The sequence below is a fragment of the Rana temporaria genome, chromosome 2 (genome assembly GCF_905171775.1).
Source record: "Rana temporaria chromosome 2, aRanTem1.1, whole genome shotgun sequence".
NCBI classification, from domain to species: domain Eukaryota; kingdom Metazoa; phylum Chordata; class Amphibia; order Anura; family Ranidae; genus Rana; species Rana temporaria.
In genome coordinates, this window is record NC_053490.1 from 499,079,840 (window position 1) to 499,224,018 (window position 144,179).

A 144,179-nucleotide genomic window follows, 5' to 3' on the forward strand; every position below is an offset into this window, starting at 1 on the left:
GATAATGTGGCTCAGACTGTATGATTTGTGCTAGGTTGGCCTCTGTCCTGGCGGTGGCTGTGCCTGGTGGCATTTTCCCACCGATGCCCCCACAGGCCAGTGTTGGAACACGGGCAGGCCATAGGTCGTTCGGTGTCTTTCATCGGGAGCAGTCCAGTGGGAGTGGTGCCACGCTGTGCATGCCGGGAAGGGATGCTTAAGAGGCAGACGCCATATTTTGGGGTCCTTCACCTCGTGGCCCTCCTGGCACGAGGTATGTATTTGCGTGATTTCCAGCCCCGGGACCATGTTGGCCCGAGGCTGCATTTCTACTGGTAGGCCCAGTTATGCTGGCTGGGGCCTACGAATCAAGAGGGATCCCAAGCTGTCCATCTAAGAGAGGGAAGCTATACTTAATGAAGGAAACCAGGGGAGGACCTGCCCTGGAGGAGACCAAGCGGAAGGCTTATGTCTCGGGATAGGCCTGGTGACCTTATTAAGGAGGGATCCACAATTCAAGTTGTCCTACAGTTTGCCGGGTTGGCTAAAAGGCTCTTTAACTGTACGGCTGGAAGTTCGGGTGTTACATTCTGTGGCAAAGGATTCTGGACTGTTCAATTTGTTACCAATCAGTCTGTGGCAGAGACTGTTAGCGAACTGGTTCATGCATCATTCCGGCTGCTAGGCCAGGTGAGAAAGGTCTATCCGGGTGAGCAATACCCACTCAGAAGGGAGTGGTGAATGACTTTGGAGTTTAGGGGTTTTCCCCAGTGATCTGTACCGAGTACCTGAACCTTCCCCTTCCCCCTTCAACTTTCTACCTTCTTCACAAGTTTTGAGCAAAAATAATAAAACCTGAGTTATGCCGCGTACACACGATCGTTTTTCAGCATGTCCAAAAACAATGTTTTTCCAACTTCATCATTAAAAACGATGTTGCCCACACACCATAGATTTTGAAAAATGATAAACAAAGCGCGGTGACGTACACCACGTACGACGGCACTCTAAAGGGGAAGTTCTATTCGCCTTTGGGCTGCTTTTAGCTGATTCCTTGTTAGTAAGGCCTCGTACACACGACCGAACATGTCTGCTGAAACTGGTCCATCGGACCAGTTTCCGCAGACATGTTCGGTCGTCTGTACGGCCGACCGGACAATTTTCCAGCGGATCGGACAGGTTTCCAGCGGACAAATGTTTCTTAGCATGCTAAGAAACATGTCCGCAGGACATGTTCGGTCGTCTGTACGACTCACTGGACATGTCTGCTCGGCCGAAAGCCCTCGCATGCGTCAAAGTGATTTGACGCATGCGTGGAAGCATTGACCTTCCAGGGTCGCGCACGTCGCCGCGTCAACGTCGTTTGCTGTCCGCGGGAAATTTGGTCTGATGGTGTGTACAGCCATCAGACCAAAATCCGCCAGCGGACATGTCCGATGAAAATGGTTACATCGTGATGAATGTGCTTACTCATGAATGGTAGTTTTACCAGAACGAGCGCTCCCGTCTCATAACTTGCTTCTGGGCATGCGCGGGTTTAAAACGTCGTTTTTGCCCACACACGATCACTTTTAACACGGAAAACGACATTTTAAAAAACGACGTGAAAAAATGTTCGATTTTTTTTGTTGTTTTTCAGAAGCCGAAAAACGATGTGAAGCCCACACACGATCATTTTAAATTACATTTTTTAAAACGTTGTTTTTTCATGCCGAAAAACGATCGCGTGTGTACGCGGCATTAGAGGTTTTACATCTTGTGTGGACATTGGAATTCTTTTAGACTTTATTACCCTAGATGACAAATGTTGAGGTACTGTAACGTGCAAGGCCCAAATCTAAACCAGCAGCTCCTACGGGGGTAGTGCTACATGGACATAGAACAATATCGGACCCCTGAAACGTAGAAGCATGCATATGTACTCAGTACTTGGTTTGGGCCCCTTTTGCAGCAATTACTGCCTCAATGCGGCGTGGCATGGAAGCTATTAGCCTGTGGCACTGCTGAGGTGTTATGAAAGATCAGGATGCTTCAATAGCGGCCTTCAGCTCTTCTGCATTCTTCGGTCTTGTGTCTCATCTTTCTCTTGGCAATGCCCCATAGATTCTCTACGGGGTTCAGGTCAGGCGAGTTTGCTGGCCAATCAAGCACAGTAATCCCACGGTCATTGAACCAGGCTTTGGTGCTTTGGCAGTGTGGGCAGGTGCCAAGTCCTGCTGGAAAAAGAAGTCAGTGTCCCCATAGAGCTCATCTGCGGAAGGAAGCATGAAGTGCTCCAAAATCTCCTGGTAGACGGCTGCAGTGACCCTGGACTTAATGAAGCACAGTGGACCAACACCAGCAGATGACACGGCGCCCCAAATCAACAGACTGTGGAAACTTCACACTGGACTTCAAGCATCTTGCAGTGTGTGCCTCTCCATTCTTCCTCCATACTCCGGGTCCTTGGTTTCCAAATGAGATTCAAAATTTGCTCTCATCAGAAAAGAGGACTTTGGACCCCTGAAAACAGACCAGGTGTGTTTTTCTTTAGCGCAGGTAAGACGCTTCTGACGTTGTTTGTTGTTCAGGAGTGGGGTGACAAGAGGAATACGACATTTGAAGTCCATGTCCAGGACCCGTCTGTGTGGTGGCTCTTGATGCTCTGACTCCAGCCTCAGTCCACTCCTTGTGAAAGTCCCCAACACTTTTGAATGGCCTTTTCCTGACAATCCTCTCCAGGCTGCGGTCATCCCTGCTGCTTGTGCACCTTTTTCTTCCACACTTTTGCCTTCCACATAACTTTCTATTAATCTGCTTTGATACAGCACTTTGGGAACATCCAACTTCTTTTGCAGTTACCTTTTGAGGCTTTCCCTCCTTATGGAGGGTGTCAATGATGGTTTTCTGCACAACTGTCAGGTCAGCAGTCTTTCCCATGATTGTGATTCCTACTGAACCTACTGACTGAGAGACCATTTAAAGGCTCATGAACCCTTTGCAGGTGTTATGGCTTAATTAGCTGATTAGGGTGGGACACTTTGGACCTAGAATATTGCACCTTTTCCCAATATTCAAATTTTCTGAGATTATGGATTTGGGGTTTTCATGAGCTGTAAGCCATAATCATCACAATTATGACAAATCACGGCTTGAACTATGTTGCTTTGAATGTAATGAGTCTGTCTCATATATTAGTTTCACCTTTTAAGTTGCATTAGTGAAATAAACGAACTAAAGCTTCAGAATGGCAAAGATGTTTGTATTACAAATTATGTGAGCAGACTGCAGTTCCTCTTTAAATTTTAAGCTATATAAGTACCTGTATAAAAATATGCAAAAATCTCCCCTGAGCTAATGGATATATGAATTGTAGTATTCAAAGAAGCCACTAGGAGACAGTATTAGGCCAATGCAATAAAGAGGAAGAGAGCAAGGGGAAACGCATGGGTTCCGAGTTACTGAAATGTGACAGAAGGTAAACATCATTTGTGTATGTCAAAAAAAAAAAATTAGAATGCAAGTGTACATAACTAGATGTTTTAAGTTCAGTTCAGCTACTCTGGTTCACAGTGACCAATTGGAAGCCACCTTTTAGCACTCAAATAAAATTGGACTATTAGATACATAGAAATAAAGAAAAGTGACAACAGAAAAAAGACCAGGTGATCCATCGAGTCTGCCCTTTTTTTTGTTTTGTTTTTAAAATTTATACATGTTTTTGTATTTTTTTTTTTTAGTTTATGTTTGTCCCAAGCCTTCTTCAATCCATTTACCATTGAAAGCTGATCTCTTACTCCAGCCACTTAACATGGCAGATACACTATATTGTCAAAAGTATTGGGACACCTGCCTTTACACACATGAACTTTAACCACTTAAGCCCCAGACCAAAATGCAGCTAAAGTACCAGGCCCCTTTTTGCAAATCGGCACTGCGTCGCTTTAACTGACAATTGCGCGGTCGTGCGACGTGGCTCCCAAACAAAATTGGCGTCCTTTTTTCCCCACAAATAGAGCTTTCTTTTGGTGGTATTTGATCACCTCTGCGGTTTTTATTTTTTGCGCTATAAACAAAAATAGAGCGACAATTTTGAAAAAAATGCAATATTTTTTACTTTTTGCTGTAATAAATATCCCCCAAAAATATATAAAAAAACATTTTTTTTCCTCAGTTTAGGCCGATACGTATTCTTCTACCTATTTTTGGTAAAAAAAAAACGCAATAAGCGTTTATCGGTTGGTTTGCGCAAAATTTATAGCGTTTACAAAATAGGGGATAGTTTTATTGCATTTTTATTAATTCTTTTTTTTACTACTAATGGCGGCGATCAGCGATTTTTTTCATAACTGCGACATTATGGCGGACACTTCAGACAATTTTGACACATTTTTGGGACCATTGTCATTTTCACAGCAAAAAAATGCATTTAAAATGCATTGTTTACTGTGGAAATGACAGTTGCAGTTTGGGAGTTAACCACAGGGGGCGCTGAAGGGGTTATGTGTGAACTAATATGTGTTTACAACTGTAGGGGGGTTGTAAACCCTTACAGACCACTTTTACCTACAGGTAATCCTAGATTAAGGCTTACCTGTAGGTGCAACAAATAACTCCTAAACCTACACGGTTTAGGAGATATTTGCAGAAAAGACTGCACCGATGTCTACGGCGCCCAACGGCGCTGGCGCACTGAGCGTGCCGTTAGTGAAGGCGATCATGCCATCACTGGCGGCTCCCGCACGCATGCTTGGGAGTGATATCATCGTAGCTCCGTCCAGTCATAGCGCCGGAGCCGCGATACCCGGAAGTCACTCTGGGAGAGATGTCAGCAACTGAGGAGGCAAATGAGCACCCTTTGTCTTGCAGGGTGTATTTTATTTTTATTTTGGATGGAGGCTTTACGTCCTCTTTAAGGCCTCGTACACACGATAGGTTAAACAGAGGACAACGGTCTGATGGACCATTTTCATCAGTCAAAACCGATCGTGTGTGGGCCCCATAGGTTATTTAACCATCGGTTAAAAAAAATCCAACTTGCTTTAAATTTAACCGATGGATTCCCAACCGATAGGTCAAAACCGATCATTAGTAGGCACGACCATCGGTTAAAAATCCACGCATGCTCAGAATCAAGTCGACGCATGCTTGGAAGCATTGAACGTCACCGCGTTCTGACACGATCGGTTATTTTAACTGATGGTGTGTGGGCGCGACGGACCATCAGTCAGCTTCATCGGTTAACCGATGACAACGGTCCTTCAGACCGTTCTCATCGGATGGAGTGATCGTGTGTACGAGGCTTAAGACGTCAGCATACCAAGACATTTTGGACAATTTCATGCCCCCAACTTTGTGGATGGCCCCTTCCTGTTCCAACATGACTGCGCACCAGTGCACAAAGCACGGCTAATAAAGACATGGATTAGTGAGTTTAGGGTGGAGGAACTTGACTGGCCTGAACTCAATCCGATAGAACACCTTTGGGATGAATTAGAGTGGAGACTGTCACCCAGACCTTCTCATCCAACACGAATGCCTGACCTCACAAATGCGCTTCTGTAAGAATGATCAAACACTCCCATAGACACACTCCTAAACCTTGTGGAGTATAGACTGTGAACCGTGTGATTGTCAGCAGGGTGTAGAGAATTCTATCAAACCAAAGAAAAATCAACAATCCCCACTTTGTTTTTTCCACCTCTCCGTTTTTCCAATTTTCCCAAAAAAGCTCTTCTAAATGTATTTTTAATGGTGTGCCGGGAACTATGATTACTAACGTATCTATGATGATTTTATTATTTGTGATCCTTCTGCAGAAAGAGAAAAGAGGAATTTGGGTGCATTCCATACAGTATGATGTGTGATGAAAGAGGCGGAACTGTCATCAGCTGACTTTCACATTGCTGGGCTGGGGAGATTAGAACATAGCACGGCTCTTACTCTTATTCCACTTATCATTTCACCAGAACTTCTACATCCCTTATATACAACCACCACCTTTCCAGGAAAGGCCACGCCGAGACCATTTGTGTTTAGCAAAGGGTTCCGATACAGAAGGCTGTCTTTGTAAGGTAAGGACCGACATGAAGTATATACTGGGCGGCACTGTGGAAGTACATTGTCTTGGTCTTATGTGTGGCTGGGGGAGTATGTGGTCCTCTACACTTTTTTTTTTTTCCCAATAACAATTTTATTGATCAAATAAAGTTAGTACATACATAACTCACAGTCTTCCATGAGAGGAAGGATGCAGATAAAGACAACATAACAAGAAATCAAGGAGGCACAGTAATATTAAAACAGAGTGCTCGATACCTTTGGTTACTATAGTCCACAGTAGTAGCACGCGTATTGTTCCAATAGTGCCAATGTGGCGGGATGCAAACTTGCCCCTGTCTATAAGGACTGCCTGTGTGTTGTAGCTAGAGTGATCAAGAAGCCTAACTGCTGCATATCTTGTCAATCGGAGTCACTAGGGGACTCTCAAGTCATGGAGGAAAGAAAGAAAGAAAGAAAGGGGGACAGAAAGAAGAAAAGAGGGGGAAAGAGTAAAGAGGGACAGGGTACAGAAAGTGTCCATCACTTCAGGCCACATACCGTCTCAAGATGGATCCTCCCAGCGGTGCCACAGCTCCCAGACAGCGTCATGTGCCTCCATCCTGTCCCGCAGCCTGGCGGTCATTTTCTCCATAGTCTCCACGTCCCTAATCCGAGCATATAGGGCCTCGTGGGGGGGGGGGGAGGGAGAGCGGCGATTCCAGTGCAACGCCACCAAGCATCTCGCTGCCGTAAGAATGTGGCTGGCCAGTTTCTTATACGGGGACAGGAGTTTTAGTGGCGTGAGACCCAGGAGGAAGTATTTTGGGGATGGGGAATCTTTTTGTCCAGGAGCCGCTCCAGCAATTGCCGAACCGAGTCCCAGAAGGGCAATATTATCGGGCAGCTCCAATAAATGTGGAGAAGGGTTCCCCTAGCCCCGAGGCAACGCCAGCAGCGATCCGAGCTAGAGGGATAGATGGCGTGGAGGACGTCTGAAGTCATGTACCAGAAGCATAAGAATTTATACGCATTTTCTTTATAGAGTGTGCAGATCGAGCTTTTCGCCGCCTGTGACCAAATCCCACGCCACTGCTCCAGGGGTATTTCCTCGCCAAGAGCCTTTTCCCATCTTATCATGTATGCATGTTTGCCCTTCACCTCCATGGACCAAGCATTTAATATGGCGTATATCCCCGAAATCAGTCCCCTTTGGACCGAGCCCACCAGGATTAGACGTTCGAATGGGGTTGGAGGAGAAAAGGTCCTCTACACTTTTATATGCCGGAGACACATCAATTCAAGTATCAGTTTTCTTTTTTGATTTATGGGTATTTTCTTTTTATCAGTTGTTTCCTGTTCAGTTGGATTGGATCCAATGTAAAACCAAATTGTAGTTTGGAGAAAAACCTTAAAGCGGAGGTCCGCCTAAAAAGTAAATATTAAAAGCCAGCAGCTACAAATACTGCAGCTGCTGACTTTTAATAAATGGACACTTACCTGTGCAGCGAGCCCGCGATGTTGGCAGCCAAAGCTGATCAGTTGCTCGGCTCTCGGCTGCCCCCGCCGCCATCCTCGGCAACGGAATCAGGAAGTGAAGACTTGCGGCTTCACTTCCCGGTTCCCTACTGTGTATGTGTGAGTTGCGCTGCGTGTCCTCACTGGACCCTGCTGTCTTTTGGGACCTGTGTGACCGGAAGTGGTGTAGGTCACCGCGATCACATATGTCAGGAAGTGGGAGCAAATACCTGTATTACAAAGGTATCGGCTCCCCCCTGAAAGGTGCCAAATGTGACACCGGAGGGGGGGGGGGGAGGATTCCAAAAAGTGGAAGTTCCATTTTTGGGTGGAACTCCACTTTAACTATGGATTTCCCCAGCAGTTCCTGCTTGTATACTCACATGATTGATAGAGTTGCCCCTCCCCCATAGACTTATCAATCCAGTGCCGCTCCTCCTCCATATTGAATGACACCCAGCATCATTCAACCAACTTTCTGTGAGCTCAGGGGGTCAAGGTTCCACCCCCTGCTTTGGGCTCACAGGTGAATACTGCAGAGTACTTATGGATTCCCTCAGCAGTTCCTGCTCCTATACTCACCTGATCGCCAGTGTTGTCCCCCATAGACTTATCAATCCAGTGTCACTCCTCTTCCAGATTGAATGACGCCCAGCATCATTCAACCAACTTTCTGTGAGCTTAGGGGGTCAAGGTTCCACCCTGCCTTGGGCTCACAGGTGAATACTGCAGAGTACTTATGGATTCCCTCAGCAGTTCCTGCTCCTATACTCACCTGATCGCCAGTGTTGTCCCCCATAGACTTATCAATCCAGTGTCACTCCTCTTCCAGATTGAATGACGTCCAGCATCATTCAACCAACTTTCTGTGAGCTCAGGGGGTCAAGGTTCCACCCCTGCCTTGGGCTCACAGGTTAATACTGAAGAGAATTTATGGATTCCCTCAGCAGTTCCTGCTTCTATACTCACCTGATCTCCAGTGTTATTGGATAAAAAAAGGGAAAGGAAGGTGGGACTTTATATGAAGCATGCATCCCGGGAGAAAACAAGATCATGATGAAGATGGCAAATACTTGGTATATTAGAACTATGAAAATTACATGACAGCATTGTACAACAACAATTGGCAGTCAATAGTTTATTGATATATATATAAAATATGACAATAATGATAATACCATGATAAAATAATGGCATAGTATGTTTGTAATGTGAAACATTATAAAGAACCAAATTCATTGGGATTCACGTATAAAATATGATAATAATAACATGATATAATAGTAGCATAATGTAAACATTGTAAAGAACCAATTTCATTGAAGCGTGTCTCCAATTCATTGGTACAATCCAATTGGTAAATATGGTATTAGATAGTATTACAAAATATGAGCTAGGGGGCATCTATTGGCTCAACGTGTTTCGTGGTTACTACCACTTTTCAGGAGCAAGTACGGGGTAGATGTCGATAAGTATTGAAACACATAATTAATCTGTGAAAGAATGGAATGATAGGTCTTTGTATAGGGAGAGGAGGGGGGGGGGAAACAATTTCCCAGGGTTCCTTACAGAGATGCCAATGAGACTGGCTGCAGGCGTGGAGGGCCGAGGGCGACCAGAGAGAGGCGGTATATGCCTTGCGCTCTCATACAAAGTCCCAACTGGTTGCTTTTGTTTTGTTTTTATCTCCAGTGTTCTTGGTTTAGCCAGGGGTTGCCCCCACTAAACCCCCAGCATGGGGAAATTGATTATCTCTGTACCCTACAAACAGCACAATTGTAATAAAAAAAATTACATTTTATTTATACAAAAGATGATTAAAAAGGGACACATGTCCAAACATATAAAACAAACAATGCATGCAGTAATATTTGTGTTGCGTTGATATTGCTGGTAAAATGGTATCCCCAGGTAAATGCGAGGGACACAGGATGTAATTCCTGATGTACAGCAGATTCTCTACATGTTTCGCGCTGACAACCTCCTCTTCAGGAGGAATTAATTACTGCCATACAATGAGAACCAACAGCCAAATATAGCAGCAGCAGTAGGAGAACCCGAGGGTACTCCCCCACAGCGGACAACCACAAGCACGTATCTATAACATAACAGCCAGGTAGTCATGTAAATTAACCTGGGGGAAGGGGTAGTTGACCCTAACCACTGTGCATCCTATCAAGGTGAAAGGCCATTTCAAGATAATCCTTACAAAGTTTTTTTAGGGGTATCTGTATCCCGCACTGGCCCCTGGGCATCGGCCACCAACCTTCTATTTTATAAATTGTTAATTCATTTTAAAAAAATGTTTGTTTGTTGATATTTTTACACCTTTAACCACTTCAGTGCTGTAGGATGCCGTATGACGTCCTGGACTTCAGTGGGGGGTATCTGAATAATGCCGGGCACCCGCGATTGCTCCTCACAGATCAGGGACGTGGATCTGTGTGTGTAAAGTCCTGTCATGGGAGCGGAGAACTGATCGAATGGTCCTTGTATAGAGGAACAACGATCGGTCACCTCCTCTCATCAGTCCCCTCCCCCTACAGTTAGAATCACTCCCTAGGACACACGATTAATCCCTTGGTCGCACACTAGTGTTAACCCCTTCCCTGCCAGTCACATTTATACAGTAATTAGTGCATTTGTATAGCACTGATAAATAAATGTGAATGTGAATGGTCCCAAAAATGAATCAAAAGTGTCCGATATGTTTGCCGCAATGTCACAGTCACAATAAAAATTGCAGATCACCGTCATTAGTAGTAAAAAAAAAAAAAAAAAAAAAAATTAGAATACAAATGCCATAAATCTATACCCTATTTTGTAGATGCTTTTGCGCAAACCAATCAATATACGCTTATTGCGATTCTTTTTTACCAAAAATATTATAGAAGAATACATATCGGCCTAAACTGAGAATTTTTTTATTTTTTTTAAATGGGATATTTATTTTAGGAATAAGTAAAAAATATTGTTTTTTTTTCAAAATTGACGCTCTTTTTTTGATTATAGCGCAAAAAATAAAAAACGCAGAGGTGATCAAATTTCACCAAAAGAAAGCTCTATTTGTGGGGAGAAAAATTAATTTGGGTGCAACGTCGCACGACTGCACAATTGTCATTCAAATTGTGACAGCGCTGAAAGCTGAAAATTGGCCTGGGCAGGAAGGGGATGAAAATGCCCGGTATTGACGTGGTTAAATGCAGATTTTTTTTCTTTTTTTGCCAGTAAGAATGAGCTCCTATGGATACAAGCAATAAAGAAATGTAAACGGTAACCGCACTTTCATGGGGAAAAAAATTGCAAATAATTATTTTTTAAATACAGTTAGCCAGATTCAGAAAGACTGGCTTAACTTTGAGCCGACGTAGCGTATGGCATATACGCTACGCCGCCGTAAGTCAGAGAGGCAAGTTCTGTATTCACAAAGCACTTGCCTCCTAAGTTACGGCGGCGTAGCGTAAATGGGCCGGCGTAAGCACGCCTAATTCAAATGAGGAACAGGGGGGCGTGTTTTATGTAAATGATTCGTGACCCGACGTGATTGACGTTAACGAACGGCGCATGCGCCCTCCGTGGGCATATCCCAGTGTGCATTGCTCCAAAGTACGCCGCAAGGACGTATTGGTTTCGACGTGAACGTAAATTACGTCCAGCCCCATTCACGGACGACTTACGCAAACGACGTAAAATTAAAAAAATTTGACGCGGGAACGACGTCCATACTTAACATTGGCTAGGCTAGCTTTTTGTTCGACTAACTTTACGCCGGATAACGCCTTACGTAAACGGCGTATCTTTACTGCGACGGGCAAGCGTACGTTCGTGAATAGGCGTATCTCGCTGATTTACGCATTTTAGGCGTAAATCAGCGTTCACGCCCCTAGCGGCCGGCGGAACTAGACAGCTAAGATACGACGGCGCAGGCAGTCGTATCTTAGCTACATTTAAGTGTATCTCAATTTGAGAATACACTTAAATGTACGACGGCGCAGATTCAGAGTTACGACGGCGTATCTACTGATACGCCGGCGTAAACCTCTCTGAATCTAGCTAAGTATATACAATTGTGACATAAATCATATTGTAATTGAATGTTATTAAAAATGACCTTTCCTTTTCAATCTGCAACCTCTTCTGTAAAATGCATTATGGCCACCTGGAGGCGTTCTGTGCTCAGATGGTACACAGAAGGCCCCCCCACATTTCCTACTTGTGTGATTGGCTCACTGATTTTCCCAGAAGTCTGCACTTAGGATCGGTTCTCACCTATGCAGTTTTCTTTTGATCTGTTTATGCAGTGCTTTTTGCGGTGCATTTTGCACGTGTTTTTTTTAAAGCATTTTGCCTTTTTGTGATTTTTTTTTAAGTTAATTTTTTTTTGCAGCTTCTCCATTGAGTCCCTGAACCTTTTCCAAAAAAACGCAAACGAAAAAAGCATGAATGTCTCCCATAGGAAAATATGTTGTGCGTTTCTGCAAAAAGCCCCCAAAAACACATAAGTGTAAACCAAGCCCAAGATACAAATCAGTTTTTGAGCATCCCTTGCAACAACATTTTAATATTTGGTGAGATACTCCCAAAAGGGAAATTGCATCTAAAAGGATGCAAACCCTGACACTTTCCTCATTAGAGCCCTGCAGGTGCAGCAGCTGATTGACCATTATAAAATCACTTCCATAAAGAGTCGCTATGCACAACGACAGAGACAAACAAACAGCTGTTTCTTCAGAATAACAAAAGGTAGAAATCTGCAACAATGTTTGTTAAAATCTTTGCAATGAACACAAAGGGGATTTGTTTTTCTCAACAAAAGTGGAGTTACTCTTTAACTTTTATCTAGAGTGCCACCAATCAGTGTTTTTTTTTAGGATCCATTTTTGGTAAGGAACTGTACCTGCACCCAGTGTTTGTGTGGGCAAGAGTGGTCCAACCCAGAGTGGTACTGTGCTGTGCCAGGCTCTGAGCACCGTATTGTCACCGTGTCTGGCTACCCTTCCTCATTTGTGGGTGTATGAGGGGGGGGGGGAACTCTGCTGATCAGCAGTGTGAAGGATTTCCCAAAACTACTTACTGTATATACTCAAGTATAAGCCAAGTTTTTCACCACATTTTTTTGTGCTGAAAATGCCCCCCTCAGCTTATACTTTAAAGGGTCACTAAAGGAAAAAAATTTTTTAGCTGAAATGACTGTTTACAGGACATAGAGACATAATAGTTAACTGATTCCTTTTAAAAATGATTAAAAATAGATAAAAAAACAATCATATAATGTGCCTGCAGTGTAGTTTCGTTTTTGCTGTTGTTTGCTGGTTCTCTGATGTACAGAGAGCCACTAGAGGGCAGTCAGCCAATAGAGAGCAGTGATACTTTGTCTAAAACTCCTCAGCACCAATCCAGTTTCGTTTTACTCACACCTCCTTGATTAGTGACCACCGTGAGAAATCTCCCAGTACTGTGGTTATCAGGAAACAGGCAACCAGGAAGTGTCCCAGAACAGAGAGGATTTACAGCAACATCAAAGCAAAAACGAACAATGAGCACATGAAACCAGGACTGCAGCAAGGTAAAGGAAGCTATTTAGCTAAAAAAAAAAATTCCTTTAGTGACCCTTTAATGGCCTTTTTTGCGCCTAATCTCCCGGAATTTGGGGACCCTATACCGGCCGGTCGTAGGTCCCCTGGACCCCAAACTTGGCACACATATAGCTCCACTCTTTCTCTACAAGTGTGCAAAAGTCTACAAGTTTGTTGGCCGGGAGGAGCACCAATTTTTTAAACCTGGGCACCCCTTCTATATACTCTAGGGATGAAAATAACGATTATTTTCATAATCGATTAGTTGGCCGATTATTGTTTCGATTAATCGGATAATAGCCTTTAAAAAAAAAAAATTGCATTTAAAAAAATGTTTGGGCCAATTTGTTGTTGGGCAGATTACAAAACACAAATTGCCGCAAAAACACATTACATGCTTTTCTGCAGCTTCTCCATTGAAGTATATTGAACCAAAAAAAAAAAAATACCACAGTTACCAAAGTCCTTGCCCTTTCCAAATATGCAGCAGCTGAAAAAAAAATCATGGATGTGAATGTGTCCCATAGGAACTGTAGTGTGTTTCTCCAAAAAGCACCAAAAAACAGAGGCGTGAACCCAGGCCTGAGATGTTTAGTAACATAATGGGGTTAAAAAAACAAAAATAAGTTCAAAAAGAGCAAATAATCGCTACTGTAAGGGGTTCATTTTTTACTGTGTGACAGTGAAAGTAATATTTACAGTAGCAATTTGCTTTTTTGTACTATAAAAGGGCTAATTTTATTTTTTTCAACCCCATTATGTTACTGGCCGATTAATCGATTATGAAAATTGTAATCGATTAATTTCATAATCGATTAGTTGTTTTGCCCCTAATATACTCCCATGTTAAACGTAAGTCTACTCATTGACACAGTGAGGCATGGGCACAGTGAGGCATGCACATGGGCACAGTGAGTCATGCACATGGACACAGTGAGGCAAAGTGGGGCACAGTGAAACCCTCTACCCCCTTTTTTTTTTTCTCTTTCCTCTCTTCTCCTCTTCTTCTTTCACCTCTTTTCCTTCCCTTTCCCTTCCCCAACCCCCCTCCCTGCCCCTCTTGACCATTAAAGAATTATACTACTAAAAACCCTATATACTGGTCAAGATGGGCATAACAAAAATTTCCTAGGGTGAACCCTATGGTTCATAATGTATAATGAATATTGTACAATCTTCTATGTCTTACTTGTATGCCTTTATATGCCCTCTTCAGGTGAGGATTGACCTGCAATACAAGATTGTATGCTGAAGCTTAAATTTCTTTTTGCAGTAATTTCTGTTCATTGCCAAAACAAGCTATTTTCTCGCTATTTTTTGATGTATCTTTGTACTATCCTGTATGCTTTCATATTCACCCAATAAAAACTTATGAAACAAAAAAAAAAGTGGGGCACAGTGAGGCATATACTCGAGTCAATATGTTTTTTTCATTTTTTTTGTGGTAAAATTAGGTGCCTCGGCATATACTCGAGTATATACGGTAAATACAAAATAGCGATAGTGAAAATATTCCTGGGCAAACCTCTGTGAAGCCTCACTTTCCATAATTGTTACAATAAAAACAAAAAGCATGGAATGCACATTGTAACATTTGCTGGATTGCACAAACGTTATTTTGCTAGGAAACAGCATTATAGTATGCATTCTTCTGCAATTACATTGTAATTTTATTCCTCAGAAGAGGGATCTTTGGGAGACGTTTGAATTCTGGTAACGGAGCTGTGCACTGTGATGAAATATTCAGAATTACACAACCAGCCCAGTCATGGAGCAAGAAGGAAATGCTGAATCATCCCTTATCAGCAATCCACAATGAATCAGCAGCCTTGGCTGAACTCAGCATGGATCGGAGTCAGGTGACAATACACACTCCGTCTGTTTCTCTAGAGAAGCGTTTCTCAACTCCAGGCCCCAACAGGTCATGTTTTCAGGATTTCCCTCAGATGAAACGGCTGTGGCAATTACTAAGGCTGGGTTCACACTACTACACTACTTTCATCCTACTTTGCTCTGCTACATTTATCCTACATTGGTCCTACTTTCATGAACAGGATACTACTTTGGTCCGACTTCAATGATATTCAATGGGCCTGAAGTAGGATCAAAAGTAGTACAGGGAGCATTTTCAAAGTCGGACCGACTTGTGTAGGACGCTACAAGACGCTCTCATAGGGAAACATTGAACACAGAGCAAAGTAGGATGAAAGTAGTGTAGTAGTGTGAACCCAGCCTGAGGCAGTGAAACTGATCAAATCACCTGTGCAAAATAATGGAAAGTCTGAAAACATGACCTGTTGGGGCGCCTTGAAGACTGGAGTTGAGAAACACTGCACTAGAGTACCAGAATTAATTACAATTGTTATGCATACAGTATCTCACAAAAGTAAGTACACCCCTCACATTTTTGTAAATATTTTATTATATCTTTTCATGTGACAACACTGAAGAATAGACACTTTGCTACAATGTAATGTAGTGAGTGTACAGCTTATATAACAGTGTAAATTTGCTGTTCCCTCGTAATAACTCAACACACAGCCATTAATGGCTAAACCGCTGGCAACAAAAGTGAGTACACCGCTAAGTGAAAATGTCCAAATCGTGCCCAATTAGCCATTTTTCCTCCCTGGTGTCATGCGAATCGTTAGTGTTACAAGGTCTCAGGTGTGAATGGGGAGCAGGTGTGTTAAATTTGGTGTTATCGCTCTCACTCTCTCATACTGGTCACAGGAAGTTCAAGATGGCACCTCATGGCAAAGAACACTCTGAGGATCTGAAAAAAAGAATGGTTGCTCTACATAAAGATGGCAAACCTTGGCACCCCAGATGTTTTGGAACTACATTTCCCATGATGCTCATGCACTCTGCAGTGCAGATGAGCATCATGGGAAATGTAGTTCCAAAACATCTGGGGTGCCAAGGTTTGCCATCACTGGCCTAGGCTATAATAAGATTGCCAAGACTCTGAAACTGAGCTGCAGCATGGTGGCAGAGACCATACAGCGGTTTAACAGGACATGTTCTACTTATAACAGGCCTCGCCATGGTTGACCAAAAAAGTTGAGTACACGTGCTCAGCGTCATATCTAGAGGTTGTCTTTGAGAAATAGACATATGAGTGCTGCCCCATTGCTGCAGAGGATGAAGGGGTGGGGTTCAGCCTGTCATTGCCCAGCCCATACACTGCATCAAATTGGTCTGCATGGCTGTCATCCCAGAAGGAAGCTTCTTCTAAAAATGATGCACAAGAAAGCATGCAAACAGTTTGCTGAAGACAAGCAGACTAAGGACATGGATTACTGGAACCATGTCCTGTGGTCTGATGAGACCAAGATAAACTTATTTGGTTCAGACGGTGTCAATCGTATGTGGCGGCAACCAGGTGAGGAGTACAAAGACAAGTGTGTCTTGCCTACAGTCAAGCATGGTGGGAGTGTCATGGTCTGGGGCTGCATCAGTGTTGCCGGAACTGGGGAGCTACAGTTCATTGAGGGAACCATGAATGCCAACATGTACTGTGACATACGGAAGCAGAGCATGATCCCCTTCCTTTGGAGACTGGGCCACAGGGCAGTATTCTAACATAACAACCCCAAACACACCTCCAAGATGACCACTGCCTTGCTAAAGAAGCTGAGGGTAAAGGTGATGGACCGGCCATGCATTTCTCCAGACCTAAACCCTATTGAGCATCTGTGGGGTGTCCTGCAAAATGGAAGGTGGAGGAGCACAAGGTCTCCAACATCCACCAGCTCCATGATGTCATCATGGAGGAGTGGAAGAGGTCTCCAGTGGCAACCTGTGAAACTCTGGTAAAATCCATGCCCAAGAGGGTTAGGGCAGTGCAGGAAAATAATGGTGGCCACACAAAATGTTGACACTTTGGGCCCAATTTGGACATTTTCACTTAGGGGTGTACTCACTTTTGTTACCGGCGGTTCTGACATTAATGGCTGTGTGTTGAGTTATTTTGAGGGGTCAGTAAATTTACACTGTTATACAATCTGTACACTTACTACTTTACATTGTAGCAAAGTGTCATTTCTTCAGTGTTGTCACTTTTGTGAGATACTGTATATATAGTTACTGTACATTGGACCAATGTAACTATGTATAAAATGTCCATACCTGGAATTATTTTTTAAGGGCTGGAATCAGCCCTTTTAAGAGTTATGGTGCAATTTAGATATGCTTTACCTGTGTTGCCAATCATCACATGCATCAGAAAAGTATTTTTAAGACGAGGTGCGCATGGAGTTTGTAGAGTGGAGTCAGCAGGATAGGGGAAGCATCCCCAGGCCTGGTAGTTCTGTTGAAGCGGTGTACCTCGGAAAAGACTGGATAGTGATATCTGGCCAGCAAGCTATTCAACCACTCGACCACCGGAAGGCTTTACCCCCTTCAAACCCAGGCCGTTTTTTGCACTGTGCTACTTTAACTGGCAAATGTGCGGTCATGCAACATGTACGCAAATGGAACTTATATAATTGTATTCACACAAATAGAGCTTGCTTTTGGGGGCATTTGATTACCACTGGGTTTTATATTTTTTATTAAATAAACAAAAAAAATACTGAAAAAAAACCCCACAATACTTTCTGGTATAAAATATATCCTATAAAACAAAAATCGAATTTCTTCATAAATTTAGGGCAACATTTATTTTGGTACATATCTTTGGAAAAAAAATCCCAATAAGTGTATATTAATTGGTTTGTATGGAAGTTATAGCGGCTACAAACGATGGGATATATACTGGAATTTATGCAGCTATAGAAGAGAGTCGAAGGGAAATCTTCTAACGCAACAGACAAATGTTCAAAGAAAGAACCATAATCTAATACCGGCCTGCATGGAAGTTTATTACTCTTATCACATATCACACCGATTTCTCCCCTTGAATTTGTTTCACTACAAAGAGTGTGAGGCTGCATTCACACTGGTCCACATGCATGGCACACACATGGCATGTGCCCATGGACAAGTGAGACCCTAAGCATAGAGCGAGAGAAGAGCAGGGGCAATGACAGGGCTACACAACCTCCTAATTATATACACAATATCCCTGAATATAATGAATTCATTCCAAATCACAGTTCATATTTAACAACATTACACAGTGTGGGCAGTATCCCAAATTAAAAAAAAAAAAAGGTTAAAAATAAAAATGGGGATGGGAAAATAGAAAGGAAAAATGGGGACTGATAAGGGACCACACAGCACCCCATTACATACAGAACCCACCATACAACCCTCCACATGGAAACATGGAATCTTAATTTATATAGAACCTGCCATACCACTGGCACTCACCATACTGCACCCCATGATATACAGCACCCACCATACAGCACCCCATTATACACAGCACCCACCATACTGCACCCCATTATACACAGCACCCACCATACTACTAACAAACACAGGGATCACACTGCACCCCATTACATACAGCACCCACCATACTGCACCCCATGATATACAGCACCCACCATACTGCACCCCATTATACACAGCACTCACCATACTGCTACCAAACACAGGGATCACACTGCACCCCATTACATACAGCACCCACCATACTGCACCCCATGATATACAGAATCCACCATACAACCCTCCAATACAAGGACCACATTGAATCCCAATTTAAATAGAACCTGCCAAACCACTGGCCAAAACAGGGACCAGGCAGCATCCACCATACTGTGGCCTCAGTACAGGAATTGCACTGCAGTTTGTTACATATAACACCCACCATACTACTACCCAACACATGGATCACACTGCACCCCATTACATACAGCACCCACCATACTGCACCCCATTATATACAGCACCCACCATACTACTACCCAACACAGGGATCACACTGCACCCCATTACATACAGCACCTACCATACTGCACCTCATTATATACACAGCACCCACCATACTGCACCCCATAATATACAGCACCCACCATACTGCACCCCATTACATACACAGCACTCACCATACTGCTCCCCATTATATACATCACTACCATACTGTGCCCCATTATATACATCACTACCATACTGCGCCCCATTATATACATCACTACCATACTGCGCCCCATTATATACACAGCACCCACCATAGTGCGCCTTATTATATACAGCTCGCACCATACTGCTACCCAACACACTACACCCCATTATATATAGCACCTACCATACTGCCCCCATTATACACATCACCCCATTATATACACCACCCACCATACTGCCCCCCCCCCATTATATACAGCACCCACCATACTACTACCCAACACAGGGATCACACTGCACCCCATTAAATACAGCACCTACCATACTGCACCCCATAATATACAGAATCTACCATACTGCACCCCATTATATACAGCACCCACTATACTGCACCCCATAATATACAGAATCTACCATACTGCACCCCATTATATACACAGCACCCACCATACTGCACGCCATAATATACAGCACCCACCATACTGCACCCTATTATATACACAGCACCCACCATACTGCTACCCAACACAGTGAACACACTACACCCCATTATATATAGCACCCACCATACTGCCCCCATTATACACAGCACCCACCATACTGCCCCCATTATACACAGCACCCACCATACTGCCCCCATTATACACAGCACCCACCATACTGCCCCCATTATACACAGCACCCACCATACTGCCCCCATTATACACAGCACCCACCATACTGCCCCCATTATACACAGCACCCACCATACTGCCCCCATTATATACAGCACTCATTATATACTACCCCCCCCCCCCCCCCCCATTAGAGAACCCACCATACTGCCCCCCAAACAAGGACCATATTGCACAATAATGTCTACAGAACCCACCTTACTGCCTCATTTCTACATCACCCCCATTAAACCCAGCACTCCCCCTCCCCCATACACACATCGCTGTGTACACAGACACAACTCCGGCTGGTAACTTTCTTTCCCGGAACTTGTGTGCTGAGTGTACTGAGCACCGCGGACCCCGCCCCCCGCTCCATCCCCGACATCACTTCCGGGTCCTTCGGCTGCCTAGTACGCTCCGGACGGTGCAGGTTGGGATCGGGATTCGGGACCGTTGAGATCCGAGTGTTGTAAGTGTGTGACCGTTCTATATACACATTATATACATGTCTGTGTTCTGTATACGGGGAGAGGACGGGTCATATACATGTCTGTGTTCTGTATACGGAGAGAGGACGGGTCATATACATGTCTGTGTTCTGTATACAGAGAGGACGGGTCATATACATGTCTGTTCTGTATACAGGGAGAGGACGTGTCATATACATGTCTGTGTTCTGTATACGGGGAGAGGACGGGTCATATACATGTCTGTGTTCTGTATACAGAGAGGACGGGTCATATACATGTCTGTGTTCTGTATACGGAGAGAGGACGGGTCATATACATGTCTGTGTTCTGTATACAGAGAGGACGGGTCATATACATGTCTGTGTTCTGTATACGGAGAGGACGGGTCATATACATGTCTGTGTTCTGTATACAGGGAGAGGACGGGTCATATACATGTCTGTGTTCTGTATATGGGGAGAGGACGGGTCATATACATGTCTGTGTTCTGTATACAGGGAGAGGACGGGTCATATACATGTCTGTGTTCTGTATACGGGGAGAGGACGGGTCATATACATGTCTGTGTTCTGTATAGAGAGAGGACGGGTCATATACATGTCTGTGTTCTGTATACAGAGAGGACGGGTCATATACATGTCTGTGTTCTGTATACGGAGAGGACGGGTCATATACATGTCTGTGTTCTGTATACAGGGAGGACGGGTCATATACATGTCTGTGTTCTGTATACGGAGAGGACGGGTCATATACATGTCTGTGTTCTGTATACAGGGAGGACGGGTCATATACATGTCTGTGTTCTGTATACAGGGAGAGGACGGGTCATATACATGTCTGTGTTCTGTATACAGAGAGGACGGGTCATATACATGTCTGTGTTCTGTATACGGAGAGGACGGGTCATATACATGTCTGTGTTCTGTATACGGAGAGAGGACGGGTCATATACATGTCTGTGTTCTGTATACGGAGAGGACGGGTCATATACATGTCTGTGTTCTGTATACGGAGAGGACGGGTCATATACATGTCTGTGTTCTGTATACGGAGAGGACGGGTCATATACATGTCTGTGTTCTGTATACGGAGAGAGGACGGGTCATATACATGTCTGTGTTCTGTATACGGAGAGGACGGGTCATATACATGTCTGTGTTCTGTATACGGAGAGGACGGGTCATATACATGTCTGTGTTCTGTATACGGAGAGAGGACGGGTCATATACATGTCTGTGTTCTGTATACGGAGAGAGGACGGGTCATATACATGTCTGTGTTCTGTATACAGAGAGGACGGGTCATATACATGTCTGTGTTCTGTATACGGAGAGGACGGGTCATATACATGTCTGTGTTCTGTATACGGAGAGGACGGGTCATATACATGTCTGTGTTCTGTATGCGGAGAGGACGGGTCATATACATGTCTGTGTTCTGTATACAGAGAGGACGGGTCATATACATGTCTGTGTTCTGTATACAGAGAGGACGGGTCATATACATGTCTGTGTTCTGTATACGGAGAGAGGACGGGTCATATACATGTCTGTGTTCTGTATACGGAGAGGACGGGTCATATACATGTCTGTGTTCTGTATACGGAGAGAGGACGGGTCATATACATGTCTGTGTTCTGTATACGGGGAGGACGGGTCATATACATGTCTGTGTTCTGTATATGGGGAGAGGACGGGCCATATACATGTCTGTGTTCTGTATACGGAGAGGACGGGTCATATACATGTCTGTGTTCTGTATACAGGGAGAGGACGGGTCATATACATGTCTGTGTTCTGTATACAGGGAGAGGACGGGTCATATACATGTCTGTGTTCTGTATACGGGGAGAGGACGGGTCATATACATGTCTGTGTTCTGTATAGAGAGAGGACGGGTCATATACATGTCTGTGTTCTGTATACAGAGAGGACGGGTCATATACATGTCTGTGTTCTGTATACGGGGAGAGGACGGGTCATATACATGTCTGTGTTCTGTATACAGAGAGGACGGGTCATATACATGTCTGTGTTCTGTATACAGAGAGGACGGGTCATATACATGTCTGTGTTCTGTATACGGAGAGGACGGGTCATATACATGTCTGTGTTCTGTATACAGAGAGGACGGGTCATATACATGTCTGTGTTCTGTATACAGGGAGGACGGGTCATATACATGTCTGTGTTCTGTATACAGGGAGGACGGGTCATATACATGTCTGTGTTCTGTATACGGAGAGGACGGGTCATATACATGTCTGTGTTCTGTATACAGGGAGGACGGGTCATATACATGTCTGTGTTCTGTATACAGGGAGAGGACGGGTCATATACATGTCTGTGTTCTGTATACGGAGAGAGGACGGGTCATATACATGTCTGTGTTCTGTATACAGAGAGGACGGGTCATATACATGTCTGTGTTCTGTATACAGAGAGGACGGGTCATATACATGTCTGTGTTCTGTATACGGAGAGGACGGGTCATATACATGTCTGTGTTCTGTATACAGGGAGGACGGGTCATATACATGTCTGTGTTCTGTATACGGAGAGGACGGGTCATATACATGTATGTGTTCTGTATACAGAGAGGACGGGTCATATACATGTCTGTGTTCTGTATACAGAGAGGAAGGGTCATATACATGTCTGTGTTCTGTATAGAGAGAGGACGGGTCATATACATGTCTGTGTTCTGTATACAGAGAGAGGACGGGTCATATACATGTCTGTGTTCTGTATACGGAGAGGACGGGTCATATACATGTCTGTGTTCTGTATACAGGGAGAGGACGGGTCATATACATGTCTGTGTTCTGTATACGGGGAGAGGACGGGTCATATACATGTCTGTGTTCTGTATACAGAGAGAGGAAGGGTCATATACATGTCTGTGTTCTGTATAGAGAGAGGACGGGTCATATACATGTCTGTGTTCTGTATACGGGGAGAGGACGGGTCATATACATGTCTGTGTTCTGTATACAGAGAGAGGAAGGGTCATATACATGTCTGTGTTCTGTATACAGAGAGGACGGGTCATATACATGTCTGTGTTCTGTATACAGAGAGAGGACGGGTCATATACATGTCTGTGTTCTGTATACAGAGAGGACGGGTCATATACATGTCTGTGTTCTGTATACAGAGAGGACGGGTCATATACATGTCTGTGTTCTGTATACGGAGAGGACGGGTCATATACATGTATGTGTTCTGTATACAGAGAGGACGGGTCATATACATGTCTGTGTTCTGTATACAGAGAGGAAGGGTCATATACATGTCTGTGTTCTGTATAGAGAGAGGACGGGTCATATACATGTCTGTGTTCTGTATACGGAGAGAGGATGGGTCATATACATGTCTGTGTTCTGTATACGGAGAGGACGGGTCATATACATGTCTGTGTTCTGTATACAGAGAGGACGGGTCATATACATGTCTGTGTTCTGTATACAGAGAGAGGACGGGTCATATACATGTCTGTGTTCTGTATACAGAGAGGACGGGTCATATACATGTCTGTGTTCTGTATACAGAGAGGACGGGTCATATACATGTCTGTGTTCTGTATACGGAGAGGACGGGTCATATACATGTCTGTGTTCTGTATACGGAGAGAGGACGGGTCATATACATGTCTGTGTTCTGTATACGGAGAGGACGGGTCATATACATGTCTGTGTTCTGTATACGGAGAGGACGGGTCATATACATGTCTGTGTTCTGTATGCAGGGTGTACATGTCCTCCATATGTCTGATACCACAGCAGACTTTCCCAGCCTCGGGTGCAGATTTATCTAATAAATAGTTTCTCATGTTTGCGTTCTGCTCACAGCCTGACTCCGGGGATTGAGTCGGTCTTCTTGATGGAACACCAGAATCAGCCAATGGCTGCAGTTCTGATCTGTGTAATCCCATGTAGGGCTGCAACTAACGATTATTTTCATAATCGATTAGTTGGCCGATTATTGTTTCGATTAATCGGAATAGCCTTAAATAAAAAGAAAATATGCATTTAAAAAAAAATTTGGGCCAATTTGTTGGGCAGATTACAAAACACAAATTGCCGCAAAAACACATTTCATGCTTTTCTGCAGCTTCTCCATTGAAGTATATTGAACCGTTTTGTGTTAAAGCGGTTGTAAACCGCATAAACTTTTTTTTTTTCCCCCAAACCTGCAATGCAAAAGGCATAATAGGCTAGTATGCATCGCATACTAGCCTATTATGAAATACTTACCTCGGAACGAGGTGTGTACCACTTACCTGGTCCACGCCGAGCAGGATGTCATCTTGCTCCGGCGTGTCTTCCGGGTATCGCCGCTCCAGCGCTGTGATTGGCTGGAGCGGCGATGACGTCACTCCCGCGCGTGCGCGCGGGAGATTTAAAATCGGCAGGGTCCGGCGATGCCGGTCCTTCAGCCGTGGAGTCCCCCCTGCGCATGCGCCGCCCGCATGCGCAGGGGGTAATATCTCCTAAACCGTGCAGGTTTAGGAGATATTATCCTTACCTACAGGTAAGCCATGTTGTAGGCTTACCTGTAGGTAAAAGTCCAAATAGTGGGTTTACAACCACTTTAAGAAGTCCTTGCCCTTTCCAAATACACAGCAGCTGAAAAAAAAAATCATGGATGTGAACGTGTCCCATAAGAAAAGATGTAAATGAACTGTAGTGTGTTTCTGCGAAAAGCAGAGGTGTGACCCCGGCCTGAGATGTTGAGTAACATAATGGGGTTAAAAAAACAAAAATAAGTACAAAAAGAGCAAATAATCGCTACTGTAAAGGGTTAATTTTTTTACTGTGGGACAGTGAAAGTAATATTTACTGTAGCGATTTGCTTTTTTGTACTATAAAGGGCTAATTTTAGTTTTTTTAACCCCATTATGTTACTGGCCAATTAATCGATTATGAAAATTGTAATCAATTAATTTCATAATCGATTAGTTGTTTCGGCCCTAGTCCCATGTATCCGCCTTGTCACAGTCCCGATAAAAATCGCAGATTGCCGCCATTACTATTAAAAAAAATAATAATAATGAAAATGCCATAAATCTATCCCCTATTTTGTAGCTATAACTCTAGTGCAAACCAAGCAATATATGCTTTTTGTAATATAGCAGATTGACGTCCAGCAGGATAACAGCCGCCACGCGCCCGTGGGGGCGCGCATCGCGGCCATTGGTTGTGCGGCGTGTCAATCACGGGAGGCTCTTTACCACGTGTCCAATCATGATGTAAACAGGAAGAGCCGTTGATCGGCTATTCTCACTGACTGGCAACATGGGCACTGACTGGCAACAAGATAAAACAAGTGATGCCCAGCAATGCCACCATCAGTGACACCTCTCAGTGCCCAGTGGGCGAGACTCGGGTGGGCGGGATTCAGCTGTCCAACACCAGCCAATGGGATGAGATCATTGACTGGATAGCTGCTGGAGCCCGCCCACCCTGGATCCCGCCTACCTCCAACATCACGATGAATCTGAGCCTCTCTCTCTCTCTGCAGCACCATGTGACACAGCTACATGGGGTTCCTCCTCCCTTCTCCACACTGTCTGCAGAGCAGCGTCATATGTGTGAAACACTAAGGAGAGAGAGAGAAGGGAGCTGTCATTAGCACGGTCTGATGTCGGGGTGGGCGGGACTCAGCTGTCCAACACCAGCCAATGGGATGAGATCATTGGCTGGATAGCTGATGGGTCCCGCCCACCTCCAACATCACGATGAATCTGAGTCTCTCTCTCTCTCTCTCTGCATTATGGGCTGTGAAACCTGCCATCTGCTAATGCCAACCAACTAGTGCCACCTACCAATGACAACCAGTGCCATCTATTGCCAATCAGTACCAACCAGTGCCACCTGCTAGTGCCAATTAGTGCCACTTGCCAGTGTCACCTTAATGCCACGTGCCAATCGGTGACATCTGCCAGGGCCATCCAGTGCCACCTGCCAATGCTAACTAGTGCCATCCAGTGCCTCCTGCCAGTGCCACCTGCCAATCAGTGCCATCTTCTAGTGCCAATTAGTTCCATCCAGTGCAACCTGCCAGTGCCAATCAGTGCCACTTGCCAGTGTCACCTGTAAGTGCCACGAGCCAAAAAAAAAAAAAATGGTCATCGGCCAGGGAAAGACCCATATCGGTCGACCTCTAGTGGAGTTCCACCCAGGAATGGAAGTTCCGTGAATCTGGAGGGGGGGGGGGGAGCGGATACCTGTCAAAACCAGATATCCACTTCCACTTCTGGGGAAAGATCGCCACAATCTTGTGCGGCGATCTACACAATGTCCAATGTACTTTTACTTTAAATAGCTTGTTTGGGCCAAGCTAGTCTAAACTATTTGCTACACTAACATGCACCAGTTGCGTACGACTGAGTGGCGCTCAGCTATTCAGAGAATACAAAGCTACCTATTAATGAATACCAAGATTCCTCTGGCTGAGTTGGGGAAGCAGGCCAACGACATCATGATCTCCAACTCAGCCAATCAGAGAAATTGTAATGGCCAGATGACTGGAAGTCAGAGCATCTTCAAAATGGCAGGTCTTGTGGGATGTTCCTGGTCTGCAGTCATCAGGACTTACCAAATATGTTCCAAGGAAGGAAAACTAGTGACAGGGTGGTGGGCGGCCAAGGCTTATTGATTGTGACCACCGAGCACGCGCGTCGGGGGCGCGCGCCCCTATTGGCTAAATGGCAAGATGAAGTCAATCTACGTGATCTCGCCCAGCAGAGCCGACCTGCCGCCGTATAACTGCGTTGGCTGGTCGGGAAGCAGTTAAGTGGAGGTCCGTCAAAAAAAAAAAAAGTAGCAAAAAAATAAATAAAAATAAAATAAATACTTGCCAGATCCTAATCTGCCTCTTCCTCTTCCGCTGTGAGGTTCTGTTATCTCCTCCTCGTCGTTGCCTCCTCTGTAACGAGCGATCGCGGGTGCCCGGCGGTGATCGCGATCGCCGGGCACGCACGTCGAGGTCAGGGGCAAGCGGGGGCGCGCGCCCCTATTGGCTGAACGGCGAGATGACATATAGCTACGTGATCTCGCCCAGCCGTGCCAATCTGCTGCCGTATAACTGTGGCGGCTGGTCGGCAAGTAGTTAAGGACCGCCTAGCGCCGATATACGCCGGCAGAATGGCACGGCTAGGCCTAATCACGCACCTGTCCTCTTTAAGTGCCCAGCCGTGGGTCGATCTACACAATGTCCAATGTACTTTTACTTTAAATAGCTTGTTTGGGCCAAGCTAGTCTAAACTATTTGCTACACTAACATGCACGGTGTCCCGCGATCGGTCACAGGAGCTGAAGAATGGGGAGAGGTGTGTCTAAACACACCTTCCCTGTTCTTCACAGTGGCAGTGATCGTCTGTTCCCTGATATAGGAAAAGACGATCAATGACGTCACACGTCCAGCCCCCTACAGTTAGAAACACACATGAGGTCACACTTAACCACTAGGGGGCGCTGTAGGGGTTAACACCTAAACTGCACTGTCATTTTCACAGTAATCAATGCACTTTTTTGCTGTGAAAATGACAATGGTCCCAAAAAAGTGTCAAAATTGTCCAATGTGTCCGCCATATTGTCGCAGTCACGAAAAAAATCGCTGATCGCCGCTATTAGTAGTAAAAAAAAAAATATTATTAATAAAAATGCCAAAAAACTATCCCCTATTTTGTAAACGCTATAAATTTTGCGCAAACCAATCGTTAAACGATTATTGCGATTCTTTTTTTTTTTTTAACCAAAAATAGATAGAAGAATACGTATCGGCCTAAACTGAGGGAAACATTTTTTTTTTTTATATATATATATCTTTTTGGGGATATTTATTATAGCAAAAAGTAAAAAATATTGAATTTTTTTCAAAAATGTCGCTCTATTTTTGTTTATAGCGCAAAAAATAAAAACCGCAGAGGTGATCAAATACCACCAAAAGAAAACTCTATTTGTGGGAAAAAAAGGACACCAATTTTATTTGGGAGCCATGTCGCACGACCGCGCAATTGTCAGTTAAAGCGACGCAGTGGCGAATCGCAAAAAGGGGCCTGGTCCTTTACCTGCATATTGGTCCGGGTCTTAAGTGGTTAATTGTGTCACAAGAGCACTCAGGTCCTCCATTTTTTTTTTTTTAACTCCTTACACTTCCTAAGCAAGCGGGGAACTTTTTGAACTGCGTTTTTTTTCCCCCACAGTTCTTTTCGGGGTGAAACACACCTTTACGATGATGGTGTATTTCCGTAACCACAGTACACACCTCATGTTATGTATATTAGTATGTTGTGGTTCCAGTATTCTGAACGGCACCTCAACTTACTAAGGCAATGGAACTGTTGCATATCCATTTTATGGGCAGTTCTTGTATGTTGACAGCTCACCAAAATCATTTGGCTGCTTTAACCACGTGCCTACAGGGCACTTTCATCCCCTTCCTGCCCAGGCCAATTTTCAGCTTTCAGCACTGTCACACTTTGACAATTGTGCGGTCATGCAACATTGTACCCAAATTACATTTTTTAGCAGTTATTTTCACACAAATAGAGCTTTCTTTTGGTGGTATTTAATCACTTCTGGGTTTTTTATTTTATTGCTAAACAAACGAAAAAAAAGTACTACGAACTATTTTTTTTGAATTTTTCATTATAAACTTTTGCAGAGTAATTTTTCTCCTTCAACGATGGGCACTGATGAGGCAGCACTGGTGGGACTGCACTGATAATGGGTGCCCTGATTATCAGTGCCGATGTCCCTTTAACACAAGGCAGTTATCAGCTCTCTTCATCTCTCCGCACACTGTCAGCGTGAGGAAAGAAATGCAGATGACCGACTTGTGTTTGCATCCTTGGCTGACAGCTGATCATGTGATATAGGGCTGCTGTGATTGGCCCTTTATCCCAATTTGTGATCAGCTGCATTCGAAGCACTTGGCAATCACAGAGCGAGCCGTTGTATCCGTCCTTTGGCTATTAAGCTGGCAGAAATGGTCAGAGAAATATAGGAATCCAAATTGACACAGCTGTCCCCTGATGGCTCTAAGCCTTTGGCTGGGTTCACACTACTACACTACTTTCATCCTACTTTGCTCTGTGTTCAATGTTTCCCTATGAGAGCGTCTTGTAGCGTCCTACACAAGTCGGTCCGACTTTGAAAATGCTCCCTGTACTACTTTTGGTCCTACATTGATCCTACTTCAGGCCCATTGAATATCATTGAAGTCGGACCAAAGTAGTATCCTGTTCATGAAAGTAGGATGGATGTAGGACCAATGTAGGATAAATGTAGGACCAATGTAGCAGAGCAAAGTAGGATGAAAGTAGTGTAGTAGTGTGAACCCAGCCTAAGGCTTCATTTCCACTGGCGTTTTTACAGCCACTGTTGTTAGCCTTTTTTACAGCTTAAAAACGCCTGTCCATGTTTATTTTGTAAAAAAAAAAATACATATTTTTTTTTTGTGAGCTGCAGCTTTAAAAATGCGCATTTTTGAGCGGTTTTTAACGTCTGGCGTTTTTACAGCTCTACTCTGGAGCTTCAGAACGCCCTGGTCCTGCGTTTTTTTTACAGCTCAAAAACGCCTATGTGGGCATGATGCCATAGAATAACATGGACAGGCGTTTTTAAGCTGTAAAAAACGCTCAAAAAAGTGGCTGTAAAAACGTCAGTGGAAATGAAGCCTTATGCCGCGTACACACGACCGTTCTTCATGTAGAGAAAAATGCAATTTTTTTTAATTGGTCGTGAAAAACAGTCATGTGTAGGCTCCAGAGCATTTTTCTCGACGAGAAAAATGGGCGTTAAAAATTTAGAACCTGCTCTATGTTTTTCTCATCGTGAAAAATGGTCGTGTGTACGCTTTAACGACGGGAAAAAACGCGCATGCTCAGAAGCAAGTTATGAGACGGGAGCGCTCGTTCTGGTAAAACTAGCGTTGGTAATGGAGATAGCACATTCATCACGCTGTAACAGACTGAAAAACACGAAGATTGAAAAGCGAGAATCGTCTCTCACCAAACTTTTACTAACACGCGGTAACATAAAATCAGCAAAAGCAGCCCAAAGGGTTGCGCCATTCGAACGGAACTTCCCCTTTTATAGTGCCGTCGTACGTCACCGCGCTTTGCTCAAGCATTTTTTTTTTATAAGATCGTGTGTATGCAAGGCAGGCTTGAGAGGAATCACGTCGAGAAAAACGTCTTTTCTTTTCCATGACATGAATACCGGTCGTGTGTACGCGCAATAAGAACTGAGCAATCGCATAACCACTGATCGCTCAGTTCTCGATCTTCCCAGAACAGTAACTGTCAGTCACTGTCTCTCTTTGCTCTGCCCCTCCAGTGCTCACTGGGCTGGGAGGGTGCAGGAGTGGCTGGGGAGGGCTTTGTCATAAGAGGTGGAGCCAGCTGCTGAAGAGGCACCTGGGTGAATCGCAACAATGTGGTCGGGATCCGTCCAGAGCCTGAAGGCTCTTTGTGATGGGATTCTGGCTCACAGGAGTGACCCGGAAGAGAAGTATGGTCAAAATATGCTTTGGCCATACTTCCTCTTGAACATGTTAAGGACCGGCTCCTGTACATATATGTCAGCAGAATGTCACCGACAGGCAAATCAACGTATATTTGAATTTGCCGCTGTGACTGTGCCTGCGGGACTCACGCACTCTATGTCCGCCGGTGTCCCGTGATTGGTTTACAGAGCTGAAGAGTGGGGAGATGAAGGTGTAAACACAGCATCTCCCCATTCTGCCAATGACATGTCGCTGATGTCTGCTCCCTCTCATCGGGAGCAGCGATCAGTAACATGTCACTCATAGCCACGCCCCCTAACAGAATCACTCCCTAGGACACACTTAACCCCTTCCCCGCCCCTAGTGGTTAACCCCTTCACTGCCAGTCACATTTACACAGTAACCAGTGCATTTTTATAGCACTGATCACTGTATTTTTGTGAATGGTCCCAAAATAGCGCCAAAAGTGTCCGATGTGTCAGCCATAATGACACAGTCATGATAAAAATCGCTGATCACCGCCATTACTAGTAAAAAAAAAAATGAATAAAAATGCCATAACACGATCCCCTATTTTGTAGACGCTATAACTTTTGCGCAAACCAATCAATAAACGCTTATTGCTTTTTCTTTTTTTCCTTTTGGTGGGGATATTTATTATAGCAAAAAGTAAAAAATATTTTTTTTTCCAAATTGTCATTCTATTTTTGTTTATAGCTAAAAAAAAAAAAAAAAAAAAACGCAGAGGTGATCAAATGCCACAAAAATTTTATTTGTGAACCAAGTCGCCACGACCGCACAGTTGTCAGTTAAAGTGACAGTGCTGGATCGCAAAAAGTGACCGGTCTTTGGCCAGCCAAATGGTCCGGGGCTGAAGTGGTTAACACGCAATGCAATGTGCGTTAGCGCAACATACAGGAGCGGAGGAGTGTGAATGGAAAAGCGTAAGGTACAGCCAGCCAAAGCCTTGAGGCTTGCATATAGGAAGTGTAGCCTACTTCTTGCTGTTTCTCTGTATAAAAAGAAAGATCTTTGTGCCGGTATGTTATTCTGGTATGGCCAGTCCTGACCCTGGAAGATCCTAACCCTGGAAGAAGACGAGGGGAAGGTGTCGGTGCTGGAGAGGGAGGTTGCAGATGTCTCATCTCTGATGAGCGTATAGCTTCACTATGGGAAAGCCCTAGAGAGGCCTGTATCCTGGGGCAGAGTTGTCGTCTTAAAGCGGGAGTTCAACCATTTATTTATTTCCCCTTAGCTTCATGCTCGTTTTGTCTAGGGGAATCGGCTATTTGTATTAAAATATGATCCGTACTTACCCGTTTTCGAGATGCATCTTCTTCCGTTGCTTCCGGGTATGGGTCTTCGGGAGCGGGCGTTCCTTCTTGATTGACAGTCTTCCGAGAGGCTTCCGACGGTCGCATCCATCGCGTCACTCGTAGCCGAAAGAAGCCGAACGTCGGTGCGGCTCTATACTGCGCCTGCGCACCGACGTTCGGCTTCTTTCGGAAAATCGTGACGCGATGGATGCGACCGTCGGAAGCCTCTCGGAAGACTGTCAATCAAGAAGGAACGCCCATTCCCGAAGCCCATACCCGGAAGCGACGGAGAGGATGCATCTCGTAAACGGGTAAGTACGGATCATATTTTAATACAAATAGCCGATTCCCCTAGACAAAACGAGCATGAAGCTAAGGGGAAAATGTGTAAGGTATGGGTGAACCTCCGCTTTAAGTAAATCTCTGGAATTTGCCTATGGCGTAAGCAGCACGATGTCAATATTTCCACATGTTCAGGACTTTCCCCTAATTTAAACCATGTCCTTGTGTTGGCTTTGTTTTCAATATACTAACTGTACACAAAGAACGTTGATGAAGGTATTCCAGTGGAGCAGGTTGGACAGCGACATTCATACGTTTCTTTTCTGGGTCATATCGGCGTGTCACTTTTTCGCCACACTTCAGCTGACACAGCACGGCTTGTGTACAATGGAATGTTGACAAGCAGTTGAGATACGAAGAAAGTCTTGTTCAGTGTTTTTCTCTGGCAGCGGGATGGACCAATTCATAGACACTGATTATCTACACAACTCGGTTCTGCTTTCCTTTTTGATCACATTTTACTTTTTACTTACAGTGCCTTGAAAAAGTATTCATACCCCTTGAAATGTTCCACATTTTGTCATGTTGCAACCAAAAACGTAAATGTATTTTATTTGGATTTCATGTGGTAGACCAACAGTGGAAGGAAAATGATAAATGGTTTACAACATTTTTCATCTAATTAAAGTGGAGGTTCACCCTAAAACAATTATCTAACATTACATCCAGCATACGAACGACTAAGGATGAGCTCTGGCGTGTTCGCATAGAACACGTGCAGAGCCCGCCAGGAAGTGTGCACGGCGCTGCACTAATCACAGCCAGGGAGACATTTCACGATCTCTGCAGCCGAGCATCGGGACACTGGGGTTTATTTACTAAAGGCAAATCCACTTTGCACTACAAGTGCACTTGGAAGTGCAGTTGCTGTAGATCTGAGTGGGATACTCAAGGAAAATAAAAAATATAATTTTTGTTTGTACATGATTGGATGATAAAATCAGCAGAGCTTCCCCTGATTTCAGATCTTCCCCTCAGATCTAAAGCGACTGCACTTCCAAGTGCACTTGTAGTGCAAAGTGGATTTGCCTTTAGTAAATCAACCCCAATGTCTCCCTGGCTGTGATTAGCACAGCGCCGTGCACAGTTCCTGGCGGGCTCTGCACGTGTTCTATGCGAACACGCCAGAGCTAATCCTTACTAACGACATCTACAGTATGCTGGTATTTTTTATTATTTTTTGCGCCGTACATACCGTTATATGGTTATTTTCCCCCCGGCTTCCGGGTTCTGATTCCCGCGGGACTGGGCGTTCCTATTGAGAGGTTAGATGATTGACGTCTGGTGAAAAACTTCCCATGACGCATAAGGCGCGTCACCAGTTTTCCGTAAATAGCCAGCCTGCGAGTCGGCGCTATACGCCGTGTAGAGCTGACTGCGCAGGCGCCATATAGAGCCGACTCGCAGGTCGGCTATTTACGGAAAACTGGTGCCGCTCCTTATGCGCCATGGGAAGTTTTTCACCAGACGTCAATCATCTAACCTCTCAATAGGAACGCCCAGTCCCGCGGGAATCAGAACCCGGAAGCCGGGGGGAAAATAACAATATAAAGGTATGTACGGCGGAAAAAAAAAAAATACCAGCATACTGTACATGTTGTTAGTATGCTGGATGTAATGTTTTATAATTGTTTTAGGGTGAACCTCCACTTTAAATATGTGAAAAGTGTGGCATGCATTTGTATTCAGCCCCCTTTTACTCTGATACCCCTAACTTAAATCTAGTGGAACCAATTGGATTCAGAAGTCAACTAATTAGTAGGTTGTTGGCATTGATGTCTTCTGGGGCAGCGCTGTATATTCTCCATTATGTATTTTTAACCACTTGCTTACTGGGCACATAAACCCCCTTCGTGCCCAGGCGAAATTTCAGTTTCCGGCACTGCGTCGCTTTAACTGACAATTGCGCGGTCGTGCGACGTGGCTCCCAAACAAAATTGGCGTCCTTTTTCCCCCACAAATAGAGCTTTCTTTTGGTGGTATTTGATCACCTCTGCGGTTTTTGTTTTTTGCGCTATAAACAAAAAAAGAGCGACAATTTAAAAAAATATATATATATTTTTTACTTTTTGCTATAATCAATATACCAATTTTTTTTTTTAAAGGCCGATACGTATTTTTCGACGTATTTTTGTAAAAAAAAATCGCAATAAGAGACTGGTTTGCGCAAAAGTTATAGTGCCTACAAAATGGGGGATAGATTAATGTTTTTTTTTTTATTTATTTATTTTTTTTTTTTTTACTTGTAATGGTGGCGATTTGCGATTTTTTTTTTTTTGTCAGGGCTGCGATATTGCGGTGGACGTATCGGACACTTACATGTGACTGGCAGTGAAGGGGTTAACACTAGGGGGTGAGGAAGGGGTTAAATGTATTCCCTCATTGTGTTCTTACTGTGTGGGGGGAGGGGACTGAATGGGAGAGGTGACCGATGCTGTGTCCCTATGTAAAGGGACACAGATCGGTCTCCTCTCTCCCTCACAGCACATGGAGCTCTGTGTTTACACACAGAGCTCCACGTCCTGCTGTGTTACCGACGATCGCGAGTGTCAGGCGGACATCGCGGCCGCCAGGCACTTGCATCGGCTCCCGAGCGATGCGCCGGGCACGTTGTTTCCCCGCTGCGCGCCCCCAGCGGCGCGCACAGGGAACAACAACAGCAGGACGTCCAGGGACGTCCACCCGGCACTTGAGAACCGCGCTGTGGACGTCTTTCCACCATAGAGCGGATCTCAAGTGGTTAAACATCATGTGATATGACTTCTCTATGATTTGAGGAACATGTATATCTGGCGAGCCTTTTACTGTGTTCCTGAGGTGGTGGATTCACTGTGATTCACTGTGTGTGGAAGCGTCCATCTTCACCCCTCTTCCTTGTAGGTGCCGCAGACTATTGGTCTCTGACTGGCTGGAGTCACATGATGTCACTCTGGGAGCCGACGGTCATGACACGGGCCCTATAGAAACCGCACGATCATGCCCTTTCTTTAGTGCACATGCGCCAATGACATTGACACAAGCATATATGGTTAATATCTCTGAAACCGTACAGGTTTAGGAGATATTTCCAGTACCTACAGGTAGACTTGCCTGTAGGTAAAAGTGGTGTAACAGGGTTTACAACCACTTTAACTGTTTTAACAGAGACAAAATTTCAGGTTTTGGGGAACTCCTGGTAATTTCTTTATCTACAGCTCACAATACATTATCATAAACAGTGGGGTTGATTTTCTACAGGCAAATAGTCTATGCACCGCAAGTGCAGTTGCCCTAGACCAGGGGTCTCCATACTTTTCAAGCAAAGGGCCAGTTTATTGTCTTTCAGGCTTCAGGGGGGGCCGTATTCTGACCAGTGGGGGTAGAAAATGTCCCAAGGGCCGAGCATCAGTGAGAATAACCACGGCCCCAGTGCTGGTGGGCAGTAGGAGGAGGAATAGTGCTCCATCATTGCAATTAGTAGAAGAAATAGTTCCCCATTGTTGGTGTCATTATGAGAAATAGTGCCTCATATCGTTGGGAGCAATACTGCCCCAAGGGCCGGATGAAGGCTAGCAAAGGGCCACATCCGGCCCTCGGGCTGCAGCTTGGAGACCACTGCCCTAGACATTAGGGGAATATGCAATGAAAAAAAAATACTGCATTTTTGCTTCCACATGATTGGATGATAAGAATCGGCGCGTCCCCCTAATTTCAGAGCTTCCCCTCAGATCTAGAGCAACTGCACTTGTAGTACACAGTATTCCTAAATTAGTAATAAAATAAAAAAGAAAGGTGATGCAAAGGCTTCTTTATACCACAAATAATTTTCATCAATAATCATGAAATTCAACAAATAGTAATAAAAAAAAATTCATGGTCAGAAGATAATTGCAGACAATTTAAAATGGTAGTATTCCCTTCTATAGAATTTGGTGAAGAAATAGTATCTTACATTGACGGTCAGTGAAAATTTACACCCTTATGTTGACGGTCAGTAACATTCCCACTTGCAGTGGCAGTCATTGACATAATATGGAAAATTGGAAAAACTGCACTAGAAGTAATTGGAAAAGAATAGCTGCAAAACCAAGTCGCAGTTATTCAGTTGAGAGCTGCGATTATCATGTAAACAAAAAATACAAGAAAGAGCATGGAAAGAAAATTAAATCGCGCTGACCCCCTAACTTTGTGATATAAATAATGAATTGGAAAATTAAATCACCCCCAAAAAAATTATATATACCCAAAGCCAGGTTAGTGATAAACAATAAAAACTTGTGTCAATTGACATGAAATGAACAATTCCCTTCATTCAAAAGGTGATGAACGTGAAATAGAAATTAATATATTGGTATTGACCATAAAATATATAATTCAAAGAAATTCCTAAAAATTGTGTATAGTCCATAAATGATTAATAATAATGAACACCAGTGCTTGGTGCAAAAAAAGTCCATAAGTTGATAAACTATCGTGTCCAAAAACGTGATGAATCCTCCACCAATCAGCAGAAACTGCTTCTTACCAGCTTGCTATGATCCCCTATAACGGAGGATCACTATGTGCATGTAATCAAGAGTCTCACTCAAGAAAACAGCCAAAACAAATCCGATCTTTAGGCAGTAGCTCTCGTCCAATAACGAACAGGAATCATCAGTAGATGTAACCGATATATAAGAAATGATAAAGGTGTCACATAGTGCGTTAAACGTATACAAAGATTTATTAAAAAGTTGGTAGTGCACTTACAGTATTGCAGATCATAAATAGGCCTATAGTTTGTTGTGCTGGCTGGTACACAAACTCGGACACCCATCCTACTGGGGAATCGTATGGAGCCCGAGGTGACGTCAGTATGCCGCTCCGCCCTACATCCGTTTCGTAATAACTTACTTCATCCAGGGGAATTGACATTCCCCCTTGCAGTGGCGGCCGTTGACATTCCCCCTTGCAGTGGCGGCCGTTGACCTTCCCCCTTGCAGTGGCGGCCGTTGACCTTCCCCCTTGCAGTGGCGGCCGTTGACCATCCCCCTTGCAGTGGCGGCCGTTGACCATCCCCCTTGCAGTGGCGGCCGTTGACCATCCCCCTTGCAGTGGCGGCCGTTGACCATCCCCTTTGCAGTGGCGGCCGTTGACCATCCCCCTTGCAGTGGCGGCCGTTGACCATCCCCCTTGCAGTGGCGGCCGTTGACCATCCCCCTTGCAGTGGCGGCCGTTGACCATCCCCCTTGCAGTGGCGGCCGTTGACCATCCCCCTTGCAGTGGCGGCCGTTGACCATCCCCCTTGCAGTGGCGGCCGTTGACCATCCCCCTTGCAGTGGCGGCCGTTGACCATCCCCCTTGCAGTGGCGGCCGTTGACCATCCCCCTTGCAGTGGCGGCCGTTGACCATCCCCCTTGCAGTGGCGGTCGTTGACCCTACCTCCTTGCAGTGGCGGTCGTTGACCCTTCCTCCTTGCAGTGGTGGCCGTTGACCCTTCCTCCTTGCAGTGGTGGCCGTTGACCCTTCCTCCTTGCAGTGGTGGCCGTTGACCCTTCCTCCTTGCAGTGGCGGTCGTTGACCCTTCCTCCTTGCAGTGGCGGTCGTTGACCCTTCCTCCTTGCAGTGGCGGTCGTTGACCCTTCCTCCTTGCAGTGGCGGTCGTTGACCCTTCCTCCTTGCAGTGGCGGTCGTTGACCCTTCCTCCTTGCAGTGGCGGTCGTTGACCCTTCCTCCTTGCAGTGGCGGTCAGTGGAAAAGTGCCCCTTCTCTAGCTGGTGGTCAGTGAAATGCTCCCTTTATATTGGTGATCGGGGGAAAAAGCTCCTTCTTAGATTGGTGGCTGTTGGTCCACCTTTTAGGCTACTTCCAAACTGCCAGCGCGGGGGCGTCGCTGGTAAAGCGCCGCTAATTTTAGCGGCGCTTTACTGTCGTTTTGCTGTGCTATTCGGCCGATAGCAGGGTGCTTTTAACCCCCGCTGGCGGCCAAAAAAGGGTTCAAACCGCTGCTGCAGCTGCGCTTTACTGGCGGTTCTGCGGCGCTGCCCATTGATTTCAATGGGCAGGGGTGTTGTAGGAGTGGTGTATACACCGCTCCTACTGCGCCTCAAAGATGCTGCTTTCACTTTGGAGTGAGAGGAGAGGCTCTTTCAGGCACCATTTTTGGCGCTATAGTGCCTGCAATGCGCCTCAGTGTGAAAGTAGCCTTGCAGATGGCTAAAAAGATTTGGTGGTTACATGTGGAGACGCAAGAACTGCTTATTGCTCAAGCAACCTCTGGAGAAAACCTCGGGTTCCATGGAGCCATGGTTGGGAGGGGCTTTTCATTAGATTTTTTTTTAATCTATCATTTGATTAATTGATTTTTTTATCTGCCTAGAGCACAGTTTAAAGTATATAAGCCCACAGTGTGTTAGTTCTGCCCATACAGATCTAGGTCTATGCATTGCTCTAGTATTGTACATCATTCAAAGGACATAAAGGGTTAAAGCCAAAGGCAAATAAACCGGTAGTACCAGCTCAGAATTTCCATGTGTTATTAACACGCGGCAAAAATGCATCTAACAAGTGAATGACGAGGCTGTTGGGTAAATGTGACCTTCGCAGGAGAAGTTTATTTTGCGCTGACCGTGAAACCGCTGGACTTTTTGCTCTGGCCATTGTTTTTTTTTGTTTTTTTTAGTGCAGGGATATCAGAGCAAGTGTCCACACAGGATATCTTTTCCTATACAGACCAGAGATAGGAGATGGTAGTCACGTGATCTGGCCACTTTTGTGACTTTTTTGTGTTTTAGGGGCCTTTCACACGGACGGATAGAATGGTGCGTTTAGCTGCGGATTTTCTAGTTTTCTACCGCAGCTAAAAGCACACAATGCTTTCCTATGGCCCCATTCACACACAACGTTTAGCTGCGATTTTGTTGCATGCGGTTTGGTGCGAATAGAAAAAATAGAATTGAATGCGTCCAGGTGCGATTTAGCGCAGCTATATGCACTTAACCGCAGGTAATCACAGTCTTTTGTGTCAACTGCGGATAGCAGCGTGAGAAAAAAAAAGAACAGGAAGCACATCATTTAAAATAAAAATAAAAAGGGTTGCTATGGGAATGACTACCGCAGCTAAACGCGGCCGCATGTAACCGCAATGTACAAATGCAGCTAATCGCAGTGCCCAGAGCCTTGAATTTCACTGAAAATGTACATGCTTTTAAAAACTGCCATCCGACTGAAAGGGGCCTTATAGATGCCTGCTGGCTGATTGCTTATGGGGGTAACATTGGTGGGACTGGTTAGAATTAGGGCTGCAACTAACGATTATTTTCATAATGGATTAGTTGCCCGATTATTGTTTCGATTAATCGAATATTAGCTTTTAAAAATAAAAATTTGCATTTTTAAATTTGTTTGGGACAATTTGTTGTTGGGCAGATTACAAAACACAAATTGCCGCAAAAACACATTGGGCTAGATTCACAGAGAGTTACGCCGGCGTATCAGTAGATACGCCGTTGTAACTCTGAATCTACGCCGTCGTAAATTTAAGCGTATTCTGGAAACCAGATACGCTTAAATTAGGCTAAGATACGAGCGGCGTAAGTCTCCTACGCCGTCATATCTTAGGGTGCATACTTACGCTGGCCGCTAGGTTGCGCTTCCGTCTATTTCAGTGTAGAATATGCAAATGAGCTGGATACGCTGATTCAGAAACGTACGTGCACCCAGCAGATTTTTTTATGTTGTTTGCGTTCGGCTTTTTCCGGCGTAACGTTACTCCTGCTATGAGGCATAGCCAATGTTAAGTATGGACGTCGTTCCCGCGTCAAATTTTGAAAATTTTACGTCGTTTGCGTAAGTCGTTCGAGAATAGGGCTTTGCGTAAATTTTGTTCACGTCGAAAGCATTGACTATTTGCGACGTGATTAGGAGCATGCTAACAAAATGGTCCAGGGCTTAAGTGGTTAAAAACAGCCTCTATGCACCGATAAGATTGCAGAGCGAGCAGCATAGGTCCCTTCACTTGTTATTGATTTATTTAACCAGTTCCCGACTTCCTCATGTACATTTACGTCGGCAGAATGGCACGGACAGGCACATCAATGTACCTGTACGTGCCTGCCTAGACGTGGGTGGGGGGTCCGATCGGGACCCCCCCCCCGGTACATGCGGAGGTCGGGTCCGCTCGGGGAGCGATCCGGGACGACGGCGCGGCTATTTGTTTATAGCCGCTCCGTCGCGGTCGCTCCCCGGAGCTGAAGAACGGGGAGAGCCGTGTGTAAACACGGCTTCCCCGTGCTTCACTGTGGCGGCGCATCGATCCAGTGATCCCTTTTATAGGGAAGACTCGATCGATGGTGTCACTCCTACAGCCACACCCCCCTACACTAGTAAACACATACACAGTGATCCCTAAATGTTACAGCACCCCCTGTGTTTAACTCCCAAACTGCAACTGTCATTTTCACAATAAAGAATGCAATTTAAATGCATTTTTTGCTGTGAAAATGACAATGGTCCCAAAAATGTGTCAAAATTGTCCGAAGTGTCCGCCATAATGTCGCAGTCACGAAAAAAATCGCTGATCGCCGCCATTACTAGTAAAAAAAATAAAAATGCAAAAAAACTATCCCCTATTTTGTAAACGCTATAAATTTTGCGCAAACCAACCGATAAACAATTATTGCGATTTTTTTTTTACTAAAAATAGGTAGAAGAATACGTATCGGCCTAAACTGAGGAAAAAAATAATTTTTATATATGTTTTTGGGGGATATTTATTACAGCAAAAAGTAAAAAATATTGCATTTTTTTTAAAATTGATCAAATACCACCAAAAGAAAGCTCTATTTGTGGGGAAAAGGGACGCCAATTTTGTTTGGGAGCCACGTCGCACGACCACGCAATTGTCTGTTAAAGCGACGCAGTCCCAAACTGTAAAAACCCCTTGGGTCTTTAGCCAGCATATTGGTCCGGGGCTTAAGTGGTTAAAAGAAAAAGTTTTTGAGTCCTCCATATTTATTTTGGGTAGCTATAAAAACGTTTTGAGTTGGCTGTCCTATGTGTTGTTGGCGTTTACCATAAATGATGGCGCATCAGATCTGCAGGACCTGTTTTCTCCATTAGAACGAGTGACGACACCTTGTTGTATTTATGGATGTCTGCATGTAAACAGACACAAGTGGACTTTGGACCGCCATGCAGGTTTCACAGCATTTTTCTGCAAAAGCACAAAACTGCTGAGTTATAAAATGGATCTTGCTTGACTAGCTGGCAAGTAATGATTGGCGCTGACACTGTAATGGAAAGTTCCTCTTTTTCTACAGAGTCAATTAAAAAGAAAAGGCGGACAAAGTCGAGGTTTGTATATAGTTTCAGGATCAAGTGATTGCATTGACTTGAATCGGGTAATCTTTGCATATGCATTTTATCATCTAATGCTTAGTTGGAACTGCCCCAGGATTTGCCAGGTTTACTTTAAAGAGAACCGGTTGTAAAATATTAATATTTTACCTCTTTGTTATCATTGTTTGACAGCAGTATGGTGCAGGGAGTCGATCGCTCTGACAGCTGCAGTTGTGGCAGACCTGATGCTGATAACATATGCTGTCTCACACTTCTGAGAAGGCATAATGTTATCAAATGCTAGAGCCCTGGAGTTGTTTATATTCCTCTTTATAGGAATTGCACAATGAGCTTGTACTTTTTTCTTTATTAACTGCTTCCCTATGGGCAGACTTCCTATGACGTCACAGCGGATGACCGATCAGTGTACCGGCCTGCTGACCGCAGATCGCATGACCATTGTACACAATGAATTCATTGTGTACTATTAAGTTGATCTCTGTGATGGTTGTAAAGTCTCATGGTTGTTCACCTTCAGGGGCGGACTGACAACTCATGGGGCCCCCGGGAAGTAGGAGATTATGGGGCCCCCAGGCAATAGGAGATTATGGGGCCACACAGTATATACACACACACACACACACACACACACACATACAGTATACATACACAGACGCACAATATACACACACAGTATGCACATACACACACATACAGTATACATACACAGACGCACAATATACACACACAGTATACACATACAGTATACATACACACAGACACAATATATATATATATATATATATATATATATATATATATATATATATATATACACACACACAGTATACATACGCAGTATGCACACACAGACACACACTATATATATATATATATATATATATATATATATATATATATATATATATATATATATATATATATATATATATATACATACATATTATTTCAGATGTAAATAACCCCCCCAAAAAAACACAGATTTTTACATACTGTCCCTGGTTTTACTGAGGCTGGCAAGCCTGATGGGGCCCCCTAGTACCATGGGGCCCTCGGGCACTGCCCGAATGGTCAGTCCGCCCCTGTTCACCTTAAAGCGGGAGTTCACCCAATTATGTTTTTTTTTTTTTTTCTCTCTTTTCCCCTTAGATGGATGCTCGTTTTGTCTAGGGGAATCGGCTAGTTGTTTTAAAATATGAGCAGTACTTACCGTTTTCGAGATGCATCTTCTTCCGTCGCTTCCGGGTATGGGTCTTCGGGAGCGGGCGTTCCTTCTTGATTGACAGTCTTCCGAGAGGCTTCCGACGGTCGCATCCATCGCGTCACTAGTAGCCGAAAGAAGCCGAACGTCGGTGCGGCTCTATACTGCGCCTGCGCACCGACGTTCGGCTTCTTTCGGAAAATCGTGATGCGATGGATGCGACCGTCGGAAGCCTCTCGGAAGACTGTCAATCAAAATAGGAACGCCCAGTCCCGCAGCCCATACCCGGAAGCGACGGAGAGGATGCATCTCGTAAACGGTAAGTACAGCTCATATTTTAAAACAAATAGCCGATTCCCCTAGACCAGGGGTCTCAAACTCAAATTACCTGAGGGCCACAAGACAAGTTTTCATATGCCATGGGGGGCCGCATGCAAACTTTCAAACTTCAAAAACAACAGTACTGGTGTCAGCGAACACATTATTAACCCCCAGCACTGGTGTCAGCGAACGCATTATTACACTGGTGTAAGTCAGGGTTTGACAAATTTGCTTGGAATCTAGGAGCCAGCTAAAAAAGTTAGGAGCCAGAAAACGCACCCCGTCCCGACGAGCTTGCGCGCAGAAGCGAACACATACGTGAGCAGCGCCCGCATATGTAAACGGTGTTCAAACCACACATGTGAGGTATCGCCGCGATTGGTAGAGTGAGAGCAATAATTCTAGCTCCTCTGTAACTTAAAACATGCAACATGTAGATTTTTTTAAACGTCGCCTATGAAGATTTTAAAGGGTAAAAAAGTTTGTCGGCATTCCACAAGCGGACACAATTTTGAAGCGTGACATGTTGGGTATAAATTTACTCGGCGTAACATTATCTTTCATAATATTAAAAAAAATGGGGATAACTTTACTGTTGTCTTATTTTTTAATTAAAAAAAGTGTAATTTTTTCCCAAAAAAGTGCGCTTGTAAGACCGCTGCGCAAATACGGCGTAACAGAAAGTATTGCAATGATCGCTATTTTATTCTCTAGGGTGTTAGGATAAAAAATATATATAATGTTTGGGGGTTCTAATTAGAGGGAAGAATATGGCAGTGAAAATAGTGTAAAATGACATTAGAATTGCTGTTTAACTTGTAATGCTTAACTTGTAATACCAACGGCCACCACCAGATGGCGCCAGCTCACATCTGGTGGTAATAACTTGTAATACCAACGGCTCACCACCAGATGGCACCAGCTCAAAAAAAAAAAAAAAAAATTTTTTTTTTTTTTTTTTTGCTCCCCTCACTTCCACCCTGCCTGAGGGCCATTTATAACTGGTCCGCGGGCCGCAAATGGCCCGCGGGCCGGTACTTTGAGACCACTGCCCTAGACAAAACGAGCATGAAGCTAAGGGGAAAAAGTGTCGTGTGCGGGTGAACCTCCGCTTTAATGCATTCTGTGCATTGAAGTGTTTGTTAACCAAAAAAAAAGAAAAAAGGGATCCTGCTCCTTTTTAAAGCTTGTAATAGAACACCTAAAAACCTGGCTGATCCTGCCAGTTTCTCCCCTCTGTAAACTGACAACAGTGTATCATGGCTGCTGAGACTAGACAACGTGGTCAGTTTATGTGAGAGCAGATAGCAGGCTGCAATGCATACTAGAACGTTATGCTCTCAAAGTGGAGTTCCATCCAAAAGTGGAACTTCCACTAATCTGTCTCCTCTTTTTTTGACAGGTACCCTTTCCCCGCCGGGCCAATTGGAAAGTGCAGCGCGCTTTGCAAATGCACAGAAGGGGGCTGTGAAGCCGAGAAGCTTCACTGCCGGTTTCCCTTACCAGAAATGGCAGCGGCAGCACCCGACAGCCAATCCGAAAATTTGCTAGGGTGCCGACATCGCGGGATCCCTGAACAGGTAAGTTTCCTTTTCATATTTAAAGTCAGAAGCTACAGTATTTGTAGCTGCTGACTTTACATTTTTTCATGGGGGGAAGAGCACCTCTTTAAAGGGGAGCTCCAGTCATTGTGAAATAAAATGAAGCCATTGGCTACAAATACTGTAGCTGATGACTTAATAAACAGACTTAACAGTCCAGGGATCCAGCTCTGTCATCACCCAGGCTGAATTTTCTTTAGTCTTTGGGTATCTGGTTCCGCCATCTTGCTTGTGGGAAGCCGGCTGTGACTTCCTGCAACTTCACGCTGCACTTTCTGAATGGACCTGTGCCATGTGACGTGTCCTTGAAGGCTGTGGGCGAGGGGGGAAAGCTTCCGCTTGGCCTGCCTAGGTGAGTGGGAGTGGGGTACCTGCTGAATTAGGTATCCACTACCAGAAAAAAAAATGTCCGAATGCATTTGGGTGTGCCCGGAGTTCAGCACATTTTGGGGCTAGGTATGTGTACTTACCTCAGGTGCCTCGGGACACCCTGGAAATATGAAGCATTATGCAGACATGTTAGATACAATTATGCTGAGTTGTGAACGTTTATTAAGAACAAAAATGTAATTGTCTGCAGAATCACTCCTGTTTGGCTCTTCTTTGTATTTCCGATGTGAATTTAGAACACGAGTCAATGAAAATCCATTATCTTTTGTCCTTGTGTGACCCATTCTCTGTATGTGTCATTTAATCCAAAGTAACATTTTCTGCTTGGCTCAGTCCATTATTGTCTTCATCATAGCAAGCCGTTTTCTGATGTGATGATCAACTATTTTCCAGTTTACAGGGAAAATGAAAGGGAATTTCTCAAACAAGAGTGCTTGGGCAAAAGCTACGCCCTGTCTGGATTAAAGTGATACTAAAGTCAATTTATTTTTCTTTTAACCACTTCAGCCCCGGACCTTTAGGCAGCTAAATGCCCAGGCCAGGTTTTGCGATTCGGCACTGTGTCGCTTTAACTGACAATTGCGCGGTCGTGCGACGTGGCTCCCAAACAAAATTGACATCCTTTTTTCCCCACAAATAGAGCTTTCTTTTGGTGGTATTTGATCACCTCTGCGGTTTTTATTTTTTGCGCTATAAACAAAAATAGAGTGACAATTTAGAAAAAATGCTATATTTTTTACTTTTTGCTATAATAAATATCCCCCAAAAACATATATACATTTTTTTTCCTCAGTTTAGGCCGATACGTATTCTTCTACCTATTTTTGGTAAAAAAAATCGCAATAAGCGTTTATCGATTGGTTTGCGCAAAATTTATAGCGTTTACAAAATAGGGGATCGTTTTATTGCATTTTTATTATTATTATTTTTTTTACTACTAATGGCGGCGATCAGCGATTTTTTTTTCGTGACTGCGACATTATGGCGGACACTTCGGACAATTTTGACACATTTTTGGGACCATTGTCATTTTCACAGCAAAAAATGCATTTAAATTGCATTGTTTATTGTGAAAATGACAGTTGCAGTTTGGGAGTTAACCACAGGGGGCGCTGAAGGAGTTCAGCTTCACCTAGTGTGTGTTTACAACTGTAGGGGGGTGTGGCTGTAGGTGTGACGTCATCGATCGAGTCTCCCTATAAAAGGGATGATGGATGATAGATAAAAAACAGTCACTATGTATAAAGTAATATAATATAAGCATGTGGAATGAGGAAGAGAGGAGGGGAATAAATAATATGACTAAAGAAATACAAAGAGAATAGATAAGGAGAGGGCATGTATGTCCACGAGAGGAGGGAGGGAGACAAAGGCGGGGAAGGAAGGCGATGTTCAGTCATGATAATGAGAGACATCCCAATCAAAGTTAAGTCCCCGCGGCTGTCTGCAGTCCAGATGGAAAATCCAAAAAACTTCCCGTTTACAGAGAAGCTTAAACTTATCTCCTCCTCTGGGTGGACACACTACCCTCTCCATACCCTGTATGGATAAACTGGAAATGTTTTTGTTGTGTAAATTGTTCCAGTGTTTAGCCACGTTAGTGTTGTGGTTCTTCTCAATGTCGTATAAATGATCGCTAAGTCTATCCCTTAATCTCCTTATGGTTCTTCCAACATACTGGACATGACAAATGCTACACGAAATAACATAAACTACAAATTTTGTGTTGCAGTTTACATACTGTTTAATTTTAAAATCTCTGCCGTTGGAACATGACTGAACCGTGTTGCCAGTGCCTATTAGAGGACAATATCTGCACCCATGAGTGCCACATTTGAAAGTGCCAACAAAGTCAAGCCATGTAGGGGAGGCAGATTGTGAGACATATAGGCTGGGTGAAAGGACACCCCCTAAAGTGGGGGCTCTACGGCTCACTGACTTGATACCCTCAGACAGAATGGTTTGTCTATTTACATGTCCCATGCATATGTATGTTTTTATTTGGTTTATTTGGTTTTTGTCTTTTTTCTTCACTTCAACATGTTAATTGCAAGATAGGTTACATCACCTGCTCCATATAAATTGGTTTTAACATGTATGCAATCAACTGTCTAATTGTTTAATTGATCTAGCCTCGCCATTGGCGAATGTTTTCTCACATGATGGTGGTATGGGTATATATGTTTTTTCAGTGTGAACCTATGTTAGCCATGACTAAGCGCTGAATTGCAGCGTGAAACGCGTCGGCCATTCTGTATCCGTTGTTTGCAGTGCCTGTATGTACTTTTTACATTAAAAGACCAACTTTATTTTAAGTCATTTTGGAGTGCGGCTGTCCAGAGTTCTTTTCGTTTTTTGCCATAATCAGCATTGCCGGCACCCTGGTGGTTCAAACTACCCTTGATGATCCACGAGACTCACCTGGAGCGGTGAAAGAAATTGTCTGTATAAAAGGGATGACTCGATCGATGCAGCCGCCACAGTGAAGCACGGGAAGCCGTGTTTAAATACGGCTCTCCCCGTTCTTCAGCTCTGGGGAGCGATCGCAAGGGGGCGGCTAGAAACGAATAGCCGCGCCCTCATCCCGGATCGCTCCCTGAGGCTTACCGACCGCTGCATGTACTGGGGGGGGGGGGGCATTGGACCCCTGACCCTCGGAAAGGCAGCGACGTGCGGGCACGTCATTCTGCCTGTCCGTGCCATTTTGCCGACGTATATGTACATGCGGCTGTCGTTAAGCGGTTAAAAAACAAAAACCCAAACATGTCACACTTACCTGCTCTGTGTAATGGTTTTTCACAGAGCAGCCCAGATCCTCCGCTTATCAGGTTCCTCGCCGGCGCTCCTGGAACCTCCCTCCTGCTGAGTGCCCCCACAGCGAACTGCCTGCTATGGGGGCACCCGAACCGAGCCGCAGTTTTGTGTGTCCATTTAGGCCTGATTTTCACTTGTGCTGGTTGCAGTTTGCATGTTACAGGTGCATTTTGCGTTTTTCAATACACATCTTTTAAACCATTGAACTCTATGGAACCAAAAACCAGAAGAAAAAAAAAGAAAAACGCCCATAAAAAGCACAGATGTGAATGTGATTCAAAGGAAACCATGTTAAATGGACTGTAGTGTGTTTCTGCAAAACTGAAAAGCTGAATGTGAGCATGCAGGATCAAAATTGGGAGACAGGTGTCACCTCATAGTAGGAGGTGCCTGAATGAGGATCTTCGTGGAAGGATCGGCAGATTTTGTTTTCATGAAAGCCGCAGATTTAAAAAATGTTGAGAATGACTTTTAACTTTACATTCAGGCTGGCTTGATGCCTTTTAGGGCAGGGTTTGACAAATTTGCTTGGAATCTAGGAGCCAGCTAAAAAAGTTAGGAGCCAGAATACGCGCCCCGTCCCGACGAGCTTGCGCGCAGAAGTGAATTCTCTAGAGTGTTTGGATAAAAAATATATATAATGTTTGGGGGGTTCTAATTGGAGGGAAGAAGATGGCAGTGAAAATAGTGAAAAATAACATTAGAATTGCTGTTTAAAGCGGAGGTTCACCCATAGAGAACACATTTTTCCCTTAGATTACTGCTTGTTTTGTCTAAGGGAATCGGCTAGTTGTTTTAAAATATGATCCGTACTTACCCGTTTACGAGATGCATCTTCTCCGTCGCTTCCGGGTATGGGCTGCGGGACTGGGCGTTCCTTCTTGATTGACAGTCTTCCGAGAGGCTTCCGACGGTCGCATCCATCGCGTCACGATTTTCCGAAAGAAGCCGAACGCCGGTGCGCAGGCGCAGTATAGAGCCGCACCGACGTTCGGCTTCTTTCGGCTACGAGTGACGCGATGGATGCGACCGTCGGAAGCCTCTCGGAAGACTGTCAATCAAGAAGGAACGCCCACTCCCGAAGACCCATACCCGGAAGCGACGGAGAAGATGCATCTCGTAAACGGTAAGTACGGATCATATTTTAAAACAACTAGCCGATTCCCCTAGACCAAACGAGCTTCCATCTAAGGGGAAAAGAGAAAAAAAAACCTAATTGGGTGAACTCCCGCTTTAACTTGTAATGCTTAAAGAGGAGTTCCACCCAAATTTGGAACTTCCTCTTATCCCACTCCTCACCCCCTTACATGCCACATTTGGCATGTAATTTTTTTGGGGGGGGAGTGGGGGCTTCAGGAAGAGTGGGACTTCCTGTCCCACTTCCTCCTTCCTGTAGGCGACTAAGCTTAATCGCCTACAGGAAGGGGCTGGTGTAGGCGATCGCCTAGGACACGTCACAGGAGGTTAGGTCCATTGCCACCTTTTGTGGGCATATCTCTTTTATTTACTATTTATAGCTTTCACTATACTCCCAGTGCGCTGACCAGAGACATGCGCTCTGCTACTCAACAGCTACAGCCGCTGTCACATTTACAATCCGTGTAGAGATCTGTAAATGAAGAAACTACAAGTCCTGTCTTACAGCACTGCAGATAGCTTGTCATTCTCAGGTTACTACAGGTGTGCTGATCAGCGCATTTGTATTCTATTGACTGACTCCAGCTTTCTGACTGAAATCCCATACAGAGGTACGGACAGACAGCTGGAGGGAAAGTGTGCTGGAGCCTGACGAAGATTTACTGATAACATTACAAGCTCCTGTGTAAAAAAAATAAATAGTGTACATCCTTTTTTTTTTTTTTTTATTGCAAAAATATGTACCTTCATTTTTTATTTAAAGGGGGCCTTGGCACATAACAGCATGTATTCCTGGTTCTTATCTGCCCAGAGCGCAGATTTAAGTTGTATTCGGTTAAATCTCAGGTGTGTGTACTCCTTTCTCAATAAGTCCCGGTTCACACTGGTGCACTGTGCGATATCGCATGTGATTCGCAGCGCACGGCAATGCAAATCGAATGCAATGTCTGTGTGATGCAGATAGTATGGCTGAATTCACATCGCATTCAGACAAAAGTTGTGCAGGACCCATTTTTTGGTCCGCACCAGAATCGGATGGCACTAGTGTTCACACCCATGCGATCCGGTTCATGTCCAAACTGACAGTTCGTACCGCAAAATGCGAACCGTTCTGGGGGTGTCATTAAGTTTGTATTGACACCCCCCAGCGGTTCGCATCTTGCAGTGTGAACCAGTGTGTGATTCGGATGTGATGCGGGAACCTGCACTGGATTCGCAGGGTTCTTGCATTGCACCAGTGTGAACTGAGCCTTTTATGTGCAAGATACCAAACTGATGGTCCATGATTTAACGCTTTTCCTGTTGTGTTACAGTGGTGGACATAAAGGGAAGCATGCTTGCTGAGCACCTTGTACAGGATGTCTTATAGTGAGAAGAAGGACGCTCCTTTTGCCTATGAGTCTTCGGTCCACAGCGCTAATGTCCTCCTTCGTCTGAACAGTCACCGGGAACAGGGTCTGCTGTGCGATGTGACTGTTGTAGTGGAAGATCAGAGGTTCCGCGCTCATCGCACTGTGCTCGCAGCTTCCAGTGATTATTTCCTGTCCCGTGTTGTCCAAGCCTCCGATGGGGACTTCACGATCGCCCTTCCTGAAGAGGTGAGAGGGGGTAGCACTGATCTTGCAGCTGTGTCCTGTATTACTGCTAATGCAGAGTCTATCTTGTAACACAACTAACAGTAAGGCTGACCTGCTGATACTGCAGTTGACATATAATTCACTAAAGGTATCTCTGTCCTGTAGTAGTACTACTACAGGTAACCAATAATTCTTCTAGTAGCATGCCCAAGCTACAGTACTAATCACATTGCAGCCCTAACTTTAAAGCTAAACTCCAGGAATTCAGCCACTTTCTAAAATGTGCTGGCGTACTATGGATTAGGTCAAACGAGATGCATGCCACCTTGTGGACTTATCTTTGTTATTTACAACTGACAGTTTTATTGAGCCCCAGGAGCACAGCTCACAGTATCGCACTGCTATGGCACTTTGACAGCTCTGCCTCTGCCCACCCCTCCCTGTCCATTTTCAGAAGGCTTTGTATTTTGTGAATGCGTTCACAGAATACATTGCACTGTGATTGGGCAGGGGGAGGGGGATCGGAGGAGTGGGCAGAGTGGCTGCACACAACTGCAGCGGCAAGGATCTAAGACCAGAAGTTCCAGCAGTGGAAGTATAGAGACAGCTAGCTATGCTCCCTGGTGCTCAGTAAAATTAGCTACTTTCTGACCGCCTACCGCATATTTACTGTGGCAGGTCGGGCTCTATTGCGCAAAATCACCTGTACCCGTATGTGATTTTGTGCAATAGCACTGGGGGGCGCGATCGCACGCTGATTGGACACACAGGGTTGCCAATCAGCACCAGAGATCCACGATTGTTTCTGGGAGAGGCAGAACAGTGATCTGTCTATGTAAAGAAGGCAGATCGCCGTTCTGACAGGGAAGAAGATGGAGACTGGTGTTCCTGCTAAGCAGGAACACCGATCTCTTTCTTCCTCCAGTCAGACCCCACCCCCCAAACAGTTAGCAAGCACCCCCTAGAAAGCTCCATTTGTGGTTAAAAAAAAAAAAGAACATCAATTTTATTTGGGTACTGCATTGCACAACCGCTCAATTGTCAGTTAAAATAACGTAGTGCTGTATCACAAAAAATGACCTGGTCATTAAAGGGGAAAAACCTGAAGTGGTTAAAGAGAGGAATTCAGGACGTGGCATGCACCTCATTGGACTTAAAGGATAAATTAACTTTTTAGTACCATGCTGGTCGTATTTATGATGTAACATATTACTAAATCGCCTGCTGCCACCCCGACCCGATCCTCCATTGTGATAGCGGGTGGGGGATCTTCTCCCTGCACCAGCTGTCACAATTCACAAACGGATTTCTGTGAATGAATGAACTACAACTACCATCATCCATTGCTGCTGACAGCTTGTAGTTCTCAAAGAATTACAAGGGAGCTGGTGAGCATTGTCGTAGTTCATTGATCTCCATGCAACTCACTAACTGCCTGCCTGTATTTTAGGTATGTACAGAAAACTCTATCGACAGTCTGCATTGCACCCGCAATCTGCTGATTATGGGTGCAATGCTTTACAAGCTCCTAAAACAATATATTTATTTTTTTACCTGCAAAAAAATTGGCTTTATTTATTTAAAGGGGAACTTTGCCTTTTAAAGGCGAAGTTCGCCTTTAGGGTATGTTCACATCTGAGTGTAGCGTCACGTTTTGTCGCGATAGCCCATTGACTTGAATAAGCTGCCTGTTGCATGAAAAACACGCCAAAGAGGCTTACGTGCCAAATTTTGGTACTGAGCTTAAGTGTGTTTGGGGAAGCAGAAAACCTGCAACACGACACACAGCTGCTACCTGTGTTGGGGTACCATTAGGAAATAATGCATTTATTTTCTTGTTTTTGCGCTATAAACAAAAAAAGACAGAAAATTTGGAAAAAAACACAATATTTTTTACTTTTTGTTATAATATCCCATTTAAAAAAAAAAAAAAAAAACCCTCGGTTTAGGCCGATACGTATTCTTCTACATATTTTTGTTAAAAAAAATCGCAATAAGCGTATATTGATTGGTTTGCGCAAAAGTTATAGCGCCTACAACATAGGGGATAGATTTATGATTTTTTTTTTTTTTACTAGTAATGGCGGCGATTTGCGATAAAGGGACACAGATCGGTCTCCTCTCTCCCTGACAGCACGTGGAGCTCTGTGTTTACACACAGAGCTCCACGTCCTGCTGTGTCACCGACGACCGCGGGTGTCTGGCGGACATCGCGCCCGCCAGGCACTCGCATCGGCTCCCGAGCAATGCGCCGGGCACGTTGTTTCCCCCCGCTGCGCGCCCCCATCGGCGCGCACGGGGAACAACAACAGGACGTCCAGGGACGTCCACCCGGCACTTGAGAGCCGCGCTGTGGACGTCTTTTGTCCATAGCTCGGATCCCAAGTGGTTAATATAGGTGTAACATGTTGCTGAAGGTGGAGTTAGCCTATAGTAATAGTATAGCCTATAGCCTATAGTAATCCGGCACATTTTAGAAAGTTACTGAATGGAGCTTTTAAATCTTTTGGTGACATAAGATTTATTGAAGCAAATTTGTTGAATTTTTTATTTTAATTTTTTATTACTTTGCAGGTAACTGTGAAAGGATTTGTACCTCTTCTTCAGTTTGCATATACCTCCAAGCTTCTCATCACCAGAGATAGCTTATCAGAAATCAGAAAGTGTGCTAAGTTGCTCGAAATCCATGATGTTGAAGAAACCTGTTTTGAATTCCTGAAGTTAAAATTCCAGGATAACAAAGCCAAGTCGACAGACCCAAGAAAGAAATGCTGCAAGTCTTTCTGCCCAAAGGCGGCTGGGCCACAGAGCGAGTCGGGAAGACCACCGGTGCATGAAGTGGAAGAACTGTGGAGGGGAGATTTTACCCAGAACCTGAAATGTCCAGCGGAGATTGAAAATATTTCCCCGTCCCCCGAGAGCCCCAAGCAGCCCTGCGAATCATTTTGCCTTGGCAGAGACAGTGCTTCCGGATTTTCCTCTCTTTGTCCAAAGTACAGAAAGTTTCAGAAAGCTTGTAAAAGTGGCCGGGTGCGATCTGTCAGCACGTGTTCCAGCAATCAGGATGCTCAGAGTCCATCCCCAGCACCATCAAGTGATGCTTCTGAACCAGTCAGCCAGCCCAAACCTCACGTGGAGGATATTCATTCAGCCAAGTCTGACATGGAAGTGAATCCAGTACCTTCACAGGGCCCTGACAGTTCTTATCAAAACCTTACCGGTGTTGATGACAAAGAAGTCATGACTGCTGCATACTCACCGTGTTTTCCTTTGGGACCTCAAGACTTCAGCTCAGTGCCTTTCAGTGCATATCAACCATACCGAAGCATAAACTACTCAGACACCCCCAATGACTCCAGCACAGCAGGTTTGCCGGAAGGGAGCAACAGTCGTCGGAGCAACCTACAGGCAGCTGAAATTCTGACCTCAGAGCTGGTAGCAGAACCTCAACTTTGTGCTTCTGGAAAACCTCCATTATTAAGGGAGCGCAGTAATGTGGAAAGAGAAGTTGCTGAACATCTTGCCAAAGGTTTTTGGCCTGATGTGTACCCTGCTGAATATCCATGCCAGCAAGAGTTGGAGATTGTGGCCAGCAAGGAACCACAGTTGGAGAACAACATGGAAAAAAGGACTGAATGTCCATGGCTGGGCATCTCCATATCCAACGATGTCCCTGAACGGACTTTTACAACACTCAACCCGGTATCGTGCCCCTTCATCAACAATCTCACTAATGATGCATGTGCCAACAGTCCACAGCTTAGCAGTGAGGATAGTGCTCCAAGTAAGTCCCAGGAAGAGTGCCCGTATGCTTGTTCCATCAACTTGGATGAAGACTCGGATAGTGATAGCGAGGTGGATAGCATTGGGTCGTCGTCTGCCAAAGAGCAAGAATGTGAGGTAAAATCTGATTCCACTCCTTTCTTAGCTTGAAATTAAGTTTTGAATAGTAAGCAACAGAGGCGTAAGTAGAACCTTCAGGGTACCAATGCAAGAAACCATGAAGGGCCTGCCTAACCCCCAGCTTATCCCCCAAGGCCCTTTATTATGTTCCTGCAGCGGGACCCTTTCACATGCTATGTAGCGGGGCTCCTTCTGGCCGTCTTGGGCACCCTGCATGGTGCTACGTTTGTGACCCTGGTAGTTTCGCCACTGGTGTCAGTAGTTTTATTTTTGTTTTTCTTTTTTACCATTTTATTTTATAATTATTATTTTTTTTTGGAGCCCCATTGGGAGTTTTGGTGAAATATCAGGGGTCTAAACAGACCTCTGATGTTTCACCTTTTGAGACACAACAAGTAGGTTGAGAACACGGCCCTCAGACTTCATGTCTGCAGCCTCAGCTGCACAGAACAAATGGACAGAAATGGCTCTGTACAGAGCTTCCTGTTCATTCACAAACCAAAACACAAAACTATACTTTGGTTATAAATGGACAGGAGGTATCGGTACAGATCGCTTACTGTTTCTATTCAGAAAAGGAATGGGCCAACAAATTTCAAGTTCCTCAACCCCAAACTCGCCCATTCATGTCTTTATGGACCTTGCTTTGTGCACTGGTGTGCAGTCATGTTGGAACAGGAAGGGGCCGTCCCCAAACTGTTCCCACAAAGTTGTGAGCATGAAATCATCCAAAATGTCTGGTTATGCTGACGCCTTAAGAATTCCCTTCACTGGAACTAAGGGGCCAAGCCCAACCCTTGAAAAACAACCCCACACCATAATCCTCCCTCTACCAAATGATTTGGACCAGTGCTAAAAAAGAAAAGTCAATAAACATATGGCTGAGTGAGTTTTTGGGGTGGAGGAACTTGACTGGCCTGCACAGAGTCCCGACCTCAACCAGATAGAACACCTTTGGGATGAATTAGAGCGGAGACTGTGAGCCAGGCCTTCTCGCCCAATATCAGTGCCTGAACTCACTCAAATGTGCTTCTGGAAGAATGGTCAAACATTCCCATAGAGACACTCCTAAACCTTGTGGACAGCCTTCCCAGAAGAGTTGAAGCTGTTATAGCTGCAAAGGGTGGGCCAACTCAATATTGAACCCTACGGGCTAAAACTGGGATGCCATTAAAGTTCATGTGCATGCAAAGGCAGACGTCCCAAGACTTTTTTGGTAATATTAATTAGCATTTTCATGTTTTGACTGCCCACCATTCACCTCCATTAAGAATTGAGCTTTCATTAACGTAGTCCATTGTTAGTGTAAATTGGTGTGCACAGGATTGGAAGTTGTTGGATTAGCAAAGTACCTTGGAGCTTAAATCGGTTGTAAACCCGCATCAACATTTTTTTTTTTTTTTCTCCTTCAAGGCAAAAGTCATAATGAGCTAATATGCACCGCATATTAGCTCATTATGAAATACTTACCTCGGAACGAGGTGTGTAGAACTTACCTAGTCCACGCCGAGCGAGATATCATCTTGACTCGGCGTGTCTTCTGGGAATCGCCGCTCCAGCGCTGTGATTGGCTGGAGTGGCGATGACGGCACTCCCGCGCATGCGCGCGGCAGATTTAAATTCGGCAAGGTCCGGCGGCTGCCGGTCCTTTCGCCGTAGATCCCCCCTGCGCATGCGCCGCTGCAATCAGCGGCGCATTGCGAGGGGAATATCTCCTAAACTGTGCAGGTTTAGGAGATATTCTCCTTACCTACAGGTAAGCCTTGTTATAGGCTTACCTGTAGGTAAAAGTCAAAAAAAGTGGGTTTACAACCACTTTAATGTGGGAATTACAGCTCCATGCATAGAGAAGAATGAAGAGACACAACCTTGTGCACATTTGAAGGTGTCCATTCATACAGCTTGCTGAAAGGGAATACTGCAGGTCAGCACAGGGTAAACCCTACTAATTGTTTTCTGAGTAGCACTGAAGTTACCACTGTTCAGAGTTACTTGTCTTATCCCAGAATAAAGTAGCCCAGCCATGGAAAACCTTTCACAGCAAATGTGTACAAAGGCTGGGGTATGCAGGTATAGCAATCGGCCCCGAGCAATAACAGCCTTGGCGCAATCTTGGTGGGAGCTTCAGACATGGACAATGCCTTCAGTCTTTGTTTTCTCTTTTTGAAAGCAGAAAACCTCCTGAACCTGCAGAAAGTTGGAAAGACTGTAAGAAGCCAAAGTACTAAAGGTATAGAAGAGCTGAGTCATAGCATGAGGAAAGAAAGTTCAAAATCCAGGTTTCTAGGGGTTTGTGAATGTTGTCAGACAGCTTCTCCTGAAAACAAACCTGTGTTGAGGAATGTTTACAGTCCAGGGTTGCTAGGTACTTGTGCATATTTTCAGGTCGCTTAAAGGGGTTGTAAAGTTAAATGTTTTTTCACCTTAATGCAATCTATGCATTAAGGTGAAAAAACATCCGATGGTACCGCCCCCCCCCCCCGAACCCCCGTTTTACTTACCTGACCCCTCGAAAGTCCCGCGCGCGTCCACGTGATCCTCTTCGGTTCCCAGCCTGGCTGTTGATTGGCTAGGCTGGACGGATTGATAGCAGCGCAGCCATTGGCTGGCGCTGCTGTCAATCACAGCGGATGACGCGGGGGGCGGGGCCGAGTGATACAGTCGGCGGCTATGCCCGCCGCTGTATCACGGGAGCGCGCTCGCAAAAGCTTTCCAACATGCTCTCATGAAGGTGGAAAGCTTTTGCGAGGAGAAGCCGAGACAGCCGCAGAGGGACCCCAGAAGACAGGGTTAGGGGACACTCTGTGCAAAACGAGCTGCACAGTGGAGGTAAGTATAACATGTTTGTTATTTAAAAAAAAAAAAAAAAAGTTTGCCTTTAGTGTTCCTTTAAGTTTTCACATTGCAAAACTTTTTATTTTTTTTACTTTTTGATAGACCTGGGAATTGTCAGAACCTCTTTTTTTTTGCTATCTGGGAAACCGTTAGAGCCGGTTCACACAGGGGCGACTCGTCAGGCGACTCAGCCGCCTGACAAGTCACGCTCCACTCTGTTCAATGGAACCGTTCTAATAGGAGCGACTCAAGTCGCTCCGACTTAAAAAAAAGGTTCTTGTACGACTTTGGGGGCGACTCGGGGTGACTTGCATTGACTTCAATACAGAAGTAATTTTGCAAGTCACCTCTGAAGTCGTCTTGAGATCGCCTTGCTGAGTCGCCCCCAAAGTAATGCTGCCCCTGTGTGAACTGGGTGTTAGGGAGATCTCCCCTCACTTTCTTTCCCAGGGAATTTTTTTTTATAAAAACAAGAGAAGGAAAATCTACAACAGGGACAATTAAATGGTCAGACAGTGACTGTTTACAAATGTCTTTTTCCTTTTGTCCATGCTGCTCTAATGCCGCGTACAGACGATCGGACATTCTGACAACAAAACCGTGGAACTTTTTTCCGACGGATGTTGGCTCAAACTTGTCTTGCATACACACGGTCGCACAAATGTTGTCTGAAATTCCGATCGCTAAGAACGCGGTTACGTACAACAAGTACAACTGCACTATTAAAGGGAAGTTCAATACCAGTCGTGTTTAGTAGAAGTTTGGTGAGAGACGATTTGCGCTTTTCAGCCTCGTGCTTTTCAGTCCGTTACAGCGTGACGAATGTGCCATCTCCATTACAAATGCTAGATTTACCAAACCAAACGATTCCGTCTCGTACTTGATTCAGAGCATGCGTGGAATTTTGTGCGTCAGAATTTACGAGAACTAATTTTGTTGTCGGAAAATTTGAGGAACGGCTCTCAAATTTTTGTTGTCGGAAATTCCGATAGTAAATGTCCAATGGAGCCTTCACACGGTCGGAATTTCCGACCAAAAGCTCCCATCGAACATTTGTTGTCGGATATTCCGAGCGTGTGTACGCAGCATAATGTATTTCTTCCTGCTTCCTGTCCTGGGGACAACCTTTTCACCAGACAGGAAGCGTAAGAATCTCTCCAAGGCAGCCTTTGACTTTAGTAAAACATATAATACATCGCACCACACCGCACTGACCACTTGTAACCAGGTGGCCACAAATCCAGGTGTAGGGAAAAGCCAGCGCTTCAACAATATTCCAGAATGTCCATTTACTGAAGTTCCATATCAGCACGGCAGTGATAACTGGCAGGAAGTCTATCCCTTCCCTAAGCTATCCAAAACGAAAAAATATATAAAGATTTGAAATATACTGTAGATACACTTTAATACAGTATGGCGATTTTTAGTAAGGATTTCATATTTGTTAAAATTTTGACAAAAAATTGTGATTTGCTTCTCTGCTTTTTCCAGGCAGGGCAGACTCCACCAGCTAAGCGGGCAATCTGTTCCTGTTCCCTGCTGAGCAGGCGGATGGCTGCTCCGTGTCTGCTCTGTTTATGCAGGGCGGACACAGACACAGCCTGCTTTCCTCTATGGGCTGTTGGATGTAAATTTACCACCTCTCCCGTTTACACCCAATCCAATCTGATCCGCTTGACGGATGGGGTACAGATTCCGATCCAGTTGACGGATGGGGAACAGATCCCCCATCCGCCTGTTTTTAGCGAATCAGCGGGTGTAAATGGACACTTGTCTGCTTACATCCACTGCTCCATAGAGGATAATGGAGGGTCCGATTGTGTCTGCCTGAAGAACTCGCAAGCAGACCCGATCGGTCCACTCTTGTGAAATGGGACTTATTGTCATCTTAAGGCTTGTATTTGCTATCCAAGCATACATTGTTTCATCCTACCTACTGGATTTATTCTTGACTTACAGAAAACTCTGCCATTCAACGCACAGAAGATCATTTCCCTGTCACGCTATGATTTCCAGTCCTTGGTGAAAACACACACCCTTTCAACGGAGCAGTTGGACTGTATCCACGATATACGTAGACGAAGCAAGAACAGGATTGCCGCTCAACGCTGCCGAAAGAGAAAAATGGACTGTATCCAGAACCTGGAGACTGAAATCATGAAGCTGGTAGGTTGCTGCTGGTTTGTGGTAACATTTATTATATTTCTGGATTTTCATGGGTATGGTCATAAACCTTAATGTGATGGTAAAGCCTTATTATTATTATTATTATTATTTTTTTAAACCCAAACATGTTATACTTACCTGCTCTATGCAATGGTTTTGCACAGAGCAGCTCCTCGTTTCAGGTCCCCCGCCGGCACTCCTGGTGGCTCCTCCTCCTCTTGGTGTGCCCCTACCAGGCTCTTTTTACTGAGTCACCAGGGATCTAGGAGGCCCTCATGTCCACTTGGCTCCCTCAACTTTTACAGTGGTATGAGCCATGCCGCTCCAGTGTCCTGGCAGGGGTGGGAAGGGGGCGGCCTTAACCTGGAGTTGAGGTTTAAAGCGGGGTTCCAACCACAATTAGCATTTTTTAAATGCATGTCCTTTCATCATGCGTTTTTTATAATATAAATGCGGTCACTTACTATTTTACAATCCGCCGCCGCTCCGCATAGTTATTCAAAAAAGAGTTTTATTTTGCTTGTGGGCATTTTTTTTTTTTTTTAGGTCTAATGAGCACAATAATGAAAAAAAGATTTTGGGATGGAAACTCCACTTTAATTTGACCCTGTAACTACAGCCCTGTGACCCTGTAAACTAAACCCAGCTTGAACAAAAAAGAGCACCTAAGTATACTTCTTGTTCTGGCAGCCCATGTTTTAAAACACATTTATATAGGCGTGACATGCTAGGCCATTATCTGTGTTTGTATAGAAGCCAAAGTCAAAAGAAAAAAGATCAGACTTTACAGGCCAGACAAGGAGTCGATAGATAATATCTAATTTTTATTTTACACGATTAAAAAATGAACAAAAAGGCTTATTAAAACCATTATTATATGGTGCTTGATTAACTGTACATAGAACAAAAGTATTGCTCTTGCTCGATACACCCCAATACAGAGGGATCTTTGTGCGTTAACGTGTTTCGCCGGAATTATGCTTCATCAGGACACATGAGTATAGTACAGTAATCATCTAAAAGACAATATATAATTGCCGTATATAAGGTTAAAAAATTCATAAATGTGCATTATATTACAACATTATCTAAACTTCCTGTATGGGACATACCTCAGCATCGCATATGGCGCATATAGTCTCCCGGACGAGCAGTGGAGTATACAGGGAGGGTAAGATAAAGATCTCAGCAGGGCACCCCAAAATAACAGATCTACAAATAATTACCATAAGAACCATCATCCCAAAATTAGTTGTAACCAAGTACGGTTTATACCAGTAAGACCTACCTAGTTTATATATTTCTGAAGCTAGGAGTTGTCCAAAAAGGTTTCAGATGTAAAAACATAACTGGTCACCCATATCCACCCAGGCTCTACAGAATGAGGATAACAAATATTACTAACATGCTTCCATCAAAACGCCAGAAAAAATACAGTAGAACGCCTAAGTAGACACATCGTAGGTGCCAGAAGACTGCAGGACTATTCACAAGGTGCAGTGCGACTCGCGCATGCGCAGTAGGCTGTTTCCTGTACCACAGGTACCGGCGCCTGCACCCAAAGCCAATTGAAGAATCCGCTCGGGTGAGGAAATCGTGGGATCCCAGGACAGGTAAGTGTCCTTATATTAAAAGTCAGCAGCTACAGTATTTGTAGCTGCTGACGTTCTTATTTTTTTCTGAAGGAGCCTGCTGGAGCTCCTCTTTAAAGCGGAGATCCGCCCACCGCTGCAAAAATTAAAAGCCAGCCCAGCCGCTACACATACATCAGCTCCTGGCTTTTAATAATCTGAGCTCCCGTGATATCGGCACTGCAGCTGAGGTTTCCATTTGCTGATGGGTGCTGCCGCCACCATTGCAGGTAAGGGAACCCAGCAGGGTAGCATTATGGCTTCACACCGGGAACCCTACTGTGCATGTGCGAGGCTCCGCTCCTTTCTCCTACTGGCCTGGCAGCAGGGGAAGGAGGAGGGAGCCAAGCGGTGACTTTAACGGCTGCGGCAGTGGCTCCCGGAAGTGGGGACAGGATACCTGTCGGGTATCCCCCCGAAAGGTGCCAAATGTGCGTAAGTTTCACTTTTGGGTGAAACTCTGCTTTTAAGCAGTAAAGCTTGGCTATTTCCCCACTCCGAGCTTCTGATTGGACAGTGATGTAACTACACGTGCAAACAGCACACCTGGTTGGCTCCTAGTGCTTTCTCTTTCTCTCAGTCAAAGTAGTGCAGCACAGAGGATTAGAGGGGCTGGTACCAAGTCGCATTTAAGCCTCATACACACGATCGGCCTTCCATGGCAGCATACCAATGCCCCCAATCAACCCACAGGACCAATTACAACTCTATAAAAGAAAGAGTCCGTCCCCTCATACACCATTATTGTAACTAGATGAACTATAGAAATGGAGGGTGTATGCTGCCATGGGTAGGCACCAGGAAAGGAAAATTATTGAAAGGTAAGAATACAATTTTCAGTTTTCCTGGTGCCTTCCATGGCAGCATACCAATGCTGCTGCACCTATGCTGGATAGTGTCTTTGGCGCTTCGTGTTTAGCTTATCCTCTCTGGAGGCGGAGGCATGACGTCATTCGGCGCATGCGCGATAGCCTCGTGAAGCCATTGGCGGCAAACGCAGAGATCAGTGCGGGTGAAACCAGAGAAGTATCACCTATCAAGGAGAGTACCAGTGGTAACGATCGGCCTTTAAACCAGCAGATTTTCTGATGGGTCTGTCCTCATGGGGCAGTCCTTTTAATAATCTTTTCTTTCTCCTTTCGGGAAAGCCTCCTAAACGTTGAGGCCTCTCGTTCCTTCATTGACACGGATGGATACCCTCTTATCCAACTAGACGCCAACTCCTGACAGTAGAGCGAGTTGCTCTCATGGCTACAGTGCCTTGATTCATCAAGAAGATCTTGGTTCGTTCTGCCAATCAAACTGTCCCTTCTATGGTCCTTTAGCGTTTCTAATTACACACAATCGCATGTCCTGGGAAACCCTTCTTCCATCCACATTCAGAGTCCCTGGAATGGATCGCACAAAAAGTTTGAGCAGAAGAAATTAGGACAGTGGAGTTGCGCCCACGGATTGAATTTGGCTTCAGGCCAGAAAGTCTTTGGCACCTATGACAGGGTGGGGAAGAAGTTTTTATTCACTACATTCAAAATGAGGTCTGCCTTCAGCCAATCGGTGCACTCACAGCTCCTCCACTCGCATGCAAGAATCTTCTCTATAAGATATTACTTTCGGAACAGTTTTTTTTTCCAAAGCACCGTCTCTTCTGGTCAAATGTTTTTCTCGAAAAGCCAAGTCTTAAGAAAGTCCCTTGTTTTACGTTACTCTTTTTTTTGGCAAGGTGGTCTCGCCAGATCATACCACCTTATCCAGGAATAGATACCTTCTGCGGAATGTTCCAGCAATTCCAACTGCACGAGCTAGATAGGGCAGGTTCTCGCAGTCTTCTCATTGGTCTGAGACAAACTTCTCGTATTACTAACATGCTTCTTTTAAAAGACGAAGAGAGAAAGGAGACTGTCTGCATCGAAGACAACTTAGGCAACCCGTTCGTTTTCATTCAGAGAACGTATTGGGCTAGTGATCCTCCGATTCCAGAGTCAATAAATGCTTACTCTGTGGGCAATGGCATCTCCCTGGGCGGCGGTAACGCAAATCTGTCCAGAAGCTCTCTGTCATACGACAAACTGGTCATCCTGCACCACATTCATGTCCCATGGAAGTCTGTGTTTGCTCATAACATATTCAAAGAAATTAAATAAAAGAGAGGCCTTTCAGCCGTCAACTCTGTAATTGAGATTAAAATATTTTTGCAGCAACCCTCCCTGTAAGCGACTTATTAACCATTGGTATGCTGCCATGGAAGGCACCAGGAAAACTGAAAATGTTATACTTATCTTTCCGTAACTTTCCTTTCCTGGTGCCTACCCATGGCAGCATACACCCTCCATTTCTATAGTTCTTAAATGTTTGAGTCTAGTTACAAGAATGGTGCATGAGGGAACGGTCTCTTTAATAGAGTTGTAATTGGTCCTGTGGGTTGATTGGGGGCGGAGTCACAACCATTGGTATGCTGCCATGGGTAGGCACCAGGAAAAGAAGAATTACGGAAAGGTAAGTATACAATTTTCAGTTTTTCCGTGGATTTTGGTCCGAATGGGCGTTGGCTGTGAACTTGTTCTGCATACACACAGCAGAAATTTTCAGCCAACTTCACCAAATCACGTGGTTTTTCAACTCTTTACTGCCACCCTTTGGGCAGCTTCTGCTATTGTTGTCTGATCTTTAGCATTAGTTCTGAGCATGCGTGTTTGGACTTTGGACTTGTGTACACATGATCGGAAAATACTCCATCAGACATTTTTTGCTGAAAAGTTTGATAACACTCACAGCGAACATTTGTCCGATGGAGCATACAGATCGGATTGTCCGATAAAACACCTCCGTCGGACCGTTGTTGTCAAAAAGTCTGATCGTGTGTATGGGCCATTAGGTGGATGGTTTGGGGAGTGCAAGCATTTTCCTTCCTGTCTGTCCTGATACCGGACACCCCAGAGATCAGATCTGGAATGGTTTATCAAGTGTCAATAGAGAGAGTAAGCTGATATTTCTAATCAGTGTTAAAGCAAAATCATTGTTTCCGCATTCTAACTTCCTTGTCCTGCCATGTGACGGAGTCTTGCATGAGTAACCCGTCCCGGAGTCACTGTATGTACAATCTCTGCCGATGACTCAGTGTCTGTAGACATTCCAGTGGGAGGAGAAGCAATGGAAGCTGCATTTATACGCCAACACACTTCAAAGTATGCAATTGTGAAAGAAAAATTTGGAATCAATTTAAAATGTTTGACACAACAACTTATATTCCAGGTTCACTTATGCCTCGTTTCCACTGAGCGGATCGGTTCGGGTCGCTTAGAATGGAACGGGTTAGAATGGTCCGGTCTATTCTGCAGAGCATTTCCACTGCAAATCGGACCATCTGGGACCATGCAAGGTTTAGAAAAAAAGCCTAGCACATCCACCAATCAGTGAGATGTATTTGTAGGTCCGCCCTAATGGAACCGTTCCATTCTCTATGGCCCCACATCTGAAGCAGGACCCAGAATGGTCCGGTACGGTTCGCTTTTATGGCACGCTTTCATAATGGAAACACCCAAAAAAGCGTACCGTACCGAACCGTACCGAACCGATCCGCTCAGTGGAAACGAGGCATTAGTCATGTGGCCTTGATGCCTTTCAAGTTTCTGTTCGTTTTATTTCTCTTTTAGAAAAGTTTTTAGTGGCTTTATGGAATACAAGACCTATAGGGGTTGATTTACTAAAACTAGAGAGCGCAAAATGTGGTGCAGCTGTGCATGGTAGCCAATCGGATTCTAATACAGACCATACATGGGTCGAATTCTGAACAAATTTTCTTTCGAAAATCAGAAATGTTCTTTGCGAGTTGATGGCGCCACCAGTGATTTTGAGATTCGACCAACCACGCCTTCAATTTCACCTCGTTTTGCTACAGAAAATACATTTTGTGGCAGGGAATCTTCTTTTCTTTCCAGGTCACAGCTCATGCACATTTTATTTTTTTTGATATTTCTTGCATGATTCTCCCATCATTGATTAGAAATTTGTGTTTTAAAAAAAATGTCCAACGTGCCCGATCACTCAAATTCGATGGCTGCACGATAATTGGTTGTTGTGGCCCACTAATGGTGTGAAATTTAAAAAAAAAAATCCTTGGTAAGGTTTAGGTAAATTGAAAAGGCTTTGGTACGGCAGCACGGCAGCTATAGGCCGATTTCATTGTTAAACTCCGATTTAAAACTCTTTACGAAGTTACTAGCAAGACGGATCCAAGTATGGTTACCCGAGCTAGTCGATATGGATCAAGTCGGATTCGTACCTACACGGGAGGCAAGAGATGGTACAATAAGGGTTCTTAATCTGGTGCAGGAGGCCACTGACGGGGACATCCCTTGCGTGTTCCTAAATACTGATGCCGAGAAGGCTTTTGATAGAGTGAGCTGGAATTTCCTGTTCTCAGTACTGAGACACGTGGGCCTGGGGGAGAATATGTTAAGGTGGATAAGAAGTGTTTATACAGACCCACGTGCCTCAGTGAGAGTTAACGGGATGTTCTCTAAAACTTTCCAAATCACAAACGGAACGCGCCAGGGATGTCCCCTGTCACCGCTACTATTTGTGCTATCTTTGGAGCCCTTATTAAATAAAATACGCCAAAATCCGGATATACGGGGTATACAGATAGGGGGGAGAAGGCATAAAATAACTGCATTTGCAGATGACTTGCTGTTTACTATATCAAACCCTCACGTATCTCTTCCCAATCTCGTCAAAGAAATCGCTAAATTCGGAGAGCTCTCCAACCTAAAAATAAACCAAGCAAAATCTGAAGCAATGAGTGTGTCAATGACACCCCAGAAACAGTCAATTATACAACAAAACTTTGGTTTTAAGTGGAAGACTGCGCTAAAATACTTGGGTACCCTGATTCCAGCAAACATAAAAGAAGTTTTTAAAATAAATTTTCCACCTCTTCTTACTTCAATAAGAATGCTACTAGAGAAATGGCAACATGGACTACATTCATGGTTCGGCAGAAATAATATAGTCAAGATGAGCATCTTGCCAAAGATTACGTATTTGTTTCAAACACTGCCGATATTGATACCATCGGCCTTCCTACGGCAAATTAGTGCCCTCCTGATGAAATTCATCTGGGCAGGGAAAAAGGCAAGAATTAAGAAAGAGGTGATGAGGTTACCCAAGTGTTTTGGGGGGATGGCAGTCCCGGATATTGCCAAATATTATCAAGCGGCACATTTGACGAGATTGATAGACTGGTGTAGAAACGGACACTATAAAAGGTGGGTTGAGGTAGAACAGCAGACCTGTCCAATAACACTAAGTAGAGCCCCTTGGTGTTATAAGTTATTGCCAAGTAAGATGAAGAAACATCCCATAATTGGCCCAACGTTGTCAATCGCAGCTAAAATATGTAAAAATCCAAAATTCTCATCGAAGTGTTCTCCCCTGTTCCCTATATTAGGGAACCCAGGCTTCATGCCAGGTACAGCAGGAGCAGTTTTTAATAAATTAAAACAAAGGGGTAAAGTACAGGTATCACATTTTCTGCAAACTGGTATGTGGCCATCATTGGAGGCCCTAACAAAGAGAGGAGGGAATTATGAGTTATCCTTTTGGCAAGCATTTCAAATAAGCAACTTTTTAAGATCCCTGGGACAACCATCTAATTTTCGGCGACAACTAACAACATTTGAACAATACTGCGACGAGGAGGAACCAATACAAAGAGTGAGTTCAAAGATGTATAGACTATTGAATTCCCCTCAGGAGGATTTTGAGTTGCCGGGACTGGGGAAATGGGAAAGAGATCTGGGGAGAAATTTCTCACAGACTCAACGTAAACACATAATTCACTTAGCACTAAACTCCTCAATATCTACGCGAATACAGGAATCCAATTATAAACTATTGTTCCAATGGTATTATACACCAGTAAGGTTACATAAATTTTCTAAAGGCTACTCAGAGTACTGTTGGAGATGTGGTGTGGAGCAGGGAACCTTGCTGCACATATTTTGGTCCTGTGCAAAAGTAAGAGATTACTGGAAGGAAGTCCAGAGAATTGTTCAAAAATTTACGGAGCACCAGATTCAGGAGGATCCAGCTTTTTTTCTGCTCCATTGCTCACAAATCCCAGTGCGAGAGTACAAAAAGATGGTGATATGTCACATGATAAATACTGCCAGAAATGGAATAACATTACAATGGAGAGACAGTAGATCACCCTCCATTGCGAGATGGCTCAATAGAGTGAGAGAGACTGGAGCTATAGAAGACCTGATCCTCTCAGCCCGGAACAAAAGGGAACAGTATGTAGAAACTTGGACAGGTTGGAATCAGTTTATGAGTACGGAAGAGGGGAAGAGATTACTGGAGGAATAGATAGGGGAGAGAAGATTCCTTTTTGGGTAGAAGTGAAAAGGGAGAGGCCGAAGGGTTGAAGTAAGGGAGGATCCGTCCGTCTCCGGCGAGGTAGGGGAGGGAGAGGAGGGGAGGGGGTTGGCGGGGTTTTCTCCCTTTTTCTTTTTTTTTGGTTGTTGTTTTGTTGAGGATTATGCTGATTCTAGGTTTAAGGGGGGGTTAGGTGGGGTATAGGAATGGACAAGGGAACAGAGGGGAGGAAGAAGTGTGAGGTCAATACAGTGGTATTAGGAAACGGGAAAAGAAGTTACTGATAAAAGGCAGGCGGGCTTGGGAATAGAGCAAGAGGACCGGGGAGGTACTGCTTTTGGTTTATTCTTCTTAAGTTTCTGAATCCCAACCTGTTTATTTGCTAGCCCATCATAAGTGTGTAGTGATAAGAACTATATGATTATGTATCCATTGTATAAGATATGTTAACCTTCTGTGAACCTTACCATAAAAGAAAAAAAAAATAAAAGATTTAAATATGAAAAAAAAAAAAGAAAAGGCTTTGGTACTACTTTAAGTATTTTGTGCAGCCCCTTGATTTCAATCCCCCCCCCCCCCCCAAAAAAAACAACCACTTTTAGAGCCCATTCACACAGGGGTAACACGACTTCTAGCACGACTTTGGGAGGCATCTTGGACACGACTTGAGTATGAATTATCAGGCAACTTGCAAGGCAACTTCAAGTCGCCTCCAGGACAGGAGGCTTTCCAGTGGCCAATCAAACAACAATCGGCTCTGTGGGAGGGAGGGGTTTGCCTGAGAAATGTATGTTATCTTCCTGTATTGTTGCTTCAGTTAAGACAGTGATCCGACTTCTGAGGCGACTTCCATTGAAATCAATGGGTAAAAGTTGCCTACAAGTCGCCTAGAAGTCGGATTGAAGTAGTACAGGAACCTTTCCTGAAGTCGGAGCGACTTCAGTAGTGTACATTAAGACGGCTCCATTCACTTTCATTCATTTTCTCGGCCACGCGACTTGGGGCGACTAGAAGTCGGATCCCAGGTCGCCCCAGTGTGAACCGGCTCTTAAAGTGTCTTCATTGGCATTAGATTATACAAATTTTAATAATGGGTCTACAAATCGGGGTGCTAGTCTGATAAGTTTATATAACTTGACTGTGGGCAGCTCAGGAAAGCAGAGAGTTAATGTTGGAATGCGTGTGTTGTGAGCAGATGTGATATGTTGACTAAGGCTGTGTGTGTCAGTGTTTACAGCAGATAACAATGCTGCATGACGTGGCATGACTGGCAGGATAGTTGAGGTGAGGACTAAAAACTCTGAGAATGAAAACGTTACATTGAGTATTTAGTCCCCCCACCTATCCTAACTAACTTATATGTACAGTGCCTTGAAAAAGTATTCACACCCCTTGACAGCCAAAATGTAAATGTATTTTATGTGATAGACCAACACAAAGTGGCGCATAATTGTGAAGTGGAAGGAAAATGATAAATGTTTTTTTTTTTTTACGAATATCTGAAAAGTGTGGTGTGAATTTGTATTCAGCCCCCTTTACTCTGATACCCCAAACTAAAATCTAGTGGAACCAATTGCCTTGAGAAGTCACCTAATTCGTAAATAGAGTCCCCCTGTGTGTGTGTAATAGTCTCAGTACCATCCCCACCGTGAAACATGGTGGTGGCAGCATCATGTTGTTGGGGTGCTTTTCTTCAGCAGGGAATCTGGTCAGAGTTGATGGGGTGATGCATGGAGCCAAATACAGGGCAATCTTAGAAGAAAACCTGTTAGAGTCTGCAAAACACCTGAGACTGAGGCGGAGGTTCATCTTTCAGCAGGACAACGACCCAAAACAGCCAGAGCTACAATGGAATGGTTTGGATCAAAGCATATTCATGTGTTAGAATGGCCCAGTCAAAGTCCAGACCTGAATCTAATTGAGAATCTGTGGCAAGACTTGAAAATTGCTGTTCACAGACCCTCTCCATCCAATCTGACAGAGCTTGAGCCATTTTGCAAAGAAGAATGGGCAAAAATGTCACTCACTGGATGTGCAAAGCTGGTAGAGACATCCCCAAAAAGACTTGCAGCTGTAATTGCAGCGAAAGGAGGTTCTATAAAGTATTGACTGAATACAAATGTACCCCACACTTTTTAGATATGTATTTGTAAAAAAAATGTTGAAAACTATTTATCATTTTCCTTCACAATTATGTGGCACTTTGTGTTGGTCTATCACACAAAATCTCGATAAAATACATTTACATTTTAGGTTGTAACATGACAAAATGTGGAGAATTTCGAGGGGTATGAATACGTTTTCAAGGCACTGTATAAAAAAAGAAAAAAGTGTGTACCATTTTTAATACTGTCTGGTCACGTGATCCTGTAGCGCCTGCTTCCCTGTGTCACTGAGCGGCTGGAGGGCATGTGCATTGTTTTTATGCCCTTTTACAAGGTACAAACTAACATACACATATGCGGTATTGCTGTGATTGTCAGGAGCAGGAGAATTTATTTAGTTTTTCTTTGGTGGGTTATAGTAATGGCAAGAAACATGCAGCTAAATTAAAAAAAAAGTTACTTTTAAATCTATACTTTCAAATCTAGACTAGCTAAAAGGCATGATGTTGAAACCTGTTTTGAGGCCTTAAAGCGGAGGTCCACCCTAAAAAAAAAAATTGCCAAAAAGGCTACCAAAAAAAAAGAAAAAAATATTTTATACTTACCAGAAATGGCTGTTGCTAGGCAGATCGTCCTAATCTGCCACTTCCTCTTCCGCGGTGGTCTTCTCTCTTCTCCTCGCGCTGCCTCCTGGGAAATGGGGAGCGGTGTTTTCTGGGACCTTGTGTGTGTCCCAGGAGACAGCCGCCCATTCACAAAGCGCCGTGCGACTCGCACATGCGCAGTAGGAAACTGGCAGTGAAGCCGCAAGTCTTCCCTGTCTGTTTCCCTTAGTGAGGATGGCGGCACCGGGACCCAGTCTGAGTGACGGATCGGCCTCGTGCGGCCGACATCGCAAGCAACTTGGACAGGTAAGTGTGCTTATTAAAAGTCAGCAGCTACAGTGTTTGTAGCTGCTGACATTTAAAAATAAATAAATTACCGCCAGAACTCCGCTTTAATACATTTTTGAATCTCTAACCTGCCACAGATATGCAGCAAGTAAAGTCTGATACCCTGATCGGAGGCTTTTTTTTTTTTTTTTCTTTACTAAATAGCATTCATAACCTTCAGATCACCATTATAGTCATGCATTTTCCAAAGATTCTGCAATGGCAGCCTATTTTTTTGTCTTTTTTTTTTTGTCTAATACAAAGGCATAGGTCCTTGGAGTAAGTTTCCAGACATCCACCCACAGATGACGGAGTGATTGAGATTCCCATAATCTATGGCGTGCTTTTATGCATGGGTGGTGTGATCACACTGTTGGCCGGGCCACCCTGCCCACCCCCTTTTCCTCTAAATATAGCCATTGCCCTTTCCATTCATGTTTTTTTTTTTTTTTTTTTTTTTTAATTCTTGTGATTATTATTATTTATTTTTTATACAAGATTTATATAGCGCCCAGTTTACAGTTTACACTACATAATGGCACATCGTACAATTACAATACAATTTATTACAATAGAATACAGAGGGCCCTGCTCATTAGAGCTTACAATCAAAGAGGGAGGGTCAATAGATACAAATGGTAATGACTGTGGGGGGGCTGATAGAAAAAAGTACAGTTGTTATCCACTTCTCATCCAGCAACGTTCCCTATACATCGCTGGACTTTTGGTGGTCATACCTAGGAAACCCAAGTGACCAGCCGACACGTCCACCGGCTGGCCTACCAGACAGCCAAGCAAAGTCAGCTTTGATCAACTGTTTGCTCTAGTAGCCCGGAAGCGATGACATGACATCACTTTCGATTTACCCGAATGTCAATGGCGTAATTTTTTTTAACTTCTAAGGCATTCAGATACACTGAACTTGAATGCTTTTAAGTGCAGAGGGAGGGATTTGGGGTCTTAAAGGCCCCAGATCTCTCCATGAAGGCATACCTGTCACATGCTTATTTACATTTCTTTGTGACCGCAATAAAAGTGCTAAAAAAGTAAAGTGAAGCAACACTAAAAATAAATAATAAAAAAAGGAAAGTGCCCACGCGCCCCTCCCTGTACTCACGCACAAAGGGGCACATGCACGCAAACAGTGATCATCCAATGCGTGAGGAATCGCCACAAATGTCCGACTATGGGCAGTCATTTTAGCACTGGATCTCCTCTGTAAATCTAAAGTGGTAAACTGTAAAGGCTTTTAATGTGTCACCTATGGATAGTAAAATTTATCGTCATTTGTTGCCGTTGCACGTGGGCAATTTTAAAGCGTGACATGTTTGGTATCTATTTGCTTGGCGCAACATCATCTTTTATATTTTATTTAAAAAAAATTGGGTTATGTATTGTATTTTTGCATTAAAATTCGAAATGGTGTATTTTTTTTTCCCCAAAGAAATGTCATTTGAAAAAACTACAAATGCCGTGCGACAAAATGCCACCACAAAACCCACCAATTTTATCATCTTCTTTAAAAAAAATATATACACACTGTCTGGGGGTTCTAAATAATTTTGTAGCAAAAAATACAGATTGTTACATGTATATAAAATGTGCCAAAAAAAGCCTGGTCTGGAGTCAATAAAGTGATTGTAAAGTCTAAAAACAAAAAAAACAAAAGCAAGCATGTTATACTTACCTTCACTGTGCAGTTGGTTTTGCACAGAGCAGCCCGGATCCTCCTCTTCTCGGGTCCCAATTCTGTGATTCTGGCCTCCTCCCTCCTGTCGAGTGCCCCCACAGCAAGCGGCTTGATATGGGGGCACCCAAGCCAAGTCACAGCCCCCTGTGTCCATTCAGACACGGAGCCCTGCCCCCTCTCTCCACTGATTGGCTAGCTGATGCCAATGGCATCACTGCTGTGTCTCGGACAGTCAGGACGTGAGTCCCATGCGGGTAAGACACTTGTGGACATCGCTGGATAGAGAGGGGGCTCAGGTAAGTAATATGGGGGTGCTGGGGAGGCTGCTACACACAGAAGGCTTTTTATCTTAATTCATAGAATTGAAAGAAGTCCTGGAGGCGAGCGTATTCCATGATTAATTATCTCATGATTGGACTTTATATTTACACAAGCTAGTAATGAGGCATTCTCCTGCACCCCACTAGAATTGAACTATTCTATATACATGAGGCATTAAAAAGTCACAAGAATACATATAGTTCCCTGCACAGTTTGTGGTAGTTTTTTTTTTATAGAAGAGAAACAAAACCTGGAATTTTAGCAAGCTTGCCTCAACCTGTTGCATACAACCTAATATAAAACTAATGTTTTTTTTTTTTTTTTTTTTTCTCCCACAGCAAAATGAAAAGGAACATTTGCTCATGGAGAGGGACCAAATTTTATCCACGTTGGGAGAAACCAAACAAAACCTCACCGGACTGTGCCAGCAAGTGTGCCACGAGGCCGCTCTGAGCCGCGAGCAAATCCACATCCTGGCAAAATATTCCAGCTCCGAGTGCCCGCTGTCCTTCCTGGTGCCAGAAAAGGGCAAGATGTTGCTTCAGTGTGAAGCCATATTGCAGGATTTCGCTGGAGGGTTACTAAACACTGGAGAGGCTTCCCGGCGCCCAGCAGAGGAGGGTAACGGTGTTCTGCAAAATGCCGCTCCCATGGCACCTTCTACTGCTTTACCAAGGCAGTCTGCCACAGCAGGGGGCATTGCTGATTTTTGCCAACAGATGACTGCTAAATGCACTACTGATGAACAGAACTAGCCCTGACCCCGAGGGGACAGCTGTTTATTAAAAAAAAAAAGCAATATTTTATTTTTGTATCTTCTTTTAACAAGAGTTTTTTTTTTTTTTTTTTTTTTTGTCTTTTTAAAGTAGCATTTAATAATTCTAAATTTTAGAGGTAACGGAATGATCCTTTAAAGCATTATACTTCGAGGAGTGCGATGGGACAGGCGGTGTGTAAAATGTTGCTTGCCTTTGCCACACCATTGTGCAGATTCAAAATGTTGATTGCCCATTGCTGCTTCTCTTACTGCCCAGATGTTAAAGTAGACCTCCAGCCAAATGTTTAGGTTTTTCAGAGTGAAGACTTAGAGCCTCTGGCAGATTTTTACTGCTTCTCGTTTGGTAGATTTACTATCACTTGAGATAGTAATGGGAAGAGATAAAAACAGAGGTTTTGACCTTAACGCATTATATGGCCCAAAGTTTGTGGACACCTGAGCATCACACCTATATGAGCATGTTGGATCCCCTTTTCCAGAATCATGGGCATTATTATGGGGTCCCGCCCCAATCCCTTTTCAGCTTTAACAGTCTCGCCTCTTTGAGAAAACGTAATCACAAGATTTCAGAGTGCATCTGTACTGGATGAAAAGATATGGCTCACAGTTGTTCCAATATTTACAAGAGTTGGGGTCAGAGCTCTGTGTAGGCCACTTGAGTTCCTCTACACCAAACTCATTAAAGCATGTCTTTATGGAGCTGGCTTTGTGCTCAATGGGATAGTTATGCTGGAACAGATAAGGGCAATCCCCAAATTGCTGCCACAAGGACAGAAGCTCTTCTAATGCTTTGTATCCTGCAGCATTAACTATACCCTTCACTGCAAAAGGTAGGCAGCAGGGGCAATTCGAGGCATCCATATAGGAAAATTCCTTTATTTTCTACAGGGTGATACAGAAAATCTTACATATTTTGAACCAAAGCCTTAGTCATAGCTATGACTAAGGCTTTGGGCCGAAACTTGTTAGTTTTTCTCTATGTAATCACCCTGTAGCAAATAAAGGAATTTTCCAGCTGCCTACCTTTGCTGTTTCTATTGTTTGGAGTGTATGAAAGACACTCGCAGCTTGAGCACAAAGATTTTACCTCCTCTGGTAATCCGGACAAGCGTTGCTTATCTGTTTTCTTCACTGCAAACTCGGATTGTCTTCAAAATTTTGCTCATATAAAGTACCAAAGGTAGCAAAGGTAGTTTGTTACAAAGCTAAAAGAATAGTTTATACTTCTATAAATAATGGGGTTCACAAAGGTGTCTGATGGGTGGAAAGTGTGTGCAGCAAATGGGAGCTTTCAGGAAACACACCTGGTATGTTGAAACTTCACACCTTGTAGCGGTTCTACAGTACGCTGCTTTTTACACACAAGATATGCGCATTATCCTTCCTCTGTAACTAAATGAATAACTTGGGGTGAAGGTCATCTTTTTTTTATTCTGTCTACAATATCAGGCCATAGATTGCAACTTGTATTTCCTGGAAATATTTAGTATTACATGATGACTCATGTACTGGGCTTACATTTGAACTAGGGTGATTCATAAAAGGCGCAGTCCACTCAGCGCTGTCATTTTGATGGTTTTTGTTGCAGACACTTTATGGACTCTTATGTCTCTAGGGAACTCTGTGTGCATTGGTTCTCAGGTCTCAGCAGCAGGGCGGAATGACAGAAGGTAACCTTTCATATTAGAGTTCTCAAGAGACAAGAAACACTAATGCCGTGTACACACGATCGGATTTCCGATTAAATAAAATTTTCGATTGAATTTTCCGTCGAAATTCCGATGAAGCTGACTTTTTCATCAGTCTTGCCTATACACTATGGCCCATATTCTCAGTGAAGTTACGATGGAGTAACTCAGGATACTCCATCGCAACTCCCTTTTTTGGCCCGTGTATCTATGCTCCTGATTCTTAGAATCATTTTTGCATAGATACACTTAAGATCCGCCATCTGTAAGTCACTTACACTGGCGGATCTTAAATGCAATGACGCCAGCCGTCGCTAGATGGCATTTAAGTGAAGGAGTCATTTGCGTATGCAAATGATCCTTCTACGCCGATTCCCGAACGAGTTCGCGTCGCGTAACCGTCGCTAACGTTGTTTGCGTAAGCGGAAACTTACTCCTGCTATATGAGGGGTAAGTTTCCGCAAGTCTCGCGTAGGCCATGTTACGGATGGCGTCGGGTCCCCGTCGTGTTTTTTCGTCGGGTACGTCGTTTACGTAAGTCGTTCTTGAATACGACTTTACGTCAATGACGCACACGTCGGCGTCATTGACGTTTTCCGCCGAGAACTGGAGCATGCGCACTGGGCTTTTTGAAGCCCGGCGCATGCCCAGTTCTTTCGCACCGGGGGCGCGCTTCATTTGAATAGAAGCCGCCCCCTTGGAGATCTGCCAGGCTACGCCGGGACACTTACACTCCGCTGTCCCAACTTATGGAGCAAGTGTTTGAGGAATACAACACCTGCTCCTGTAAGTTGGGACAGCGGAGTGTAAGTGCCTTAAGCGCAGCTGGCGGAAATTTACTCAGAATATGGGCCTATCAGACTAAATTCCGACCGTCCAAAACACGGTGACGTAAAACACTACGACGAGCCGAGAAATGCTTCCGAGCATGCGTCGACTTCTGAGCATGCATGGATTTTTCTTGTAGGAACATCTGACTTTTTTTCATCTGAAAAAACGATCGTGTGTACGCGGCATAAGAGGTGGATCTGACTACTACCATACCCCACTTAAGACCAAAATATCATTTATGGGTGGACTAACCATTTAAGGGTCATGCTAGATGGGGGGGGTGAAAACTTACATTACCCTATAGATGGCATTCTTGCTGCCCTAACCAGCAAAAGGTTAACGCTGCAATCTTTCACCAGTGATAATCAATGTGGAAGTTCAACAATTCTACGCTGGCTACTTTTGCTTTGCCAGGCTGACATATCTAAGCAACTCGTACAATCTGTTCAGTACTAGGTATTACTGGGGCAATAAACTTTGCTTCTCTTATACTAACCCATCCAGATCCTGTCGGGATAGAAACGTGGGAACTGACATTGACTAAGCCTGTCATCCTCATTTTTGATTTACTACTTGGTGAATCAGCGATCCGGTAATACGTATGCACTCTCTGTAGTAGATACTCCCAGCCTGTATACTTGTTATTGGTCTGTGACTCATTAAGTTGGAAAGCAAAGATGACAATCCCAGAGCATGCACTTTTAATTATTTTTTAGGAATGCTTCCATGACTGTGTTCTGACAGGTATACTTTAATTACAGTACACAAAGAGCAGTGGTGAGCAGTAACCCATGTGGGCTGCCTTCTGATTGGTTGCTTACTATACTTTTTTTTTTTTTTTCTCTTAAAAACCAATGCGATTCACTACAAACGCTTGATGGGCAGTATTGTTGCAATTCCCATGAGTACTTTTATAGTTTAGAACTAAACTGTATTATCTGAAACCCACTGATTATAAATCGCTAAAAGCATTAATGCAGCCGGGTCAAAGTCTATGCTGACCAGAAAGGAAACCTAAATCCTAAAATAATGTGCTCCCAGGATTGTTGGTGTTATTTTCAAATTAAAGTGATACTCGTTTCAGCTGTCCCTCGCCAGCGCGGTCGTCATCGTCCGGTTTTATTTCAAGTTCAGGATCTTCAGCTATCTTGATGCAATGCCCCACTCATGTGCACGGGAGTTCATTTCTTCGAGCGCCAAGGTGTGCTCTGAATGTATACTTCACTGTGCGTGCCCAGCTCGTTTTACACTTAAAATACGATTTGCAAACAGGAAAATACGTTTGTTGTATTGCAGAAGATATACATGCCACTTTTGCTATAAAGAACCCGCCATTTTTTTTTTTTACAGTTTATTTCTGCTTTAATTACAAGGCTGATTCCACCCAAAGGCCCGGATTCACATACAATGGCTCATATTTATGCCGCCGTAGCATATCTAATATACGCTGCGCAGAGTGACAAGCACCGAATTCACAAAGCACTTGCCTCCCAAACTGCGCTGGGTTTCCTCGGCGTAATCCGGTGTAGGTGGAAGTGGGCGTGAGCCATGCTAATGAGGAGTGACCCCATGCAAATGATGGGCCAAGCTCCAGATAGATACGAATAACGAACGGCGCATGCACCGTCCCGTGGACGCATCCCAGTGTGCATGCTCATAATCACGTCAGAACGAATGCCTAAGATACGACGGATCACTGCCTACGGCGTGAACGTAACCTACGCCCATCCATATTCACGTACAACATAAACTACGTAAAATACGACGGCTTGAGTTCCCTGGTCCATACCTTTGCATGGGTTGCGCCTCTCATATGGGGAATAACTTTACGCCGGACGTACGACTTGCGCAAACCGCGTATAATATGCGCCGGACGCAAGTACATTCGTGAATCGGCGTATCTCCCTGATTTGCATATACATATAGAAAATGAATGGGAGCGCCTAATACGTCCAGCGTAAATATGCGCCCACTCTCCGCCGGCGTAGGCAAGTTACGTCGGTCGGATGAAGACTATTTTCTGCCGTATCTTAGTTTGTGGGCACGGCACACAGATACGACGGCGCATACTTACGCGGCGTATCTCGAGATACGTCGGCGTAAGTGCTTTGTGAATCCGGGCCAAAGTGGGTATTTTGTTCCACACTGCCTGATAACTTGAATCACATTTTGTTTTCTTATTGCGTTCAGAGATTCTGTTCTAAAGGAGGCCATAGGTGATATTTTTTTTCTTTCCTTCCATCATGGGAAAGAAAATCGCTTGATTCCCTTATCGACACAGTGTAGATGGGAGGGGGGGATGTACTTGGGTGTTTTTACCCTTTTATTTGGGTTTGCTTTCATATCTTTTAATTGTGAATACAGTTTATGTGATTTCCTCGCCCTGAGATCCAACACAAAGTGCTCCATGCCCACCTTTTTATATATTTTTCAGAACCCCCACTTTATGCCCTACATAAACAGGACTATCCCAGCAAGTATAAAAGTGCTGGAAAAAGTTTCACAACGGCTTGTAGAAAACAGGGATTTGTCCCCCCCCCTTTTTTTTTCCCCTCATACTCAATATTATTTCTCATGCTGAATATGACACATTGTTCATCAAGGTACCTTGAATATTTGTTGCCCTGTGTGTCTTAAACCATACCCAATGGTGGTGCTTCTTGTATCCCCTGTCATTTGGGGATATTTTGGTGCTTCCAATTAAAACACATAATTGGAAGAAGAAAAAAATGCAATATCTAGGCATAAGCTGACGTCGGCATCAACTGTCTATTTTGTTTTATCCGCACTACAGCCATTAAAAAATACTTATAGTTTATATATATATTTACATTTTGTAAAGGAGATGTTCTTTAAACAGATATAAGTGGGGTGAATGACGTGTGCAATTATTTCTGACCTTCACTCTTCCTTTTTGCTCTTGCAACCCTAAGAAGTTCAACTTTCACTTTCAGCGGCTTTACCCTTTGGGTTGCTGATGTCCTGTAGGCTCCCGAGCCGCCTCTGTGTGTCTATAGGAGACACAGAGGGCAGCTGAGTCCCGCCCCCTCCTCCTTCTTTATTGAGTGTGATTGAGAGCAGCGGGAGCCATTGACTCGGCCAATAAGGAGGGAGAGATCCTGGAGAGCAGCTGCTCTTGTGCACATCACTGGATTGTGATCAAGCTAGGGAAGATATTGGGGGGGGGGGGGGAGAGCTGCACACTGAAGGTTTTTTATCTTCATGCATGTAGTTCATTAAGGCAAATAACATTCACCCTTTACAACCTATCCCTTGGCCTATCCCTTTGAATGGCAGGCTGACTGGCCAATAGTGAGGGGTGGGGTGTATATTTAAAGGCAACTTTATAAGCACTTGGTAACGCCCATGATTTTGTTTAAACCCTGGGTGAATGGGTGGTCTTATACCCAAGTAAAATATTTCTACAGCATATCCTCCTCACCCTGTATATGCCCTTTGACTCTAAAGTGTACAGAAAATCGTATACTTCCCTCGTGTTTTTTTTTATTTTTTACGCAAAGCACAATAGTTTTTTTTTTCTTGCATGTCATAAATGGAGAAATACTAATTCTAATTATTAAAAAATAAAAAATATATATATATATATATATATATATATATATATATATATATATAGTCCTGCCTATTTTATTGTGTAAATATCACTTTAGCTGGAGATGAGCATTAAGCTTTTCTAATGGGGATTTTTATTTAGATATTGGCTAAAATCAAAAATGAATTTTATTGCATATTCAATGTGGGCATGATCTAATGTGCTTGTTTTTATATACCTCGTGTTCAGCTTATACACAAACAAAAAATATATAATATATATGTAATGATTTAAGTTGAACATGTTAAATGTAAGTTGTTTTTTTTTTTTTTATAATAAAAGAGAAATCCCTGAAAAAAACAACAACCCATAAAAAAAATAACAGCATGTGTATGTATATAAATTTAAAATGTGATTTAACATTTAGGGAAATTTTAAAAACTTCCTACCTCAAAACTGGACGTATGTCTCTTCAGAAAATGTAACCCTCTCCTTGACGCTGTATATAATACATTTTTCACTTGCCTTGGATATCGGGGAACAATCTTTATGGGGTTATGGGTAGATTAAAAATAATAAATGTAAAATTGACGACTCCACTGAATGCACGCTTATGTCAATTCTGTTTGTTGCATTTTGACCATCTTGCTATCCTAAATAAATAACTGGGATGAGGAGGTATATATGTTACTGTGACAAATTGTGATCCATGTGTCACTCCATGGTTTTCATTTTTAGTAATCCCCAATGTAAATGAAAGGGTCAGTCCAGTTATTTCAGTGTTTTGTTGATGCTAGAAAATTAAAGCACGTCTACCCCGCAAAACCATTTTTTTTATATATTTTGCAGTTTGCGGTGGCTACATTACTTCAGGCTACTTTTACCTTTGTTCTCACGTGGTTGTCCTTCAAAGATATATGAAGATTGGATGGCAAAATGCCAATTCTTTATTAGAGTATCGAAAGTTCAAAATAAAAAACATCAGCACAAGAGCACACACAGGTAGGAGGGTTGACGTGTTTCACACACAGCAGCACTTGATCATGAGCACTGCTGTGCATGAAACGTGTCAACCCTTCTACCTGTGAGTGCTTTTCCACTGTGATGTCTCTTATTTTGAACTTTTGATACTTTATTAAAGAATTGACATTTCTAGTGGAGTGTGCGGTCAGCCTATCTTCATACATCTTGCATCTCATTGGCAAGCCGTGTGAGCGCCTTTATTTGAGGACTGTATATGTGGTAGTGTACTCTTTACCTTTAAGCAGTTTTACCCTTGTGCGGACTGGTAATCCTTTAAATAACATGGTTTCTGCCCCTGGGTGGCTATGCTCACTCTTCCACTGAATCTATGGAGGGAAATATAGTTGTCGCCCTTTATTTACTAAAGCTGTAGAGTGCAAAACCCTCACTCACTTCTGCATTGAAAACGAATCAAATTTTAGTTTTTTTTTTGCCAATGCCTAATTGACAAGCTGAGGTTAGAAGCTGATTGGATTCTATCCAGAAGTGAGTCTGATTTTTGCACTCCAGCTTTTGTAATAAAACCCCACAGGCTCAACTTTAAACATGTCTGCCTTTTGTGTGTCTCTATTACATTGGGGGCTGATGAGATTGGTAGTTTACATAAGCCAAGGCTGTTTGTTCTTTCTGTTCCACTAAGGCCCCATGCACACGAGACGCTGGTAAACTCGAGTTCAGAGGCATTTGGGCATTTTTTTCAACTGCCCCTGAACACATTTAATGTTATCCTATGTGTCCATGCACACATTCACGTTTTTTTTGCGTTTTAAAGCAGTTGGGATTAGGCTCGTTTTTTTTAGACGCAAAATTTTGGGTTCACACTCAAACGTTTTTGCGTTTCAAAGCTTTGGGAGGGTCTACAATGTCTTTGTTATGAACGCTGATAGCCGCAAACGCGGTAAAACGCTGCAAAATTCGCGGAAAAAGCGGGCGTTTTAAATGCCGGTTTTTGCCTTTGAAAACTCGAGTTTACATGTGTTTGCATTTGCTTCTCGTGTGCATGGGGCCTAACAGGAAGTGACAGGTGCAGCATTTCTGGCAAATTCGATTCAAATTAATTATTTTCTGTACTTGCTAAAAATGTTCTTTCCACATTTTAAGGACTGGTAAGTGGCAATATATACATTTTTTGTTCTTGAGTTAAGTTAACCTTCTGACCAGTTTCCTATGTCTCCAAAGCTTTGTACGTATGAACTAAAGCTTGTATAAGGCCAGTGTCTACAGCTTGCTTTAAATATTGTTTGCAAAGCATTCAACCTGTTTTACGCACCTTTGTTTTGAAATCTTCGATGCACCCTTCAGCTCCAGTTCAGGGAGGTTAAACATAGATCTTAATAGGAATGCTGGCTGTACTACTTAACATGTTTCAGTAGACTTCAGCACTAATTGACGCTTGTTGAAAGCAAGCTGAGGCCTGAAGTTTAACATCCTCCTACTAGAGGCTTCAACAAAGCTGCAATGCCTTAGGGATTCCGGTGGTAGGATGTCTGTGTTTTGGGTTCCAAGGACTACATGCATGCTGTGGTCTAAACAAGGGGGTCCCACTCTTCATCTTGGATTGTTGTTGCTTTATGCAGGCTAATGGATGACTATTGGTTGGGCGGAGCCTTTCATTTTGTAGTTCCATGATGGTGGGTAATGCAGCTTCTCAATCACTGTACAGAAACGTGAACTGTGGACTTTAAAGGGCTCCCGTTGCTGTGTGAAACAAGCTATCTGTGTAGTTTATACTATTAACTGAAGCTCATTTATGTAGCTTCCTAAAACAATCTAGGGGTTCTTATAAATTGCCTGATGCACACTCCTTTAGGGCCCGTTCCTTCCGTACACAGGCAGTCCCCGAGTTATGAACGGGCTAGGGACTGTAGGTTTGTTCTTAAGTTGAATCTGTTCGTAAGTCGGAACAGTACTTTATTTTGATGTTCTGTCGAAATGTGCCCACATTGAAAAGTGGCTGCGCAGGTGCAGAACGTCACGTCACCTGTTCGTAAGTAGGAGTCGTTCACAAGTCGGATGTTCGTAACTTGGGGTCTGCCTGCATTGCAATTGCGTAATCTGGAGCCACACTCTGGTTCCTTGTAGTTTAACGCAATTTTATTGTTCCAGCACGTATACAGACACCCACCTAGCTGCCCCCCTGACGTGTTTCGCACCTCGTGGGGCTTAGTCGTGGAGCCAACTATGACTAAGCCAACTACGATTCTACGACGAAGTCCCAGCGGGCGGCAAAAAGCATCAGAGAATGGAAACGGGGTGGGCTGTGTCTACACTTGTGCTGGTACAATAACGTTGCTTCTAACTACAAGTAGTTTGTGTGCAACTCTAGACTAGGTTGCGCTGTGCAGATGATATGACTTTCGGTCTAGTGAGAGGACCTTTTCAAATTTGATATACCTTTTACTGTTCCCCAATCATGGAAGCCAGTATGCCCCTGTGGATAGTTTGTGTTGAGCTTTCAGTACCATTTAAGAACAAAGACATTTTAACACACCTCTAGTACTCAGCCACATACAGTCTAACCCACTAAATGGCTGCTTCTGTCTTGCCCAAGTAATGGGAACCCTTTAAACATCCACACTACCAAGTACAGTATATGGAGATTACCGTTTTCTGACTTTCTTTATTAATCCAGAGCAAAGAGCATCCATATGTACTAAAGTGCCATAGCCGAGAACAGCCAATCAGATATCTCTTTTCTGCTGCTAGATCAGTTTAACATACATTCTGATTGGTTGCTCTGAGTCACGTCACTTTGCATGTTGCGCTTTGCCTTTTCAGTTATGCTTGGTTGTTTAATGTCACTATTTAGTGTATTTTGATTTTTGAGTCTTTGGTATGAAAAACTTAGATTCAGACATTTTCAATGTTAAAAAAAAAAAAGAATGGGGAAAAATATAAAAAAAAATAAAACTCATATGCATACACTACCTCTTTTCCAGATGATTTCAGGGTGCAACATTTGTTCTTCTGATGAAAACAGTATCTGATTTTATTTTATTTGTATAGTTTAAGGTAGGTGCTTCTTCAGCAGCCGATATTATGCAACTTTTGTCATTTTAATATGTATGCGGAGTCATAATAAGTGCAACATTTGGGAGAATTATTTTTGTTCTTATTCATTTATGTTTGTATACTTTTTAAATGCTTTTATTTTTAACTGGTTGTCATGGTGTAGTCAGTAGTAGAGGCAAATGAACTGGCTGGGTTCACCCAATCTGGTAGATAACCTTGGTGATGTAACCAAAACACTGAAAAAGCCTTCAGATTAGGGTTGTCCAGATACCGATACTAGTATCGGTATCGGGACCGATACCGAGTATTTGCGGGAGTACTCGTACTCGCGCAAATGCTCCCGATACCTAAATAGAATACTTTTTTTGTATTTATCAACATGTTCTATGAACATTCTTTGAGTTTTTTACTACTGCGTGACAAGCAAATAAAACATTTTTATTCATTTTTACTCATTTTTATTCTTTTATAATGTCTTGAGTTAGAGTTCTTCATAATTCTAAAGAAAATATCCTTAGTCTGTATTGTGGTTTGAAAACTGTCACATGACATTTAAAAAAAGTATCGGTATTCGGTATCGGCGACTACATGAAAAAAAGTATCGGTACTTGTACTCGGTCCTAAAAAAGTGGTATCGGGACAACCCTACTTCAGATGATGTGAGACTCTGGGATGAAGTTCATTCCTCATAAATCCTCATAAATCCACATCAGTCTCTTACAATGTCAGATCAATATACTAATGCACACCTTGTTTTCAGAATTCAGTTAAAGGACCAGTAAATATAAGGACTTTGCTATACGGTCAGTTCTTGATGGTGCTGCTCTGCTGAAAAATAACTGCTTTCTAATTTGAATATGTATATGCAATTCTCTTCAGACATTGCATAGCTGGGTGGTTGTCCTTACTTTTTCCTAATATGACTACGTAGTAAAGCTTTAGATACTTCCCCAACCCCAGTCTGCTTACATATGCCTCGTTTCCACTGAGCGTAACGGTTCGGGTCGGTACAGTTTGGAACAGTTAGAATGGACCGATCTATTCTGGTGAGCGTTTCCACTGCAAATCGAACCGTCAGGGGCCATACAGGGTTTAGAAAAAATGCCTAGGGTGTCCACCAATCAGTGGAATGTATTGTAGCTCCGCCCTAACCAAACCTTTCCGTTTTCTATGGCCCCACAACTGAAGCAGGTTTGGTTCGGTACGGTTCGGTTTTATTGCACACTTTCATAATGGAAACACCCAAAATAGCGAACCGTACCGAACCAATCCGCTCAGTGGAAACAAGGCATTAGAGAGTCCAAAAAAGTCAACCAATAAGTGCTAGGACTTTTATATGAGTTTAAACAAGGTAGTGAGAGGGCAAAAAAACATTTGAAGAGCCCACTGGCTTCTCATAACAGAAAAGTCTACTCTACCGTGGTTACTCCAGCAAGTTACCAGAAGACGATGTGCATACAGTAGATGGAAGGAGTGCCAGACATGGTGTGGCGCTCTTTCCATCTATGCACATCTTTTTTTGCTACTTGGAGAGCACACTAATGTTGTATGGCCATGTTTTCTTTCTTCCTAGTCCAAGTTCCCAGTCAATGTAAGACTGGGCATAGAAACAAATGGAAGAAACAAATGGATTCCTCCATCCATGCTTTATTGGGCAAATGGACTAATCTCCCACTATTGCTTTTGTATACCGATTGCTGGCACCCATGGCTGGCAGAAAACCCCAACAACCGTTGTATCTGATTTGATGAAGCTGGTGCACAGCTTACAAATTTCCTGGCTCCTTCCATTTTTTCTTTTGAAGGGCCACCCTTAAAGCGAATTGTCACCAGTTTATCAATAACTGGATAAAATTCACTCCGTGTATGGCGAGCTTAAGATGGATAGAGCTGTGAAAAGAAGTTTAGCCCCAGTTGGCGCACTGTGCTGGTCTTCCCACTTTCATCCCTGCTTTGCAAAGGATTGTGGGGGGCTAATTTAAATTCCAATTTAAATAATTATACTAGCTGTATTAAACTAAATGTATTGGCTTTTGTTCATGAATACAAAACTATTTTTGCCTTTTTCCTTTTAATGTGCAGTGCGTCAATTGTTGCAAGTTCTTTGCAACACACATCCCATTTAGGAGCAGTAATGTTTTTAAGTAGTTAAAACCAAAAATTGCCAGTATAGCAGAGTTCTAAATTGCAATATAAATCAAATTTCCTTTTTGGGAAGATTTCCCACAAACCTCTTCCTGAGAATGGTAAAGGCCCAGCAGGAAGTATTTGCTAAAGGATAAAGGTGCTTACAGATCGAAAAAAAACACCCAAAGATCTGACTTCTGGTAAAAAAAAAAAAAAAAAAAAATTCTGGTAAAATAATAAAACGAATGCAGACCTAATTTCAGGCCGGCCAGTATATTCTCCTCTGGAGATCAGTTGCCCAGAGGCTATATATCAGTCTTCCAGTTAAATCAAGAATTGGTCAGATCATTCAGCTTTAGCCTTTAGCCTACTTGAAAGCGGGTGTAAACACAATTTTAAATACATGTTCCGTACAATAAAATAACCTGTATATTTGGGAATCTTATTAGCTGCAAACATCTGATCTGGTTAGTTAAAGAGAAAGTAAACCCTGGAGCCTCGACGTCACTCCGTGGAAAGCGCGAGGGCCACCGGTAACGGCACGCAGACTGTAGCAACGGCACATAGGTGCCATTGCTTCAGTTTGCCCCAGTGCGCATGTGCCGATGACATCGGCACATGCAGGGGATTGGGGATATCTCCTAAACTGTGCAGGTTTAGGAGATATCCTCATTGGCTACAGGTAAGCCTTAATATAAGCTTACCTGTAGCATATGGTTGTAAAAAAAAAAGGGGTTTACAACCACTTTAAGATGTATGTATTCATCCTTAAAATGAAAGAGCAGTCAGAAGTTTTGCCTAGAGCAATTCATCCAGTTCTTTAGCCTCTATGCTCCTTTATTATGACATCCATGACAAGCCATTGTATTTCTTTGGGCACAAAGCCACTCTGAACTACAGTCTTATCTAGCGAGTAATCCATGTTTATTGTTGATCATACTGAATATTATACACCTGCCATAGCAGTAAATTATGGCTATTTTCAGGGATAATGGTACACAATAGGCTTATGGTGTGATGTATTTAATAACCTACAAATTACTTTTTTATTTTATTTATATATATATATATTACTAACATAAATGTATCTTATAGTATCCTGACAATGACATAGGGCTCAGGGTTGCACCTTGATGGGTCAGTTTGGTGGAATTGCAGATGGTGATGGAATATAGATATGATTTTTTTAAACGGGCCACATTGTGTGACGTAATTTGGGGATATAAATTGTATGTGGTTGCAATACGTTTTGCACATGAGTCTTGGATTTATTTTTTTTTTTTTTGAAGAAGAAGAACTCAAAATAGATTCCCTCAACTATCATGCCTACTTGTCTGTCATAGGGCCCAGGTACTCCTGTATGACCCACTACAGTTCGTTTAATGCATTATGAATGGGCTACCAAGCACCTCAATGGGCACGCCCCTTTTTGTTAAGACAGCGAAGCATTGTGGTGCATTGAAAGCTACTGCGTTGAGGTGCCATTGGTACCGAACTGCACATAAAGCCCTGCAGACGCATGTTGTAGGCTCATCCATGTCTTTCTGCTGTGCTCCTGAGATACCGGGGGACTTGCCTCTGGCCCAGCCCCTCTTTTATCCCACTATTGGCCCAATACTGTGATGGACAGCCTCACTAACAGCGGAACAAGAGAGGGAACAAGCCCGAGGCACCTGCCACCACAGGACTCTGGGGAAGTTCTACAGTAATATTTTAAAGCTTCTGCCACTTTTTATCCTATAAGGGAGTGGGGTGGTAAGCCAGCCATTATGCAAACCATGGATTCCAACAGCAATTCCATTGAATGAATCCTCAGTGTTGTAACTTATTTTCATTCTAGCAAAGACAAAGCCTTGTGTCCTGCTACATAGTGCATATCTAAGATGTTTAATAACTATTTGTAATGTCATGTGTTTGTGGTTTCAATAATTCTGTCTTTTGATAATCAAACGACACTGCAAGATAAAGCAATGCTATGTCATTTTCATACTTATGTGAAGACAATAAAGTTTCAGTATTGTAATGAATAATGGCAAATCTTCTTGTCTTTTTTTTTTTTTACTTTACTGTAAGTAGGCAGAGAAAGGAAAGTGCCGGTCCTACACCCAGCAATGGACTGGTTGTTTTTTGTTTCTCCAGACGGGGTTACCCGATTTCTATTAGATCTACCAACAACTATGTAGTGACAGGGTCTGCTTAAATTCTCATAAATTGATTCTATATATTTGCTAGTGGATTGTCTACTTGCAGTGGATATAAAACGTCTACACACCCCTGTTAAAATATCAGGTTTCTGTGATTAAAAAAAAAAAAATGGAACCAAGCTAAATATTTTCAGAACTTTTTCCACCTTTTAATGTGACCTATAAACTGTACAACTCAATTGAAAAACAAACTGAAATATTTTAGGGGAGGGGGGAGTAAAAATAAAAAAAATAAAATAATGTGGTTGCCTAAGTGTGCACACCCTCTTATAACTGGGGATGTAGCTATGTTCAGAATTTAGCAATCGCATTCAAACTCATGTTAAAGCGGGATTCCACCCGCAATTTTTAATTTTTTTTTTTAAAGTCAGCAGCTACTAAGGACACTTACCTGTCCTACTTGCCCGCGCTGATGGCCCCCCTGATGCCGATCCCTCGATCGGTGCAGGTCCCGCACCGCCATTCACACTAAGGGAAACAGGCAGTGAAGCCTTACGGCTTCACTGCCCATTTCCTACTGCGCATTCGCGAGTCTTATGCCGACTTGTGAATGGGCGGCTGCTCTTTGGGAACACACACAGTTCCCAGAAAGCAGCGCGCCCCATTTACTAGGAGAAGATGAAGAATAAGACAGACCGCGGCTATGGAAGAGGCAGATTACGGATTTCTGCATAGCAACAGGTATTTTGGGTGAGTATAATTTTTTTTTTCAATTTTTTTTTTTTTTGATGTTTGGGCTAAAAAAAAATTCATGGGTGGAACTCCACTTTAAATAGGAGTCAGTACACACATGGCATCATTTAAAGTGCCATTTAAAGTGCCTCTGATTAGCGCCAAATAAAGTTTAGCTGTTTTAGTAGGTCTTTCTTGACATTTTCTTAGTCGCATCCTACAGCAAAAGCCATGGTCTGCAGAAAGCTTCCAAAGCTTCAGAGGGATCTCATTGTTAGAAGTTATCGATCAGGAGAAGGGCACATAAGAATTTCCAGGTCATTAAATATACCATGGTACACAGTGAAGACAGTCATCAGGTGGAGAAAATATGGCACAACAGTGACATTACGTAGCTCTGAATGTCCCTCTAAATTTTATGAAAAGACAAGAAGAAAACTGGTCAGGGAGACTGCCAAGAGGCCTACAGCAACATTGAAGAGCTGCAGGAATATCTGGCAAGTATTGTCTGTGTGGTACATGTGAAAACAATCTCCCATATTCTTCATATGTCTGGGCTATGGGGTAGAGTGGCAAGAGGGAAGCCTTTTCTTACAAAGAAAAACATCCAAGCTGGCTAAATTTTGCAAAAACACACCTGAAGTCTCCCAAAAACATGTGGGAAAATGTGTTATGGTCTCATGAAACCAAGGTTAAACTTTTTGGTCATTATTCCAAAAGATATGTTGGGCACAAAAACAACACTGCACATCACCAAAAGAACACCATACCCACTGTGAAGCATGGCGATGGCAGCATAATGCTTGCGGGTTGTTTTTTCTTCAGCAGTAGGAATGAGCTTTGTGTTCGGGTCGAACAGCAAACAATTTGGGGTGTTAAAAGTCTATGGGAGAAATCAAAAATGCCAAAGGGTCTGGTATGAATTTTGAGGGGGACCCCTATGCCATTTAAAAAAAAATTGTGCAGGGTTCCCCTTAATATCCATACCGGGCCTGATATGGAATTTGGGGGAACCCCCACGCATTTCTTTTTTTAACTTTTGGTTCGGGGTTCCCCTTAATATTCATACCAGGGCCTGGTAATGGACTGGTGGGGGGACCCCTGCCATTTTTTTCAATTACTTTTATCTGCATTGCCGGGACCCGACAATTCATTATAGCTGCGAGTAGTTTTAAATTACTTTTTTTCCTTTAGAAATGACATGTTGTGCAGTTATAAACACGGGAAACATGCACCACTTTACAGGCATACTATAGACACCCCCCCCAGGTACGAAATTTAAAGGAATATTTCACTTTTATTGTTTCACTTTAACCATTATTAAAATCACTGCTCCCAAAAAAACAGCAGTTTTTAAAACCTTTTTTTGCATTAATACATGTCCCCAGGGGCAGGACCCAGGTCCCCAAACACTTTTTAAGACAGTAACTTGCATATTAGCCTTTAAAGTTAGCACTTTTGATTTTTCGTGTTCATGTGCCATAGATTTTAACGGTGTTTCGCGTGTTCGAACTAATTTTTTGCCTGTTCGCATGTTCTGCTGCGAACCGAACCAGGGGGGTGTTCGACTCATCCCTATTCAGCAGGAACAGAGGCCTTAGTCAAGGTAGAGCAAATTATAGACAGTTCCAAATACCAGTCAATATTGGCACAAAACCAACTCGCTCATCCATGTCTTTATGGATTTTGCTTTGTGCACTGGTGCGCAGTCATGTTGGGGTCATCCCCAAACTGTTTCCACGAAGTTGGGAGCATGAAATTGTCCAAAATGTCTTGGTATGTTGACTCCTTAAGAGTTCCCTTCACTGGAACGAAGGGGCTAAGCCCAACCCCTGAAAAGCAACCCCACACCATTCCCCCCACCCCCCACCAAATGATTTGGACCAGTGCACAAAGCAAGATCCATAAAGACATGCATGAGCGAGTTTGGGTGGAGGAACTTGACTGGCCATCACAGAGTCCTGACCTCATCCCGATATTAGAGCCAAGACTGTGAGCCAGGTCTTCTCATCCACATCAGTGCCTGACCTCACAAATGCGCTTCTGGAAGAATGGTCAAACATTCCCATAGACACACTCCTAAACCTTGTGGACATCCTTCCTAGAAGAGTTGAAGCTGTTATAGCTACAAAGGGTGGGCCAATTCAATATTGAACCCTATGGACTAAGACTGGGATGCCATTAAAGTTAATGTGCGTGTAAAGGCAGGCGTTCCAATACTTTTGGCATTATAGTGTACTTCGAGGGGTGTACTTACAAGAACTATTCAGGTCTATTCTTCCTATAAGACTTGCATGTACATTTATTCTGTGCTCATGTGGGAAAAATGTTTCCAGGCTATTTTCTTTCCAGGACTAATGTGTAAATCCGAAAGATATTGCATTATGTCCACTAGATAATGCTAATGATCATAGTAAATAAGTATTTTTTTGCTGTGGTCATCGGCTCCATCTAGTGGCCATAATGCATTATTTTCCTTATTTACACTTTCAACCTGGAGAGAAAATGGTCTAATACTTTTTTTGCACTCGTTCAGACATGCAAAAGTGCTTATAGCTACATAAGGATCAACGGCTTTTTATTTTTATTTTTTATAAATGCACCCATCACTGTCTTCTTATTGGATTTAAAAGTATTTGTTGAAGAGTGAAAGTGAAGGGATTGGTAATGAAAACCTGCATACCATTTATCCGTTCCAAATCTCCATATGCAGCACATTTTTTTTCACAAACATTTCCCCTAGTTGAGCATCAACATACCGATTAAAGAGACCTTCAGATTCCTGTAACGACAAACAAGCACACAGATATAACCAGCTACACTAAAAGTAAACTCCCAAAGCCATTTTCTCATCTTTTCTGCGGACACGCGGTCCAACTGCTGAAACACAATGATCATTCCACAGTAATAATTAACGCACACTGGCTTCATTCAGCCGCAATATCCTCATAATGCTGCATTTGGCGGCCACCCAGCAATCTAATTACGTTCAAATCGCCAGCGCATAATGCAGCTGTTTTTGGAGCCGGCAGGACATTTGTTTGGCCGTGTAATTGGTTCTCGTTTGGTGGAACATCTGTTGTGATTGTGACATGCTATAGAGGGCAGCACGTTACCGCTGTCAGCAATGTCTTTACAAAGGATTTTTCATCTGGTGGTTAGGCGGCACGCAGTAAAAAAAGTTAAGTCTGCGTAAGTCTTGCACCACTTTTCCCAATCATGTCACCGTATTTGCTGCTACCTTGCCTAGGGTTCCATTCTGAAAATAAACAATATCTATCCTCGTTCTTCAAAAATAATCCATACATATACTACGTAATGACCCTGTAATCTGTTTTTCATGAAATTGTTTCTTATTGTGTTTTTCTGCTTATTTTAGGCTCCATTCACACTTGAGCAACTTGTCATGCAACTTTGGACACCAAAGTTGCATGACAAGTCATTCCCCATGTTTCCAATGATACCCATTCATATATGTGCAACTTAAAAAAGTTCATGCACTACTTTGGTCTGACTTTCCTGCAACTTGAGGGCCATCGGCTTCAATGTTAAAGGGGTTGTGAAGGTAAAAAAATGTTTCCCTAAATAGCTTCCTTAACCTTAGTGCAGTCCTCCTTCACTTACCTCATCCTTCCATTTTGCTTTTAAATGTCCTTATTTCTTCTGAGAAATCCTCACCTCCTGTTCTTCTGTCTGTAACTCCACACAGTAATGCAAGGCTTTCTCCCTGGTGTGGAGTGTCCTGCTTGCCCCCTCCCTTGAGGGGTGAGGGGGCGAGCAGTAGAGTCAGGACACCCACTAACACAGCTCCTTTATCTGCAACGTAGAGAGCGTCCTGACTCTCCTGCTTGCCCCCCCTCAAGGGAGAAAGCCTTGCATTACTGTGTGGAGTTACAGACAGAAGAACAGGAAGTGAGGACTTCTCAGAAGAAATAAGGACATTTAAAAGCAAATTGAAAGGATGAGGTAAGTGAAGGAGGACTGCACTAAGGTAAAGGAAGCTATTTAGGGAAACATGTTTTTACCTTTACAACCCCTTTAACATTGAAGCCGATGGCCCTCAAGTTGCAGGAAAGTCAAACCAAAGTAGTGCATGAACTTTTTTAAGTTGCACATATATGAATGGGTATGAGGACTACACTAAGGTAAAGGAAGCTATTTTTTTTTTTTTTTTTTTTTTTACAACCCCTTTAACCCTTTAAAAGTTTTAATGAAAGTTATACCTGAACGTTATACAAAACAACTTGTGTGCAACAGTTGTCCATTATCACTGGTCAAAGCCAAAGTTGTATCCAAGTTTTGCTTTCATTTGTTTGGTACAAGCAGTGCATGTTGGATTCAGCCACTGCTCTCATGCACACTACAAATCCCATAGTCCATCTGAGGAGCGAGCAAGAGGGGTGGATACGTTCCTACAGCGGGACCATGGAGAACAACATAGCCACCCTTTAATAGCAAGTAAAATCACAACAGCACAAAGTACAGTGGCAAAGTGGTTACCACTTCTGCCTAGCAGCACTAGGCTTGCTGGTTCAAATCCCAACCACAGCATTACCTGCATCGGAAGTTCCTTGAGGGCAGGGGCTGATGTGAATGTACACTACATATGTGAAGTGCTGTGTAAATTGACAGTTCTCTACACAGGTGCATTTTTTAAAAATTAGAGTATCATCAAAAAGTTAATTTATTTCAGTAATTCAATTCAAAAAGTGAAACTCATATAGTATACAGATTCATTACACAGAGAGTGATATATTTCAAGAATTTCTTTCTTTTAATTTTGATGATTATGATTATCATTATTACAGCTAGTGAAACCCCCAAATTCAGTATCTCAGAAAATTTGAATATTACATAAGACCAATAACAAAAGGATTTTGAATACAGAAATGTTGGCGCACTGAAAAGTATGTCCAGTACAGTATAGTGTGCACTCAATACTTGGTCGGGGATCATTTTGCATGAATTACGGCATCAATGCGGTGTGACATGGAGGCACTGCTGAGGTTTTATGGAAGCCCAGGTTACTTTGATAGCAGCCTTCAGTTCATCTGCATTGTTGGGTCTGGTGTCTCTCATCTTCCTCTTGACAAAACCTCACAGATTCTCTATGGCGTTTAGGTCAGGCAAGTTTGCTGGCCTATCAAGCACAATGGTACTATGATCATTAAACTAGGTATTGGTACTTTTGGCAGTGTGGGCGGGGGCCAAGTTCTGCTAGAAAAGATGAATTCAGCATCTCCATAAATCTGGTCAGCAAAAGGAAGCATGAGGTGCTCTAGAATTTCCTGGTCGAGGGCTGCGCTGACTTTGGAATTGATGTAAAACAGTAGACCAACACAAGCAGATGACATGGTGCCCCAAATCATCACTGACTGTGGAAACTTCACAATGGACCTCATGTAAGGTGGATTCTGTGCCTCTTCACTCTTCCTCCAGACTCTGGGACCTTGATTTCCAAATGAAATGCAAAATGTACTTTTCATCTGAAAAGAGGACTTTGGACCACTGAGCAACAGTCCAGTCCCTTTTGCCCTTAGACCAGGTAAGACACTTCTGACATTGGGGCTGATTTACCAAGCCTTTACTCCATGACTCATGGAGTAAAAGCAGGAGTAGCAGCCGTTTGGCCATTTACTAAAGAAATACGCTGCTAGTGCAGTGTATTTCCCTAGTTACTAATGTGCTCCGTGCGCCCAGGAGAGGGTGCATTGTGCACCAGTACAGACCTGGCGCACGGCACATTAAACTGTAAATTGCGGGGGTTTGGGCGGGTGTTTATTAGGGGGGGAGGTGGGGGGATGCAGGGGAAGTGAAGTGACATGTGTTTTGAAGTGTTTGGCGGGCCGAATTGAAAGGGAAAGTGTTTTTTGAAAACAGATCCCCGTACGCTTGCTCAGTGCGCCTGAACCTCGGGAGGTTCATTTGCATACTGGGCATGCGCAGAGAGAAAAGTCAGGGATTCCCGTGCGCCTTGTCAGTACGGCGTGAAAATCTTGGTAAATACCAAGCGGCGTACCCGTGAATGCGCTGCGTGACGCGGCGCACGGGAATCTCCGAGCTGTTTTCAGCCCTGAAGGGGAACTCGGCGCCAAATTTCAAAGTTGAAATCGGCGCGGGTCCCCCTTCAGGGCTACATTAGGCTCTTAGGCTTGGTCCGGAACGTGAGGGGTTAAACCCGCGCCAATTCGGCGCGGGGGTCCCCCCCAGATCCAAACCAAGCCCTCATCCCAAGCATGCAGTCTGGCCCGGACAGGAATGGGGGTGGGGACGAGCGAGCGCCCCCCCCCTCCTCCTGAGCCGTACCAGACCGCATGCCCTCAACATGGGGGAGTGTGTGCTGTGGGGGAGGGGGGCACTGCCCCCCCACCCCACAGCACTCTTGCCCCCATGTCGATAGGGACAAGAGCCTCTTCCCGACAACCCTTGCCATTGGTTGTCGGGGTATGCGGGCGGGGCTAATCGGAATCTGCGAGCTCCCTTTAATAAGGGGGCCCCCAGATGCCGGCCCCCCACCCTATGTGAATGAGTATGGGGTACATCGTACCTCTACCCATTCACATGGGGGAAATGTAAAGTAAAATAAAACACCACACAGAATAAAATATTTTATTAATCAGCTCCGGAGCCCCCCCTTTCTTCTTTAGCTCTCTTAGAAGGGGGGGTTTCTTCTCTCCCGATCTTCCGCCGGGACCCTGGGCTTCGGTGATTTCTGCCGGGGGAGGGCGACATCCCTCAGTCCTCTCCGGAGCCTTCCGCCGGATGCCCCCACCCCATTTAAGCTCTTTTTCATTAGGGAGGGGCATCCGGACTTCGGGGTCTTCTGCCGGGGGATGGCGCCTATCCCCCGGTCTTTCCGGTGCCTTCCGCCAGGGTTCCGGTCTTCTGCCGGGGGTGCGCCAACTCCCAGGTCTTTTCTCTTCTGTCTTCTCTGCTCCCTCTTCTGCCTGGCTCCCCCGCGGAGCCAGGGCTTTCTTCCGTCTTCTTTCTTCTCTCTTCCTTCTTCTGCCTGTCTCCTCCGGGAGCACAGGGCTTGTCTCCGCTGTCTTCTCCCTTCTCTTCCATTCGATGTTGACACGACGAGGTCCGGCGCTGGAATGCCGTCTGAGCAGTGGGCATGGACTTATATAGGGCAATGCCACCATGTGACCTCAACCCATGTGACATCACATTCCCATCATGCCCAGGGAATGTGATGTCACATGGGTTGAGGTCACATGGTGGCATTACCCTACATAAGTCCATGCCCGCCGCTGACACGGCATGTCAGCGTGGAACCTCGTCGTGTCAACATCCAATGGAAGAGAAGGAAAGAAGGAAGAAGACAGCGGAGACAAGCCCTGTGCTCCCGGAGGAGACAGGCAGAAAAAGGAAGAGAGAAGAAAGAAGACGGAAGAAAGCCCTGGCTCCACGGGGGAGCCAGGCAGAAGAGGGAGCAGAGAAGACAGAAGAGAAAAGACCTGGGAGTTGGCGCACCCCCGGCAGAAGACCGGAACCCTGGCGGAAGGCACCGGAAAGACCGGGGGATAGGCGCCATCCCCCGGCAGAAGACCCCGAAGTCCGGATGCCCCTCCCTAATGAAAAAGAGCTTAAATGGGGTGGGGGCATCCGGCGGAAGGCTCCGGAGAGGACCGAGGGATGTCGCCCTCCCCCGGCAGAAATCACCGAAGCCCAGGGTCCCGGCGGAAGATCGGGAGAGAAGAAACCCCCCCTTCTAAGAGAGCTAAAGAAGAAAGGGGGGGCTCCGGAGCTGATTAATAAAATATTTTATTCTGTGTGGTGTTTTATTTTACTTTACATTTCCCCCATGTGAATGGGTAGAGGTACGATGTACCCCATACTCATTCACATAGGGTGGGGGGCCGGAATCTGGGGACCCCTTTATTAAAGGGGTCTCTCAGATTCTGATAAGCCCTCCGCCCGCATACCCCGACAACCAACGGCCAGGGTTGTCGGGAAGAGGCTCTTGTCCCTATCGACATGGGGACAAGAGTGCTTTGGGGTGGGGGGGCAGTGCCCCCCTCCCCCACAGCACACACTCCCCCATGTTGAGGGCATGTGGTCTGGTACGGCTCAGGAGGGAGGGGGGCGCTCGCTCGTCCCCACCCCCATTCCTGTCTGACCAGACTGCGTGCCTGGGATAAGGGCTTGGTTTGGATCTTGGGGGGGACCCCACGCTATTTTTTTTTGCGCGGGTTTAACCCCTTATGTTCCAGACCAAGCCTAAGAGCCTGGAGGGAACCCACCTTATTTTTTTTGGGGGGGTCTGGAGTTCCCCTTCATGAACAGCAATCTGTCATTTACACATGTCAGTCCCACCCCCCCCCTACAGTTAGAACACACCCAGGGAACATATTTAACCCCTCCCTCGCACCTAGTGTTAACCCCTTCCCTGACAGTGGCATTTTTAGAGTAAGCAATGCATTTTTACAGCACTGATCGCTAGAAAAATGCCAATGGTTCCAAAAAAGTGTTCGATGTGTCCGCCATAATGTCGCAGTACCGATAAAAATCGCTGATCGCAACAATAACTAGTTAAAACAAAAAAAAAAAAAAATTTGTAGACGCTATAACTTTTGCAAAAACCAAACACTAAACGCTATTTGCGATTTTTTGGAACCAAAAAGATGTAGAATACGTATCGGCCTAAACTGAGGGTTTTTTTTATTTTTTACAATATATATTTTTGGGGATATTTATTATAGCAAAAAGTAAAAATAATTTTTACATATGTGGGCGGGACTTACGCAAGTCCCGCCCACATATATAAACATCGTTCAAACCACACATGTGAGGTATTGACGCGTGCGTTAGAGCGAGAGCAATACTTTTACCACTAGACCTTCTTTGTAACTATAAACTGGTAACCTGGAAAAAAAAGAAAAAGGTCGCCTATGGGGATATTCACGGAATTCATTTTGGCCCCATTGCAGGAGTGTTTCCAATAGTAAAGCGTGACATGTAAGGTATCTATTTACTCAGTGTAACATCATCTTTCACATTATCCCCAAAAATTGGGCTCACTTTTGTGTTTTGTTAATTTTTAACCACTTGAGCCCGGACCATATTTCTGGTCAATGACCGGGCAAGTTTTTGAGATTCGGCACGGCGTCGCTTTAACTGACAATTGCGCAGTCGTGCGACGTGGCTCCCAAACAAAATTGGCAACCTTTTTTTTCCCACAAATAGATTATTAAATGTGCGTGTTTACTTCTGTCTTTAACACCTCCCCTTCAGGCTGGAAAGCATCAGATCAGGGGAAACAAAAAAAAAAAAAGCTCTCATTCCATTGCAGCTTGGTTCCTACATGTGTGATGAACTGAGCATGCTCAAACACTTAGAACAAAAATATCCTTTCTTTTTAAAAGGTGAAAAACACTCCTTGGATGCTCATAGAGCGTGGTTTGGGTTAATTGCAGGTGTGCCCAATTACAAGCTCACCCAAACTAGAGACTGCAATTTGTTCATGTGATTTCAATTGCTTCATTACTAGCACTGTTATAAAAAGCTTGGATCGATCAGTCCTCAGCTGCCCTCAGAAGGGGCAGGCTGGCAGAAATGCTGTTGCTAAACACAAATGTGGTTTGTTGCATGGGTTTTGTTTTATTTTGCCAATGGTTTTGGTTTATTTTTAAATGATGTTCACTTTGATGTATTTGTCTATGTGGCCTTATTTTATGAAAAATGTGTGAAGCTATGGTTAGTTAGAATTTTGAAATGTATTTTTGTTTGTGTTTGTTTGTTTGTCTTTTTTCGCTTTCCTTGTTTTGTTGACCAATAAAAATTATTTTAAAATTGTTAAGTTTGTCTTTTGTTACTTTTTCATGCTACATATGTTGACAGCTGCAGCTGAAATCGGTTTGGGCCTAACAAATTATGTGTGTCTAAGCTTCTTTCCTGGTGTGTAATCATGAAATGTTTGCCATGTTTATTCTCCATGACTTTAAAGAGAAAACTGGTAATTATTTTATTTTTTCTGCAGTGGTCCTCAGCCCTCAAGTACCCCCGACAGGACATGTTTTGTGGATTTCTCTTATCAAGAATTGCTGCCCAGACTGTATTTTAAAGCACATGTACAAGATGAAGGAAAACCTGCAAACATGGCCTGGGGGGGGGGGGGGGGGGGGTTTGCTATTGGTGGACAGGCTTGACGTGCTGATTTACAGCACTGTGCTTAAATCTAGCGCAAGGCAATCCTATTCAAATTGTGGGTGTTTGAGGGAAGCCAAGTGAGTGTTAGAACCCCTGCTTTGTGTTTTTTTATTTTTGTGTTGAGCTTTGTGTCCCTTTTCTTAAAATTGGCTTCACTTCCTGTCACACAGCTGAACAGGAAGTGAGGTTAAAACCCTACCAGTGTCATTTCTTGGGGACACAGGTCAATCTAACTAGTGTCCCCATTAAGCAAATTGCACTCCAGCACTGTTGTGTACACCCCAAATCATGGGTCTTCAAACTACGGCCCTCCAGTTGTTCAGGAACTACAATTCCCGTCATGTCTGTGAATGTCAGTGCATTACAAGGCCTCATGGGATGTGTAGTTCTACAACAGCTGGAGGGCCGTAGTTTGAGGATCCCTGCCCCAAATGATTATTTAGTTTGGGGTTTAGTAAAGGCAAAGCCACTCTGCAGTACAAGCATAGTTGCTGAAAATCAGAGAGGAAGCACTGATGGTTTTAACATCCAATCCTGTAGAAGCAAAGTTGTTTTGTTTTCTTCCTTGCTTTGCACTTGTAGGAGTGGATTTGCCTTTAGTAAATGGACCCCAAAGTCCAAGATCCCTAATAATTTGGGGTGTACACAGCAAAATACTAGAGTGCAATTTACATAATGGGAAACTATTTAGATTGATCTCTGTGTCCCCAAGAAAATATATTAGTAAGGTTTTACCCTCACTTCCTGTTTGGCTATGTGACAGGAAGTGAATGAATTAGAAAGGGTGAAGACACCTCACAAATGTTGTCACTATCAGGGGTGCAGACATCCCCAAAAAAATTAGCAGATAATACTTATTTGCAAATTAATAATTTTTTAGTTAACATTGGGTGGGGTGCTCTAACACACACATTCCTACATATTAGCAACGCTCTATCCTGGCCTATTGGCATGGTTATATTTTCTTAGGGCTCTCAATAAAACTCTATGAAATTTGTTCTTAAACTAGAACCAGGGGCGGACTGACAACTCATGGGGCCCCTGGGCAATAGAAGATTATGGGGCCCCTCTGGCTTACAGATGGCCACCACGCCAGGAGGTAGTGCAGAGGCGGGCAGCTAAAATCTTGGGATATTCACATTAAAAGCATGTCATTTTCGGACATATCAGGGACAGATCTAAAAAAAACACAGATTTTTACATACTGTCCCTGGTTTTACTGAGCCTGGCAACCCGGATGGGGCCCCCTAGTGGCATGGGGCCCTCGGGCAGTGCACGAGTGACTCAATGGTCAGTCCGCCCCTGACAAGAACTATAATCAACAAGTTTTATTTTCTTTAATTTTGGATAGTGAGGAAGGGTTATAGACCCTGTCAGTTTATTTTGTATTATCTGTGTCCAATTGGGGAGATTTGCCTTCACTTCCTGCCCCATAGCCAAACAGGAAGTGAGAGAAAAACTATGCAAATTAACCACTTCCCGCCCAGCCTATGGCCGATTTACGTCCGGGAAGTGGTTACACAATCCTGACAGGACGTCCTGCAGGATTTCATGCCGCGCGCGCCTGTGGGGGCACGCAGCGCGGCGATCGGTGATGCGGGGTGTCAGTCTGACACCCTGCATCTCCGATCTCGGTAAAGAGTCTCTCACGGAGACAGACGCGAGTATAGGAGAGCCGATCGGCGGCTCTCCTGACAGGGGGCGTTCGCGCTGATTGTTTATCAGCGCAGCCCCCCCTCGGATCACCACACTGGACCACCAGGGATGCCCACCCTGGACCACCAGGGTGTGCAAAAAAAAAAAAAAATATAGAAAAAAAAAAAAAAAAAGCATTAAAAAAAAAGAAAAAAGATGCCAATCAGTGCCCACAAATGGGCACTGACTGGCAACCTGGGAAAATCAGTGCCACCCCACAGTGTCCATCAGTGCCACCCCACAGTGCCCACCTATCTGTGCCCACCTGTGCCACCCATAAGTATCCATCAGTGCCACCCATAAGTGCCGCCCATAAGTATCCATCAGTGCCACCCATAAGTGCCGCCCATGAGTGCCCATCTGTGCCGCCCATGAGTGCCCATCAGTGCCGCCTATGAGTGCCCATCAGTGCCGCATAGCAGCGCCGCCAATCAATGCCACCTCATCTGTGCCCGTCAGTACTACCTCATCGATGTCCATCAGTGCCATCTCATCGGTGCCCATCAGTGCCCGTAATTGAAAGAGAAAAACTTATTTACAAAAAAATTAACCTAAAAAAATAAAAACGTTTTTTTGTTTTAAAATTTGCAGTATTTTTTTAGTTGCGCAAAAAAAAAAATCGCAGAGGTGATCAAATAACAAAAAAAGAAAGCTCTATTTGTGGGGGAAAAAGGACGCCAATTTTGTTTGGGTACAGTGTTGTATGACCGCGCAATTGCCATTCAAAGTGCGACAGTGTTGAAAGCTGAAAATTGGCTTGGGCGGGAAGGTCCGTAAGTGCCTGGTACGGAAGTGGTTAAGGGAATCCAGTGCCCCCCCAGAACTAGTGTGTGGGTCCCCTGAAAATTACTGGGCGGGTCATACAAAAACAGGGTGTGGCTTTGACAGGAAGGGGTGGGTCATTTTTCTATTAGGAGGTGCAGATATGTAGTCAGGCCTAGGGCAGAACAAAACCTAAATATACTACTGCATATTAGGGCTTATTTAGACCGGATCCGATTTACAGCGTGTTTTTATATTGTGGGAGGAAACCCACGCAGGCACAGGGAGAACATGCAAACTCTATGCAGATGCTGTCACGGGCGAGATTCGAACCAACGACTCTTTTGCTGCTAGGTCAAAGTGCTATACACTACACCACTGTGCTGAACGAACATGATTGCAGCTGAAAGCATGAGAACTTTTTTTTTTTTTCAATACCATGCTTTCCAGCCTTATTGACCCCGCCTCTCTCCATAAAGAGGACCTGTCACACACTAGTCCTATTACAAGGGATGTTTACATTCCTTGTAATAGGAAGAAAAGTGATCCAAAATCAAAAAAAGTGTCAAAAAAGTGCAAGAATAAAAATATGAGGTAAAAAAAACAAACAAATAAATAAAATAACGCCCCTGTCCCTAGAAGCTCGCACTCAGAAGCAAATATGCATGTAAGTCCCGCCCACATATGTAAACACCATTCAAACCACACATGTGAGGTATTGACGCGTGCGTTAGAGCGAGAGCAATAATTCTAGCCCTAGACCTCCTCTGTAACTCTGAACTGGTCACCTGTAAAAAAAAAAACAAGCATCGCCTATGGATATTTTTATGTCCCGAAGTTTGGCGCCATTCCATGAGTGTGTACAATATTAAAGCGTGACAAGTTAGGTATCTATTTACTCGGTGTAACATCATCTTTAACATTATCCATAAAAATTGGGCTAACTTTACTTTTTTTTTTTTTTTTAAATTCATGAACCGTGTTTTTTTTTTGGGCCAAAAAAAAGTAGTTTGAAAAATTATTGCGCAAATACCGTTGGAAATCAAATAAAAAATGACCGCTAACTTTATTCCCTAGGGTGTCTGCTAAAAAATTATATATAATGTTAGGGGGTCCTGATTAATTTCCCAGGAACAAAATATAATTTTTACATGAAGGAGAGAAGTGCCAGAATAGGCACGGTATGGAAGTGGTTAAAGTGAAATAATAAAAGTGAAATATTCCTTTAAATTTCATACAGGGGGGGAGGGGGGGTACACGCATTTTTCCCGTGCTTAGAACTGTCCCTGTACAAGATGTCATTTCTGAAGTGAAACAAAAAAAAGGAAGTTTAAAGTACTCATGGCTATAAAGAATACAGTCATTGCTCATTAAAAAAAAAAAAAAAAAAAAGGGGGTCCCTCCAAATTAAATTACCAGGCCCTTCAGGTCTGGAATGGATATTAAGGGGAACCCCGCCGTAAAAACCCCCCCAAAAAATGGCGTGGGGTGCCCCCAAATATCCATACCAGACCCTTCAGGTCTGGTGTGGATTTTAAGGGGAACTCCACCCCAAATTGAAAAAAAAATGGCGTGGGGTCCCCCCAAATATCCATACCAGACCCTTCAGGTCTGGTGTGGATTTTAAGGGGAACTCCACCCCAAATTGAGAAAAAAAATGGCGTGGAGTCCCCCTAAAAATCCACACCAGACCCTTATCCGAGCACGTTGACCTGGCCGGCCGCAGAAAAGAGGGGGGGACAGAGTGCGGCCCCCCCTCTCTCCTGAACCGCACCAGGCCACATGCCCTCAACATGGGGAGGATGTCCCCATGTTGATGGGGACAAGGGTCTCATCCCCACAACCCTTGCCCGGTGGTTGTGGGGGTATGCGGGCGGGAGGTTTATCAGAATCTGGAAGACCCCTTTAACAAAGGGGACCCCCAGATCCTGACCCCCCCCCCCCCTGTGTGAAATGGTAATGGGGTACATTGTACCTCTACCATTTCACCCCAAAAAAAATGTCAAAGTGTTAAAAATGACAGTAGCCGGTTTTTGACAAATCTTTTAATAAAATCTTCTTTTCTTCTTTCCTTCGGGTTTCTTCCGCTGCTTCTTTCTTCTCGTCCACATCTTGCCCGACGTCTTCTTCTATCTTCTCCGTCCGTCCTTCAGCCTTCTGGTCCCGCATCTTGCCCGTTGTCTTGTCCTGTCTTCTTCTCCGTCCGTCCGCCAGCCTCCTCGTCCGCATCTTGTGTCTTCTGCGGTCTTCTTCTCGGTCCGCCAGCCTTCTCGTCCGCATCTTGTGTCTTCTCCGGACCCAGCGTTTAAATTTGATTCTTGTGTTCCCGCTCCTGGGACCCGCCCCCCTCTGACGCCACAAGTAAACTCCTTAGAAGGTCATGTGCGTCAGAGGGGGGCGGGGTCACAGAGCGTCACACAGCGGGGGAATTCAATTTCAATCGCGCCGCCCGGAGAAGAAGTTCCCGCCGTGTCACACTCATGTGACCCCGCCCCCCTCTGACGCACATGACCTTCTAAGGAGTTTACTTGTGGCGTCAGAGGGGGGCGGGTCCCAGGAGCGGGAACACAAGAATCAAATTCAAACGCTGGGTCCGGAGAAGACACAAGATGCGGACGAGAAGGCTGGCGGACCGAGAAGAAGACCGGAGAAGACACAAGATGCGGACGAGGAGGCTGGCGGACGGACGGAGAAGAAGACAGGACAAGACAACGGGCAAGATGCGGGACCAGAAGGCTGAAGGACGGACGGAGAAGATAGAAGAAGACGTCGGGCAAGATGTGGACGAGAAGAAAGAAGCAGCGGAAGAAACCCGAAGGAAAGAAGAAAAGAAGATTTTATTAAAAGATTTGTCAAAAACCGGCTACTGTCATTTTTAACACTTTGACATTTTTTTGGGGGTGAAATGGTAGAGGTACAATGTACCCCATTACCATTTCACACAGGGGGGGGTCAGGATCTGGGGGTCCCCTTTGTTAAAGGGGTCTTCCAGATTCTGATAAACCTCCCGCCCGCATACCCCCACAACCACCGGGCAAGGGTTGTGGGGATGAGACCCTTGTCCCCATCAACATGGGGACATCCTCCCCATGTTGAGGGCATGTGGCCTGGTGCGGTTCAGGAGAGAGGGGGGGCCGCACTCTGTCCCCCCCTCTTTTCTGCGGCCGGCCAGGTCAACGTGCTCGGATAAGGGTCTGGTGTGGATTTTTAGGGGGACTCCACGCCATTTTTTTTTTCAATTTGGGGTGGAGTTCCCCTTAAAATCCACACCAGACCTGAAGGGCCTGGAATGGATATTTGCCGGGAACCACACGTCTTTTTTTTTTTTGTTTTTTACGGCGGGGTTCCCCTTAATATCCATTCCAGACCTGAAGGGCCTGGTAATTTAATTTGGGGGAACCCCTACACATTTTTTGGTTTGTTTTATGAATGAATCCCTTTAGAATTGTCAGAGCCGACAATTCATTATAGCCGCGTGTGAATTTTTAAATTACTTTTTTCCTTCTGAATGTCATTTTGTGCAGGGGGAGTTCTAAGTGCGGGAAAAATGCGCTATTTCACATGCTGACATTACACCCCCCCTAGGTACGAAATTTAAAGGAATATTTCACTTTTATTGTTTCACTTTAAGAATTATTAATTTCACTGCTCCCGAAAAAACGGCCGTTTTAAAAAATAAAAAAAGCATTGATACATGTTCCCTGGGACAGGACTGAGGTCCCCAAACACTTTTTAGGACAAAACTAGCAGATTAGCCTTTAAAATTAACACTTTTGATTTCTCCCATAGACTTCTATAGGGAGTTCGGCGCGGCTTTACATATTACTTTCAATGCGCCGGCTGCTACGCTGGTTCATGCGCCCAATTAAGCCTCCACCCGGAGTACTAATTAACGCATGAACCAGCGCAGCGCACAGAGCATAGTAAATCAGGCCCATTGTCTCTGGTTCAGAATTGGCTTGACACAAGGGATGTTACATTTGTCTTATATACATCTGTGGGTGGTGGCTCTTAAAACACTGACACCAGCCGTAGTCCAATACTTCTGAACCTCTCCTAAATTCTTAAATCTCCTTTGCTTCACAATCTTCTAAAGCAGGGGTCTCCAAACTTTTCAAAAAAAGGGCCAACTTTATTGCCTCAGGCATCAGTGAGAACAAATATGGCCTCAGGGTTGGTGGTCAATAGGAAGAGGAGTATTCCCCCTATTAGTAGGAGGAATAGTATCCCATGATTGGTATCAGTGGATAATATAGTGACTTATTGTTGGTGTCAATGGGAGGAATAGTGCCTCATGTCAGTGGGAGGAATTGTGCCCCAAGGGCTGGATAAAGGCTAGAAAAGGGCCACCGTTTGGAGACCCCTGCTCTAAAGGCTGCCGTTATCCCTGTTGCTTGTGCACCTTTTCCCACCACACTTTTTCCTTCCACTCAACTTTCCATTAATATGCTTGGATAGAGGACTCTGTGAACTGCCAGCTTTTTTTTTTTTTTTTTTAGCAATGCCCTTCTGTGATTTACCCTCCATATGGAGGGTGTCAATGACTCTTGTAGACAACTGTCAAGTCAGAAGTCTTCCCCATGATTTTGTAACCTACTGAACCAGACTGAGAGACCGATTAAAGGCTCAGAAAACCTTTACAGGTGTTTTGAGTTAATTAGCTGATTAAAGTGGGACACGATGAGCCTGCAATATTGAACCTTTTCACAATATTCAAATTTTCTGAGATACTGAATTTTTTTTTTTTTACTAGCAGTAAGCCATAATCATCAAAATTAAAAGAAAGGAATGAATAAATGAATTTATATAATATGGGCGGCACAGTGGTGTAGTGAGTAGCACTCTCGCCTAGCAGTAAAACGGGTTGCTGGTTCGAATCCTGACCAGGACACTACCTGCCTGGAGTTTGCATGTTCTCCCAATGGATGCACAAATAAGTTCAGCAGTCAGCGGATCCCACCATCTGCTGCGCCTGCTACATAGACTCATTCCCTTCATCCCAAAAGAAGACATAGCAGTCATGGTGGGAACGATAATCGACTCCAGACTCGACTATGCAAATGCCCTTTACCTCGGACTCCCAAAGTACCAAATTGCTCGTCTACAAGTTGTCCAGAATACGGCGGCACAACTTGTAACAGGAAAAAACACTGGGAATTAATCTCTCCCTCCCTTAGGTCCCTCCACTGGTTGCCCGTAAAAGACAGAATTACGTTTAAGGCCCTCTGCCTGACACACAAATGTGTTCAAGGAAGTGCGCCCCAATATCTATGTGAAAAATTAAAATGTCACAACCCCAATCGCGTTCTCCGATCTACTAACCAAAATCTACTCCAGATACCCAAGGCCCGCTACAAGTCCAAAGGAGAACGAAGATTTGCAGTCCAAGCACCTAGACTGCTTTAGCAACCAGCATCCGAACGGAAGTGAATCACCAGGCCTTCAGAAAAAAACTCAAAACCCATCTATTCTGAAGGCAAAAAAAAAGTAGGAAATGGATACCAAGCGTCCTGAGGCGATTCAGTTTGCATGTGTTGCGCTATACAAGTTTTTTACTCATTCACTCCCTGTGCCTGCGTGGGTTTCCTTCAGGTACTCCGGTTTCCTCCCACACTCCAAAGACATGCTGGTAGGTTAATTGGCTTCTGCATAAATTGGCCCTAGTATATGAATGCGAGTTAGGGACCTTAGATTGTAAGCTCCTTGAGGGTAGGGACTGATGTGGATGTACATTGTATATGTAAAGCGCTGCGTAAATTGACGGCGCTATATATAGTGTACCTGTTATAAATAAAATAAAAGTGATTTGGAGGAAACTGAGAGCAATGGAAGGTCCTCATTTGAGTAAAGAATACATGCTTGAATCTTTTTTTTTTTTTTTCTCTAACCACTTTAGCTCTGGAAGTTTTAGCTTTCATGATCAGCCCATTTTTTCGATACAGCACTGCGTTACTTTAACTGACAATTGCACAGTTGTGCAACGCTGTACTTGGGTAAAATGTATATCATTTTTTTCCAACAAATAGAGCTTTCTTTTGGTGGCATTTGATCAGGTGCTTCCAAAAAATACCCCGCCGCTGTAATTCAGGTGCCTGGCGCCCGAAAAGTGTCGGGCACATGGATAGGGGGTGGCAGCGGCGACCATAGATAGATTCATGCAATGCATTTATCTATTGTGAAAGAGAGGTGGCAGGAGAGAGGGGGCGGCGCCCATGCGCCCTTTATGGACGCACCGCCACTGATTTCAATAGATGTAATTTTCCAAATTGGCCCAGGAAACCTCCAACAGTACAAATTACCAGCACACATTACAGGCAAACATGATGGATAATAATTTTATCCTTATATGTGCAGAATTCTTTTTCCTTATTATTTTAATATTCTTCTAATTTGATGATGTGTGAGGTGAGGATGGTGATGACCATTTTGATAATAGGGGCTGTTGGTAAACGGTGATTATGTCCATAATGGGTGATGATCGTTCTATATCCTCTATATCAGTTGCACTTGTTACTTGGTTTGTATTTTTGAAAAAAAAAATTAGGAATGGGACTCGAATGTGGGATGGAACTACTGCAGAGAGATCTCAGCTAGAGCTTACCCTTATGGTTTCTGTAACGGTCACCACCGTTTACGATATTCCCATTCCATCAACCACAACAGCTTATCTGACAGTCCGACAAGCCAGCAAACACGATCCATAAGAATTCCCTCAGAAAGACGAGACATACGCTCTGTGTTCTGAGTCAAATGAATGAACACTTTTAATGGTTCCTTAGCTTTCTTATATACAGTACAAATATGTTACAGTAATCAAAGGAACAAAGACACACTCGATCCACACATCACACAATGGGGCTTCAATCACATTCTTTTAGATAATGACATTCAGGTGAGTTAATTATCCCCCAGACGTCCTGTCTCCGACAAGTTCCCCTCACCTGTTACACAAACACATTCCTTTACTAAGCATTATTGACATGCTAATTCCCTACCCCTGAAAGGAGACATCTGACCTTTCAGACTTAATTAGTACAATGGACACAAACAGTATTAGCATCACACAATGGAATGTCTAGGAGCAGATGCAATTAACACCTCAAAAGCATGTGTCCCCCCATTGAATGAAAACACTCCATTTGGAATCAGACTTTAACAACTTGTAATATTCCAAGATATCCTGCAAAACATGAATTATCAGTAATGTCCCATCTCATGTAATTTATAATTAATATTTCTCAGTCACCCTAGACCCAAGAGTACACAGGAGTACCCCCCCCCCCAGCTTTCAAAAGTCCCTGGGTGTCACAGGCCATTCTGTTACAGTTTCTTTTTCCAAAACTCTTTTTTAACCTTAACTGGCTCCATGACTATTTTGAATGTTATATGTCCGCATACATTTTTGACACTATTGGCACATTTGCCCCTTTTCAAAATGGTGGCGATTGCGTCGGGGACTCCCGGATCTCTGAGCTGAGCGTTCCCTGTGTAGTATAATTTAAATAGCGGTGTGTCAGCACGCCGCTCGTGCCCCTGGACGACGTCTTTTATGACGAAACGACTAGGGAGGAGCGGCGTGCTGACGTTACCGCATACTATACCACGCTGAGTCCCGGAACGTACGGGCTGTGGAAGCCGGCCGGCTTTTTCTACTTATTGACACACTATTTTATATCTACACAAATGTGAGTGGACTTCTGTTTTTAAAGTTTAATAAAGTGCTTATAAGCTGTTTTACGCTATGTGAGCCTCTCCTCTCTCTTTATCATACCTCATGTTGATTGATTGGCGGATTGAGTTTCCACTCGTACTGGGATCCATTTATATGGGACAATAGAGGAACTGGTCTGGGAAGAGCAGAGACCGTGGCTGGGTTATATGCCATAAGCTGTTTTGATCTCATTCATGAGATCAAGGAATCTGGTAAGCTGCAGCGATTCCTGTGGTGCCGGTTTTTTATCTATTGGGGATTATCACATCTTTCTTGGGTGTTTCGTTTACCATCACAGCATTTCATGTTTGGAAAGGAACTTATGAGCACTGGATATATTGGACTCTTATTTTGGACTACATTTCTATTTTTTAGTTTTTGTTTACACTGTCATTTATTTGCACATTTTGTTACAAATCGCACATAGATGTGACAGGTTCTTGCGAGTGTCATCCAGATATTCCACTGACAGGAACTGTCTCATTGGGTTTTAGGAATCAATCCATCATTTTTACCTACTTCCTCTCATAAGGGAAAGAGTAGGTGATCTTTAACACACACGTAGGGTGTTTTTTGGTTTCAATACCATTTTTTATGTTATATCATTTTTTGCACATTTACTTTTATATTGCAGCGCAGCCATTTTTCTTACACATACATTCTTCCAAGATTTATCTCACTTGGTTGGTTGCAGCAGCATATTGTGTTTTAATACACAATAATCTTTTGTTTTACAATTTGAAGACAGCGCAGTATCATACACACTACATTAGAGCTGCACAATTAATCGTTAAAAAATCGTGATCTCAATTTAACCCTCTTGCGGATCTGTATTGCAGAGTTTGCCGATTCTTTCATATGTGGAGAGACTTTATCTGCTCACTCAGCTGTCAAAAAAAAATATCCAGGCAGTCTGCCAAGTTCTTAACATGAAACATTGTAACTAACGCCTCCTTCTTAGATCAAAGGGATTAACTTCTGTGTGTAAAGGAAAAAATGGGCAGTCTGCCAAGTTTTTAACAACATGAAATATTGTAACTAACAAATCCTTCTTAGATCAAAGGGAAACTTCAGTGTGTAAATTCAGGAAGTTTAACCACTTAAAGTCTAATAGCCAGATTCAGGTAGAGATACGACGGCGTATCAGTAGATACGCCGTTGTAACTCCGAATCTGCGCCGTCGTATATTTAAGCGTATTCTCAAATTGAGATACACTTAAATGTTGCTAAGATACGACCGCCGGCGCCGGCGTATCTTAGCTGTCTATTTACGCTGGCCGCTAGGGGCTTTATGCTGATTTACGCCTAGAATACGTAAATCAGCTAGATACGCCTATTCACGAACGTACGCTTGCCCGTCGCAGTAAAGATACGCCGTTTACGTAAGGCGTTTTCAGGCGTAAAGATAAACCACCAAAAAGATGGCGCAGCCAATGTTAAGTATGGACGTCGGAACCGCGCCGAATTTTTCACGTTTTACGTCATTTGCGTAAGTCGTCCATGAATGGGGCTGGCCGTAATTTACGTTAACGTCGAAACCAATGAGTCTTTGCGGCGTAATTTGGAACATGCGCACTGGGTTACGTCCACGGACGGCGCATGCGCCGTTCGTTCAAAACGTCATTTACGTGGGGTCATGGTTAATTAACATAAAACACGCCCACCTCTTCCACATTTGAATTAGGCGTGCTTACGCCGGCACATTTACACTACGCCGCCATAACTTAGGACGCAAGTTGTTTGTGAATACTGTACTTGCCTCTCTAAATTACGGCGGCGTAGCATATATGAGATACGCTACGCCTGCCTAAAGTTAGGCACGTCTACCTGAATCTGGCTATAAATCTTTTTCTGACACTTGTTTAAGTTAAAATCTAAATTCTTTGCTAGAAAATTACTTGGAACCCCCAAACATTATATATATTTTAGCAGAGACTCTAGGGATTTAAATGGCAATTGCTGCAATATTTTATGTCACACTGTATTTGCCCAGCGGTCTTTCAAACGCAATATTTTGGGAAAAAATAAACTTCAATGAATAAGAAAAAACGTAAAGTTAGCCCAATTTTTTTGTTTTAATGTAAAAGAAGATGTTATGTCTCAAGAATTGTGAGAGAATCGTGATCTATCTTCTAAGCAAAAACATTGTGATTCTCACTTTAGCCAGAATCATGCAGCTCTAATCTCAGCATTGGCGTTCCAAAGAAAGTTCTAAGTTTGAGCAGAAGATGCTGGAAAAGATGGTCTGGTCCAAGGGCAAGGTCAGCGCAACATGTCAGAGCATGCCAGACATCAATGGACAATGCCCCCCCCCCCCATATAGAGATGAGCTCTGTCTCTTGTCCAGTCCATTTGTTTTAAATAGATCAGCAAGGGGTTTACTTCCTATCATTATATCAAAATTTGGAGGTAATGATTATCTGCTAAAAAGTGGCCAGCATCCCTTTATCGTATGAAAATACAGGTTTCCCCTTTAAAGACACAGATTGTGACAACAATATACTAAAATACAATTTTAATAGTATCAAAATAGGTCATGTACAAAAAATATGACAAAATACAAGCAGTTAGAACTAAAGATGCTAGACTAACATAGGAGAAATAACAGCATCATGTATGTACATGAATTGACATGAAATAAAGATGTTTTCTGAATATAATACTGGTTGCATGGACAATTCCTACGCGTTTCGGATTAACTTGATCTCCTTCTTCAGGGTAGTCCATTATGCAATTTAGCACAGTTTATAATCTAAAACATATAAAGAAACATATTATACATCCATTGAACACTAGAAGGCAGCAAAGTTGACAGTAAGAAGCATTTGTCTACAGATCTGATACTTGCAGAGCTAACAGTCCCATGGATGGCAACCAACAGACACAGAGGGGGTTATTTACAAAAGGCAAATCCACTTTGCACTACAACTGCAAACTACAAGTGCAAAGTGCACTGAAATTGCAGTTGCTGTAAATCTGAGGGGTAGCTCTGAAATGAGGGGAAGCTCTGCTGATTTTATTATCCAATCATGTGGAAGCTAAAATGCTGTTTTTTATTTTCCTTGCATGTCCCCCTCGGATCTACAGCGACTGCACTTCCAAGTGCACTTGTAGTGCAAAGTGGATTTGGCTTTTGTAAATAATCCCCAATGTGTAGCTGAACTCTCATGGGACACAACAGGCATACAAATACCATTTACAAAGTTGATCATTACACTGCATTGTATTCCAGTAACATAAGAAATGGCAAGTGAATACAGGGGGAGACGTACAGACTTACTTAAAGCGGAGGTCCACACAAAAATGGGACCTCCGCTTTTCGGAACCTTCCCCCCCTCCGGTGTCCCATTTGGCACCTTTCAGAGGGGAGGGGGCTGCAGATACCTGTATAATACAGGTATTTGCACCCTCTTGCGGGCATAGACTCCCGTGGGAGTCACGCCCCTTCCCGTCCTCCCTGCTGTCTTCTGGGAGACACACAGGTCCCAGAAGACAGAGGGACTAATTAGGATGCGCAGCCCGACTGGCACATGCGCAATAGGGAACCGGGTAGTGAAGTCACTTGCTGATTCCCTCACCGAGGATGACATCAGGGGCAGCCGAGAGACGAGTGATTGATCGGCTTTGGCACCCTGGACAGGCAAGTGTCCATTTATTAAAAGTCAGCAGCTGCAGTATTTGTAGCTGCTGGCTTTTAATTTAAAAAAAAATTTTGCCTGACCTCCGCTTTAACCAATAAGTAAATTATAACTGTTCCTTGCTCTAAAATTGAAAGTGTATTTTATTTGAATAATTTAATACAACTTTTGAGGATCACTGCATTTTTCTCCTGTGTTTTATTATTGGTTATTCCCCATCCCTTTCGTATTTCACAGGAATACTTAACTGGTTTGTGTAGCTTTGAGGTGTTTCTATTTAATTGCTTTTCTTTCCAGTTCTTGCACCCGGATCTCCCCCGTGTCAGCTCAGGGACCGGTTTTCATTATTAGATTGCAATCATTTCCTGCTTTTTCTCTTTATCTACCTCTTGCTTGCTTAATAACACATTGTACATCTGTAGCCATCCGCTGCCCACTGGCTGGAGGAGAAATTTTCTTGCTGTTGACTTTTTATCTACACTATTCAAACGTATCATCTGGATGAACAATGGTGGGATTCTTCTCAACCAAAACTTAAAGTGAACCTTGCATGGAAATTCTGTTTAAGGGCCACTTAACACCTAGCCTCCCCACCTGACAAAAAAAAAAAAATGTTAAGGGATCATTCACACTTTGATATTGTTGTGCATTAACCACTTGCCGACCACTGCACAGGCAGAATGGCAACGGTAGGCAAATGGGCGCACAGGTACGTTCCCTTTAAGAATGCGTGCGGCGGGCCCCCTCCCGTGACTGTGCCCACGGAACCTGCGGACTCGATTTCCGCCGGTGTCCTGCGATCAGGTCACAGAGAGGCAGAACAGGGGGATGCCTGTGTAAACAATGCATTTCCCTGTTCTGCCTAGTGACAAGACACTGATCGTCTGCTCCCTGTAATCGGGAGCAGCGATCAGTGTCGTGTCACAGTAAACCACGCCCCCACACAGTTAGAATCACTCCCTAGGGCACACTTAACCCCTTCCTCACCCCCTAGTGGTTAACCCCTTCCCTGCCAGTCACATTTATACAGTAATCGGGGCATTTTATAGCACTGATCACTGTATAAATGTGAATGGTTCCAAAATAGCATCAAAAGTGTCCGATGTGTCCGCCAGAATGTCGCCGTCATGATAAAAATCGCTGATCGCCGCCATTACTAGTAAAAAAAAAAAAGATTAATAAAAAAGACATAAAACTTTCCCCTATTTTGTAGACGCTGAGGGCCAGATCCAGAGATAGAGTACGCCGGCGTATCTACTGATACGCCGGCATACTTTCAAATTACCTGCGTCGTGTCTTTAGTTTGAATCCTCAAACCAAGATACGACGGCATTTCGGTTCGATCCGACAGGCGTACGGCTTCGGATCGTAGATGCAATACTTCGGCGTCCGCTGGGTGGAGTTTGCGTCGTTTTCCGCGTCAAGTATGCAAATGAGCTTTTTCCGACGATCCACGAATGTACGAGCGGCCGTCGCATTCTCTTACGTCGTCTCTAGTCGGCTTTTTCCGGCGTATAGTTAAAGCTGCTATTTTGCGGCGTATAGATAGACTTGCCATGTTAAGTATGGCCGTCGTTCCCGCGTCGAAATTTGGATTTTTTTTTTTTTTGCATAAGTCGTCTGTGAATAGGGATGGACGCAAGTCACGTCTAAGTTAAAAAAATTACGTTGTTGCGACGTCATTTCGCGCAAAGCACGGCGGGAAATTTCGAAACGGAGAATGCGCAGTTCAATCGGTGCGGGGACGCGCTTCATTTAAATGAATCACGCCCCCTACCCGCCGGTTTGAATTCCGCCGCCGTAACTTTCGGCGCGCAATCTTTCAGGATTCGAACCGAAGCCAGAAAAGTTACGGCGGCGTAGCGTATCTCTGATACGCTACGCCGATCCATTTCTATGTGGATCTGGCCCTATAAGTTTTGCGCAAACCAATCAATAAACGCTTATTGCATTTTTTTTTTACAAAAATATGTAGAAGAATACGTATCGGCCTAAACTGAGAAAAAAAAAATTGTATATGTTTTTTGGGGATATTTATTATAGCAAAAAGTAAAAAATATTGCTTTTTTTTCAAAATTGTCGCTCTTTTTTTGTTTATAGTCAGGGCTGTGGAGTCGGTAAATAAATGTTCTGACTCCGACTCCTCAGTTTTATGTACTTCCGACTCCGACTCCCCGACTCCGACTCCTCTGTATTAATATGCGAATGTATTTTATACATTCCTTGAGGGAAAGAAACACAACCTACCACAGGACTACTGGCTGGGAAGCCAACAGTCTACTGTATTGCACAGTTTAAGCAAAAGACAAACACAATGAAAACAACGTTTTTTTATTCTAAAACATGATTTTCCTAGGAGAATCCCATAGTCATGTTTAAAGTTTAAGCTAACAATCGGAGTTTGCAAGTTTTTATAGCCTTAGCTAAATGACAGCAGTTTTTCCAATGGTTTACAGCTTCAGTCTTGAACTATTGGCCCTCCATTCCCTTCACTTATACAAGTGTCTCACTCTCTAGTCCTGCAAAAAACATATTTATTTAATCCCTTATCAGTGAGAGGCTAGGTTACACATGGACGCTGCGTTCCCTGTAAAAGCAGAACACAACACTATGGAAAGTATAAGTATTGCCGCTCCTAATTGTGCGTTGCGTGCCATATAGGGTGACCACGTGTCCCGGTTTGCCCGGGATCGTCCCGTAATTAAAATTTTTGTCCCGTGTCCCGGGAGCCTTCAAACCGGGACAATGGAGAGTCCCGGAATCAACTGCCTGCCAGTCTGCAACACTCATGCCGCTGCTGCCGCAGTGCTGCTGTAATTTAATTCATTCTAAATCACTGGTTGCTACGGCCGCTCCGCTTGGCGTGTAGCAACCAGTGACGTCACCATGTCCCGCTCTCTCTGCGGCTCCGACTCTACCCCCACCTCCTCCTCCTCCAGCCGCGGTTCTTGCAGCAGAGAGAGCAGCGCAGCAGCCAGCAGCATCGATTCGTTACAGGGCAGGCAACTGTCTCGAGTCACTCACCGTCACCTACCAGTACCGCGGCAGTGGCACAGACCAAGACCTCCTCCACCTCCTCTGAGTCCTGACCTCGGCTCCCGCTAGTGAGTCCCGCCGGCGCCGCGACTCCCGCTGCAAGCCTGTGACATCTCTCAGTCTCCGACCGACCGAGTCTCCCACCGTCCGACGGTCACAGTGCAGTGCAGACACATCTCCGCCGGTCTGACCTCCTCTACAGCCCAGCGGCCCCGGCAGGCTCCTCCCGGCTCCCGCCCGAGCGGCCCGATTCACTGCCTGCCAGACGCCAGTGCCTCCTCGAGTCCTGACTGGAAAGAGAACACCGGCGCCAACCCTGGCTGAAGAGTGAAGACTGCCCTGCCCTGCTCCACCACCACCAGTGACCAGACGAGGAGACAGTCACTCCATCTCCATTATATGACTCCAAAAGGTGAGCAAATAGGGGCAATTGACACTGGGTGGCAGCATCTGATGGGGCACAGTAGCGACAATCTATGGGCACACTGGCATTTGATGGCGCACAGTAGCGACAATTTATGGGCACACTGGCATTTGATGGGGCACAATAGTGACAATTCATGGGCACACTGGCAGCATCTGATGGGGGCACAGTAGCGACAATTCATGGGCACACTGGCATTTGATGGACTGTGCCCCATCAAATGCCAGTGTGCCCATGAATTGTTGCTACTGTGCCCCCCATCAGATGCTGCCAGTGTGCCCATGAATTGTCTCTACTGTGCCCCATCAAATGCCAGTGTGCCCATAAATTGTTGCTACTGTGCCCCATCAAATGCCAGTGTGCCCATAAATTGTTGCTACTGTGCCCCATCAAATGCCAGTGTGCCCATGAATTGTCGCTACTGTGCCCCCCATCAGATGCTGCCAGTGTGGCCATGAATTGTCGCTACTGTGCCTAGCAACAATTTATGGGCACACTGGCATTTGATGGGGCACAGTAGCGACAATTCATGGGCACACTGGCAGCATCTGATGGGGGCACAGTAGCGACAATTCATGGGCACACTGGCAGCATCTGATGGGGGCACAGTAGCGACAATTCATGGGCACACTGGCATTTGATGGGGCACAATAGCAACAATTCATGGGCACACTGGCAGCATTTGATGGGGCACAATAGCGACAATTCATGGGCACACTGGCAGCATCTGATGGGGGGACAGTAGTGACAATTCATGGGCACACTGGCATTTGATGGGGCACAATAGCAACAATTCATGGGCACACTGGCAGCATCAGATGGGGGCACACTAGCGACAATTCATGGGCACACTGGCATTTGATGGGGCACAATAGCGACAATTCATGGGCACACTGGCAGCATCTGATGGGGGCACAGTAGCGACAATTCACGGGCACATTGGCAGCATCTGATCTGATGGGCACAGTAGCGGCAATTGATAGGCACACTGGCAGCATCTGATGAGGCACAGTTTGCGACAATTCATGGGCACACTGGCAGCATCTGATGGTGGCACAGTAGCGACAATTCATGGGCACACTGGCAGCATCTGATGGGGGCACAGTAGCGACAATTCATGGGCACACTGGCAGCATCTGATGGGGCACAGTAGCGACAATTGATGGGCACACTGGCAGCATCTGATGGAGCACAGTAGTGACAATTAATCGGCACACTGGCAGCATCTGATCTGATGGGCACAGTAGCGGCAATTGATAGGCACACTGGCAGCATCTGATGGGGCACAGTAGCAACATTTCATGGGCACACTGGCAGCATCAGATGGGGCACAGCAACAATTGCTGGACACACTGGCAGCATTTGATGGGGAACAGTGGCAGCATTTGATGGGGCACAGTGGCAGCATTTGATGGGGCACAGTAGTGGCATTTGATGGGGATAAGTGGCAGCATTTGATGGGGCCTAGGGCCCTCTTTTGATCTTGCACACGGGCCCGCTGATTTCATGATGCGCCTCTGCCCCCAAAATACGCAAAAAAATATGTAAAAAAACATATATTTTTTAGGGGGGGGGGGGTGTCCCTGAATGGCATTTTGGAAATGTGGTCACCCTAGTGCCATATAGTGAAGCACATGAAAAGCATGCTTCTTCACGGTCACTTAACGTGTTCGTTTTGCGGTTACGTGAGGCACTGCATGCATTGGTCTTTATTCTTACAGTAGAGAAGTCATTAAATATAACTTTTTGTGAATTGTGACATTTAAACTTGCTTTTTTTTTTTTTTAATTCCAATCTAAATTTAGTAGGAGTCGGAGTCGGAGTCGGTGCATTGTTTTCCGACTCCGACTCCAGGTACCCAAAATTTCCCCCGACTCCGACTCCACAGCCCTGTTTATAGTGCAATAATTTTAAACCGCAGAGGTGATCAAATACCACCAAAAGAAAGCTCTATTTGTGGGGGGAAAAAGGACGTAAATTTTGTTTGGGTACGACGTCAGTTAAAGCGACACCGTGCCGAATCGCAAAAAGTGCTTTGGTCAGGAAGGGGGTAAATTCTTCCGGGGCTGAAGTGGTTAACATGCATCAACAATTTCTGTTAGAGCAGCCCATTAATTTTCAATATTATTAATATTGAAATCACAAAATCAGACAAAAAAAAAAAACATTTCCAAAAAACGCTGTCTAAAATCTGCATAAAAATATAATGCAAATTTGCAAATATCATAAACCCATATTTAATTTACAATAAAAAGTATAAAACATATGATATGTTTAACATTAGAAAATGTACCATTTTAACCACTTGCCAACCAGCTGCCGGGGCAAAAAACCTCTTTGCACTACAAGTGCAAACTACAAGTGCAAAGTGCACATGAAATTGCACTGAAAGTGCAGTCTCTGTAGATCCGAGGGGGACATGCAAGGAAAAAAAAAACAGCATTTTAGCTTTCATATGATTGGATGGTAAAATCAGCAGAGCTCCCCCTCTTTTAAGATCTTCCTCTAAAAGTTACAGAAACTGCACTTCCAAGTGCACTTTGCACTTGTAGTGTAAAGTGGATTTGCCTTAGCGCAAAAAATAAAAACAGCAGAAGTGATCAAATATCACCAAAAGAAAGCTTTATTTGTGAGAAAAAAAGGACAACAATTTTGTTTGGGTACAGCGTCGCACGACCGTACAATTGTCAGTTAAATCGACACAGTGCCGTATCGCAAAAAATGGCCTGGTCATTGGGCAGTCAAATCTTGCGGGGCTGAAGTGGTTAAAATTGTACATTGTACATACAGTTTAAACATTTGATATTTTCTATTGTGAATAAAATATGGATTTCTGATATTTGCAATTCATTCTGTTTTATGTCGATTTTACACAGCGTATTTGTTTTGGAATTGAAGTTGTATTTGTAGCACTTTTTCCAATGCAGTGCACCACAATTTACAGTAGGGAGTTACGATGTGTCAGAGCTGCATTGCCTTAGTGCAGTGATCTCCAAACTGCGGCCCTTTGCTTGCTTTTGTTTAACCCTTCTACTAATAAGAGAAACTATTCCTCCCACTGACACCAACAATAAGGCACCATTCCTTCCATTGATACCAATGATGAGGAACCATTCCTTCCATTGATACCAATGATGAGGAACCATTCCTTCCATTGATTCCAATGATGAGGCACCATTCCTTCCACTGACACCAACAATAAGGCACTATTCCTTCCATTGATACCAATGATGAGGAACCATTCCTTCCATTGATACCAATGATGAGGAACCATTCCTTCCACTGGCACCAATGTTGAGGCACCATTCATCCCATTGACATCATCGATAAGGCACCATTTCTTTCACAGAGACCAACAATAAGGCACCATTCTTTCCACTGACACCAACAATGAGGCACAATTCCTTCTACTAACAACAGCAATGATACCCCATTCCTTTCACTGACACCATCAATGGGGCACTATTCCTTCCACTGACACCATCGATGGGGCACCAATTTTTCCACTGACACCAATGATGGGGAACTTCATTCACTGACACCAATGACGGGACACCATTGCTTCCACTTACACCAACGATGGGGGATTATTATTTTCCCCAACACCCATAGTGGGGCACTATTCCACCCAATGAAATTAACGATGGGGATCTGTTTCTTCCACTGAAACCAACAATAAGAAACTATTCCTTCCATTGATACCAGTGATGGGGCACTATTCCTTCCACTGACACCAACAATAGGGAACTATTCCTCCAACTAATACCAATGATAGGGCACTATTCCTCCTACTGAACAAAGGTGCTATGTAACCTTTTTACTCCAACATAACCACCAAGCTTGATACATTGTCCCCAGGGCCGTCTTTACCATAGGACAAACAGGGGCAGCTGCTCAGGGCCCTGTCACTGTTGGGGGCCCAAAGCAACCCCCTTTGAAAAAAAAATATATATATATATTTCTTTTTTTTAGGGGTCCGGAGGTCCCCAGGGCCCCAGATGGCAACCCCCCCCCTTTTTTTTTTTAAATAAAAAAATATATATTTTTTTAATATATTTTTAGTTTTTATTAAAGAACCAATTTTTTTTAGGGGTCCCCAGGGCCCCAGATGGCAACCCCCCTTTTTTTATTTATTTTTAAATAAAAAAATATATTTTTTTAATATATTTCAATTTTATTTTTTATTAAAGGGACAATTTTTTTTAGAGATCTGGAGGTCCCATAGGGCCCCGGATGACAACCACCCTTTTTTTTATATAAAAAAAACTTTTTTTATATATTTCTTTATTTCTTTTATTTTTTATATATACAAAGGCATGGCAGCCCATTCAAATCAATGGGCTGCTGTGCCTGCACAAATGAGAGCCGCCAAAACACATGCATGTGAACCAGCCAGGCCCAAAATAAGCTGGAGGGGGGCTTAAAAAAAATGTTTGCCCAGGGCCCAAACCATATTACGTAAGACGACCCTGATTGTCCCACTAATGCTGGGGAATTATCTACTCCCACTAGCCACAGTCTGGTCCCCCTAAAGATCAGTAAACTGACCCTTTGTTTATAAAGTTTGGAGACCCCTGTCTTAGTGCAATGGGGTGCCATTCAAAATGAATACCACTGCATTGCACTCACGCATGTAACACACTATAATGTGCATTATGGAAATGCGCACATTTATGTGCACTTTACTTCAATATAAAAGGTCAAATAATAATACTATTACTACTTATAATAATAACAGTAATAATATATGCAAATATTAAAATCTCGATGTTGGGTGCTATGACGGACCCCCGTACTCAAGATGAGTCTGTCCGCCGAATTGCTCCTCTGTCTGCTACCACACAAACCAAGACCCCTTAGGCCCCGTACACACGGTCGGACCAAACCGATGAGACTGGCCCGTCGGACCGTTTTCATCAGTTCACCTCTGAAGTGGCCGTACGGCCTGATATGTGTACACACCATCAGTCCAAAATCCGATCGGGTCAGAACGCGGTGACGTCAAACACACGACGTGCTGAATAAAACGAAGTTCAATGCTTCCAAGCATGCGTCGACTTGATTCTGAGCATGCGCAGGTTTTGAACCGATGCTTTTCTGTACTAACCATCAGTTTGGTCCGATGGGGCAGCGGTCCATTGGTTCGGTTTTGAAGCATTTTTAGAAATTTTGGACCGAAAGAAACCAGACCGATGGCCTATACACACGGTCGGTTTGGTCCGATGAAAATGAACTTCGGTTCATTCTCATCGGACCAAACCGACCGTGTGTACGGGGGCCTCAGCTTTCCCATTCACTAATCGTAGTGTAGGATCAGACAGTTTATTAGAACCAGAATACAAGTCTTATATACAGTTAAAGAGGAGGAGGGTCCTACCTCCTGCTTATATTACTCTAACAATACACAAAAACATAAATTAACATGAGCTAATTAACTAATCCCTTAAAGCAGCCGATGTGACTCCATAATTACAATACACATTATCATACATATCAACACAGAACTCCTTCATACAATTGCAGGGTTAATTAGCACAAGGGTGAATGACTCTTAGAAGCCATACTAGACTCATTTACATTATACAGACAGACAACAGACAGGTCACTGGAGTTGACATCAGCATATTAGTATGTGTCCCAACATTATGAATCAGTCACTATTTCTAATATGTCATATACATGGTTCCCAGAGTCTGTTTGTCTTGGGGGGACATGGAACTGAATCCAAAGTAACACCACCTCAAGGGTCCCCAGGCATACAGTGCACAACGAGCACCATTCCCCCAAATGCCAGGGCCCATAATCGCATGGCAAGAGGATAGCATTCAGTCCCCTCCAAAAGCCTCTGTCCCGGGTGAGTCTGTCACAGGTGAGAATTAGAAAAATCCAGATTAATTTAGCAGATTGATTCATTGATCCCTATTGTTTAGTTGGGTGACAGGTTTTCTTGAAGGTGAATTGAGTTTATTTTCTTTGGCTCAGCTGCATTACGTTCCCAGATTGCCTTACCAGCAGTGAATGATATACTTATTGAATGGAGTGGAGAAATGCCTTTTTCTGTTAATGTCACTGTCTGTATTCAGACTTATTTCCTAGATGAACAAGGATTTTCTTGTTCCTGTTATATGCTAGGACAGTGGTCTCCAACCCCCGGGCCGCGGCCCACTACCATACACTCTGTGCCCCCTCCTGCACATACCACCCACCGCCATACTCTCTTTCTTTTCCCCTCCCTGCCAGCCTATTTGCTTGGATTATACAATGGCTATTTCTCACCAACCAACAGTATTCCCCATCCCGCACCAGTCCCATTGACATCCATCTATTCCCCCCCCCCCCCATGCCAGCACAAATCCTCCTCCTTTTTTATCCCTATACAGACCAGGATCCCCCAGTTTCACTCCAGTTCTCCTCTACCCATCACTCATGTCCTATTCACTCCCCCTTTTTACCCCCTCCTTCTTCTACCCTAACCCATTGTTCCCAGTCCCATCCCCACCCCCATTTGTTCAGGGGCTAAGGAAGGACCCTGAGGCAGAGCATCTTACTACTGCTGCTGCTGCTTGTGTGGGTGTGATGTGTACTGTGCCAATCCTTGCTGACCCTCCTCTCCTATTCATCCCATGTGATTGGCCCAATACACATCCCACCCACACAAGCAGCAGCAGTAGTAATAAGATGCTCCACCCCGGGGTTCTTCCTTAACCCCTGCAAAGGATGTGACATATGAGTAGGGCCTCATGTCTATAATTTTTGCCTAAGGCCTCACAAAACCTAGAGGTGTCAACACCAGCTGTTGCTCCGATAAATTGCCCATGAAAAATCGCTTAACCCCCGTGCACGTCCCCCACGCAACCCCCCCCCCCCCCCCGGGCCTTGACACAATTTTCATTCACACAGCCGGTCCCCGATGCCAAAAAGGTTGGGGACCGCTGTGCTAGGAGATCCACCAGTAAGCACAGGTTGTCACATCACCTTACTCGCTGGAGCACTGGGCTGTGGAGGGCAGGAGGGGCTGGCTCAGGCTCTCAGCAGCTTGCTTAGCCAGGTGCCGGTCCAGGCTCCTGGGGGGTGACGTCAGCCGACAGAAGATTTCAGCCTGCTGTTGGCTAAAAATGGGTCACAGGAGTGCAAAATTTACTTTGGCTGTACTTTTCATTTAAGCTATTGAGCTATGTAAACAGTAGGCACTGTGGTGTGTTAAAAAATATCCTGCATGCTGCATCTTTGATGTGCTTTTATCACAATGCACGTTCTATAGATTTTAATGATGGTGCACAGGGTATAATAATTAACCACTTCAATACCGCCGCATTGTAAAATAACGGCCTAAAGGGTGCCATCCTGAGCGGGCCGTCATATGACGTCCTCTGGCCTCCCGGCCGCTAGGGGGCGGACGCGCCACCGCGTCACTCGGGTGTCGATGCTTGTGCCTGGCGGCCAAGATGTCCACCAGGCACCCGCGATCGGCAGTTACACAGCCAAAGACGTGGATTTGTGTGTGTAAACAGGGAGAGGAGACCGATGGTGTGTCCCTTGTACATAGGGACACCGATCGGTCGCCTCCCCCAGTCAGTCCCCTCCCCCCACAGTTAGAATCACTCCCTCGGACACACATTTAACCCCTTGATCGCTCCCTAGTGTTAACCCCTTTCCTGCCAGTCACATTTACATTTTTAATCAATGCATTTTTATAGCACTGATCGCTTTAAAAATGTGAATGGTCCCAAAAATGTGTCAAAAGTGTCCGATATGTCTGTCGCAATATCGCAGTCACAATAAAAATCGCCATTACTTGTAAAAAAATAAAAATAAATAAAAATGCCATAAATATCTCCCCTATTTTGTAGACACTATGGCCCAGATTCACAACGGAGATATGACGGCATATCTCCAGATACGCCGTCGTATCTCTGCGTTGCGCCGTCGTATCTATGCGACTGATTCTTAGAATCAGTTACACATAGATATACATTAGATCTTACAGGCGTAAGTCTCTTATGCCGTCGGATCTAAACCGCATTTTTTTTTTGACCGCCAGGTGGCGCTTCCGTCGAATTCCGCGTCGAGTATGCAAATTAGCTAGATACGCGAATTCCCGAACGTACGCGCGGCCGACGCAGTAAAGTTACGACGTTTACGTTAGGCATTTCCCGGCGTAAAGTTGCCCCTGGGTCTATGAGGCGCAGCCAATGTTAAGTATGGCAGTCGTTCCCGCGTTGAAATTTGAAAAAGTTACGTTGTTCACGTAAGTCGTCCGTGAATGGGGCTGGACGGCATTTACGTTCACGTCGAAACCAATGACGTCCTTGCGACATCATTTGGAGCAATGCACACTGGGATATTTTACGGACGGCGCATGCGCAGTTCGTTCGGCGCGGGGACGCGCTTAATTTAAATGATACACGCCCCCTACCCGCCGAATTTGAATTCCGCCGGGTGATTTACGCTACGCCGCCGCAACTTACGGAGCAAGTGCTTTGAGAATACAGCACTTACCTGTGTAATTTGCGGAGGCGTAACGTAAATCAGATACGGTACGCCCGCACAAAATTGCGCGGCTGTACGTGAATCTGCCCCTATAACTTTTGCGCAAACCAATCAATATACGCTTATTGCGGGGTTTTTTTAACAAAAATATGTAGACTAATATATATCGGCCTAAACTGAGTAAAAAAAAAAGTAAAAAAGATTGTGAATGGTCTAAATAGGTTTGTGCTTGGAGCTCTTTTAACGTAATTATATATTTCTATAATGTGCGTTAATCTAGTTAGGCATAAACCACTAGAATACATTTCTACTGATCGACTGCTTAGCCAGACACAGACATACAGTATTTAGTTGGCGTTATACAGCTGACGTCCGACTTGGAATAATGTCTTATTTATGTTAATGCTGAATCTCATTTACAGCCGTAGAAAGTCACATATAGTGTTATTGCTGCAAAATTGTGCTTCTGCCTTTGTGCCCCGAGGTCACTGGCAATGTGTGTCAAACTGACAGGTCCTCTTCTCATAGAGTGATACATGTTAATTGCCCTAAATGGAATAACAAAGAGTTATTTAAGGATGTGACAGGGTCCCCGGGGGACATGGAACCTGCAGGTCATTTATCAATGTGTGTTGAAGCAGGCGGGCGACTCTGAAATTAGAAAAGCTTTTTGCACAACATTAGATCTGTGAAAAGAGGACCAGTCTGAGCATTGACAGACAGCGCAGCCCTGGCTGTCCTCTGGGTGGCTGAATGGTTCAAGTGACTGCATTCTTTCGCATCTATAATTGGAGCTGACAGATGTCTGGAAATCTCGAACATTGATGAATTCTTGTAAGAACCATGAATAATTAAAATGGCCACATAACATAACCTTATTATAATTATATGTAGCGCCTGTGTACTTTATGGTACTGGTGCTAGTTAAATTTAAGGGTAGATCAGAGTGTAGTTAAACTCTGATCCAAAATTGTTAGTTGTAAAACAGGGTCTCTGTCTCAGCTTGGCTGTGCTGTAGGCTTATTCTGTTGTACTGGGGTGTTCTTCCAGCCCCGGTGCTGCAGGTGGCAGCAGTGGAGTCAAGGTTTAGGTGCTCTTTCCCAGCAGCCAATCGGGAGGGTTTGTCCTCGCTGTGCATGCTGGGGAGGGGTATTTATGAGGCAGATGCCATTGGTTTTGGGTCTTCTTCGTCCAGTGTGGCACCCATCTTAAGGGTGGCCACACCACGGCGCCCCGGCGTTATGGCCTACCTGTCTGGGGCGTGCGTGCCACGCTGTGTTCCTGGTTCCGCTGGCCCGGAGCATCTGAACAGCTGGCGGGGACCCAGTGAGTGACTAGGTTCCCACCTTTGAAGATCCCAAGCTGTACTGCTGTTTGGTGGGGAGTCAGTCTGAGGAGCGCCGTTGAGAGGCTGGCAGTTCAAAAGGGCCTGGACAAACCACCGGGGATCGAGGTAGCTGGACACCGAGGGATTGATCACCTGTCAGTCGGTACCTGGGCGACAAGTTGAAGGAGATCCAGATGTAACTCATCCAAGGAGGGATACCTCCGAGAATTCAATCCAGAAGGGGGCTTGTGGCAGAAGTACCTTTCTGAGGCTCACCGAGGAGAGTCTGTGGCAGAGACTTTCTCCTCAAGTTCAAGTTCACCAAGGAGGGTCTGTGGCAGAGACTTTATCCTGAAATTGTTCGAGTGATACTCCGGCTGCCAGGTCAGTGATAGAGGCCTGTCCGGGTACGCTAAGCCCACTTCGGCGGGAGTGGCGCAGAGAAGTGTTACGTTTGGGAACAGGACTGTTTCCTTATCATAAAGTCTGAATTTACAGTTCTCTCTCTTCTTCAACTTTACTTTCCTCACCACAAGTTATTGTTTTTACCCGGCTGGGTAATAAAGAGCACAGCAAAGAGCATTTGTCGTGGACATCCCTTTACTTCCACTATATGCAATACGCATCATTCGCCCCTAGGAATTTGGAGGAGCCAAGAGGTAATACGCCGCCCAAAAATCCAGCAGCTCCTCCGGGGGTAGTGCTACATATAGAAAATCTTCAACAACTCCTGGGAAATGCTATTCGTAGCCTTTGTATGTCTGTACCAGCCAGGTACATGTGCACAGATTTGATCTTTGGCTCCTGTTTTTTGCCAAACCTCCTCAAAATATGCTGAATCATGAAAAAATTCAACTACAACAGTATAGACTGTTCTCCATATTCAGCTACATAGGGTTTGATGTCCTTCTGGAGGAAGCTCAGAGACTCATAATTAGTAAGGATGTTGGGCATTTGAGATTTTATATTAGCAGTTCTGAGAAATTGGCGAGTAGTGGCTGGAGTCTCTGGTAATTAGTATAGCTGCCAGAACTCTGTCTCATCAACCAAAAACCCCAACCCACCACCAACTGGCTGAAAGTAATGATAAACCTCTGTCACATTTGCTGGACACCTGTCGAGAGGAACACCAAGGCATGCAAATTGAAATAGGAAATTATTATATTAAATAATATAAGAGTCTGTGTTAAAGGCCTTTTGTTTGCCTAAAAACAGGTATGGCAAATCTTACAAGTTTGTTAGAGGGCTCTTTAGTATTTGGATTGATAAGCCAATTCCCAAATGTGGAAGAATTCCTGGGTACAGCTTTTCAGGGGCAATGAGCCAAAACTCAACTTTGGCTGGTGCCATGACACCTATACAACTTCTTAGGTCCTTGCCCTATACGGGAGTGCTTATCACACTTTACTTCAGAGGCCTTTGCCGTACCTGTGGTTGCTGGTTAAAGCGGAGGTCCGCCAATTTTTTTTTTTTAAAGTCAGCAGCTACAAATACTGCAGCTGCTGACTTTTAAAATACACTTACCTGTCCAGGGCGCCCGCGATGTCGGCACCTGAAGCCAATCTGTATCTCGGCTCTTGTTTGCTGCCGCCGCCATCTTCGGTAAGGGAATAAGGAAGTGAAGCCTTGCGGCTTCACGTCCTGGTTCCCTACTGCACAGTACACCTGAACGGGTGCTCCGTGCTCCTTTATGGAGCCACAGATGTCACCGGTGACATGCCCGCCGACATCTGACCCGCTCTGATCCGCCAAAGTGTGACGGAGGAAAACCCTACTTTTCCTTCCGTCTGGCAGATGGGATCGGGTGACAACGGACTCTATGGTCCGTCGTCATCCGATCCCCCATAGGGCAGAGCAGCGCTCTGACAGGTCACAGTGTGTAGAGACCGACCTGTCATCTGCCTGCTCAGCGGGGATCGACGGAGCTATCCCCGCTGAGCAAAGCGGAGCTCGCACACGTACAGCCCCCTTGTGAAAGGGCCCGAAGTAGTAGAAAAACCCACTTGAAGCAGATCCCATGCAGGTGAGAAGGTGGTCAACTGCAGGTCAAATGCACCTTCCAATAAATTCTAGATGGTCTCTTTAGAATCCCAAACTGATGTAAAAATATAAATACATTTCCAGCCGCATAAGCCAAAAAGTCTGCCAACACAGGTTCTAACTATATTTATTAACCACATAAACCACATTCTGTATTATCAGAATACAGTATTTTTTTAGATAATTATCCTTTGGGTCTGAGCATCTTCTCTTGAACCTGGGGAAGAAGACCGAACGTGTATGTGACTAGCCAGCTTCTTCCCATAACTCTCTAAGGCCTTGTACTCACGGCAGGACATGTCCGATGAAAACGGTCTGCAGACCGTTTCCATCGGACATGTCTGGCCGGGGACTGCCCGGGGACTTCTGTTCGATGGCTATACACACCATCGAACAGAAGCCCGCGCGTAAACATTACGCGGGGCGTGTCCGCGGTGTCGCCGCGTCGATGACGCGGTGTCGCCGCGACAATGACGCGGCGACGTGGGCGGGCCGCCTTAAATATGCTTCCACGCATGCGTCGAAGTCATTCGACGCATGCGAGGGATGCGGGCGGCAGGACATGTACGGTAGGTCTGTACAGACGACCGTACATGTCCGGGCGGACAGGTTTCCAGCGGACTGTTTTAAAACAAGTCCGGGAAACAGTTGTCCGCTGGAAACCTGTCCGATCCGTCCCAAAATGGTCCGCTCGGGCCAACACACGGCCAAACATGTCTGCTGAAACTGGTCTGCGGACCAGTTTCAGCAGACATGTTTGGTCGTGAGTACGGGGCCTCAGAATTAAGCTCCTTGCCTCCAGTAATGATGGAGCTGCAGTTTGTCTTCACTCACCCAGAGGCAGACTGATTTGTGGATTAGTCAACAAACCTCAGAGGAAACAACATTTTATTCTCCTGCTTTATTGCCGCTCTGAGTCACCAAGCTTTTGCTATGACATTTATGTGCACTTTGTAAATTCTATGACACTCCTAAATTCTACTTGGGGAAATATATGAAATGCAGCAGAAGCTGGGGAGAAAATTGGGCTCAGCAATGCCAATTCTAAGGCTGTTCTTAAAGTAGTGGTCCCTGTCTATTCAGTATATGGGGTTGATTTACTGAACGTAAACAGGTTGTTCACTTTGCAAGGGAATTTTCACTTAGTTTAATAAATGTGGTCAAATTCACTTTGCTGCAAATGCTCAATCATGTGCAAAAAAAAAACCAAAAAACGTGACTGGATGATGGAAGTCAGCAGTGCTTTACCTCATTCACTAAGCTAAGGGAAATTCTCCTTTTTTTTCTCCTACTTCGAAAGCAGTCATTTGGGTTTTTAACCACTTCACATCTGGGCAAATTCTGGCTCCTACATGTAAAAATCATATTTTTTTTGCTGGAAAATTACATAGAGCCCCCAAACATTATTTGTTTTAGCAGAGAACCCACAGAATACAATGGCGGTCGTTGCAACTTTTTATCTCGCACGGTATTTGCGCAGCAATTATTCAAACACTTTTTTTTGGGGAAAAAAAAACTTTCATGCTTTAAAAAAAAAGCAAAACATTAAAGTTAACCTGATGTTTTTGCATAATGTGAAAGATGATGTTACCTCAAGTAAATAGATACCTAACATGTCACGCTTCAAAATTGCACACGCTCGTGGAATGGCGCCAAACTTCAGTACTTAAAAATCCTTATAGACGATGCTTTACATTTTTTTACTGGTTACATGTTTTGAGTTACAGAGGGGGTCTAGGGCTACAATTATTGCTCTCGCTCTAACATTTACGGCGATACCTTTTACATGTGTAGTTTGAACACTGTTTTCATATGTGGGGACAGGGGCGCTTTAAATTTAATTTTTTTATTTTTTTATTATTAATTTTACTCTTCTTTTTTCTTGACACTTTAAAAAAAAATATTTAGATCACTTTTATTCCTTTTTACAAGGAATGTGGATTGATCGGTCCTCTTTACAGTGAGATCGGGGGCCAATAAGACCTCACATCTCACCTCTAGGCTGGGAAGCCTCAAAAATTATAAAAATAAAAAATGATCTCGGCTTCCCAGCCGAGTTGGCGCCAATTGTTTGAATGCAGAGGCAGGACGTGACATCATAACATCACGCCCGGCCTCTGAACGATCATAGAGACTCCAGCGACCATCTAGTCCGCCGGAAATCTCTATGGTGTACATCCGGGGCCGGCGGATCCATTATCTGACTCACCGATCGCAGCAATGAGTCGGTAGAAGCACCGGAGCATGGTGGGAGTGGGGGACGTCCCCTCTCGCCACCTGTAAGAATGATCAAGCGGTGGAACAGCCGCTATGATCATTTTTATGGCGCACAGAATCACCGACTGAAAAAGACATTATCTGAATGATGCCTGAAGCTGCACCCATCATTCAGATATCCCCGCTCAAAGTCAAGGACGTCCTATTACATACCCTGGGCGGGAAGTGGTTAAAGTAATAAACAGCAAAATAAAAGGCTTTTACTTGTAAGGTCACTACTTGCATCTTCATATAAATGGACCAGTATTGTTACTATTTATCTTAGAATTATGCTCCTGCAAAGGGTTTACAAACACTGTTCATTTTTTCACTTTCTGTTTATTAAGGTTTTGCATATTGCAACATAGCTATAGCAATGTGTTAGAGAGAGAGAGAGAGGTATTCCACAAATGAAAAATAACGTAGAAAATTACATCAGGTGCAATTTCATTATATGAGGGACATTCTATTATTCTCTTTATGTTGATGTAGAATTGGAGAAAATTGAAGAACTAAAGCTGTCTGGTATGAAGTGAGGAATGAAAGCATAATGTTATTTCAATGATGTAGTTCCAAATGAAAAACTTGAACAGCGTCTAAAGATCAAGAAGTAGAAGGGGACAAGGGAGGGAGGAGAGCTTGGGTAGAGGGACAGGAAAGAGGAGAAGGCAATGGGGGTTACCCACTTCCTCACTTGATAGTTTTCTAAACCATTGACAGGAAGTGGAGTTGAAAATTTAACAGCAGGAAGTGGGATATAGCAAATAGTCATGAGAGCCCACGGAAGCCAGAATTCAATGTTATGACCCTCATGTAGAAACCTCATGTTTGTAGAAATCCATTTAACCACTTGCCTACAGGGCACTTTCACCCCCTTCCTTCCCAAGCCATTTTTCAGCTTTCAGCGCTGTCACACTTTGAATGACAATTGCGCGGTCATGCAACGCTGTACCGGTCATGCAACGCAGAGGCGCATTGCCGGCGGTATAGCTGTGGTTTCTAATTGCTTTCAATGGGAAGTAGCGGTGGAGGAGCAGTTAACACACCGCTCCAAAGATGCGGCTAGCAGGACTTTTGGAGCTGTCCTGCTAGCGCACTGCTCCAGTGTGAAAGCCCTCGGGGAAACAGCAGCCACTGTTTCAGGTCGGTTTACAGGCGCTATTTTTAGCGCATTAGCGCCTGCAAACCGCCCCAGTGTGAAAGGGGTCTTATATCAGACAGTCAGTGGAAGGAATGATTCCTAGTTAGAATGCCACCCGTAGTCAGCTGAAAAGATCATTGGTGTCATGCTACTGGTTCTGTACTGTGGCGACAAACCTGGAACTATGCAGGGACCATCAAATGAAAGGTCAACTAGCCACAGCTCAAGGAACCCCTAGCAACCGCTAACGTCCGCAACCATCCGCGTCCGCAAAGATCCGCAAAGATCCGTATTCATCCGATTCCCCATAGGGGAGAGCGGAGGAGAGACAGGGCGGTCTTTACACTGTGTGCGGGGACCGCCCTGTCCGCCGACAGCTCAGCGGGATTAACGGAGGAATCCCCGCTGAGCCAAACGGGCTAACGGAGCAGATCAATTACGGATCCGCTCCTTGTGAAAGAGCCCTTACAGGCCAGGTTTGCAAGATAACTGCAATACATCACAGCTGATATTATTTGCTCCTCAGTGATTGCAGTAATCTAGTCTGCATCTCCCCAAGGCAATACATAAAACCTGGCCTGTTAGTGGGCCCTGCAGGACAGGGTTGATGACCACTGGTCTAGAAGGATTGGTTGCTTGAATAATGATTTGAGGAGAGATTTGGTATTTTCCCCAAAAAGTCATATATAAGAATATTCCCACCAAATGTTGTATAGGTTGCCTACTGAGTTGTTGCATCTCCAGCAGGTAGAGGGGGATAACTAGATTGATTGATTGTGTGGGGGTGTGTTGTACCAGTGATAGAGGATTTTGTATCAATTGTCATATATATATATATATATATATATATATATATATATATATTAGGGTTGTCCAGATACCGATACCAGTATCGGTACCGATACCGAGTATTTGCGGGAGTACTCGTACTCGCGCAAATACCCCCGATACCTAAATAGAATACTTCCCCCCCCCTTTCCCCCCCGCCGCTGCATCGCACCGCCACATCAAGGGACATGGCTAGAGGGACATTGCTGCATATGTGAGGGACATGGCTAGAGGGACATTGCTGCATATGTGAGGGACATTGCTGCATATGTGAGGGACATGGCTGCATATGTGAGGGACATGACTAGAGGGACATGGCTGCATATGTGAGGGACATGGCTAGAGGGACATGGCTGCATATGTGAGGGACATGGCTAGAGGGACATTGCTGCATATGTGAGGGACATGGCTAGAGGGACATTGCTGCATATGTGAGGGACATGGCTAGAGGGACATTGCTGCATATGTGAGGGACATGGCTAGAGGGACATTGCTGCATATGTGAGGGACATGGCTAGAGGGACATGGCTGCATATGTGAGGGACATGGCTAGAGGGACATGGCTGCATATGTGAGGGACATGGCTAGAGGGACATGGCTGCATATGTGAGGGACATGGCTAGAGGGACATGGCTGCATATGTGGGGGACATGGCTGCATATGGGGGGGACAATGGCTGCATTTGGGGACACATTTAAAAAAAGTATCGGTATTCGGTATCGGCGACTACTTGAAAAAAAGTATCGGTACTTGTACTCGGTCCTAAAAAAGTGGTATCGGGACAACCCTAATATATATATATATCAGGGGTCTCCAAACGTTAACAAATTGCCAGTTAACTGTCCTTCAGACATCAGGGGGGGGGGGGGGGGGGTCAGATTTTGCCATTGGGAGTAATTTTCTAGCAAAAAAAATATGATTTTTACATGTAGGAGAGACGTGTCAGAATTGGCCTGGGCTGCAAAAGGTTAATTACAATAAGTAATATACAAATAAGTATTTTATATTGTTTTAAAGTAATTTACTATATTTTCAAAAACTGTACTTAAAGCGGAGATTCCGCCGATTTTTTTTTTTTTTTAAGTCAGCAGCTACAAATACGGCAGCTGCTGACTTTTAAAAAAACGGACACTTACCTGTCCAGCGCGCCCGCGATGTCAGCAGCCGAGGCTGAGCAATCGCTTGATCCTCGGCGGCTTTCGCCGCCATCCTCGGTGAGGGAATCAGGAAGTGATGCCTGACGGCTTCACTGCCCGATTCCCTACTGCGCATGCGCGAGGATCGCGGCGCGCCGTCACTGGTCCCCGCTCTCTCCTGGGAACAGTGTTTCCCAGAAGACAGCGGGGGGAGTGACGTCACAGGCTGGATTCCCTGCAGGGATCAGACCCGTCAGTGGTGCAAATACCTGTCTCAGACAGGTATGTGCACCCCCCTCCCCCTGAAAGGTGCCAAATGTGTCACCGGAGGGGGGAGGGATCCAAAAAGCGGAGGTTCGCTTTTTGTGTGAACCTCCGCTTTAACGGACAAATTACTGAAGTTTGAAGTTATAACTTCAAACCAGTAATTTCACAGTAAATGGATAAATAATACATTATTATCTTATAACATATAGCATAATAATATATCATTTAGCTTGTACTTTTTCAGCAGCAGATTCTCTTAACTGTGTGATAAAAACTTGGGATTATGGGTGAATCTTTCACCCATAAACCCATGTTTTTTTGCTTCTAGTTAAAGGGGTTGTAAAGGTCAAAAAAAAAAATCCTAAATAGCTTCCTTTACCTTAGTGCAGTCCTACTACACTTACCTCATCCTTCCATTTTGCTTTTAAATGTCCGTATTTCTTCTGAGAGATCCTCACTTCCTGTTCTTCTGTCTGTAACTCCACACAGTAATGCAAGGCTTTCTCCCCGGTGTGGAGTGTCGTGCTCGCCCCCTCCCTTGGACTACAGGAGAGTCAGGACGCCCACAAACACACAGCTCCTTTCTCTATCTGCAACGTAGAGAGCGTCCTGACTTTCCTGTAGTCCAAGGGAGGGGGCGAGCACGACACTCCACACCAGGAAGAAAGCCTTGCATTACTGTGTGGAGTTACAGACAGAAGAACAGGAAGTGAGGATTTCTTAGAAGAAATAAGGACATTTAAAAGCAAAATGGAAGGATGAGGTAAGTGAAGGAGGACTGCACTAAGGTAAAGGAAGCTATTTAGGAAAAAAAATGTTTATTAATTTGTCTTTTAGATACATGCCCCCTTCTATGACACTGCAGTGAGAGGCTTGCCTCCACTGCAGCATTTTTATTGGACAGCTTGGGCCAATGGTACTTTACCATTGGTTGAAGACTCCAAGCTGTCCAATGAGCTCAGTGCCTCTGACAAGAAGTGAGAAGAGGCATTGTGATCTCATTCTCTTAGTCTGCTGCAAACAGAGTGTGCCAGCTTGCATTTAAACTAGCTGCTCTGTTTTTAGCTTCTGACAGGCTGCGCATGGAGCCCTATATGCAGAATTTTGACCAGTGGTGGGGGACTTCAGCTACCTACCCCCCAAATATGGGGTTTCTGTGACCCCCAGTTGCGAGCTACGATCCTCGAAGTCAATCGTTTTTTACATTTTTTTTATGCTCACGGCTTTGCCTCACCTGCCTCCCCTGACTACATGTCCCTGGTCTGTAGATATCTGATATGAGATGTAACACTGTTCACTTTTAAAATAAGTAGTTACAAATGCTTTAAAACCCAGTCCTGGCCAGTGTTGCCAACCGTCACTATTTTTACTGGCAGCCAGTAAAAAATGGTCACTTTTCTCCTGCAAGTAAATGCCAGTAAGAGGCAAAGGTTGTCAGTAAAAAAATCTGTCTGTTGATATCCTCTCCTATGTGCCTGTTTGAATTTTTTTTTTTGTAATGTTGTGTATCGTATAGCTATTGTGCTTTTAAGCTATACATTTACTCCGGTGTGTTAACCGGTATGTTACCTAAGCCAGCATTAGGTCAACTTAGCAGGCCACTTGAGTTGGGGACATTCTATTGCCGGTCTTCTGGATTCCTAGGGGCTGGATCAATCTCAGGTCTACGACTAACTTTTCTGATGCCTCCAGTTCTTTGTATGATAGCTCATAGTGTGTCCACCACTGCTTTTTCTTTTGTATTCTTTTTTCTGTTGATGTGCTTTTTCAATAAAACTCTTTGTACAAGAAAAAAATCTGTCTGTTACACTTGGCTCGGAGCTGTGCATGCGCAGCTCAGGTCCAGAGCCGGCCGAGACCATCCAAGTGCCTGCTACAGTGTGATCGGGTGGTACCGGTGGGGATCTGGTCTGGTGGAGGTGGTGCCTGAGTGTGTCGTGTGATGTCATGGTGCAAGGGAGTCGAGCGGAACGGCCATAGCCTCATGTGCAGGTCTGCAGGATGGGAGCAAGGCATGCCGAGAGTGGGACTGTCAGTGCTGTTTGGACTGGAGGGGACAGAAGAGACCACCTGGCATGGAGAGAGACTGTCACTGTGACTCAGGAAGGGACGTGTTGGTGATCTGTGCCGCTGCACATGGCTCAATTTCATGTGTGTGTGCCTGTCCATTCTAATTTCCTGCCCTCCTGAGTCCCTTACTTACTATATTGAAAATAAAATAAGAAATATGCTTTTTTGCTTTAACCACTCAAGCCCCGGACCATTAGACTGGCCAAAGACCAGAGCCCTTTTTGCGATTCGGCACTGCGTCGCTTTAACTGACAATTGCACGTTCGTGCGACTTGGCTCCCAAACAAAATTAACGTCCTTTTTTTACTAGTGATGGTGGCGATCAGCGATTTTTATCATGACTGCGACATTATGGCAGACACATCGGACACTTTTGACACCATTTTGGGACTATTGTCATTGATACAGCGATCAGTGCTATAAAAATGCACTGATTACTGTACAAATTACACTGGCAGTGAAGGTGTTAACCAGTAAGAAGCGCTGAAGGGGTTAAGTGTGTCCTAGGGAGTGATTCTAACTGTAGGGGGGGTGGGCTATGCGTGACACGACACTGATCACCGCTCCTGATCACAGGGAGCTGGGGAAATGCTTGTTTACATTAGCATTTCCTGATTCTTCCTCACCGTGACCCGTTCACAGGTATCCTTGCGGACATCGATTCCGCGGGAACCGCGGCCAGACGCAAGGAGCTTGTGGCGGCCCACATTACAGCATCTTAAAGGGGACACACAGGTACATCCATCTGCCCAGCCGTGCCATTGTTCTGACGTATATCGTCATGCGCTGGTCCTTAAGCGATTAATATCTACCTCTATTTGTAGCCTAAATACTAGAGAAAATTGAGTACTGTCCGTGATACTTTTTTTATTTGCACTAACATACAATTTTTCAGGACAAGCTTTCGGGGTGTTACCCCTTCTTCAAGGTCCAAGCAGTACTCAGGGGTAACACCCCGAAAGCTTGTCCTGAAAAATTGTATGTTAGTGCAAATAAAAAAAGTATCACGGACAGTACTCAATTTTCTCTATCACAATTGCACTAGTACGGCTACAATCACGTCTAGCCTAAATACTGAAATTTGCACTTAAAACTGTATTTTTGTAAATTTTGGAAATGCCAGTAAACTTGGCCTTGCCAGTAAATTTTTGGTGTAGTCTCAGTAAATTTCAACCTCGTAGGTTGACAACATTGGTCCTGGCTGTCTCTTTGACAGCCAGAAATAGGCGTTAACAGCATCTATGAGAAGCTTGCTGCAGATGAAAATTCTTCCGGTGATTTTGTACTTCCTGCGGCATGCTCCAGTGAGGGTCCCTAAATCCTTTTTCAAACAACTGGATGGCATTACTAGTTCATTTCTTTGGGCCCCCAAAACGCTGCGTATAGGACTTAAGGTGCTTCAGGAACCCTGGGCACAGGGGGGGCTGGCTTTGCCTGATTGGAGGAAGTATTATCTCGCAGGCCAACTTGTTTTTGTTTATAGGTGGCTGACCTCCGACGACGGTGACTCTACCACGGTGCTAGAGGCGGCTCACTTGGGGTCTTATGAGACTCTTCGCTTGGCTGTACATAGGGGAGCGGGGTCCGACCTGCCGCTGACGTCGGCCATGCAGGCGACAGTCAGGGCGTGGGATGAGGCGGTGGCCCTGGCCTGCCCCAGCTATCTGGGGTTCTCGCCACAGACTCCGCTGTGGGGGAATCCCAACCTGCCTCATTTCTATTCCTTCCCGGATCCGATGGTGTGGGTGGCGAAGGGTATTAAGCTTCTTAGGGACATAACTAGTTATGGGGAACTGCTCACCTTTGACCAGCTTAAGGCTAGATTTGATCTTCCGAATTCCTATTGTTTCAGATTCATTCAGCTTCGCCATGCCTTCCGGGCTCAGTTCCGGGAGAGGGCGATTGAGTCCATCAAGTCGGCTCTTGAAGACATGCTAATGGAAGAGGACCTTCCTAAGACCTTGTCTGTCACGTACAAAGAGATGTTTAAGAAAAGCCTGGCGGCTTTAACTAAATGCATGGAGAGGTGGGAGAGGGAGGTCCCTGGTATAGATAGTAAAGATTGGGATGACATGTGGGATTGCCCCTTTAAGCACTGGGTTTCGGCGAGGAATAGGCTGATATATTTTAAATTTTTGCACAAAATCTATTTCACCCCTGCGAGACTCTCTGTTTTGTATCCATCGGCTACCTCGGAGTGCTGGAGGTGCTCCTTTTCGCCGGCTGACGCAAAGCACATCTTCTGGGAATGCCCGCAGATAAAGGTATTTTGGGAGGGGGTGGTTTCTTGTCTAGGGGACATTCTACAGGTGCATGTTCCGTTGTCGGTGCGGGTGTGTCTTTTGGGGTTAGTGGAGGAGGTGGTCCCTTCTAGGGCCCTTAAAACATTGGTGAATATACTGCTGTTTTATGGGAGGAAGGCCATTCTGCTCAAGTGGAAGTCACCCGCTCCGCCGGGTATAGCATTCTGGAAGGGACTGGTGAACTCAATGATGCCCTTCTATAAAGCGACCTATCTCTCCAGGGGGTGTGAGAAAAAGTTTAATAAGGTCTGGCGGGCCTGGTTTGATGCTGATACTACTGCGGGTTAGATCGGGAGGCTGACTGGTGGGCTATGATTTTTAGATTGCTCACTATACATGTGAAACGGATGGGCTTATCTATGCTGTAGTGGTAGAGGGGGGCTATGCTTGATCCTTCTTTGATCATCCCCTTGTTTGGGGGTGGGCTGTCCGCTGGGGATTGTGGCTAGTTATTGAGTTGGATGTTATATACTCGCCATTGCTTATTTGGATCAACAAATTTTGGGTACCTGACTCTCTTTTTGCTGGTGCTGTTGCCTGGAGTGGTGGTGGACTGAGTTTTGGGGTTATTGGAGGGAGGGGGGTGGTTTTGGGGTTGGGTGGTATGTTAAATAGGCAGTTACCTATGTTAGGTAGATTGTCAATGTTATGACCATGTTGGTCGTGAGAGACCTGGTATTGTGCCATGGTACTCTCTCTTTTCTATGTGTGTATGTCTTGTTTGCAAATATTTCAATAAAAAGAATTAAAAAAAAAAAACAGCTATGAGGAGCAGCAGTGCTATGTATGTCCTGTGTACTTTGATGAACTTTTCATGGACATACCTAGTGAGTCCAAAGTACACAACTGGTTAAACAGTCAGTTCCTGACATTATGATTTGTATTAGGCCTCGTACAGACGGGCAAACATGTACGATGAAAACGGTCCGCCGGACCGTTTTCAGCGTACATGCCTGCCCGGAGATTTCTGTATGATGGCTGTACACACCATCATACAGAAATCCGCGCGTACACGATACGCGGCGATGAGGCCGTAACATGTTCGGTCGTGTGTACGGGGCCTTCGAGCCGCTGCCTGCCTGGCTGACAACAAGCAGTATCTGCACACTCCGAGAGTTTCCAAGAACGCTTATCTCCATTATCATCAATATTCTCCTAGTTCAGGTTCAACATGATTTTGAAAAAGATGGCAAAGTAAAGTCAAGATGCAGTTTAGATCAATTAATGTGTTGGGTTCATGCCGGGGTCACATTGGCAGCATTGACATTGCAGGCTTGTTCAGTGAGCTGTGATGTTTCTGATGCAGTGTGACATGGAAGAAGAGTCTCGCTGTCATCTTATTGATTCGGGGATGGAGGAGCCGCAGAGACTTGAAGTGTGTGAAGCAAAATGGCAAGATTTCCGAAAACACATTTTCAGCAATATGTCCCGTGATGTTCAGTAATATAAGAGATTGCCACCGTTATCCACATTCTGGGACAATTCCCAGGGATGCTTTGTTACTCCGATGGGGACCTGAAGTGGCCTATCCCAATACTCTATCCAAGGGGCACTGTAATCTCATCAGCGTATACTTATTAACCACGTCAGCCCTGGAAGAATTGGCTGCTCAATGACCAGAGCATTTATTGCGATTCGGCACTGAGTCGTTTTAACTGACAATAGCGTGGTCGTGCGGCGTTGTACCCAAACCATTTTTTTCTAACCACTTCCCGCCCGGTCAATAGCAAATTGACATCCGGGAAGTGGTTCTGTAATCCTGACTGGATGTCTATTGACAACCAGCTGGATAATATTCCGGCGCATGGGGATCTCGAGTGCGGCATGTCCACATCTCCGATCATGATAAGAAGCCTCTGTCAGAGGCTTCTTACCACGTGATCAGCTGTTACCAATCACAGCTGATTATCGTGTGAACCGATCGGCGGCTCTCCCTGTCAGGGGGGGGGTCTGTGCTGATAAGCACATTGATTATCAGCACAGTCCCCCCAAATGTACCAATCATCTGCAAACCAGTGCCCAGCAGTGCCCCAATAATAAAATCTGCAAGTGCCCACCACAATGCTAATCCCTGCTCACCACAGTGCCAATAACTGCCCACCATATTGTCAATCACTGCCCACCACAGTGCCAATCACTGCCCAGCAGTAACACCTGTCAGTACCTCATCATCAGTGCTGCCCATAAGTGCCACCTGTCAGTGCCAATCAGTACCGCCTATCAGTGCCACCTGTTAGTACCCATCATCAGTGCCACCTATCAGTGCCCATCAGTGCTGCATATCAGTGCCGCCTATTGGTGCCCATTAGTGCTGCATATCAGTGCCGCCTATCAGTGCCCATCAATTCTACATATCGGTGCCTCCTCATCAGTGCCTATTAGTGCCACTTTACCAGTGCCAACTCATCAGTGCCGCCTCATCAGTGCCCATCAGTACATGTCAGTGAAGGGGAATTTTTTTTATGACAGAAACAAAAAACATTTTTTTTTTCAAAAATGTTGGTCTTTTTTAGTCTGTTTAGCAAAAAATAAAAACTGCAGAGGTGATCAAATACCACCAAAAGAAATCTCTATTTGTGGGAAGAAAATGATAAACATTTAGTTTGGGTACAGTGTTGCATGACCGCACAATTGTCAATCAAAGTGTGACAGTGCTGAAAGCTGAAAATTGTCCTGGGCAGGAAGGGGCGTAATGCCGCGTACACACCATCACTTTATGTGATGGAAAAAAATGACGTTTTCAAAAACGTCACTTTAATTGACTGTGTGTGGGGGAAAACGTCATTTTATGTCTTGTAAAAAACGACCAAAAAAAATTCAAGCATGCTTCAATTTTATGTGTCGTTTTTCAAAAGTGCACTTTTTACTTCACAGAAATTGACCGTGTGTAGCAAAAAACGTTGTTTTCTAAGACGTTTTTTCATCCACGCATGCCCAGAAGCTACTTATGAAGCGAGCTTCAATGGTAAAACGTGGTGGAACGTAACCTCACTTTGCAAGATCATTGTGAGAAAACGATGGTGTGTAGGCAACTTCGTCTTTGAAAATTGAAGTTTCAAAAACGTCATTTTTTACTTCACAGAAAGTGTCGTTTTTTTCATCACATAAAGTGATGGTGTGTATGCGGCATAAGTGCCTGGTATTGAAGTGGTTAAAAAAGCAAATTTTGTCCTCAGTTTAGGCCGATATATATTTTTTTACATATTTGTGGTAATAAAAATCGCAAAAAGTGTATATTGATTGTTTTGCGCAAAAGTTATATCATTTTTATCGGGACTGCGACATTATGGCGGACATATCGGACACTTTTGACACATTTTTGGGACCATTGGCATTTATACAGCAATTAGTGCTATAAAAATGCTCTGATTACTGTGTAAATGTCACTGGCAGGGAAGGGTTTAACACTAGGGGGAGACCAAGGGGTTAACTGTGTTCCCTAATGTGTGTACTCACTGAAGGGGGATGGGACTCTCAGAACAGGGATGTGTGTGACACACATGTTCCTGTTCTTCCTCTCGTGCCCGCGATTGCTCGTGGCTTGCGGTCATCGCGACTGCCGGTTACGAGCACCGGCACCCCCACTGCGCACACTATCCCGCTTAAAGGGACGTAGAGCTATGACAGTCTGCGGGAATGAGCCGACCTGCTGCTGTATGATGGCGAGTGGTTAAACAGGATAAAATTCATTTATTATACTGGATTATACAACATATTACAAAATTGTGGTCTTGAGCACCATCTGTGGTCATGTGTCCCCATCCCTAAATTCTCTACATACAAATTTACATTACCCTGGAACTTTAACCACTTCAATACTGGGCACTTTCACCCCCTTCCTGCCCAAGCCATTTTTCAACTTTCAGCGCTGTCACACTTTGAATGACAATTGCGCAGTCATGCAACACTGTACCCAAATGAAATGTTTATCATTTTTTCCCCACAAATAGAGCTTTCTTTTAGTGGTATTTGATCACCTCTGCGTTTTTTATTTCTTGCGCTATAAACAAAAGAAGACTGACAAGTTTGAGAAAAACACAATATTTTATACTTTTTGTTATTATAAATATCCATTTTTTTTTAAACAAATGTTTTTCCTCAGTTTTGGCCGATACGTATTCTTCTACATATTTTTGGTAAAAAAATCGCAATAAGCGTTTATTGATTGGTTTGCGCAAAAGTTATAGCGGCTACAAAACAGGGGATAGATATATAGCATTTTTTTTTTTTTACTAGTTATGGTGGTAATCTGCGATTTTTATTGTGACTGCGATATTGCGGCAGACACATCGGACACTTTTGACACATTTTTGGGACCATTCACATTTATACAGCGATCCCTGCTATACAAATGCATTGATTACTGTGTAAATGTCACTGACAGGGAAGGGGCGATCAAGGGTTTAATGTGTTCCCTAGGGAGTGATTTTTACTGTGGGGGGAGGGGACTGACTGGGGGAGGTGACTGATGGTTGTCCCTATGTACAAGGGGCACACCACCGGTCTTCTCTCCCTGACAGGATGTGGATCTGTGTGTTTACACACACAGATCCACGGTCCTGCTCAGTTACTGGGCAATCGCATGTGCCCGGCGGTAACCCCTTAGTGGTTCTGGAAGGCGCAACGTCATATGATGTCCGCCCAGAACAACAGGCTCTTCGTCCCGCTGTCATTTGACGGTAGAGAATCGGTTAAAGTTTTATTTTTTTGTTTTTAATCCTTCAAGGCAATGCCATAAGGTGCTAGTATGCATCGAATACAAGCACATTATGTGAAACTTACCTTAAAACGAAGCCCTCTGGCGACGAGCTGTCCCCACTGAAGGTGCTTCCTTCTTCACCTGTACTTCCTTCCGGGTTCGCAGACTCCGGCTCTGTGACTGGTCGAAGCTGCGATGACATCACTCCCACGCATGCATGCAGGAGCCGCCGTTCATGGTACAGGACTCTGGCATAGTATGCCGTTCCTTTAGAGCGCATGTGTCGGTGACATCACCAGCTACTTTAAAAGTAAATAACTCCTAAACAGTGCATTTACGGTACCTATAGGTAAGCCTTATTATAGGCTTACCCATACGTAAAAGTGATGCATGGGAGTTTACTCCCACTTTAAATGAAGCACATTACATCAGAGTAATAAAATGATCAATGCACGTGATTACAAATTTATGAATGCAAGTATATACAAATCTGAAAACAGTGAAATATAGTTAAAAATGTAATGCTATAGAGCTGATAAGTAGTAAATATACAGGGGCAGATCCACAGAGCGAGTACGCCGGCGTATCTACTGATACGCCGGCGTACTTTCAAAATTTCCCACGTCGTATCTTTGGTTTGAATCCTCAAACCAAGATACAACGGCATCTGAGTTAGATCCGACAGGCGTATGGCTTTGTACGCCTTCGGATCTTAGATGCAATACTTCGGCGTCCGCTGGGTGGAGTTCTCGTCGTTTTCCACGTCGAGTATGCAAATGAGCTATTTCCGACAATCCACAAACGTACGCGTGGCCGACGCATTCTCTTACGCCGTCTCTAGTCGGCTTTTTCCGGCGTATAGTTAAAGCTGCTATTTTGCGGCGTATAGTTAGACTTGCCATGTTAAGTATGGCCGTCGTTCCCGCGTTTATTTTGAATTTTTTTATTTTTTCTGCGTAAGTCGTCGGTGAATCGGGATGGACGTAATTCACGTCTATGTTAAAAAAATGACGTCCTTGCGACGTCATTTAGCGCAATGCACGGCGGGAAATTTAGGGACGGCGCATGCGCAGTTCATTCGGCGCGGGGACGCGCTTCATGTAAATGAAACACACCCCCTAATCACCGATTTGAATTACGCCGCGAGAGATAGACTACGCCGCCGTAACTTATGGCGCAAAATCTTTAAGGATTCGAAATAAAGCCAGGTAAGGTACGGCGGCGTAGCGTATCTCTGATACGCTGCGCGGGTGCAGATCTCTGTGGATCTGCCCCACAATATCTACATAGATTGTGGTCAATTGTTTCATGGTGTAAATAAATGAATTAAAATGTGCTGTCCAAGTATGAAACGCATGATTGTAATAAAGCTGCACCCAGAAATCCGACGTGTTTCATGGAACAGCGCCCACTTCCTCAGGAGTAAATACAGAGTAGGTGTCTGCAGAGGATAAATAGTGACAGAATAGTTTGCAAATTTTTTTTTTTACAAATACTGCAGCTGCCGACTTTTAAAAAAAGGACACTTACCTGTCCATGGCCCCCCGCGGAAGCCGACCCGTCCCTCAGCTCTTGTGTGTATCCACTACGTAGTGT

The 144,179-nt window shown here is 44.3% G+C and overlaps 1 protein-coding gene across 2 annotated transcripts; it reads left to right on the forward strand.

Annotated features, from left to right (window-relative positions):
* The first annotated feature begins 5,841 nt into the window (after window positions 1-5,841).
* BACH1 (BTB domain and CNC homolog 1) lies at window positions 5,842-73,527 on the forward strand. 2 transcript variants are annotated; one of them, XM_040338851.1, is made up of 5 exons: window positions 5,842-6,032; window positions 50,500-50,784; window positions 53,338-54,663; window positions 59,461-59,667; window positions 73,060-73,527. In XM_040338851.1, exons 2-5 carry the CDS (start codon window positions 50,545-50,547, stop codon window positions 73,474-73,476), a joined length of 2,190 nt encoding a protein of 729 aa, XP_040194785.1. In that variant the 5' UTR covers window positions 5,842-6,032; window positions 50,500-50,544; the 3' UTR covers window positions 73,477-73,527. The 2 variants fall into 2 exon arrangements, with proteins under 2 accessions (XP_040194785.1, XP_040194784.1); XM_040338850.1 differs by lacking the exon at window positions 5,842-6,032 and adding an exon at window positions 20,113-20,231.
* The last annotated feature ends 70,652 nt before the right edge of the window (window positions 73,528-144,179 follow it).

What these genes read in the sequence shown, in the direction of transcription:
- BACH1 (XM_040338851.1), top strand. Translation starts at nt 50,545, where the DNA reads ATGTCTTATAGTGAGAAGAAGGACGCTCCTTTTGCCTATGAGTCTTCG. An exon ending in CGATCGCCCTTCCTGAAGAG is followed by an intron (nt 50,785 to 53,337) that starts GTGAGAGGGGGT and finishes ATTACTTTGCAG; the next exon opens with GTAACTGTGAAAGGATTTGT. An exon ending in AGACTGAAATCATGAAGCTG is followed by an intron (nt 59,668 to 73,059) that starts GTAGGTTGCTGC and finishes TTTCTCCCACAG; the next exon opens with CAAAATGAAAAGGAACATTT.